Source organism: Macaca mulatta, chromosome 18, assembly GCF_049350105.2.
Source record: "Macaca mulatta isolate MMU2019108-1 chromosome 18, T2T-MMU8v2.0, whole genome shotgun sequence".
In the NCBI taxonomy this organism is placed as follows: Eukaryota; Metazoa; Chordata; class Mammalia; order Primates; family Cercopithecidae; genus Macaca; species Macaca mulatta.
The window spans coordinates 66,599,101-66,743,279 of NC_133423.1; positions in this window are offsets into that span (position 1 = coordinate 66,599,101).

Consider the following 144,179-nt stretch of genomic DNA (forward strand, 5'->3'; position numbering starts at 1 on the left):
GCTTGATGTACTCAAAGAGTTTGTTGATTGCTTTTTGATGTGTATTAGAGCTTTATGCAGGGCCACATCAAATGAGTTGCTTCATAATGAAATAAAGGGAAAAATTCTTTAATATGCATGCACACTTACTTAAAATATACATATATAATTCATATTTGGCTAATTAACCAGCATCAACACAAAATCCATGACCATGAAATAATCGTGGAGAGGCTGATTACCTTCAAATAGTACATTAATTTCCATTTCATATATATTTACATATATATCTATATTTACACAATATTGAGTCTACCTTTTACAGAAGCCACTCAGTCTTTTGAACCATCAATGCCTCAGAGTTTTTTTCCACATTCTGGGAAAGGGTTGTGAAATTAGGATGTGAATTTCAGATTTAATTTTATGACAGGAATTTCATGTAAATACTCCCCTTCCCTACCATCTGTTCCCTTGGACAATGGAGGGATTCTGGGCCAGGTCACATGAAGGAACAGGAATAAACAGCAGTCCAGTGTGATTTCTTCCTGCTGATTCTCCACAAAACAAACAAGTGTCCCTTCCCATCTTCCTAGGAACATCAGTGTATGGACTCCTCATGGTTTTCCTGTTTATACACATTCTTTTATCCCAGGGCAGGAAGAACTAACTTTTAAGCCCTTTTTCCTCCGAGCACTTTTTTTTGTTTGTGGAAGCATTGTGAAATATGCTTCACCTTGATTTTCACACTCAAAATTACACATCATCATCAGATGTGTAAAACATGCACGGGTTATTTTTAATGAAGGTGTTTGTGACTGTTTACCCATAGGATGTTTTGTGTGACTGATGAATCCTCACAGCATTGGAGGACTTTCAGGTGCTTTTGGAGACCATGGTTTGGAAAAAACAGGTGGTTGACAGGTGAGGCAGGGCCTGCAAGAAGTGTAAATCAAAGGGAAGAGATGAAACATTGTCCACGTTCAGACGTAGGTGATGATGGGTCTAAACAAAAAGTCAAGCTGAGGAGGGGTTTCAATTTTAATATGAAGAAATAGTGGCTCATTTATTCATTTAAGAAACCTCAAGGACCTATGGTTTGCCAAGTACCGAAGTACAAGTAATTTTGAAGGGTAATGGTAAGTCAAAGAAAACTGAGATATGGATATTCCTCTGGGTGGGGAAGTTACAAAGACACAATATATTGTGCAAAAAATGATGAGTAGAGATTTGTACAGAGGACTGTGGGGAGATGGAGGTAGGACTTGGTAGTTGTCTCGGGAAAGACTTTACTGAAGGTGAGGTGGATCTCTCTCCAAGAGAGATCTCTCTCCAAGATCCAAGTGTTCCAGGCAGAGGAAACAGTAGGTACAAAGGTCAGAGGTGTGAGGAGGTACACATGTGAGGGGATTTTGAGTATGTATGCATTACCGGGCTGCATTTTCAGCTGTGAGGTGGGAAGAGTTAGCAGATCAAGTTAGAAAGGCAAGAGGCCAGAATGGAAAATGCTCATGCTCTGCACCAAGAAATTTGGACTTCATCTCATAGGCAAAGATTGAATTGGAGAATGACATGATCAGATTTGCATTCTGGAAAGTGAAATCTTTGGAAGTGTGGAGGATGCACTGAAAAGTGGAGAGCAAGATTGGCAGGTGGGAGCATAGTTAGAAAGTTATTGTAATACCTCTGGAGAGCATTAGGGAGAGCCTGACACACATATAGACAGGGAGGATAAAGAGTAGGAAAAAGTTCTTGACTATCCCTGTTCCAAGCTAAATGACCAGAGTAGTTAGAGCATCTCCTATCAATGATCCACAAACTTCAGCCACACCAGATTGCCTGCAGTTCCTGCCATGACTGTGCCTTTGCAAATGCTCTGCCTTATGCCGGAAACAATGGTGACCCATTGCCTGGCCAGCTAACTTCTACTTTCACTTCAAGATTACTCTCCAGCATTAGCTCCTCTGGCAGGTCCCATTCCCCCTTGTTTGGATTCCCATAGAACCCAATCTACCACTAATGAAGCAATGACCATAGTACCCAGTCCTTGGTTCTGGCCTTCTAGACTGTTAAGGGGACTATGTTTTGCAATGTATGTCATCAAAGTGGCCACTGTGCAATGGGCACTCTCTGAATATTCTTTGAATGGACAAATGCAACAATTTGTCATTTTATCAAATAGTTCTACAAAAGGAAACAAAGAGCATGTTGTCCTAGGAAACACTGCTGGGTAAAACTTTTCTGTTGATCCTGGACCTATGGACTATAGCTACAGAGTGCAAAGTCTCATAATGATTTCCTAATTTTTTTGTGATTTAGATTAATATAGACCACCAGTAGAAATAAGAAAGGCCCTAAAATTAATTGTCATGATATATGTTAATTATATGTATATGCAGAGAACCAGGCCAAAAAAAATCTCTTTTATTACATTCTACATCTGAATTTTTATTTGACCAAGGTAATCAAGTGCCAGTAACTTTACCACTTTTCTTTATGCTGTAGAGTTACAGACACTGAACTTTAATGAGTTGTCTCAGCCCTTTGGGGAGAGCCCTAACATATGATGCTATTGTTATTATTATTTTGTCTATCCCTAATTTACTTTAGGAAATGCAATGATCAAAGGCCATTGAATTGAACTTCGATTCCACTGTACAAAACACTGTATGGATGATCTGGAAATTCAATGAAACTCTGGTTCTCTGTGCTGTCTCTTCTGGTCCTGGTGAACATCCCTCTTGGATTTACTACAGTGATGACTTGATCCCTTGGTTTTTCACTATAGAGATGCTTCTGATGTCCCCAGATGGTCTAGTTGTCTTGAGTCCTTAGGTTTTTTTGTCTTCAGTTGTTTCTGTAAAGAGTCTTTAAGGGAACCTAGACTGGTGGAAATAGCAGTAAACTGTGTAAAGTCTTGGCTGTGTTCCCAAATAGCTGGATAACTTTTGAGAAGTCACGTCAATCTTTGGGAAATAACTCCTTTCGTGAAAAGGGGTGGTCAGACTGAATGTATTCATTGTTGTTTTCATTTCAGAAACAATCTACATTTATTGCAGCCATTTATTTATCAACAGTTATTAACTGTCAGCTTGGGCAAAGTCCTGTTCCAGGCAAGGTAGGAGACACCAAAAGAATAAAACCAGCCTTCAGGAGCTCACAGTTTAGCACAGCTATTTTGCCTCTGGAATTCTGGGGCTGTGTGCTTTGATTTTATGTTAAAAGGTGATATGGCTTTGAATTTAGAGTAGAGTTAGAAGGGAGTTTAGACGCCATCTAATTGAACTTCCATTCCATTGTATGGAACGCTGTATGGATCATCCGGTTTTCATATTCTTCTTGAACACTTTTAGAATGAGAAATTTATAATTTCTTTCCGAATTATAAGACAATTCCTCCTGATATTGAGATGAAAACCACATCCTTGTGAAGCACAAATTTTGAAAATTCCTTTACTTTTTCATCCATTCATTCCACTGGCAAGTATTTATAAAGCACCTTCCATGTATGGGAGTGGTATTAGATTCTGGGGATGAAACAAACCAAAAAGATAGATTTGGCCCTTGCTCTATGGATCTTACATCCCACTGGAGAGGTTGGCAATTAAACAAGCAATCATAATACATTCTGACAAAAACACTACAATCGTGGAAATGTAAATGTGTTATAGCAACACATAGCAAGGATTTCAACTCTAAACCTGAGTGATCAGAGAGATTCCGCAAGTCATCTGGATTTAGATTTGAAGGATACAGCAATGCTCAGTAATTTTCACTCCTTGTAATACGTGGTACATGTGCAGATTTGTTACATGAAAATATTGTCTGATGCTGGGGTTTGGAGCACAAATCCTGTAACCCTGGTAGTGAGCATGGTACCTGATAGGTAGTTTTTTGAACCCAACCCTGTCCCTCCACCCTCTAGTAGTCCACAGTGTCTATTGTTCCCGTATTTATATCGGTGTGTGGCCAATGCTTAGCTCCCGCTTATAAGTGAGAACATGTAGTATTTGATTTTCTGTTCCTGAATTAGTTTGCCAAGGATGATGGCATCCAGTCTTATCCACGCTGCTGCAAAGGACATGACTTCATTCTTTATTATGGCTGTATGGTATTCTACAGTGTACATGAACCATATTTTCTTTTATTTATTTATTTTTAATTTTACTTTAAGTTCTGGGATACGTGTGCAGAACGTGCAGGTTTGTTACATAGGTATGCATGTGCCATGGTGGTTTGCTGCACGTATCAATCCATCATCTAGGTTCTAAGCCCTGCATGCATTAGGTATTTGTTCTAATGCTCTCCCTCCCCTTCCCCCCACCGCCCGACAGGCCCCAGTGTGTGATGTTCCTCTCCCTGTGTCCATAAGATGAACCATATTTTCTTTACCATGGTAGTCTTTGAAACACTTGAAGACTTTGAAACACCTCCCTCAAGTCCTATCCCTCTAGTCTAAATATAAAAAAATCATTTCAGTTCTCATTTCCAGATCTTATAAGTATGCTTCTAGCATCTTCGAATTTACCAATACAGTCACTTTTTAAAGAAATAAATAAAACTTGTTTGGCCTAACATCTTCTTAAGTGAACCCATTTTGGCTCCTAGTGATGATAAATTCTTCTCTCAAAGTGCTTACCAACCATCTGTTTGATTATCCATTAGAGAATTTAGTCACGTGTCAGTATCAAGATTTATCAAGCATTTACTATTTAAAAATTAATTTTTTTTTGCCTATTTGTAGTTTTTTGGCCTCTCTGGTTCCATAAGATTTTAAACAAATTACTGAAAGTGGTTCTCCAATTGTATTTGCAAACTATTTCTCCTGGGAGTAATTATCTGAGCCAAGTTACAATTTTCCCATTATCTCCATAATCTTACCTTTGGTTGTATCTTAATTATGTCTATTCTTCTCTTTTCTGTTTGATGATCACCCTTCTTGGTAAAGATGAGTGCAAAGTAAAAGCAGTTTTAGTTTTGTACCACCTGACAATACTGCACCATCTTCACCAACCAAAGATAGTATTCCTTTTATTTTTCACTTCTTTGTTGTAACTACAGCACAGTAGAAGTGTTTCTGTCTTTGCACTTTTCACCAGGCTATCTTTACTTCTTTTTTTTTTAGAAAGAGTTTCGCTCTGTCACCCAGATTGGAGTGCAGTGACGTGATCTCAGCTCACTGCAACCTCCGCCTTCCAGGTTCAAGCAATTCTCCTGCCTCAGCCTTCTGAGTAGCCGGGTTTAAAGGCGCCCGCCACCACGCCTGGCTAATTTTTGTATTTTTAGTAGAGATAGGGTTTCACCCTGTTGGCCAGGTTGGTCTCGAACTGCTGATCTCAAGGGATCCACCCACCTCAGCCTTCCAAAGTGCTGGGATTACAGGTGTGAGCCACCATGCTTGGTCTAAGTTTCCTTCTGGCCTGTGGTCTCTGTGGCCCTCTTCTTGTGGTCCATTGTCTCCTCCTCTTCCTTCTCCTACTCTGAACCTTGGGTTATGTAAATGTCCTTTCTTTTTCATTCACACACTTAAAAAATGGATTTACTGGCCGGGCACGGTGGCTCATGCCTGTAATTTCAGCACTTTGGGAGGCTAAGGTGGGTGGATAACAAGGTCAAGAGATCAAGACCATCCTGGCCAACACGGTGAAACCCCGTCTCTACTAAAAATACAAAAATTAGCTGGGTGTGGTGATGCACACCTGTAGTCCCAGACACTTGGGAGGCTGAGGCAGGAGAATCACTTGAACCTGGGAGGCGGAGTTTGCAGTGAGCTGAGATCGCACCACTGCACTCCAGCCTGGGCAACAGAGCGAGACTCAGTCTCAAAAAAAAAAAAAAAAAAAGAAAAAAAAAAAAAAAGAAGGATTTGTTGGAGGATACTCTAAGCACGACTGTCCTTAGGATAATTCCTCTTAGTTAATACTATTCATAATTATATAATCAGGTTTTCATTTTTAGTGCATCTAACATTTCTTGGGCCACATTTCCTTCTAGTGTTGTATTTTCCTTGATTTTGTTTTAAAATATTCTCTTCTAAAATCTAAGATGCATTAATCTTATGGGATAAAGAAAGGGGAGGAAAACTAGTATTTATTTTCCTACTGTGGTTGATGCCCAAGTTATGTATCTTACTCATTTTCTCGACACTCTTTGGGGTTGATTTGATTGTTTCAATTGTTTGAATGAGTAAACTGAAACTCAATATATTGTCCAAATTTGTAAGGAGAAAAACTGGGATTTGAGCCTCAATCTGTCTGCATCCAAAGCTCCTTCTAATGTACCATGGGCTACATTACAGACACATCTATATTCTTTTATATGCCACAGAAGGAGGACTGTTGCTACTTCTTTAGAAAGTCAGAATTCGTTCTCCTTGGAAGATAAATGGAGATCCACAGGTGTGAGTTCTATAGTTTCTTCAATGTATTACATTGTCCCATTCAGTGATATCATGACATAAAATCTGGCCCTCTATAAATTTGTTGTAATCTTCTTTGGATTTTGTGGTAGCACATGTGGGTGATCACATTGTATAAAGGAGAAGCCCCTAGGGATGAAAGAACCTAGTCAGTCTGGGTGTGCTGTAATCCTAGCACTCTGGGAGGCCGAGGTGGGAGGATCCCTTGAGCCCAGGAGTTCCAGACCAGCCTGAGCAATACAGTGAGACCCTGTCTCTACAAAAATAAAACAATTAGCCAGGCATGGTGGTGCATGCCTGCAGTTCCAGCTACTCAGGAGACTGAAGACAGGAAAATTGCTTGATCCCAGGTCGAGGCTGCAGTGAGCTATGATTGCACCACTGCATGTCAGCCTGGGCCACAGAGTGAGATCCCATATCCAAGAAAAAAAAAAAAAAAAAGAAATGAGTCAAAGTCAAAGCCTTTGGCATCAGTAGTAGTTCTGTATTAATTATTTATTGCTGTGTAATAATACTTGTGACAAACTTAGCTACTTACATACAACACAGACTTATTATGTCAGTTTCATTGGTCAGGAGTGTGGGCAAATCTTGGTTGTGTCCTGTGCTTCAGAGTCTCAGGAGGCTGCTTTCAAGGTGTCAGCAAAGTCTGTAGACTCATCTGAGGCTTAACTGGGGAAGAATCCACTTCTGGCACTCAGTTCCTTGCAGGCTCTCGGACTGAGGGCCTAAGATTCTTGCCGCCCATCAGCTGGAGGCTGCCCTCAGTTCCTTGCCACATGAGTCTTTTCAGAATGGCTGCTTTCTTTCTTGAAGCCAGCAAGGGAGACACTCTCCTCCGATGACAAGGATTACAGTCTTATGTAAAGTAAGCACATACACGGAGTCATGGACATCCCAACACTTTTGCCATATGTGATCAGTTAGAAGCAACTCACAGTCCTGCCCACACGCAGTGGGAGGGAACAACACAAGGGCATAAATATCAGGAGTTGAAATCATGGAGCCCATTTCACAACATTTCTGGCTCAGCGTTCATTCTTTTGGATATCAAGACACATTTGGCAGTCCTCAGGGGATTTTCCTTGCCAACATTCTCTGTAACTACTGTGGACATACTTGTTCACTTTTTAAAAATGTTATTTTTCTCAAATGTTAAATGTGCTATCCTTCTGTGAACTTTCAGCATAGACTAAGTTCTTTTGGTTAGAATGTTTTAATCTTGCTGTTTTAGCATGCACACACACTTGCATACACATCTGTGCGCACACACACACACACACACAGCACAGCACACCTACAGCATCACCCCACAGTCCTTACCAAGGATTAGTAACCTGTCTGGTCCCCATGGTCACATGTGACATTCTGCCCCTGACCTACTGCTACTGCTCATAAGTCACTTCCCAGATTAGAATTCTTTTCTTCCCATAAATATTAAAGGAAGGAAATTTGCTTCTTTCACCATGACCTTTCTAGTCTTCAAGGTTTGTTTATGTGTTTTAAAGAATTCATGTCAACATTATATCTCTTGCAGGAACCTTGGCCAATTTCTTCATTATACCCTACAAGAAATAGCCTGTGGTCAAGTTAATTCAAGGGAGAATGCATGAAGTCTGCAGTGCTGGCAGGCGGGAATGACAGTATTGACCCAAGTCTCTGCTGCTATCAGCCAAGTAGACCACTTATGTCGTAAAGAAAATCAGCATGGCTGGAACCTTAGTTTTAACGGGCTTGAGTTGCTTTTTGCCTTTTTGGACTCTTGTTCCTACCCGGTACATTTTATTTTGTTACAGGAAAAATAATTTAGGACTTCGGCAAAAACGATGAAATAATTCAGAGACCGGTGATTTTTTTTCATATTTGTGGCTGGATCAAATATTCGTAAGATGTAGATTCTTAGGTACGTTTCCTGGATGGGAAGTGTGTTGGATCACCAATGCCTCATCACAGTGTATTTGGCAGAGCCTAAAGTCAGGCAGCCCTGGGCTTGGTCTGCATGTAAAAGAGCTGTCTGTACCATTGACTTCAAATCCATTCTCTCCTATCTTGACCCCTGGTGCTTGACACTTGATGTGGCATCCTTGACAATGAATGGAACGTCAAACACACCTTTCGTCTTTTATAGTGTTTCCAGTATCCCCTTCAGTAAATTTTTAATGATCCTTTCAATTAAGGGCCCAACAACATTTGACAGAATGCACCCTTGTCTAATACTAGCACTTAGGCTGGAGTGGTGTTTTTAAACAGCAATTAGTATCCACAACGCTGTCATGATATTTGTGAACATACTTTAGGGTTGATCTTAATGATCCCATTATCATCTGCTCTGCTTTTTTTTTCCACAAATGTGATGGTTTTGCTTTTATGATATTGTGGAGAAGCTCTGGATTTTGGTTTTGATTAGAAAGGAACAAGCTCTTGTGCTTCTCTCTTCTGGGCCTATGACTTGCCGGAGTCAGATCTGTTGAAGGTCTTTCATGGATTCCCCATGCAGCCCCATGGTGCAGTGTGAGAGAGGGCTGCAGCCATTATATGTGAAACCATGGGGAGGTGGAGATGCTACAGGGATGTCCTTTGTGAACCATTAGGTAAGATGAAAGGTCTCGTGGAAATTTCTGGAAACGGTAGGGCGTGACACAATGTCTCAGACAATGTTTGCCTCATCCATAAAACAATTTTGAATGCCCTCAACTGTGTGTAAGCTCCTTCTAGATGTGTAACTGCTATCACCTTTGGTTTGAGTGGGTTAAATGTACATAGGCAAGTTGAGATGAGCAATTATTCGGAAAATATAGCCCGAAATACTCTTGGAAGTGAGAGAAATGGAAATGTTTTGTTGCAGTTATTTATCATTATTCTGGTTGACATTGCACAATCTTATCTTGGGGCTTGGTTTTTATGGGAGTGAAGTAGCTACAGGTGATAGCTTACACATGGCAGAGCCAGGCGCCATTAGAAGTTGGATATTGAGAACAGAGGGGAACCAGGAGTCTAAAAGACCCCAGATGAATGTGTGACCTCCTTCTGGATCTGAAGAGAAAAATAACATTGATCTTTTTTATTCCTGAATCTCAAGTGCTTTGAGGGCATTTTATAGTTAAATGCTTATGAAAATAACATACTCTTCTGTAGTATGTCTGTATTGCCATCTAGCTATGGGGTTGAAGTCTATCTTAGCGGTTGTTTTCTCACTTTCTTTATGAGGAACATGCCGTTGCACAGCTGCGGGGAGTGCAGTAACATTTAGTGAAGTTTTTCTTATATTAATATGTTCTGCCTTCAGACTATATTTATGTTTTATCTGTTTGTTTTCCCATCAACTGAGGTTTGAGTTCTAAACAAGAGGCATAAAACCTTGGATGGCATGGATACCATACTTTTACATTATGGTCAAATTTACTTAATATTTACCCAAAGAAAGTACTTTTAAACTTAGTAAGTTGACATATTTACATACATTTCTGCTTGTTCCACTAACCTGCTTTCATAGTCTGGTGTATTCTATCATCCTTTTCTGCCTCAGGTCCTTTGCATATCCAATTCCTTCTACCTGGAATGCTCTTTTTGTTTCTTTGCCTGGTTAATTCACCTTTGAAATTTACCTCAGAGTAGCTTTTCAGAGAATCTTACATGAAACTCTAGTTTGCCACTGAACTCGTTCTGTTTCTCCATTAAAAGCTCTACATCTTTTCTTTGTGGTCCCAAATATAACTAAACAATATATTGTGTAACCAGTTTAACATCTGAATCCCCTTGTAGAATATACATGTCTTGAGATGAGTGACTTGTCTTTTTCATAGTTCTACTTGAAGCTTCTCACTTGAGCTCTTACAGTAGAAGGTGCTCAGTTACTATTTATTGGATGAGTGAATAAATATTGTGTGAAGAATTTGATGGCAGGGTGCAGTGGCTCACACCTGTAATCCCAGCACTTTGGGAGGCTAAATGGATTTTGGCCGAGGTGGGTGGATTCCCTGAGGTCAGGAGTTCAAGACCATTCTGGCCAACATGGTGAAACCCCATCTCTACTAAAAATACCAAAAAATTAGCCAAGCGTGGTGGTGTGCTCCTGTAATCCCAGTTACTTGGGAGACTGAGGCAGAAGAACGTGTGAACCTGGGAGGTGGAGGTTGCAGTGAGCCGAGATTGCGCCATTGCACTCCAGACTGGTGACAGAGCGAGACTTTGTCTCAAAAGAAAAAGCAGGGGAGGGAATTCAATTTTGATAAAATCTGATATACCACTAAAGCACAGCAATTATGCTTGAAGTCTAGTTTGTGGCTTCAACTATTATCAATTCTCTGATGTCTCACAAATTTCTATACCCCAGTTGTCCTCTGAACTCTAGATCCATTTAACCACCTCCCTACAGAACATCCTCATCTGAACTTAAAAGACACCTCTCCATCTCAACTTAACGCAAATGGAATTCATGACAGCCGATTGCTCCTTCTCCTGAAAATCTGTTTCTTCTCCTAATATGTTGTCTTGATTAATAACACTTCATCCACCCAGTTGACTGTAAAAGTGATGCAACCTCTGACCCCTGTGCTTCCATATTCATGCCATGTTTTGTTTCCAAAGTTCACTGCTTAACAAGATGAACTTCTCAGATCAACAGGGATCTCTTCCCACCACGAATAGTAAGTGACAGAATTTCCCAGACAGATCCTCCAAACAAGAGCTCAAGGTCCATCAAGAGATCTGCCAGTCGTTTTAATATCTTTCCTCTCTCCCCACATTCTTACCTCAGTCACTGAGTCTTGTCCATTCTACTTGCAAAATGTCCATCTGGTGCCTTCTCTCCCTTCTGTGTTGGTTCTTACCCTGATGAGCTCAGCCAGCACTACTGCATCAACTCTGAGTTGCACTCCCAGCTGCTAGTCTTGCTTTCCTCCAGTCCAGCTTCCCAATTGTGATGGGAATGCTGTATAAAAGACAACTCTGGTCTGGGCTGTACCCTGCCCTACTTAAAACCTTCAGGGACTCTCCTGAGACAGCCACTCCTCCATGTTCTTCATGATCTTCTCCTCGGCAATATTCGTGACTTCAGATCCCAGCACTTCCTTTCCTATGGAACAACTTGCAGTTTTCCATGCCTTTTATCTTCTTTCCTGCCTCTTGGCACTTACACATGGAATCCTCTGCTAAAATGCAGTTTCTCAATGACCACACACATTGTTTTTGTTTGTTTGTTTTTGAGACAGAGTCTTGTTCTGTCACCCAAGCTGGAGTACATTGGCACAGTCAGAGTTTACTGCAACTTTGACCTCTCAGGCTCAAGCAATCTGCTCACCTCAGCCCCCCAAGTAGCTGAGACTACAGGAACGCACCACCGTGCCTGGCTATTTTTTTTTTTTTTTTTTGAAATTTTAGAGATAAAATCTCACTATGTTGCTTGGGCTGTTCTCAAACTCCTGAACTCAAGTGATCCTCCCACCTCGGCCTCCCAAAGTGCTGGGATTACATGTGTAATCAGGAGCCCGTCAGCCTCTCACATTTTAAATATAGTTTTATGTCATGTTATATCCTCGATGAAACATTTCATGATTCTCCCCACATTCTTAGGCACCTTCTCTTCTCATCTCCGTTAGCTCCTGTACATACTGCAGTCTCACTGTTCTGTAATTGTTTGTTTACACCTCTCTCTTCTACATCAAACAAGAGTCTCTTGAGGTCAATGACTGTGTGTTATTTGTTCCTAAGTGCAACGCCAGTGCTTGACTCCAGTAGACAGTTTATAAGCATCTGTTGATAGACAGAATGGATGAAAATGTAGCCAATAAAACTTATCAATTGGTTATATCTTTTATATTTGTTAAAATAATTTAATAACATTCTCTGAAGATTTCAGGAGCAGGGGAATCTACAAATTAGGGTTTTATTGTTTTTGTAAGTTATTTTCTTTAAAAAAAAATTTTTTTAAGAGATGGGGATCTTACTATATTGCTAAGGCTGGTCTTGAACTCCTGGGTTCAAGCCATTCTCCTGTCTCAGCCTTCTAAATAGCTGGGACTACAGGCAGGCACCACCATGCCCAATCTAAATTGGAATTGTATAGTCATGGGTCCATTAGAATTTGTGGTATGAAGGGGCTTATATCAAATAAAATTCAAATGCACTTTTGATTATGGATTTCTAATTCATAATAATGAAAGTATAATTCTAATTTGCATTAAAATAGAGCTGAGAATGGCTATTGGGAGAGGAGTCTTTTCTCATACATTTTTGTTCAGAATGGAAAAAATGTGTTTGGATGTTGTATCTGAAGAGAAATTATATGTTAAATAAAATTTAATGTGTGACAAGCAAGCAGTGTCTCAATAGTTCTGAAATAGATTTTGAAATAGACCAAGAAACGAAGGTTGGATAATTTTTCATAGCTACATTTGGAGGACATTGCTCTGATGGACGTTTTAGTCTTAATTATCTTAATGGAAAAACTTGTTGAATGGGATCCCATGTAGTTCTATTTTAATGGGCCGGACTCCAGAAGTGTATCCAGTCTCATGTGACTTAAGTTACATTACAATACTTCATTCTCTGAAGCCTTTCCATATACCAACCGTGAAATCACTCTCTGCAGCTCACACTTTTCTAAACATTTGTACCAAAAGTATTCTCCTGAGAGATGAGAAAAATCATGATATCTTAGGTCTTGCAGGGGATATGCTGAATTTTAGTTTTTGCTAAGAATACATGAAAAATGAAATATGTCTGGAGCAGTTATCATACTCCTAGAGCAAGCATTAGATCATGAGATATCCAATTATGTTACAATTGATGGCATCATCTTGGATTCATTAGTTACCCCCAAATTTGTCAAGTTGGACTTAAATTTTTGAATGCCAAAGTGCCTTTAATAAAAGAAGCATTTTCTGTTGGAGTTCTATGGCAGAAGTCTCCTCTGGTGAACTGTTTATCCCTCAATGCTAAGTGGACTTCTCATCTCTAAATTCTTAATCCAGGACATGGCAGCATATAAAGCCTTCAGTAAAAAAAAAAAAAAAGAGCCTGTAGAGGCTAGGAAGAAACCACAGCATCTTTAAAGTTCCATGCATTTGTGTGGTTAGGTGATGAGAGGACTTACCAGAAACATATCTTTTAGTAGCCACAATGTAAACCTTCCTTTCCTTTGTGTTCATTTGTTTTTGCTTTGCTTTGAGGGTGAGAAGATGCAAGGACTGGTAACTGCAAACTTTCAAGGGAAGTAGCATTTCTGTCCTACTTCAGAAGTAGCCAGGGATAAATGAGCTCCACCCTCATGGACTACAGATCCAAGTTCCTGGAGTTGCAACCAATTAGTGCTGGCACAAGAGGTACCTGTTTAACTTTGAAGAGCTTTAAAGTAAGAAAAATGTATTTTTTTCTTCTACTGTAAAAACACCATATGGTCATGTAGAAAATGATAAGACATGCTTTTGTGCATTATCCTCTAATAGCATTTAATTATTATATGATGACATTTTGATTTTGATTTTGTGCTGTCTCCCTTATATGGGTGAGATATTTTCAAGGCAGTCACTTTACTTTGATCATCTCTCTATCTTTTGTGTCTTTATATCACAAATGATTGTGATTTGTGATTATGGATTTAAATTAGCAGCCAAAAAAACCATAAGTATCATATCAGGTTTACAGTTACATGGACAATAACAGCATACACAGGAGGTTTCAGATTATTGTGTAAAAAGCAGCATAGTTCTTTAGAGCAGCGTTAATTGAGAGAAGGCAGGGATTTGTTAATTTTTCTTCTAGATCCAGAGCAAATGAATATGCAGCTACAAGTTTTCTGTCTTGACGTTAGTTTGAATATGCAGCTAAACATCTTCTGCTTTGATTTTAGTTTGATAATTGATTCACTGACAGAAAAAAAAAGTAAAATAAAATAGCATTAAGAAGCTCAACATTTTTCTAGAATGGCTAAGAGGATGTGGCCCTTATATGATCTCAATTTCAGAGCAAGCTGTTAAAAAATTGGAGAATGGTAGTTCATCCATAGATGTCACATCAAGCTTCTTTATCATTTTTACCAGCGTTATCTAAATGCTGTAATTGATATCAAATTGCAAGACAGGAGGCCTGGCAATAGAACCTTGCAACTCATCTCTCTTTAGATAGCATATGGGGAAGACTGATGACAGCTGGATGCTGGAAAACCATTGCACAGTGATATAAACAACTGAAAGGCTGAGTAAAGTACTTTCTATTAATATATAGTAAAGAATTTTGGACTATACACTCCAGGCTAAGGCTTCTGGGAAGTGGTGAATAACCAATTGCATGCATAGATAATCAGATTAAGGATCAACTCATTTGGAGCAAAGCCTCAAGGCAGAGATAGAGCCTCAGAATGAGACCCACCGAGAATGGCCAGGAGGTGGGCCAACTGCCTGCAGATGCAGCAAGGGGAGGACGATGGATTTGGCCGTGGTGGTGACAGTTTCACTGAGGAATAGGAAGGTCATTCTATGTATAGCAACTCTAAGTTCCCAAATGAATTCTTCTGCAGGTCTCAGTTTACAAGTGAATTCAAGAGTGTTAATTCTACTTCCTGACTCTTGGAACTCTTAAGAGCTGAACTGTAGATAAGTTACTTAATCTTTCTGTGTCTCACTTGCTCCATCCGTAAAATGGGGTAATAATTGCATCAAAGCATGCAAAGCAGGGTTGTTTAGAACACTGAATAAGATAACAAAGTATGGGGCTTAGAAGTGTGCCCGGCACAAATGAACCACTCAACAAAGGTCAGTTATTATTATTTTCAGAATGTGATGAATGGGAAGAAATCTTTCCAAACTGGAAAGTTAAAATCAGCAAAGTTCTTTAAGTAATAGGACTTAGAGAAAGAAGGTTTAGATATTTCTCCTCTAGTACGCAGATATTTTAAAATTATGATCACTACATCCCACAAACATTTACTGATGAATGTCAATGTGCAAGTTGTTACTGGGTGTTAATGGTAGTACAGTTGAATCAGCCTTCTACCCAGTAGAAAGAAAAGTCTCGTGTTTATGTATCCGGCTTTTGTGCTGTCTTTTTCTTTCACCTACCTCTCAAATATAAAATTTCTTCATTTTCCTTTTTGATGGGGCAGCAGAAAATACCAGAGTTGGGCAATTAGCATCATGTTGCTATTCACAGCTGGTTAGTCGAGGACTGAATATCACACTTGCCTGGGGTTATTTGGAACCTATTATGGAATAGTTTATCTTGCCATAGTAGACACTTTTTCTAGACCTTTACCACTCTTCTACCCCATACCTTAGTCCAAAATCACTTTAGTAGCACATAGTAGGTTCATGGGAGACACTTAGTAAATCCTTGTTGAATGAATAGGAGGCCTTGCTAATGGCTTCTGTGTGACCACATGATATTTTTTGTCATCTAAATCATAGGAAGGGCTTTTATTTCCATTCATTCCTAGAGAAAAGGCACTCTTTTGATGAAAGGGAGTCAAAGTTGGTAATAGTAACATCACCAAGTGGCTTTCTGAGGTGAGCACTTAGAAAAAAAAAATTGTTTTCCTACATGAAATATGGAGCTGGTTCTGAAGACCAGAACCTTGGAGATTGACATCACATTGTCAAAAATCCAAAATGTTGAAAGTATTCTCTCTTGGCTAACCTGAGAGGAAATAGGCACTCTCATACATTGCTTGTGGGAAGGAAAAATAGTATAAACCTAATGGAAGGAACTAGGCAATAGCCAGGTGAATTACATACACACTTATCCATGGACTAGCAAGTCGAGAAAGGGGTTGCTAAGTGTGTATATAATTATCCATTGACTAGCAATCCCCTTTCTAGGAACCCGTGTCAAAGATAAACTGGCAAAAATACGAAAGCATATATACACATGCCTGTTTATAGCGGCACTATTTGTAATTTCAAAAGACAAAAACAAAACAAAACAAAACAAACAAACAAAAAAAACCCTACTGTCTATCAACAAGGATTTAAATGAATAAACTATGGCACAATGACACATTGACACATAGCACTCCAGGAGTACTATGCAGCTGTAAAAAGAAATGTGGAATAACTATACAGACTGCTGAGGAGTGGTCTCCTGGGTAAATGGAAACAGCAAAGTGCAGAACACTATGCGATAAGCTATCTCATATCTAAGAAAGATGTGGGATAGAAACATATAAATATATTTGCTTATACTTAAGTCATAGAAGGATAAACTAAAAATTATTAAAAATGGTTACTCCTAGAAGAAGAAAAGGACAGAGAATACAGGACCAGTGCTTGGTAGGATTGACTTTTGAACTACGTATATGCTTTGCATAATTATTAAAAAAGATTAAACCAAAATGAGCAAGCGCTACAAATCAAAAGCAAAATGAAACAAATTAATATTAAAAATGCATTCCTTAGCATGCAGCTGAGCTCAGGCCAGGATGATCCTAAAACCCTTATTTTGTTCAGACCCCGAAACTGAGGCAGCAAGAGCTGAACTCTGACCGATGAGAGAGAGCATCCTGGAATGCTGGTTTGCCTGCCTGTCTTAGCTGATTGATCAAACGCTTTTCATCACCCCTCCTTTCTTTATTTGGAAGATAAGCATCTCACAGGCATGAAAAATGAGTCTCTAACAAAGCCAACGATAATGCAGTTTGAAAAAGGCATACTGTAATTGTGTCATCTGGTCAGATTTACTAATGAATGAAGAGAAAATGGAGAATAGCAGCTTAGGATTCCTGAAACTGATCCCTGTGTTCCACGGAAGATGGATTTGGATCCACAGGACTGAAGTTCTGTTGATGAAGAAATTGTTGGTGCATCTAAGCTGTCCTTCCTTGGACATTGTCCTTGGAGCTGTGTTCCTCGTATGAACTTGCCTTGCTGAAAAATGGCATCTGGCTCCACAGCAGAGCTCGCCAAAGGAGTCAGTCCCAACTTTCAGGACAGCTTTCCTCAAAGTCATTCTGGACGAAGATTCCTAAGCATTGCTTCTAGCACTTTAAAAAAGTTTCTTTAGCCATGGGTAGAGAGTGGATGCAGCTGCGAAGCTGCCAAAACAGTATTCAAGTTTCCCTCTTGGAACGGCTAGAGGAGCCAGCTTCTTAGGAGGCAGCCTGCTGCTGCGGGAGGATACAGGGGCCCCAGCAGCATTGAAAAGTCTCTGACTACCCTGAAGTTGGAGGCCGTCCCGGGGAATCTATGCAGCGTAAGCTCGGGTGGGCCAAATGGCCACTCGGAACTGCCAAAGGCTGCCTGGATCGCTAGTTCACATAAGCTTGGGCTCAGCAGGCTAAGCTGCTGGCATTTGTTCAGTGGGGGAAAAATAAAATAAACTTTGTGTGGCAAGTGATAACCCTGACATTTCAATATATTTACCACAATGTTGTTTCCTAGAGTCGCAGAGTAAAACAAATTAGAATTATAAATACCATCCAATTTTCCTAATAGCTCTTGTGAGTTATTAGAGAAAATCAAATCACCTTAGTCAATCAAAGGCATCTTAGATGCCACTATGCTGCTCTCCCTGAAGAGCTAAAAGCACCTATCATTCCTATGCAGCCGTACAACTCCTTCGGTATGGTAGAGACTAAACACTTTTGTATAAATATAAAAATACACAGATCAAGTGTACAAAATACTATACTGAAACATGGCTACGTTTCTGAGCTTGGACCTAAAATCTGATGCAATGCTTAAGTTTTCTTGGGAGTTCTAGGAATGAAGAAAAACACAAAATTATCCTTTTTTTTTGCATGGAAAGTCTTTGCACTAGTGTCAATCTGCATGTGTATAGGAATTTAAAATTGACGCGAACTCATGATTGTACATGAGACATTACATTGGGGGCCTTAAGTATTTTATGAGGAGACACTTTCTTGGTGAGAAGCCGGATGCTCAGAAGGCTGCTAGAAGGAAATACTTCATTCCAGTCAGCCTTCACCTAAGCGGGAAACAGACCACACTCCTCTCATGGTCATGGGTTGTGGTAATTGTTGATACTTGGATGAGCTGTCAACATGATAACTCTTTGTCATGTCCCACTTAATTGGAGCCCCATAGAACAATAATGAAGTACCCTCTCCATGCAGATGACTTTGTGATTGATGACCCAGCTGAGGAAATAATTTACAAATACAGGCCAAAATTCAGCCTGGTGATGGATCTCATCTGATATTCTCTTGGTCTTTAGAGTGTGGCTCTTTGATTGACACTCATGGTATTGAAATAACCCAAGAGAAAAATCTTGCCTCTAGACACAACAAAGGCCCCTAAATTGACTCACTCTTATTGAAATAGGTGAAATTTTGTTAGCTTCTTTTCAAGCTGACTGAAGGTTTAGTGCATATATATTTTTAATGCTGTGTGAGTGAAAATATTACATTGGAAGTAATATCAGTTGATTGACGTTGTAAAAAATTGAGTTCCATTTGTGCAGGGTGATTTCTCAGTTAGATGTACAGAAGCAAGAGGGTGCTGGTGGCCCTGGTAGTCCTGGCATAGTGACGGCTCCTTTGGGAGGAGGTATTGTGAAGGGCACAGAGGATATGTTGGTTTCATGATCAATTTCCACTCCCACAAGCTTCCCCAACTCCTTTCAACAATGAATTGAATAACGTAACAATATATATATATATATTTTTGCTGTTCAAGATACTCACTGTTAGAAATAATTGGGTTAATTTAAAAATTATAAATGAAAGATAGAATATTTCAAGAAAGTGTGACCTAATAACCTGTGGCAGTCATTTGTAGAGAAAAGTGCTATTAGTGCTAAGAAGGGCGATTGAGTGCTATTTTAAAAAAATAATCAAATGGGCTAGTATTCATCAGGGACTGCTCTCAACAGTGTATTCTCAATAAAGGCAGAGGAATCAACTCAAACAAGAGGGTTCAGTAGACAATGAAAAGAAGAAGAACATCAAATTATGTGATTAACATTGTCTGTTGCAATGTAAAGTGTATTGCATTTATATAATATAGACAGTTTCCTGTATTTGTATTTTCCCTTTAGAACCATATTAAATTGAATTAATGTTTATCTGTTACATTCAGAACCTAGAAGTGTGTTCCTAAGGATCTTCAGGAAAGAACACAGAGCAACCAACAATGATGTACAGTGACCTATGAGGTCTCATTCAATTACAAAGCGAGTTATAGGAAAATCCATCCCTTCGTTTACTCTGTCATCCACTAATTCTCACAATTACATATTGAGGGACTACTAGGTAACAAAAGTTTGGGCTAAAGGTAGGTTTATATCAAATCTGTTATAAAATGCACGTTGTTACAGGTATTACATATATAAATGCATGTTTACATGCATTCATTGGAGTATTGTTGAGCACCTGTTTTGTGTAAGGTGCACAGTGCTGGATATGACTGGAAGGTAGGAATGAATTGGAAACAATACTCTGCTTCTTTAACAGAGTATCGAGGTGCACATGTCAGTTCTGAGATGGGTAGAGCTTGCTTTAAAGAAGCTGCCGTGGGGTGAACAGCATTTGAACTGGTTCCTGAAGGCTAGATTGGATTTCCCTAGGTGGAGATGGGGAAAGAGAAAGTAGAGGGAACATCCTAAGGAAATGTTCAGAGGTAGAAAATGGCAGGGAATGTTTAAGGATGATCATTTGGTGGGCACAGTGTGGACGCCTAATGATCGCATGAGCTGAACAGAACAGCTGCAGGAGATGAGGGACCAGATCATAGCAGGCTTCCTTTCAGTCTTGAAGTGGAGAGTTTGAGCTCTGCATTCACACGTTGGTGCAGCATTTGTGTTTCCTGAGGAAAGAATAAGAAGATCAGAGCTGAGCTATAACAACCTTTATCAGATGGTGGAATGGGGACTGTCTTTAAGGGGGGCAGCCTTAAGCAGGGAGACCAACTGTGCAGGCAGTTGGTAGGGACCCAGGTGAGAGGACAACGTGGAGGGTAAGGAAGGAGAGGCCAAGATGGCGTCCCACTTTCCGTGCCTGAGTGGGGAGAGGGACAGACAGAGATGGGGAAAGTTTGGGACTAAAGATGGTAAATTCCACTTTATATTGCATGAACAAAATACACATCAATTTCTCCTGAAAGCAGAAATGGCTTTACTTGCTAGAATTAAATGGTCAATAGTTTCCTAAAGTTGACGTTGCTCAGGGAGCGATTTACCATGTCAGGGAAAAGCAGTCTTAGGAGTGCTAATATGTCTTTCTCATCATTAGATTTCAGAAATCACAGACAAGACTGTGCCTAAGTGGAGACAAGTAAATAAAGCTTCCTCTCCCCAACGCCCTGTGCTCTGCACTAATAGAGATCCAGCTGCTGGGAGCAATGAGAGCAGAGGTGATGTTCGTGGGATCAATGCAACCCTGGATTCTCTTGCCACCAGCCCTGCCTCCTGGGGAGCCATTGAGTTAGTGGAATCAGCAGTGGAAGAGAGGATGAAATGGTATTGGCATGCCTTCATTCCCTCACACATTAGCCAGCGGCGGCTTTCTTTTGTCCATTTTCTGCTCACCTTCTTGTCTGTTTCGCTCGTCCTTTTTGTTTTACCTTCTGGTATTTGTTTTCTTTCCCCCAGTTTCCAGATAATTCTAACCTGATTTGCTCCCCCGTCCTCTCTTCTTTTAGTCCTTCCTTTCGCTGTATTCCTGCCTCCTGCCTTGTTTTTATTTTTTGTTATGAAATACTGCAAACATACAGAAAAAAAAAATCATTGAGAATAAGTAATGTAACAAACACCCACTTACATACCGTGGACCTTTAACAGATGTTAACATTTTGCCTTATTTGCTTTGGATCTTTTCTTAAGGGAATAAAAATACTATCTATCTATCTATCTATCTATCTATCTATCTATCTATCTATCTATCTATCTATCTATCTATCATCTATCCGTTCATTCATCAACATAGTTAAAGCCTGCTGTGTATTACACCTCCTTGATAACATAACCATCTCTTCTTCTCCAGATGTTAGCACTATCTTGAGTACCAACATTGTTATTCTTATGCATGTTTTTATACTAATAGAATCACTGCATATACACCACATACAAACATTAAATTGTGTTGCTTTGTATGTTTTCAGTCTTATACTGATAATATATTGTATATATTCTATTACTGGCCTCTTTTTTTTTTTTTTTTTTTTGCTTAACCTAATGTTTCTGAGAGTTATCCATGTCGATAATTGCAGCTCTAATTCATTTATTTTGATTGTTGTATAAAGTCCTTTGTATGAATATACTACAATTTATTTAGCCAATTTGTGCTTAATGAACATTTAAGTTGTTTCTGATTTTTTTCCCCTGCTACAACAAAAATTGCCGCAACAATCATTCTTGAGCATGTCACGTGTCAGAGAATTTATATGAATTATATACCAAGAATTGGACTTTTTAGGCTATTAGCCATGCTATCCTTACTTATTATTGCCATATTGTGCTCCAAAGTTGTGGAACCAGTTTATAGGTTCACCATCCGTATATGAGAGCTTAGCCTTTCTCAATATTCTTCTCAACACGAGGTATTATGAGGCTTTTAGATTTGCCAATATGTTGGGAATTAAATTGTCATCTCATTGTTGGTTCGCTTTGCATTTCTTTGATTACTAATGAGACTGAGACTTCCTTTAAAAGCTTATTATCTATTATAGTTTTGTGAATTGCTTGGGAGTATATACTTTGTCCATTTGTTGCATTAACTTGTCCTTTTTTCTGATTTTATACATTTTTCACATATTCCTTTGCTTTATATAGACTGTATATGCAAATAACTTCTCCTAGAAGTTATTTTTCTGGGATGGATCTTTCATTTTGCTTATGCTATCTTTTGATGTAGAAAAACTTTAAATTTTAATGAACCAAATGTATCAATTTTTTCCTGTATGGTTTTACTTTGCTTTGTTTTGTTTTTCTACCTTTCCTTCTATTGTCTTTGTTCTCTTTAGGTATAGGGTATAAACTTAATTGGCTTGTCTTCCCACTTTCTCTTTTATAAAATAGTTTTTAAGATGGGGATGATGGGTTTCTTAAAGGTTTGTTAAGCCTCATCTATAAAACTGTGCCACTTGTTTTGAGGGGAAAAATTGGGAGTGGAGGAGATTTGGCTGCTACTTTTTTCAGTGTGTAGTTTATTAATTTAGTTAGGTTTTCTATTTCTTCAATGTTGATACACTTATTTTTATACAAAATTATCCATTAATTGGCACAAAGTTATGTAAAGTACTTCTAATGATTTTGTCCTCCTCTGTATGTAGTGATGTCCTTTTTATTTGTTAATATTACTCAACATCTTGTTATTCCAAAGATAAGTTTTATTTTATAGATGCTTCCTATTCTTTCTTTCTATTTCATAAGTGTCTTTTGTTGTATTTTGCTTCCTGCCTCATGCATTTATAATGTACTCTGTTGTTATTCTGATTTCTTGATTTGAATGCTTAATTTTTTTTTTGTTTTGTAGCAAATTCATTGAAGGCCATACATTTAACTGTAAGTAATACTTTAGATACACAGCACAAGTTTTGAAATGTAATACAGTAATTTCTGTTCTAATTTTCTTTCAACCCATGCATAGTTAGAGGCCCAATTTTTGGTTACCAAATATGTATTCCTTAACTTCCTGTATTTTTATTGTTGACTTTGATTTTAATTTTGTCATGTTCACAAAATATAGCCTAGATTCATGAAATATAGACCATATTCATTGGTCTATATTTGATATAGATTCATTGAAATTTGCTAGAAATGATGGATAGAATCTATGATACAGAGTCATTGAAATGTGTTAGAGCTTCCTTTCTGATTTAGTGTATCATAAGTTTTCATCAATGTGCACATATAAAGGATATATATTCTCTATTTGGGGGATATAGAGTTTCATGCATATTTTGGAGCAAACATTAATTTGTTGTTTAAATCTGCTACATTCTTATTATTTTAAAAAGTCTGCTTTATCTGTCACACTTGATATAAAGAAAGATATAACTTGAAGATTGTGAGTTTCTCTTGGATTCTCTCAGATTTTGCTTAAACATTTCAAGGCCTTGCTGATTCCAGGGGGTTTAAGAGGGAATGACTTCGTGCCTCCTTGCTATTAGGTACATACAATTTCATGATAAACTCACTGACCTAAGTATTCATTCCATCAACAAATGTTTACTGAGTACCAATGATGTGTCCTGCACTGTTCCAGGCATAGTGGACAAGACCAAGAAAGACACTACTTTCAGGGAGCTGTTATCCTAGTTGGGGAGACAGATGATTTCTAATAAGCAGATTTCACCTAATATCAGATGTCACAGCCAGTACTGTGCAGAAGGATAAAGCAGGGAGAGGGGAGACACGGTCGGCTTGGATGGGGAGCCACACTACGGGACTGGCTAGAGAAGGCACTCTCAGGAGGCCACCCATGTGGTGGACTGGACAAAGCAAGAAGATGAGTCATGTGGGTGTCTGGGGAAGATCATTCCAAGTGGAGACAATGGAAAGAAGGCACAGAGGAGGGGGGAAGTTATGTTGAAAGACCACCATGAGTGTGCTTCAAGCATGGCAAGATCAGGGTGACAGGGGATGACTCTCATTTTGAATGGATTCATTTGTCAGCTGTGTGGAGAATGAACCATAGTGAAACAAAATGGGAGATGGGGACCGGTGAGGAGGCGAATGGAGTCATCCAGGCAGGAGAGGGGGCAGTGGTTTGTACTATAGAGGTGATGATCAGAAGTGGGGTGATTCAGTATTTTGGATACTTGGCCCACTGGATTTGCTGATGAACTGGATGTCAGAGAGTGTAGCAACAAAGGGATCAAGAGTGGTTCCTAAAATTTTTGCCTGAGATATTGAGTGAATGGGATTGCCATTTAGTGAGATGGGAAAGACCTGGGTGAATCAGATATGGGGATGAAAACGAAGAGGTCCCTTTGCAGGACAGACTTGTGATGCCTGTGCATGATTTTGTGCCTGTGTGTCTGCTTGGTCCCCTGTCCACTCCCTGACCTGCCTTCACTCTGCCCTGCATCACAGGGGACAATTATTCCCACACCCCTCCACACCACCACTGCAGCTGTTCTCAGGAGACAGCCACAGCCTCTGCTCTGTCTTGAGCATTCAGGTGGAGAGAGAAGGCATCAGAAGCCTGTACCCGGCACCTCTAGCTAGTATTTAAGGCTGGGAAAGGCAGAGCAGCCAGTGCGAGGGAGAAGGTGAGAAGAGTACTGTGTCAAGGAGGAAAGTGAAGAAAGGTTTCCTAGAAGGAGAGTATCATCCACTCCGCCCAATGCTGCAAAAGGCTGTGTTAGACGAAGACTGGAAACCGACTGTTAGTTTTTGATAATGTGAAGTAGTGATGTGTTTTTGGAGGGGTAGGAACTAATTGGCTGGAGAAGGTTCAAGAGAGAATGGCTTTATGTCTTAGGGGACTGGTCCTTTTGCATGGCTGATGTCTCATAATGTTATTAATTCTTTTAGATTTTAATTCTGTTTTGACTGACATTCATATTGCCACTGGCATGTTTTTGGATGAGTGTATTAGTTTGCTAGGAATGTCGGAACAAAGTACCACAGAATGGATGACTTACACAACAGAAATTTATTTTCTCACAGTCCTGGAGGCTGGAAGTCTGAGTCACCGGGGTTGATTTCTCCCGAGGCTTCTCCTTGGCTTTCAGATGTCTGTTGTCTCCCTGTGTCTTCATATGGTCTTCCCTTTGTGTGTCTCTGTGTCCTAATTTCCTCTTTTTATAAGGACATCAGTCATATTGGATTAGGGCCCACCGAATGACCTCATTTTTCACTGAATTACCTCTTTACAGACCCCATCACCAAATAGGTCACGCTCTGAAGTACTGGGGGTGGTACTTCAACATATGAATTTTGGAGCGAGTACAGTTCAGTCGAAAACAATTTCTCTAGTGTCTTTTGTCCATATCTTGTTGTGTGATTTTGTGTTAGGTATGTTTTCGACAGTGCAGCAAATAGGTTGATTTTAAAAAATTCAACGTAATTAGATTCGGCTTGATCCAGTTTGATTGGTCTTTTAATATGTGACTTTTCTCCTTTCATTTTATTGTAATTTTTACATTTGGACCAATTTCTGCCATATTCTTTTCTGATTTCTGTTTATCATCATTTTGTCCCCTCTTCTCCCTTTGTTCTAATTTCACATGAATTGGGTGAGTTGTCAGTATTCCCCTTCCCCCACTCTATGGTTTGAAAACTAGACTGCTTTTCCATTTTGCTGTTGAGTATCTTAAATTTTAAACACATATACTTATGTATACATTTTTAATTAATTAATTAATTTTTTGAGATGGGGTATCGCTTGTCACCCAGGCTGGAGTGCAAGTGGTAAGATCTCAGCTCACTGTAACCTCTGCCTCCCAGGTTCAAGAGAGTCTCCTGCCTCAGGCTCCTGAGTAGCTGGGATTACAGGTGTGCACCACCACATCCAGCTAATTTTAATGTTTTTAGTAGAGATGAGGTTTTGCCATGTTGGCCAGGCCTGTCTCAAACTTCTGACCTCCAGTGATCCACCCGCCTTGGCCTCCCAAGGTGCTGGGATTACAGGCGTGAGCCACTGCGCCTGGCCTTTATCTATACATTTTTAAACAAAGCTTAAGATTATTCAGTATTTCTTTCAGAGTACATTTACATTCTCCTTTGAACATATTCTGTGCTATCATTGCCTAGAGATTTGGCAGTTCATTAAAAATTAGTATTTCTCTAATTGATTTTTAATTAATTTCCCAGCATATTTTATCAATTTCTGTAATCTCTCCAATTTTGCATAATTGTCCTTCTTAGTCATAATACTGCGGTAACAACTTTAAAAGCAGGGGCTGAAACAATACAGTTTTATTTCTTGTTTACATTCCAGGTTGGCTAGGATTCAGTTCCTGCATTCTGAAGGCCATCTGAAGGAGCAGCCAGCATCAGCAGAGGCAGAAAGGAGAGGGTACGCTGGCTCTTAAAGCTTCCGTGCAAGAGAATTATCCATCATGTTTGCTCACATTTCCTTGGCCAAAGCAAGTCATATGGCCAAGCATGACTTCAAGAGGGATAGGAAAATAGAATTATCCTATGGCTGGGGCATTGGATATGGTGGAGTTGTGTGTCACCATCTTCAGGCTGACTTCCCTTTCCCTTCATGCGGAACAACGTCTTTAATAAATCTTTTAATAAGCATCTATGAGTGGTAAACTCTTTTATTTTTATACATGTAAAAAAGCCTTTATTTTTCCCTCTCTGCCTTAATTAAATGTTTAGCTGTGTATAAAATCTGAGATTTACTATTTCCTTACCTGAGCAGTTGGAAAATGTTATTTTATTATCTTTTGGTCTGTATTTTTGCTCATGAAAGTGTTGTTACCAGCCTAATTGCTATTATTTTGTAGGTAATCTGTCATTTTTGGCAGCTTTTAGATTTTTTTCAAACTGGCTGTGATTTTATTCTTCTTTATCCTGCTAAGAACTTGAAGCACACTTTTAGTCTGAGGATGTATGTCTTTCTTCATCTCTGGGAAATTCTCAACCATCATTTTTTCAATGGTCTTTTGCTGGAACTCCCATTGAATACATGTCAGAACTGCTCATATTTACTAAATCTCTCCAGTCCAGTCAGTAATTTATTCTCTTAATTTTTTTTCTATTTCTCTCTATTTTTTTTAAATTCTAAAACTCCTATTTTTCATAAGTATCTTGTTTTATTATTTGTTATTACATTTTTCTAGATGATGTTGCTCATTTATATTTTTGACCATCCTAACCACATATTTTGAAGTCTTTCTTAGACTGTTTTGTGACATGCATCTCATTTGAAGTGAGTTTATTTAACTAATTTATTTGTTTTTGGCTCTCTTTGTGAACATTTTGTTTTCTTTGTGGTTTGGGATTTGGGTTTATGAACTCATCTTAAGTGGAGAGATTGTTTTTCCCTTTGCTTTCTCCCTTTGTACCCACTTCTTTCTACCTAGAGATTATACAGTTGCTTTCACTCAGGCCCTTGCACTCTAGTTAAGAACAAGGTGTTATCATCGTACAGTGTTTCTGATAGTATTAGAAATGTATAACTCATCTGTTCACAGAACCAGAAGGCAACTTGTTTCCTCCCACTTTGCTAGGCTCCTGGCTTTTTAACAACTGAAGCCTCAGTCCTCATTCAGTAGCATTAAAAAAAAAAATCTCCTTTTAGGACAGTAGAGAAACACCCTCCAGCTTCTGGCTTCAAGCAGTGAGCCTAGCTCTAGATGTCCATCTGGCATGGAACACTTTTAGTCCCCATTACCTTGTTGGAGCGAGCTTAATGACCACCAGAATCTGATAGGCTGTGGTTTTAGCATCTCCCCCACCTTCCCGTTATTGCTCTGGGTTTCTGTGTCATTGATCCACAGGGACCTTTGAGTTGCTTTGAACCTTGATACATCTTTCTGTTTTGTTGTTTTCTTTTTTCTTTTGTCATGTTTTCTTTCTCGTCTATGATTTCAAAGTATTTGAAGCAGAAGAGATAAACTTTGGATTTTGAATTTACTAAGACATTCTTATGGGAAATACCTGTCTCCATTTACTCCCCTTTATCATAAACATCAGTGAAAAATTAAAGTATAGATCACAAAGTAAGATGGAAAAAACTTAAAAATCCATCATAATGCTTTATTTTTCCCAAGATGCTGAGAATAAAAGGTGTATTGGTGTTACTGTTATATAGCAGAATGGTTGTGAGCAGGGATCTGTCTCTCTCCAGTTGTGTGAAACCAGAGAGTTATTTACTTATCTGCAGTATGGGGAAAGTCACACCTGTTGCATAGAGCCATTGAGGAGATTACCTGGAATCATGTATGCAAAGAGCCTTGCACAGTGTCTGACACGGTAAGCAGTTATAGGCATATATAGTTCAAATTGTGTCTTGAATATGATCACTAGAATATATGTGTTGATGTTTTGTTTCTAACTGTGGCAGGGAGGAGTACTTGTAAGTACATAAAGTGGTGTTACAGATGCTGGAATGTCCTTCCTGTTCCCCAGACAATTTTCATGAAATCCCATTATTAGAGAGTCTTTTCTTTGGATTAATACATCTCTCTTTAAATCAGAGGTTCGCAAATCTCGTATGTTTTCATTGGTAAGTGAGAGCTAAGTTATGAGGACAAAAAGGCATACAGTGGAATTTGGGAACCTGGGGAAAAGAGTAGGAGGGGGTGAGGGGTAAAAGACCACACATTGGGTGCAGTGTACACTGCTCAGGTGATGAGTACACCTTAATCTCAGAAATCGCCACTAAAGAACTTATCCATGTAACCAAACACCACCTATTCCCCAAAAACCTATTGAAATAAAAAAAAAATCAGAGGTTTCTATAGAAAAGTTATACATCAACCTGGGCAGAAGAGGTTTCTGCACACCTTTCTATGTGTCAGTTTTGTCCAATTGCTTTTTTCTGATTGCTGATTAAGGAAAAAAAGGAATCAGAGTTTTATTTGAGCAAGTAGAACTTACGACACTTCCCCGGGTGGGCACATGGATCTATCTGGGACATGCTAGTGGGGTTTCTAGTAACTGATGAATTCTTCAACAATACAGATGAACAGGAGGCTCAGGGGTAGGTGTAAGAATGTAGGATGTACCACCAGCTTCAGCTAAACCATGCTACGGTAACCACTCCAAAAATGTTGGTGGTTTACAACAACAAAGGCTGATTTTGCTCAAATATATGCTTAATCTGGGAAAATTTAGGGCTTCATAGCCAAAGGAGAGGAGAACATGGTGGAACCATGCAATGGCTCTCAATGCTCCTACTTGGAAGTGGCACACCTCACTTTCCTTTACCTTTTTCTTTTTTTAGACACAGTCTTGCTCTGTTGCCAGGCTGGAGTGCAGTGGTGCGATCTCAGCTCACTGCAACCTCCGCCTCCCAGGTTCAAGTGATTCCCCTGCCTCAGCCTCCCGAGTAGCTGGGACTACAGGCGTGCACCACCACGCCCAGCTAATGTTTGTATTTTTGGTAGAGACAGGGTTTCACCAGGAAACCAGGGGTGGCCAGGATGGTCTTGATCTCTTGACCTTGTGATATGCCCGCCTCGGCCCCCCAAAGTGCTGGGATTACAAGCGTGAGCCACCACATCTGGTCTCATTTACATTTTAATGACCAATGCAAGTCACATGGCTAAACTTGAACTACAACACAAACCTCTGAGGTTTATAGCGCAAGATAGTTGGTAACTGCATAAATAAAACTAGAAGGCCTATTTTAGAACCAAGAAGTGTCAAATCCTTGATTGGCTTCTTTAACATGTTCTTACTATGTCAACCAGGGAGGATCCAGTTGGTCAAAACGCTTTTGGCTAATGTGGCAAAAGCATAAGGAAAGAGGAAACTCAGTAGAGATGAAACATAAGTAACATCAACATCTACGCGTGTTATGGGCTGAATTGTATCCTCTCCCAAGTTTATATCTTTAAGTTCTAACTCAAGAGTACCTCAGAGTGTGACTGTATTTGGAGATGGGGTCTTTCAAGAGGCTGGTAAGTTAGGATGAGATCATTAGGGCTGCCCTAATCAATATGACTGATGTTCATGTAAGAAGAGGAGATAACTTGTCACACACAGAGAGAAGCTCATGGGAAGACATAGAGAAGAAGGTGGCCATCTGCAGGCCAAAGAGAAGCCTCAGAAGAAACCAACACTGCAGACACCTTGATCTGACACTTCCAGCCTCTAGAATTGTGAAAAAATAAATTTCATTGTTTTGAGCTACCCAGTCTATGGTACCTTGTGGAAGCCCTAGCAAACAAATACAAGGCTTTAACTTCTAACATAAGACGTGTCTATGGACCTCCTCCCCGTCTATAATGTGATGAAGAACACGTCACCCTGTCCTGGCCTATCCTTGATCTAGGGACTGGTGTTAAGCAACTCTCTCAGGCCTTTCAATGGGCAAGGATCATGTTCATCGCCACAAAAACAATCTGCCTCCCCTTTTTCAACGGTCCATGCCTTCTTGCTGGCTATTCCGTTCAGCTGACAATAGCTCAGGGCAAGCCCGTTGAGAATGCCTCCTTTCTCTGCTGGTAGCAGTGTACTGATTAGTCTAGTTCTTTTCTCTGCTGCTTTCCCCTCAAGTTAGATACAGGCACTTGAACTTGACATTAGTTTATGATGATTTTATTATCAAATTCTAAGCAAGTCATGCATTATAGATGTGTTGGATTCTAATCAAGTAATCAAAATATGTTATAACTTTATTGATTCCGTAGTCACATTGCACACTTGTTTCCACACTGGCACTTTTTAGGCTATTGTACATACAGTTACCAATGGATTTACTTGTGTATGTGTGTGTGTGTGTGTGAGATACCACATACTAGCTTCTCTTGTGCCATAAAGACGTGAAAGGAAATGATGAGAAATGCACTGTTCTCTCTTCATGTAGGAAAATGCCTAACATGCACAGATTATTTCAAGTTGTGCTCAAATGACATCCCCAGTCATATTAACCAGGAATGGAATTTCTTCTCAGAGACACCCTATCTGCAGAGTCGTACAGGGTCGTGGTGCTTAAAGCAAAGATGCCTCTATTTTGAACACTTGGGGTTTGAAAAATCTAATTTGCCCTGAAATCCCTTCTGCATTTTAAAAATTGTGTCTGAATTCTCGATGCAGTCAGAGTGACTGTTTGGTAGACAAAATGTATCCCCAAACCATCAAGGGATTTTCATAAGCAATTGGGATTACTCCAAAATACATTGCAGATTGGTATCAACTATCATATTTGAATTTGTATTCTAGTGCTGAGAGCAATTTGTAGCACATTATAAATCAAGGCTCCTCCCTCACAATTTCAGAATGCTCCTGTATGTGACAAGCACTAAGTACGCTGTTGCTACAGCAGCAACATCCGAAATTGCCCAGAGATATCACACCAAACTGAATGACAGGAGAAAATTTCATAATCACTTTACAAGTACAACCCTTCAGTATAGCCCAATCTCCTTCAACCCGAGAAAAATTGAGATGAGTTTGAATTGAGAATGTTAATTGGAACCTGATATGCTTCGCTTTCTGGCACAGTATTTAAATTTTGTCAGGAATGTCTTTCTATCCAAGAGAGCTACAAAAAGTTAACCTATCTTTTTTTCCCCCTAAAATGAAAGCTTAGATTCCAGCGAGTATAAGCCAGATTCGTAGAGAAAATCCTAAAATTGCAAACTCTATAGCTATGAATTGGTCCTAATAATGGCTATTATTATTTAGATGTAATAAAAATTCTAACGATCTGCAGAACAGTAAACTCTCTAGTTTAGCAGGGGATTGAAGTGGTTTTTGGACTGTGCCATATGAAAGCCATCAGAGACAAAAGAGTCTTCACAGATATCCACTGTAACATTTGCAAAAAGCATTAACAATATATCATACTTCACTGCTGCTGCAAGCCCATAATATTATTCACAAATTATGTATTTAAGATCGGGGAGCTGGAGACATTTTTGTAATGCTAATATTAAGACATCCCCTCCAGAGAGGTTCTATAGAACCTCAGCCTGCATTTTTCATATTCACCTTACTGCTTGACCATGTGATGATTCTGAAATCGTTGCCTGGCTACACTGATCCCTATTTCCTAGAGCGCTATCTGCCAATGTTCAGAAGAGTTTTATTCATAAGTATTACTTCGAAACATTGGACTAAATTTATAGAATTTATCGAAGGAAGTTTCTAAAACCATTAAAGATACTTTTAACTACAAGTCATTCAACCTGAGGAAAGAGAAAAAAAGTTACTTTGAATAATGAACTGATAATAAGATCAGAAAAATTAAGATAGAATATCGTGCAAATAACATGGGCATGGGGATTGTTGCTTAAGATAGACTTTTATTCTTATTGTTTTGATTAAAAAATGATAGAAAAACTGCAGAATAGAAAAAGGTAGATTTATAGCAGATGCTTTTATAGAGACCTAAAACTTTTAAGTATCCCAGAGGAAGTAGAATTAATTTATGATGAGATTTGAGTCTTCGATATCTCTATTAAGATTAACAAGAAAGAGGCAGACGGTGGGGAAATATCAGTAAGGTAGACATGTCTGGTTAAATGGTGTAAGTGAAAGCCTTACTTAAGACACAAGAATAACAATAATAACAACTGCAATAGCCATGATGGTAAAATAATAATTAGACACATAGGTGACGGGAAAAGGAAGCTAGGAGGGGTCAAGATCATTCTACAAAAAGTTATGATTTTATTCAAAAAGTAATCAACCACTGGCCGAGTGCAGGGGCTCACGCCTGTAATCCCAGCAGTTTGGGAGGCCAAAGCAGGCGGATCACTTGAGCTCAGGAGTTCAAGACCAGCTTGGGTAACACAGCAAAATCCCGTCTCTACAAAAAATACAACAACAGCAAAAATTTAGCTGGGAGTGGTGGCATGTGAATGTAGTCCCAGCTACTTGGGAGGCTGAAGTGGGAGGATCACTTGAGCCCAGGAGATGGAGGCTGCAGGAAGCCAAGATTGCTCCACTACACTCCAGCCTGGGTGACAGAGTGAGACCCTGTCTCAAAAAATAATTAATCACCAAATGCATCCCAATATACCTAGGATTGACAGCTGATTGGATTAACACAGTTCCTTTAATTAGAATCTAGGTTAGTGGACAGTAAAGGATCAGATTAATCCATGAAACTAAAGAAGAAGCAGGAAAGCAGGGACATAAGGGCTTTTGCAGAGAAAGGCAGGGATGTGGGAAGAATTAATAAGATCAGCTTTTTAAACTCCTATTGGACGGATGACACAAAAAATTGTAATATTCAGGTAATACCAGAAATTCATTTTAGTTGCAACCTTTCCTCCTCAGTCAACATTCATTTGAGCCTTGGACAAGTGGTAGAATTGATAAACTTGATTTGCACTTCATCAAATGCAGCTTGAAATGGAGCTAGAAATAGCTATCTATCAAATTGGAAATCGATACGTCAGCTTGCATTTAGCCTCATAAACAACATACTGTTGTGGTTAAGAGTATTAGTTTTGGAATCAAACAGACCTGGGTATGAGCTCAAGCTCAGTTTCTTCATCTGTAAAATTAGGTCCAGAACACCTGCTCATACAGCTGATGAGATTATTCAATGAGATGAGGCATAAAGTAGGAAGCACTGGCTCTTACAAAAGATTGTTAAGCACTTAACAATATTTACTCATTATCATATTAACATTAATACTTTATCATTGATTGTAAATAAAAATGAAATAATATTTATTATTATTTATGTTATTTATAAATTATTTATGTTAATAAGAAAATTTTGATACATATTTCTAAGATACATTGGATATCTTTAAACACTTAAAGGAAAGTATTATTCTCCCATTCAAAATATGATAAACAATAGGTTCAAAATAACATCCTCAGAGAGATATATGCTCATATGAATATGTATTTTACTCTGTAATTTTCTCATATCCTAATAAAATTCAGGTCAAAATTATAAAAAGTAGTTTTTATAATATATTATAAAAAAGTAAATATCTTACTTTTGTAGACAAATTGGCAAATGACGTGTGTAGTATATTTAAGAAGCCCATGGTGTTCTCAACCACTTCATTTGACATTTAGCTAGTACAACAGAGGGTTTCTACTGGACAGTGAGAAGAGAACATTACACAAGTCACCATGCTCTGCAGATTTCTTGCCAGCTTGCTTTATGTTCATTTAACTGGTTGATTTTCATAATTACCCTATGACTGGCTAAATTTTAAATTTTGAAAGAACCATTGGTTATTTCACATTGCCCTTGGCCTTTAAATAAACAAGATTTTAAGCATAAATATTGGCCCTAATGTAATTTTCCCTCATAAAACAATCAAAGAAGTAAAAGAAAAATCTGTTAGATGGATTTTTAAAAAAATTGTTTTACTCTAAGTTCTGGGAAACAAGTCCCGAATGTGTAGGTTTGTTGCGTAGGTATATGTGTGCCATGATGGTTTGCTGCACCTATCAATCCATCATCTGCGTCTTAAGCCTCACATACATTAGCTATTTGTCCTAATGCTATCTCTTCCCCTCACCCCCCATGCCCTGACTGGCCCTGGTGCGTGTAGTTCCTTTCCCTGTGTCCATGTGTTCTCATTGTTCAACTTCCAGTTGTGAGTGAGAACATGTGGTGTTTGGTTTTCTGTTCCTGTTACTTTGCTGAGGATGATGGCTTCCCGCTTCATCCATGTCCCTGCAAAGGACATGATCTCATTCCTTTCTATGGCTGTATAGTATTCCATGGTGTATATGTTCCACGTTTTCTTTATCAAGTCTGTCATTGATGGACTTTATGATAAAGATTTGGGTTGGTTCCATATCTTTGCAATTGTAAATAGTGCTACAATAAACATAAATAGTATATAAAACATAGACAAAATAGTGCATGTGTCGTTATCTTAGAATGATTTATATTCCTTTGGGTATATACCCAGTAGTGGGATTGCTGGGTCAAATTGTATTTCTGGTTCTAGATCCCTGAGGAATCATCACACTGCCTTCCACAATGGTTGAACTAATTTACACTCCCACCAACAGTGTAAAAATGTTCCTATTTCTGCACAGCCTCACCAGCATATATTGTTTCTTGACCTTTTAATAATTGCCATTCTGACTGGTGTGAGATGGTATCTCATTGTGGTTTTGATTTGCATTTCTCTAATGCGCAGTGGTGTTGAGTTTTTTTTTTTTTCTGTATGTTTCTTGGTCACATAAATATCTTCTTTTGAGAAGTGTCTGTCCATATCCTTTGCCCATTTTTTGATGTGATTGATTTTTTTTTCTTGTATATGTGTTTAAGTTCATTGTAGATTCTGGATATTAACCTTTGTCAGATGGTAGATTGTAAAAATATTCTCTCATTCTGTAGGTTGCCTATTCACCCTGATGATAGTTTCTTTCGCGTGCAAAAGCTCTTTGGTTTAATTAGATTCCATTTGTCAATTTTCGCTTTTGTTGCAATTGCTTTTGGTAATTTTGTCATGAAGTCTTTGCCCATGCCTATGTCCTGAATGGTATTGCCTAGGTTTTCTTCCAGAGTTTTTATGGCTTTGGGCTTTACATTTAAGTGTTTATTCCATTTTGAGTTAATTTTTTGTATATGGTATAAGGAAGGGGTCCAGTTTCAGTTTTCTGCATATGGCTAGCCAGTGTTACCAGCACCATTTATTAAACAGGGTATCCTTTCCCCATTGCTTTTGTCAGGTTTGCTGAAAATCAGGTGGTTGTAGATGTGTGATGTTATTTCTGAGGTCTCTGTTATGTTCCATTGATCTGTATGTCTAATTTTCTACCAGTACCATGCTGTTTCGGTTTCTGCAGCCTTGTAGTATAATTTGGTCAGGTAGTGTGATGCCTCCAGATTTGTTCTTTTTGCTTAGGATTGTCTTGGATATACGGGCTTTTTGGTTCCATGTGAAATTTAAAGTAGTTTTTTCTAATTCTGTGAAGAAGAATGTCAGTGGTCATTTGGATAGGAATAGCATTGAAAATATAAATTACTTTGGGCAGTATGGTCATTTTCATGGTACTGATTTCCTATCCATGAGGATGGAATGTTTTCCATTTGTTTGTGTCCTCTCTTATTTCCTTGAGCAGCGGTTTGTAGTTCTCCTTGAAGAAGTCCTCCCTATCCCTTGCTAGCTGTATTCCTAGGTATTTTATACTCTTTGTAGCAATTGTGAATGGAAGTTCATTTATGATTTAGCTCTCTGCTTGTCTATCGTTGGTGTATAGGAATGCTTGTAATTTTGCACATTGATTTTGTATCCTAAGACATTGCTGAAGTTGCTTATCAGCTTAAGGAGTTTTTGGTCTGAGACGATGGGATTTTCTAAATATACAATCATGTCATTTGCAAAGAGAGATAATTTGACTTCCTCTCTTCCTATTTGAATATGGTTTATTTCTTTCTCTTGCCTGATTGCCCTGGCCAGAACTTTCAATCGTATGTTGAATAGGAGTGGTGAGAGAGGGCATCCTTGTCTTGTGCTAGTTTTCAAAGGGAATGCTTCCAGCTTTTGCCCATTCAATATGATATTGACTGCGGGTTTGTCATAAAAAAGCTCTTATTTTTTTGAGATATGTTCCATAAATATCTAGTTTATTAGAGTTTTTAGCATGAAGCACTGTTGAATTTTGTTGAAGGCCTTTTCTGCATCTATTGAGATAATCATGTGGTTTTTGTCATTAGTTCTGTTTATATGCTGGATTACGTTTATTGATTTGCGTATGTTGAACCAGCCTTGCATCCCAGAGATGAAGCCGACTTACCTGTGGTGGATAAGATTTCTTAAACAGGCCTTATACATGGCCTAAGTATAAAAGAAAAATGTTTGATAAATTGGACTATATTAAAAATTAAAACTTCTATTTATCCAAACACACTATTAAGAGAGTGAAAAGGCAAGCCAAGCTACAGAGTGGAAGACAATATTTTTCAATACATATGAATGTATGCATAGTTTCAGTACAACGGACTTGCATTCAGAATATGTAAAGAACTCTTACAAATCAATAAGAAAAAGACACACAGCATATTTCATTTATACAAAGTTCAGAAATAGGCACTCCAAAGCTATGGTGTAAGAGCAGAATAGTTCCCATCCTTGGCCAGGCTAGTGACTGGCAAGGGCTGTGAGAGCGGGTCCTGGCATCCTGGAATTGTTCTATTTCTTTATGTGCGTGTTGGATATGTAGATGCATTCACCTTGAGGATTATGATTTGTGCAAGTTTTGTATATATGTTAAACTTCAATAAAAAGTTAAAACAAAACAAAATAAAAACAATACCCCTCAAATGTGAATCTGTGACTGTGTACCAGAAAGCTCTAGAAGAAAGGGCAGTTTCTTGTGGAAAAGCACCAATCTTGTCCTTTCACTTTTTTAAATACTGTGGTGAGTGGCTGCCACACCTTTTTAATCTTACGTCAACAAAAGAATAGTCTGAGTAAGAATTTACAATATGTGTATGTTTATTTACACGTGTACTCACAATCATTGTAAAATATGTTTGGTACCTTACCGTGTCTGATGTACATTTGGCGTACACGATGGACACATGACAACAATGTAAACGTATAAAAGATGAGATGTAGATACACACCTACTATGTGTCCACAGAAATAAAAACAAATAAGTTTTTTTTTCTGTCAATTATGTAAAATCCTCTGGGATTTTCTCCCCTTTAAAAAGAAAAGAGCATGAGAGGAATGAGATACAATATAACGGATATAATTACTGATCATTGCTTTTACCTCATAAATGTTAAGTATCATCATTGCTTTTACCTCATAAATAAAGAATAACTAGCACAACCATTTTCTTTTCTTTCTTTTTTTTTTTTTTTTTTTTTTTGAGACGGAGTCTTGCTCTGTAGACCAGGCTGGAGTGCAATGGCGTAATCTTGGCTCACTGCAATCTCCGCCTTCTGGATTCAAGAGATTCTCCTGCCTCAGCCTTCCAAGCAGCTGGGATTCGCCTGCTACCATGCCCGGCTAATTTTTGTAGTTTTTAGTAGAGATGGGGTTTTACCATGTTGGTCAGGCTGGTCTTGAACTCCTGACCTCAGGTGATCCCCCCGACTTGGCCTCCCAAAGTGCTGGGATTACAGGAGAGAGCCACCGTGCCCGGCCCCATTTTCTTATTTCCTTGTGCTTATATTATTTCAATCTGAAGTTTCTTTGAAAGAGTCTTTCCAAAGTATATGTCCATTTTGTGAGGGGCAACTGAGTTTATTCTAGATGACAGAAGCCATAAATTCATTTAACCAGTCACATGATATATGTTGTAATTTATGGCAACATTTCAAAGTGCCTCTTGGGAAATATCCATTCTCGACTGAGAGCCACATGACACCTGACCACCTGAGGCACCAAAGCAATTTGTTTCTTGCTTTAGGATAAAGAAGATAATATAGATATTTGAATATTTTTTTCCTATTCCCAGTCTTGAATGCACCTGGAATTGCATATACTTCTTGACAGATAAGGGACGTCACATAGTTTGCGTAACAATCTGAAGCCAGAGGTCAGTGCAATTAGTGCAATTACATCTGAGACTAAGAGAAAGTGAACGTCATTGTGCCCATCCATAGACAACATGATTAAGCAACTACTGGAATGCTTTTTACACTGTAACTTCACTGGACATAAAACAGGTTTTCACGGAATCAATTTTTTCCCCCTCTAAATTTCCAGAGAAAGCAGTGGACTGAAAGCCTGAGGGACTTTCATTCTGGTCCTAGTTCTGCCCATCTCTCATTCTATCCCTACTTTAAATCTATTCTTGGGCATGGCACTTCATTTCTTTGGGTCCAATTTCCTCAACTATAAAATAAGGAACTGGTAATCAACGCACACGAAATTTCCTTCATAAGTGTTATGGACCAAAGTGTGTGTCCTCCAAATTTACATGTTGAAGTCCTAATTCCAGTACCGCAGGACGTTAGTATGTGTGGAGGTAGGTCCTTTAAGGAGGTAATTGAGTGGACTGGGCACGGTGGCTCACGCCTGTAGTCCCAGAACTTTGGGAGACCAAGGCGGATGGATCACCTGAGGTCGGGAGCTTGAGACCAGCCTGACCAACATGGAGAAACCCCGTCTCTACTAAAAATACAAAATTAGTTGGGTGTGGTAGCGCATGCCTGTAATCCCAGCTACTTGGGAGGCTGAGGCAGGAGAATTGCTTGAATCTAGGAGGCGGAGGTTGTGGTGAGCTGAGATCACACCATTGCACTCCAGCCTGGGCAACAAGAGCGAAATTCCATCTCAAAAAAAAAGAAAAAAAAAAGGTAATGAAATGAAAATGAGATCATTAGAAAGAAACCTAAGGCAATATAACTGATGTCTTTATAAGAAAGCGAGATCAGGACAGACACGCACAGATGGAAGACCATGTGAAGATGCAAAGAGACGACAGCCATATGCAAACTAAGAGAGAGGTCTTGGAAGAAACCAACCCTGCTGACATCTCAGTCTCAGACTTCCAGCCTCCAGAACTACAAGAAAATGAATTTCTGTTGTTTCAGTCACCCAGCCTGTGGTACTTTGTTATGAGAGTCCTAGAAAACTAACATGATAAGTAAACAAAGTATCTACAATGTTTTATGCTGATGGTTGGACTTGACTTTAAAAACAATATGGTGAGCCCAAGTTATCCCCACCAAATAACTGACCACAGGAGAAGTGACTACATTTATTATCAGCATCTAGAAATAAATACTTGAACTTTTAGACTTATTTGACAAGAACCAAGCTTCTCTCTCCTACTAAGTGCAAAATTAGACTATCAGCCTACAGGTTTTCCCCTTACAAACATCATACCATTTGACAGGTTAGACATTTCATGAGAAGCCAAGAGAATCCAGGGGCATTGCAGGTCACGGCCATGGTGGTTTTATTGCTACTGTTTAATATTGATGGAGTGCCCAAAGCTATGTGGAAAGATTACCCAGTGCTTTCTCGTGTGATGCCCAAGTTTCATTTGATAAAAATACTTCTTTGCTTGCTCAGTCACCAAAGATTTTCTCAAAGAAACAATCTACCTTATTTGAATTTATAACAACCTGATTAGTTTTCATTCCATTTATATTCTAGTAACTATTTTAAAATAAAACATCTGGCGTCCAGATAGGATGGCACTAAATCTGAGAAACTGAAAGAATGTGAAATAGCTAAAAGGTGGTTTGATTAAGGAGAATGGACCAACATAGCTAATTGGATTCTCTTTCCTGGTCTTTCAGATGGCCAAAGGCAGTTTTGGGAAGTTAACAAAGACGTAGGTACAGAAGGATGTTAGTCAGTAATGCTGTAACCTTTTGCATAATCTATGTGACAAATCACCTCTTTTAAATGAAAGTATACTGTCTAATGAAGGGAATGGATTTAGGCAAATGTTGAAAGAATAGTTTAATAGCTTGCTTCATTATGAGGAACTGCAGGCAGGTAAAATAGGTAGCAGGGAAAGAGGAGGCACTTTGAAATTTAGGCTTCCCCTTTTGGGTGAATCTGCTGTTTCTGCTGCTGGAAAATGAGTAAAGGAATGAATCTTTCCTTAGCCTATGGGTTCATTTATAGACATAGCAAGGAGGTAGTACTGAGTGGTTTTCAAACTGTGCTTTCTTCCCTAAGGGCAATGTGGGGATAGTGCAGATGAAGGGATGGGGAACAGGAAGTCGTTGCATCTCTTGCCTGCCTCTTCAACCAGGGAAGTTCCACTTTTGTAGTCTTACACTTTGGACTTTAAGATTTTCTTTGACTAAAATGTTTCAAGACCAAAATCACTTTGGAAATCGGTTTTAGAATTGCTTCTGTTAATCGGAGCAGAATTTCGTGCTTGAACACAAGGCATGGCATAGTTGTAACGTCTCTCACTGAAGGAGCAAGGATTCCCCACACGCTTCACACTTTATCGTGCTGCCATTTTCCCTTCTCGGAAACGCTTTCCTCTGCTTCATGACTGCCTGCTCACCCTCACAGCGCCTTCGCAGAGCCATTGGATCTAACTGTGGAATGTTGTCCTACATCACAAGGGGAGGCAAAGCTTCCTGTCATCTGGGAATGTTAAAATGAATAAAAAGTAGTGCAATCAGTATCATCGTTTACAGGTGGAATGTCTCTTCCCAGAGTGTGGAAGAAAAGAGACTAGTCTCACTTCCTATCTTCAATTTACCCAACTCTTTTTTTCAGCGGAGGGAAAAATGAACTCGCTGGGCATTCTTGAAGTCATCCTATGGCTCTTAGCCCCGTCACTTGCTCCTGAGGACTTTAGAGCCTAAGAACTCATTTATTCACTCAACATCTCTCTCTGGAGTGCTGGTCACTTTGGGACACAATGACTAATATGACCGGCTCAGCCCTCAAGAAACTCAGCCTACAGGGAGAAACAGACCTATGAACAGATACTTGTAATAATAAAAACAATGGTAGCAATGTTCACAGGAACCAGTCTTATCTCCCTCATGAGGCCACATGTACTTGAAGTCACAGGTGCTTAGAGCTAAGTGGAATCTGTGTTTTGCTGCTTGGCAGAGAGCTGTGTGTTTTGGATAACTGTTACAAGGAAGGCTAGGAAACTTCCCTTGGGGTTGTGACCCCATGCAGAGCTTCCAAGGGTAGCTGATCATTTCTCAATCTGAGATTTTAAAATTTAACTTGGCAACTGAAGACAGTAAAGCATCAGACAATGTTTTTTTTCTGCCCCACAAGATTTCTAAAGTAAGGTGGATCTGGGATTATCTTTCTCTTAAGGTAGGATGCATTGTACCACCTAGAAATTACACTTGGTAGTCAGCATCAGCAACCCTATCACAATGGCTTAAAGAGATGGAGGATTCATTTTCTTTCACAGAAAGGAAGTATTAGTCCTGAAGAATGCCCAGGAAATGACATGGTGACTCTATTAAATTACCTGGTACCTTGGCTGGCTCCTTGTTATTTACTACTATGCCATCCTTAGCCCTGGCTTCCATCCTTAAAGTCTCAAAATGATTGTTGAAAATTCAGCCATCATGTCTATATTCCAGATGAGAGAAAGGAGAAAAGGCCAAGAGCAACAGGGGTGTTACAGCTGTTGGGCATCCTTTCAAGGTTTCTCACTGGAAAGCATATCCAACAACTCTATCATCTTTTTGGCCAGAACTTAATGTCAGGGCCACATCTAGCTGCAAGAGAGGCTAGACATATATTTTTTTTAACTCAAAAATCTTGCCTCTCAGTATAAAATTGGAATTTTGTATTTAGTGAAATAAGTGAAAGGCCGGGTGCAGTGGCTCACTCCTGTAATCTCAGCACTTTGGGAGGCTGAGGCGGGCAGATCACAAGGTCAGGAGACCAAGACCATCCTGGCCAACACGGTGAAACCCCATCTCTACTGAAAATACAAAAATTAGCTGGGTGTGGTGACATGCTTCTGTAATCCCAGCTACTCTGCAGGCTGAGGCAGAAGAATCGCTTGAACCCGGGAGGTGGAGGTTGCAGTGAGCCAAGATTGCACCACTGCACTCCAGCCTGGCAACAGAGTGAGACTCCATCTCAAAAAAAAAAAAAAAAAAAAAAAAAAACAGAAGAAAGAAAAAAAAGACAAATGAATATTGGGTAGGTTACTGATAGTCTTGGCTATAGATGTCTTAACCATTTTAGTAGTGTCTCTTTCCCTTCAACTTCATTCTTTCCCTGCAAAAACTATAGAAATAGGCAGTTGCCACTGGGAAATTCTCCAGTTACTAGAAATTAAGAAGCTACTCAATTTCATTCTGATACTGAACCAGACTTTCATTCTTATTAAAATTGCTGTTTAACAGATACATTAATTATATTTTAATGTGAATATTTTCCTCTCAAGTATCGCTAAATTTAATAACACACAAATTTTGTCTTTATTTCTTAATTTAGCAAAAGTATGGAAATGATGACCTTTCCATTGAATGGGAGTAATTTTATGGACTCTGATTCTTTCAGTATTAAAGAATACTTTTATACCAATGAAAAGTTAAAAGACATATCTCAGCATTAAATGCAATGGCCTTTCAATAAGCTTCCAAAGTTCATCTGTGGTCTGAAATTGCAACTAAATATGTAGTACTAAAAATGCAGGTTCATATGGAAAGTGTTAGTTAATAACAGATATAAGAACACTTACCAAGAAAACTAGTGCCACCATTTCATAGATACAGAACTGAGGCACCAATCTGATTAAGTGGTTTCATTAAAGGCAAAGATGTGTCAGTGATAGAGCTAAAAATGAACATTGGGATTCCTGACTCCTGGTACCATAGTGTAATAGTTCAGGAACTAAGTAAATTAATACATTGCCTTTAAAGCCCATAGATTATAAATTAATAAAGTCAATATAGATCAAAACTCAGTTGAGATACATGATTGTTGGATCAGGCATTAGAGTTCTTAGATTCTCTCAGCAAAAATGACTAAGATTTTAAAAATAAACTACTCATCGAAAAGATTAAGTGCTTCATTCATTTATTTATTCATTCAATTATAGAACATTTTGAGTATACCTAACTGAGGATCAGACATTACGCCAGTGTTGGATACATATATATGAACAACATTTCCTTGCTTTAGAAGGAACCATCTACTTGGCAATGCAGGTAGCTAAACAGATAGCGACAACACAATTCTATGAATGATATAATGTGAGTACAGAGTACTGAGAGAAGGAGTGTGAGTTGGGGGAAGTAGTAACTCACCTGATCAAGTACTTTAGCAAAAACTTCTCAGGAAGGTTGATCAACAAAGATAACTAGGAAAGAAGGAATGGAAAGTCTTTCTAGGCATGAGGCAGGAATTGATGGGGCTTTGAAGGACCATTGCATAGCATCCTTCTTTCTTGCAGAGTACTGAATCCTCCGAGAAAGACAAAGTACTCAGATAGATTGGCATAAAACTATTGGCTTTATAAAACCCGGACAGTTGTCGTGGCTTGGAGTGCAGCAACAATGGACTTTCTAATGCTTTATCCCAGAGTTGGACTTATCCTCTTGATCACAGGTAGCACTGAACTAGCCTCCTCTTATAGGGGCTGCCCCTCTACAACTTACAGTGTGGAGGACAGAACAGGTGTGTGCTTTCTGTGAGTAGGTGGCTCTCAAAAGGAAGGAGGGATTGGGATGAACTGTGCATATGCATTTTCCTATCTCAAAATCACCCATCAGCTAAGTCCTTTCACTTATTCAGGGGAAGTTGGAGCCAGGAGTCATAAAGGCAATGGACGTATTACTAGTGGAGCTCCTCCACACCCAAAGGCATAACTAAGAGAAGGGATAAAACGTTACTCCTGAACATGACTGAATATAATTGGAAGACAGCTGATAGACTAAGACCTTAAAAAGGTTAATGCTAAAAAAAATGGAAAATACCAAATATATACAAGAGTAGAGACAATGGTGTAATTAATCAATGTACCCGTTATTTACTTTCAACACTTATCTATATTTTGCCACAGATACGCTTTTTTTTTTTTTTTTTGAGACAGAGTCTCACTCTGTCTCCCAGGCTGGAGTGCAGTGGTGTGATCTTGGCCCACTGCAACCTCCACCTCCCGGGTTCAAGCAATTCTCCTGCCTCAGCCTCCCGAGTAAGTAGCTGGCACTACAGGTACCCACCACCAAAGTCAGCTAATTTTTTGTATTTTTAGTAGAGACGGGGTTTCACCGTGTTAACCAGGATGATCTTGATATCCTGACCTCGTGATCCAACTGCCTCGGCCTCCCAAAGTGCTGGGATTACAGGTATGAGCCACTGCACCTGGCCACAGATACACATTTTTATATTTTTGTATTGGAACAGTTAAAAACTGGCATTAGCCAGGCACAGTGGCTCACACCTGTAATCCCAGCACTTTGGAAGGCTGAAGCAGGTGGATCACAAGGTCAGGAGTTCAAGACCAGCCTGGCCAACATGGTGAAACCCCGTCTCTACTAAAAATACAAAAATTAGCTGGGCATAGTGGAGGGTGCCTATAATCCCAGCTACTCGGGAGGCTGAGGCAGATAATTGCTTGAACCCAGGAGGCAGAGGTTGCAGTGAGCCAAGATCACAGCATTGCCCTCCAGCCTGGGTGACAGAGCGAGACTCCAACTCAAAAAAAAAAAAAAAAAAAAAAAAAGTGGCATCAGAATAATGCACTGCCTATTGATGTAAACTGTTGAGTACAGTAGTCAGTTGGTTTATAGAGTACAGCCCTATCCCAGACCATAGAAAGAGCCTGGACTTCTTTTCTGTGTCCCCATGTCATCCAACATAGAACACATATGCTTTCTTCTCTCTCCCCTATCTCTTCTTCTCACGCATCTCTACCTCAAGAGATTCTCTAGTGTGGCAAAGTTTGAGACTGATTACCCTCTAATAGCGAAAACACTGATTTGTAGTAGAAGACCTGGTGAAAAGGATCTGGTCTGTTAGTGACATGGTTGTAAACCAGTGCTGACTAAGGATTTTCTGTCATGACCTAGAGAGACGTAAAAATGTTAATTCTGTTTCATTGGCACTGAGGAATCACAGATGTGTAGAGTTGAAAGGGAGATAGAATTCCTAAGCCATCTTAAAACACCTCTTGAAAATATTTTAAATGGTGGATCTGCTGTATGAGTGAGTCCAGTGTTTGGGACCTTGCTCCTGTAGAAAGATGCTATACCATGGATAGACTCAAACCTATTTTCTTGGAACTCTCCCCTATAACTCTTCCCTATAGCTGTAGTGTTCTATTCTGAAGAGACACAGAGCAAGTTGACAACTCCATAAAATATTTGTTAGCCACGCAAATATTTTAAGATAGTCTACATTTCCTCCTTTAGCCTTATCTTCTTTGGTTTGAATGTAAAATGCATTCAACTGCTTTCCCCCCCCACCCCGAGGTGGAATCTCACCCTGTCACCCAGGCTGGAGTGGCACAATCTCGGCTCACTGTGACCTCCTTCTCCCAGTCTCAAGCAATCCTCACCTCTCACCTCAGGTTCCCGAGTAGCTGGGACTACAGGCACAGGACAGCACTCCTGGTTAATTTTTGTATGTTTTGTAGAGACAGGGTCTCACCATGTTGTCCAGGCTGATCTCCAAATCCTGAGCTCAAGGCACCTGCCCACCTCCACCTCCCAAAGTGCTGGGATTACAGGCTCCAGCCACTATGCCTAGCCTTCAACTATTTCTGTATTGAGATGTTTTCCAGAATCATCAGAAAGCTGGATTCCCTATTCTGGATGTGTTCTAGATTGTCAGTGTACCACATAAAATACAGTGCCTGGAACTGAACACAATTTATTGAACAAAAGCATATTGAGACTTTTAAAGTCCTATGAGGAGGATATATTAGTAAATAAAACAAATTCCTTGCTCTCAGGGGCCTGAAAGCAGGATTATTGTCTTTAGCCTAAAGTTTCTTTTCTTATTCTTTCCATGTTTCCCTTTCTCTTTTGTCTCTGTCTTTTGAAAAAATCAGTGTCAGGTAAGCTTATGGCCAAATAAAATGGTAGACATTTCTCATGTAAATTGGCCAAGACAGCAGATCTTTCTATTTTGTACTTGTGTCCTTGGACTTTTGAACTTCAGTAAAAATGTTTATGTGTATTCTCATTAAATTTCAGTCTGTTCCACCTACTGAAAACTTTCTGATTCCACTCAGAGAAGTAGCTAACATTTTTAGCTTTATATTTTTGCCAAATTTCATAGACTTGTTCAATCAATGACATAGATGAAAATTTGAATAGGATGGGGACCTGTAATTTTCCTCTAGAAATATTCCTCCAAATACACACAGTAAAATCAGCAAATGCTTCTTGGTAGTCGTTTGTTAAAACATAGGAGCTCTAATAGACTGTGATCTTGTGTCACCACCATGTGTCCTGGCGTTTTGATTGTTGTTTTTCGCCACAGAAGAGTCAGAATTTATTTCTTTAGCATCGCTAGTCCTGTATTGTGCTTCTCTGGCCATGAGGGATAAGAATGGGTGAACTTACCCTCCTACAGAAAATTAGAAAATTGTCAAAAAAAATTATATAAAGTTACTTTTTTTTTTTTTTTTTGAGACAGAGTCTCACTCTGTTGCCCAGGGTGGAGTGCAGTGGTGTTATCTGGGCTCACTCCAACCTCTGCCTCCCAGGTTCAAGCAATTCTCCTGCCTCAGCCTCCTGAGTAGCGGGGATTACAGGTGCACACCACCAGGCCCGACTAATTTTTTTGTATTTTTAGTAGAGACAGGGTTTCACCATGTTGGCCAGGCTGGTCTCGAACTCCTGACCTCGTGATCTGCCTGCCTCGGCCTCCCAAAGTGCTGGGATTACAGGTGTGAGCCACCGTGCCCGAACTAAAATAACTGTTTATAGGCATTAGACCCAGCAGGCAGCACAGGACTGTGATCGCCCAGAGAAGGGAACAAATGAGGTAAATTCTTTAATCCCCATACATTTGGTCTGAAAACAATTTCTAGACAATGGGTACAGGGAGAGAAAACTCAAACTAAGGCTGATAGTCTCACTGAGGTGAGGAGACGGTGACTGCAGCTTAAGGAGGCTACGATGGCTGGAGTCTGCAGGGTGGAGTTGTAGAAAGGAAGGAACCATGCAGAACAAGAGTTCCAGAAATCCGCACGGGAGTTCATTCCTGTGGCTCTTAGTTAAATACCAAGCTGTGCATGAGTAGAGCCTATCACCACAGTGTGGAGCAAGGACAAGCGAGGGTTGTCGGGTGGACAGTATCCAGAGGTCACGCAGCAGTAGCAGAGTTTAATACCTGGATTAAAGGCTACTCGTGACCCATCCCAAAGAAGGTTTAAAACAGACCTTAAAGGGACCCAACTGATCCTCCAATAACATATGCACTAAAATAAAGCCCTATACTCATTCAAGGAACATCATAATATCTAGCACTCAGCCAATGTGAAAATTAATAATGTTCAGTATCCAATAAAAAGTTAAAAAATATGCCAAAGAGCAAGAAAATATAGGCCAAAATGATAAGAAAAAATAATAGAAACTGCCCAGAAATGACGAAGACCACAGAACTAGCAGACAAGAATGTTAAGACAGGTATCACAAAATTATGTTAAACTATGTAAAGGAAAACATGAACATGATAAAAATAAAAGAAGAAGATACAATAAAGACCCGAATGGAACTTCTAGAGACAAAAACTACATCAGAAATAACAATTTCACTGAATGGGATTACCAGTAAAATAGAACTATAGAATAAAAGTCAATGAACTTTAGAACATAGCAATAGAATCTATCGAGAATGAAGCAAAAAGAGAAAATAATTTAAAAAACAAACTTTTAAAAAATGTATGTGTAGGATCTAAGAAATTGGATTCATAGAAGTAGAAGGTAGAATAATGGTCACCAGGGGCTGAGGGTAGGGGAAAAATGGGTCAAAATATACAAAATTTCAGTTATACAGGAAGAATAAGTTAAAGAGATGTATTGTACAACATAGTGACTGTAGTTAATAAAAATGCATTGTAATTTTGCAAACTACTGAGGAGACTTTGTGTTCTTATCATAAAAAATGATAAGTATATGAGGTAATATATAAATTAATTAGCTTGATGTAGCCATTTCACATGCACATATTTTAAAATATCATGTTATACATGATAAATACATACAATAGAAAAAGAAAACAGAAATTGCAAAAGGAACTTCCTAAAAAACTTAACTGAGTCTCAGTGGTTTGTAGGACAATATCAAGCAGTGTAATATTTGTGCAACTGGGCCCCAGAAGGATGAGGATGGGTACTATTTGAAGAAATAATGGCTGGGTTTTTTTTTCCAAAATTGGGCAAAACCTATAAATTTATAGATCAAGATATTCAATGAATGAAGCAGGAAAAACACAAACACACACATACAAAATATACCAAGGCACCTCGTAATCAAATTGCTAAAAATCAATGAAAAAGAGGAATTTTAAAAGAAGCCAGAGAAAAAAAATTCATATTACATGAAAATAAACACAATAAAAATTATAACAGATATTTTTCGCCAGATATATGAAAGCCCAAAGCAATGACGTATCTTTAAAGTACTAAACTATAAAACAAAAACAAAAATCTGTCAAATTAGAATTGTATATACTAAAGACAGTATCCTTAAAAATGAAGGTAAAATAAAAAGTTTTTTTTCGGATAGACACTGAGAGATTTCATTACTAGCAGACTGGCACTTTAAAAAATGTTACAGAAAGTTCTTCAGGCAGAAGGAAAATAATTCCAGATTGGAGTGTGGGGGTTGAGGGTATGGTGGGGACAGGATGAAGGGCACAGGAATGGTAAATATGTTGGTAAATATAAAGAATGTTTTCCCTTCATTTTTATATATTTTTAAAGGATAACTGATGATTTAAAGCAAGAGTAATAATAATAGTAATAATAATAATGTATTGTGCAGTTAATAAATTATGTATAAGTAACATTTATGGTGACAATAACAGAAAGGACAGGAGGAGAGAAAAGGAAGTACAGTATTATATTAAGGTATACTATATAAAGTTCTTCAATGGCATGTCATGTAGTATAATAATTATTTGAAGGTAGACTGGGATATATTAAAGATGCATATTGTCACCCTAGAGCAGCCATTGAAAACAATCTAAAAAGATGAATAGCCAATAAGCCAATACAGGAGACAAAATTGAATGCTAAAAATCCCCTTGATGCAAAATCTCCTGTCCCTTGTATTCTAATCTACAGAACTCAGCCAGTGTCCATGTATGCATTTCATTCATTTCCTAATTGAATCATTTCTCCCTAAATAAACTATTAAGTAATTAGGGGACACTTTCCACTTGTGTCCTTCCCCTGTATCCCCCCTCCCCTGTGGTTTACCTTAGATTGGCACCCAGTACTCACAGTTGGCCATTAGCACTCTACCCAGATCCACCCTCCCCAGAAGCAGGAAACTCACACAACTCACCATTCACATTAACAAAAATGTGCCCCTTCTCTTTATGAAGCTCTCTTAAACTCCAAGAATGTTTGTTTATTATGAATGAATAGAGAGTGAATGAATGCACTAAATCCTGATTGGATATTTCGGTGTACTTGCTATTTCTAGAAATACTTGCTCAAATTTCAGGATCCAGCTTAACTTTTCTCAAACTTTCCTGGACTCCTACTTCTGGAGACCATCTTGCTTTCTCTGAACTGCTCTTTCTACTTTGTATCATAGTTATGTGTGCAGATATTTTGTCTACCTATTTCACTTTAAATTCCTTGAGTGTAGTATGTATGGCTCATAACAGTATTAACAACAGCCATAATTGCTGAATATTTCATATGTGCCAGGAACTCCCCTAAATCCCCTCCAAACACTTAGTTTAATCATGCTTCAATCAATCATGATCCATACTCCATGATAGATATGGGTGCTAACATCTGTATTTTACAGGTCAGGAAATTGAGACTGACTGACTTATCCATGGTTCTACAACTTGTAAGAGTTGGTGGTGATAAGGTTTGAATCCAGATTTTTCTGTCCCTAAAATTTCTTTTTTACTTTCTAATGTTTCTGCAGCCCTATAGCTCAAGCCTCTCTATATTACTCCTGGTACTTAGAACATAGTAGGCACTTAGTAAATATTTATTCAGCGAATGTATTCAGCCATGTGCAGGATGAATTTTACCAGGGCACTCTGGCAGATGCAACCGTGACCCACATGGATGCATCTTTTTGTAAACAGAATAACAAATACTATTCAGACCAGAGGTGGAACAGAAGACATTTTTTTTTTAATGCCCTCCAATCACACATCTGGGGTCACAGCCTCTTCTGCCTAGATCTAATTCTGAGCCTGCTGATGAGATGGTTGCAGACCATCTGTCTTGTGAGGTTAGATCACTTCAGGAATCTTGGAAGTTCTTGCTTCCTAAATCTTATAAACCTCAGGCAGCATGTTAATTATAGTGCATAGACTTGTGCCTTTTGAATTCAAATGTTTAGAAAAATGTGTAAGTTTGGAAGAAATTTAAAAAAAACAACAACCCTGAACATCAGGTCATAAAGATTGTTCCTAATGTAATATAAATGCAATGCAATATAAACACAATGTAATATATCATCATTAGCTGAATGTCAGGATTGAAAGTAATGAGTCATCCTAAAAAGTCTCGGATTCCACGGAGTGTATTTATTTATTCTGCTTAAGGACTCAACTTTGGTATTTAAATGAACACAGTTTATGGATGTATTATTAATGATACTATTAAACTCTTCAAGCTGACCAGATTCAACATTGCGTTTTGATTTGATTTCTCTTATTACATTTTATGGATATTATTGTTATATACTTTTTTAAAACCAGCCTAGATAAGCATTTAGAAAATAGCACTAAAAGAGTGTAAGGAGTTTTATTTATTATGAAAAGCCAAATTTCAATTCTTTGTTCCTGTAAAAGTGATGATGCTGTTTGGAAATATATTTGTTCAGTTTCTCATCATTTTCAAAATTTAACCTTTGAACTATAAACCAGCCAGTATCTTAAAAGATTTAAACTATGGAACATTAATACATTATTATAAAAAGTATTTTAGTGCTTAAAAAGTCACCAATAACATATGCTGGTAAATACATCACTGTAAGAATCCAAATTCCTTGTTTGAAATGGTCTTTCAGGGTTCTACAACCCAAACCAAAGTGTTATATGAATATGAATTACAGGTAATCTTAATAAGACTTCTTTCTCTAATTAGAAAATTTAATTTGATTAAAATGACAATTCTACACATGCAGTCATATTTATTTCCATTTGAACCTACAAATGGTCTAAAAATGTTTTCAGAATGTTAAATGGGTCCGTAATGAGTTTCCTATGGTTGTGTAAGGATGCACAAATTCGTGTTATAACACTTCTATTAACATCCATTTTGACTGGGTTAAAGTTTGCCAAATTTTGCCTTTTTGCTTTCACAAGGCAAAAATAATTCTGAGGTAAAATAGTACTAGAAAAAGAAAGCACCATTGGAAACTAGAGAGATTGCATTGCTCAAAGATTTTTTTTTAATTAACATACTTTCCCTGGGGAAATAAAATATACTAAAGAATCTCTTTGCATATTTTTGACCCCAAGTGGAAACAAGGTCAATATTTCCTGCTAATTTTTTTTAAACAAATCTTTCCCATTTTTCACAGCTATACATGTATGAACATGTTTCTTTACAGACCTTGTGTATGCAAAGTAATGCAGTTCTAGTTTCCTACATATTTGTGTATGTAGATATATTGAGCAATATTTTTATTCCTTTTTGATTATAATCTTGGTTATTACCAGAAATGAATCATAGACCTTCAAGTACAACAACATCCAATTTAAACCAGTCCTTCTTACACATGTTTAATAATATTTATTTGGTAGAGATAATGACCATGAAGGAAAAGGATTATAGACTTACTGGGTTTTATTAAATATGTGGTCATAATTTACCATAAGAATATGTAAAATTCTCATAAGAAATACTAAAGATTCCAGTCTCTTGTTGAAGTCTCTTGTTGTTGAGACTGGATGTCAAAATGGATGCTAGATATAAGGCATTTATTTGCCATGAACCTCTGTTTTCTCATTTGTAAAATGAGAAGTTTCAGCCTCATGAGTTCTTATTATCCCCCATCCCAGATGATGAGATTCAGCTTGTTAAAAAAGCAACTCTCAGAAATTTACAGAATATTTAGGTTTTACAAATCCTACTTATTGGTCTTTTGGAATTATGGTAATGGAGAATCAAAACGGTTTCAATGATTTCTTTTAAGCATATAGTCTTAATATAGGTCTTTAACATACTTTTATTATTGATCTAGTGCTTTTACTGTGCAATTTCGCTAACATAAGGACTATTATAAGAGCAATTTGTGATATACAGAGTGACCACAAAGTCCCTACGTTTGAGATTATGTCCTCTGATAGTAACTAAAAATGAAATCTGTCAGGGACTGATTTAATGTGTTTGAACCATCCACATGTACGAAAACTCTCACCTGATTTTGCCCACTCTAGGTGCCAGAATTCTGATATTAATTATCAAGTAGAGTTGGTTTAGTCCAGATATCTATATTCCTGAAGCCAATTCCTTGTAGTATAATAATAAAAACATAGTTAATAATGAGAACAGAATAATGATAACATTTTGACTTTGGAATTATACAACATCTCAGAAAGCACTGTTCACAAAATTTCATTTACTCCTCATGGCAATTCAATGACATTTAAGTATGTACTATCAATGTAACATCTCCTTAGGCTGGAACTACTGTAGCTCTCAATTCAAAGAAATTTGATATTTTTTTACCTGCTTATTTTGTCTTCCAAAGATTTAGTGAATTTTCATATTTTTATAAAGAAAATTTTAGTATAGCCAATTCTAAGTTACCTATGCCATGATAGAATGAATAATAATTACAATAACTCCTTACATCTATACACAGTTTGACATTTATTAAACACTTTCAGATATTTTACTACATTTTTGCAATGTACTTGCTACTGTATTACTTTTTTTTTTTTTTTTTACAATATCTATGTTATAAAATAACATGGATAAAGAAATCAAGGGATGATTAAAACATCTTTAATAGAATTTTGAACCATTTCCCTGAAGAAGTAGATATAAGAATAATTATCAGGTAGTGATGTTTTAATTAACTTAGAACACGCATGGAGTTTGGACTAATGCATGAGAGTGCCAGGTGAGACAGACATTTGTCCAAACCCTCAATTTCCTTGGTGTCTTGTCTTCCAAGGTTTTTCCATGTGGAGTTTTCTCCCACATACTGCTGAACTTCTTCCAGTCCATGAGTGGTGAGGGTTTTTAGTCATATTCATGTAGCAGATTCAAAAGCTCTGAGTCTTTCATTCACTACTGAAAATATAGAAAGGGGCTGAATTTCCTGTTAACTTGCCCATAATGGGGGAAGATACTCATGTAATCCCTTGACTATAGCTTTAAGAGTTGGGAGAGCTAGATTAGGAGTTGACTAGTGACCAACACAATCCTATGGCATTCCTAATTATTACATTTGCGAGAAGCTTGCTTTATCTCAAGGGAGCCAATTATTTTGCTGGACAGTATTACTTGTTAAACCAATCTAAATCCATTTCCCTTTCATTTCACTGTAGGTGCTCTTCCCATTGAAGTAGCAGAGAGGAAGTCAGTCTTGTAGCCATAGGATTGCATTTCAAATATTTAAACATTGCTATAATTTAGTGATCTCTTTTTCAAGATAGAAGTCTCCAACTTCTTCAGGTCTTCCTCTAGCTGATGTTTTAGGTCTTTATCCTTGTCAGCCTCCTCTGGATGCACTGGAATTTGTGAATATTCTTCTAGAATGTAACTTTCAGCTATGATTTGACCGAGGAAGAAAACAGTGGGACCATAACATCCCATAATTGGATTATGATTTTTTTATTAAGGCAGACTAAAATTAAATTAGTTCTTCCAGTTTCTGTAACACACTGTTGATTCATAATGAGCTTATTGTCTAACACAACTTCTAATATTTTTCACATGGTTTGTTGACAAATGTTGTCTATTCTCATCTTTAATTTATAAAATTGATTGTTTTAAATCAAGCTCAGTACTTTTATTATTTAATCTTGTTTTTCTTTTAAATGATTATTTTAGCCTATTATTTTTGGTGTACTTATTCACGGGAAAATTGGCTAACCATAAGTAGAAAGCTGAAACTGGATCCTTTCCTTACTTCTTATACGAAAATTAATTCAAGATGGATTAGAGACTTAAATGTTAGACCTAAAACCATAAAAACCCTAGAAGAAAACCTAGGTAATACCATTCAGGACATAGGCATGGGCAAGGACTTCATGTCTAAAACACCAAAAGCAAAGGCAACAAAAGCCAAAATTGACAAATGGGATCTAATTAAACTAAAGAGCTTCTGCACAGTAAAAGAAACTACCACAGTGAACAGGCAACCTACAGAATGGGAGAAAATTTTTGCAATCTACTCATCTGACAAAGGGCTAATATCCAGAACCTACAAAGAACTCAAACAAATTTACAAGAGAAAAACAAACAAACCCGTCAAAAAGTGGGCAAAGGGTATGAACAGACACTTTTCAAAAGAAGACATTCATTATATTTTGCCTGTAGAGAATCTCTTTGGAGGAAGCTCTCTCCCTGTACTTAGACTTTGGGCTATGAGAGGACACACCACCTCAAGCTTGGACAAATGAAGTGATTTAAAGCATTAAATCACTGTGATTGAATCAGTGATGGGCACATGTACCAAGTTAGGGCAATAAGCATTAAACTAAGACTTCGACCAGAACTCTTGGGCAAGAGGGCCATTCTTTTCATTATGATTGTTGATCTAGTAGAACATAATAAGCCTGGAGATGCTAATGCCATAATTAACCTCACTTGGGAGAAACTGCCTGAAAATGAAGCAAGCACCAAGGAAAGTAGAGCCAATACATAGAAGAAGTCTGATGCTTGGTTGCTTTATTTGAGCAACTGGACCCAACTATGTCTGAAGTAATTTATCCACTGAACAATTTGGTTTTTGAGGGTAATTTAAACCAGTCTTCTTTCATTTGTAATCAAGAGTCCTGAGAAATATATGGGCTTTGGTTAACTCTCCCAGCTTTGTGTCTTCCTTAAATTGAAGAAGCATACTTTCCATATCTTCACCTTGGTTACTAATAAAAATATTGAGCAGGACAGAATTTTTTCCATGCCACCAATTAACACATTTATTTATCTATTTTAAATGGACAGATAATATTCTAAGTTTTTGTCATGTACAGCATGTTTTCTGGAATAGTTAAATCTAGCTAATTAACAAATGCATTACCTCACGTAGTTATCATTTTTGTGGTAAGAGTACATAACATCCACTTTATATTTTTCAAGAACACAATATATCATCATTAACTATATTCATCTCGCTGTACAATAGATTTCTTGAAATGTATTCTTCCTAGCTGTAAATTACACATGCTTTGACCAACATCTCCCCTTCCCTTCTCCCCCAACAATCCTAGCCTCTGTTAATCACCATTCTCCTCTCTACTTTTATGTGATCAACTTTTTTAGATTCTACTTAGAAGTGAGATTACACAGTATTTGTCTTTCTGTGCATGGCTTATTTCACGTAATATAATGTTCTCCTTGTTCATCCTTGTTCTCACAAATGGCAGAATTTTATTCTTTGTATGGCTGAATAATATTCTATTATGTGTGTATATATATATATATCACATTTTCCTTTATTCATCTATTGATGGACACTTAGGTTGATTCCATGTCTTGGCTATTATGAATAGTCTGTGATAAACATGGATTTTCAGATACCTCTTTGACATACTGATTTCAATCTTTTGGAGAATATACCCAGTAGTAGGATTGCTGAATCATATGGTAGTCTATTTTTAATTTTTTGAGGAACTTCCATATTGTTTCCCATATGGCTTTACCAATTTACATTCCTAGTGACAGTGAATAAGGGTTCTCCTGTTTCTACATTTTTGTCAGCATTTGTGATCTTTTGTCTTTTTCACAATGACCATTCTAACTGGGATGAAGTGATATCTCATTGTGGTTTTGATCTGCATTTCCCTGATGATTAGTGATGTTAGTGATGTTGAGCATCTTTTCATATACTTGTGGGCTATTTGTATGCCTTCTTTTGAGAAATGTCTCTATAGGTCTTTTGCCCATTTTAAAATGAGGTTATTTGTATCTTGGGCTAGTTTTTTAAGTTTCTTATATATTTTGGATGTTAACCCCTTGCCAGATGTATAGTTTGAAAATGTTTTTCTCCCATTCTGTAGGTTGTCTTTTCACTCTGTTGTTTGTTTCCTTTGCTATGAAAAAACTTTTTAGTTTGATATAATCCCATTAGTCTCTTTTTGCTTTTGTTGCCTGTGCTTTTGAGGTCTTACCCAAGAAAACCGTGCCCAGACCAATAACATGAGCATTTCAGTAATGTTTTCTTCTAGTAGTTTGGTAGTTTCTGGTATTACATTTGAGTGCCTAATTTATTTTAAGTTGATTTTTGTGTATAATGAGAGATAAGGGTTTACATTCTTCTGCATGTGGATATCCAGTTTTTCCAGCATCATTTATTGAAGAGAACTGTCCTTTCCTCAATGTGTGTTCTTGACACCTTTGTAAAAAATCAGTTGGCTGTAATGTGAAGATTTATTTCTGAGCTCTCTATTCTGTTCCATTGGTCTATATGTCTGTTTTTAATGCTGTTTTGGTTGCTGTAGCTCTGTAGTATTCTTTGAGGTCAGGTAGCGTGATGCCTCCAGATTTTTTCTTTTTACTTAAGATTACTTTGGCTATTTGGGGTCTCTCGTGGTTCCATATGAATTTTAGTATTTTAAAAATACTTTTTTGAAGAATGTCATTGGTATTTTGATGGGGGTGGCATTAAATCTGTATATTGCTTTCAGTAGTATGGTATACTACTATATACCATGTATAAAATAGTATACTATTCTAACAATATGAATCCTTCCAATTCATGAATATCGGATAGCTTTCCGTTTATTTGTCTCTTCCTCAATTTCTTTCATTAATGTTTTATAATTTTAATTGTAGAGATCTTTCACCTCCTTGGTTAAATTTATTCTTATTTTATTTTATTTCTTTAGAGTTATTGTAAATGAAATTCCTTGCTTGATTTCTTTTTCTGATAATTTGCTACTAGTATATAGAAACACTACTGATTTTTATATGTTGATTTTGTAGCCTGCAACTTTACTGAATTTATTAGTTCTAACACATTTTTAGTGGAGTATTTATGGTTTTGTCTCTAAAATCATGCCATCAGCAAATAGGGCAATTTAATTTTCTTCTTTCCAATTTGGATGACTTTTATTTCTTTCTTTTGCCTAGTTGCTCTGGCTAGGACTTCTGGTACTGTGCTGAGTAAGAGTGGTGAAAGTGGGCGTCCTTGCCTTATTCCAGATCTTAGAGGAAAAGCTTTCAACATTTTCTTGTTAAATATGATGTTATCTATGGGGTTTTATTGTGTTGAAATATATTGTTTTATGCCTAATTTACTGATAGTTTTTATCATGAAGTGATGTTGAATTTTGTTAGATGCTCTTTTTTGCATCTATTAAAATCTATTAAAATAATCATGGCAATCTATTAAAATAATCATATGGCTTTTGTCTTTCATTCTCTTAATGTGATGTGTCACATTTAATGATTGTGTATATTGAACCATCCTTGGGATGAATCTCACGTGATCATGGTGAATGATATTTTTAGTGGGCCACTGAATTTGGTTTGCAAGAATTTTGTTGAGAATTTTTGTACCTATGTTCATCAGAGATATTGGCCTGTAGTTTTGTTGTTGTTGTTGCTGTGTACTTACCTGGGTTTTGCTCATTCTATGCTGCCTCATAGAATGAGTTTGAAAGAATTCCCTCCTTTTTAATTTTTTGGAATAATTTGAGGAGTATTGGTATAAGTTCTTTAAATACTTGGTAGAATTCAAATGTGAAACCATCAGGTCTTGGACTTTTCTTTGAGGGGAGAGTTTTTGTTATTGATTCAGTCTTCTTTCACATTATTAGTGTATTTGTTCATTCTTTCATTGCTATAAAGCAATACCTGAGACTGGGTAATTTATTTAAAAAAGAGGTTTAATTGGCTCATGGTTTTGCAGCCTGTACAGGAAGTAATGCTGCTTCTGTTCCTAGGAAGGGTTCAGGAAGCATCCAATTATGGTGGAAGGCAAAGAGGGAGCAAGATGTCTCACCTGGTGGAGGCAGGAACAAGAGTTACAGTGAAGGGGGTGGTGCTACACACTTTTAAACAACCAGATCTTGCAAGAACTTGCTATCATGAGAACAAAACCAAGAGGATGGTGCTAAACCATTCGTGAAGGATGCACCCGCATTATCCAATCACTTCCTACCAGGCCCCGCTCCAACACTGGGGATTACAACTGAACATGGGATTTGAGTGGGGACATAGATCCAAACCATATCAATTTGTCTGTTTAGACTTTCTATTTCTTCATAGTTCAATCTTGGTGGATTGTATGTTCCCAGGAATTTATCCAGTTTCTTCTAGGTTTTGCAATTTGTTAGTGTACATTTGTCTTAATAGTTTCTTATGATTCTTTTTATTTCTGTGATATCAGTTGTAATATTTCCTAATTCATCTTTAATTTTATTTATTTGGAACTTCTCTCTTTTTTTAAAAATTTTTTTCTTTTATTTAAATTTTTCGAGACAGAGTCTCACCCTGTCACCCAGGTTGGAGTGCAATGGTGTGATCTCGGCTCACTGCAACCTCTGCCTCCCAGGTTCAAATGATTCTCCTGCCTCAACCTCCTGAGTAGCTGGGATTACAGGTGCCTGCCACCACGCCCAGCTAATTTTTGTATTTCTAGTAGAGATGGGGTTTCATCATGTTGGCCAGGCTGGTCTTGAATTTCTGACCTCAGGTGATTCTCTTGCTTCAGCCTCCCAAAGTGCTGGGATTACAGGTGTGAGCCACTGCACCTGGCCTCTTTTTTTTCTTAGTTTAGCTAAAGGTTTGTTGATTTTGATTATCTTCTCAAAAAAACAATTCTTTGTTTCATTAATCTTTTGTATATTTTTAGTCTCTATTTTATTTATTTCTGCACTGATCTTTATTGTTTATTTTGTTCTACTATTTTTGGGTTTAGTTTGCTCTTGTTTTTCTAGTTCTTTGAGGTGTAATGCTTAGTTGTTTATTTGAGATATTTCTTTTCTGATGTAAGTATTTATTATTACAAACATCCCTCTCCTTCTAAGAATTGCTTTTGTTGTATTCCATAGGCTTTGGTGTGCTGTTCTTCCATTTTCATTTGTCTTAAAAACTTTTTACATTTCTCTTTTTAATTTCTTCATTGACTCATTTGTTGTTTTGGAGACTGTTTTTTAATTTCCACTTATGGCCAGGTGTGGTGGCTCATGCCTGTAATCCCAGCACTTTGGGAGGCTGAGGCGGGTGGACCTTGAGATCAGGAGATCAAGACTCTCCTGGCTAACACAGTGAAACCCCATCACCACTAAAAATACAAATGATTAGCCAGGTGTGGTGGTGGGTGCCTGTAGTCCCAGCTACTCAGGAGGCTGAGGCAGGAGAATGGCATGAACCCGGGAGGTGGAGGTTGCAGTGAGCCGAGATCATGTCACTGTACTCCAGCCTGGACGACAGAGCAAGACTCCATCTCAAAAAAAAAAAAAAAAAAAAAAAAAAAAAAAATTTCAACTTATTTGTAAAATTTTTGAGAGTTCTCCTGTTATTGATTTCTAGTTTAACACTGTTGTGGTCAGAACAGATACTTGATATAATTTTGATCTTCTTAAATTTGTTGAGAGTTGTTTTGTGGCCTAACATAATCTTTCCTAGAGAATGTTCCATACGCAGTTGAGAAGAATGTTCATTCTGTAGCTGTTAGATGAAATCTTTTGTAAATGCTTGTTAGGTCCATTTTGTCTAGAGTACAGTTTAAATCTGATGACTGGATGATCTGTTCATTGATGAAAGTGGGGTGTTAAAGTTTTCTACTATTATAATATTGCAGTCTATCTCTCCCTTTAGAACTATTAATATTTGCCTTATATGTTTTGGTGCTCTGAAGTTGGGTGCATATATATTTATGATTGTTTTATCATTAGCCCTTTTTATTGTTATATAATAACTTTTTTGTCATTTTTACAGTTTTTGACTTATAGAGTACTTTATCTAAAATAAATATAGCTACTCCTAGTCTATTTTAGTTACCAGTTGCATGGAATATGATTTTCCAATCAAACACTTTCAGTCTATATGTGTCCTTACAAGTGAAGTGAGTCTCTTGTAGGCAGCATGTAGTTGGGTTCTGGGTTTTGTTTTTGTTTTTTTTGTTTTTTGTTTTTTTAAAATCTGTTTAACCACTTTCTGTCTTTTAATTAGATAATGTAATTCATTTACATTCCAGGAAAATATTGATAGACAGGGACCTAGTACTGCCATTTCCAGTTGGTTTGTAGATCCTTTCTTTCTCTCTTTCTTCCTTTGTGGCTAAGTGATTTTTCTCTCGTAGTATGTTTTGATTCCTTGCAATTAACACTTTTTGATGTTATGATTATTGAAAAACTATAAAATTAACCTGCCTTTTATTGTTTTCCATCTATATCTTTTTGTCTACAAGGAAGTATTGGGGCTTTTTCAAGTGCTTTGCTAAAATTCAGAGACTTTATGCCTTAACATATTCATAATCTATTCTCCAAGCAGCTCTATTAGTAAGATTGAAATCAGATTGGCTCAACATATTCCTGGTGATTCCCTGTTGGCTCCTACTGAAATCACCATATTTTTTCCTCTAAGTTTACAAATGACTGGCTTAATAATCAGACTAGATTTCCTTAGGAGTCACTTACCACTTAGTGAATTCACTTTTCACCCTTCTTTTGGAAAATTGGCACAATAATTTCTCATCCTCAGTTTTTTAGCTCTTCTTTTATTTTTAATAATTCCTCAAAGACAACTGAGTGATAACAGCTGAGCATTCTTCAAACACTGGATAGAATTCTTAGAAACTGGATGATTTTTAGTTTTGTAAACTTTTATGCTCTTTTAAAATTATGATTATTCCACTCTTTCCAGATTGAATGTTAGTTCTTTCATGGAGAAGAAAAATCAAGCTGGAACTAACTCTGCCTTTCTACTGAAGTGTTAACCTTATGGCATTGTTCCCTAGCAGTTGCCTCTCATTTGCATGTTTTACTTACTTTAAACCAAGCTAAGAAAATCTGTTGTTGCTTATTTTCAGATTATTTTGCAACCTCACCCCACCCTAGGCTGTGGCCTCCCTCAATACCATTGACTGCTTTAATATTTCACCTGGATCAGGAGACTTTCAGCTATTTATTTTGATAGGACTTTTAAAGGTCCAATTTTATTTTGGAATTCTCTGTATAGGTGTGCTTATTTTTAAAGGTATCTACATCGCTCTTTTCTTTATCATTATTATCATTTGTAATGGTATAATAGGATTTTGTTTGCATTCCTGAGCACTGAGGCAGTCATAATAGAATTAATGAGGTTAAAAAATAAAAGGTATAAAATAATTTATTTTTAAAACTATAATACAATTTTTTATTTATTGGCCATACTTCCATAAAGCCAGAAAAAGGTGAGCAGAACTGAAAGTTTGAGAACACTCATTATTTACTTAAAAGTGTTTATTGAACTTTTTTCAAAAAAAAATTTATTTATTTTATTTTAAGTTCCAGGATACATGTGCAGGACATGCAGGTTTGTTAAATAGGTAAACATGTGCCATGGTGGTTTGCTGCACCTGTCAACCCATCACCTAGGTATTAAGCCCCACATGCATTAGCTATTTATCCTGATGCTCTCCCTCCCCACAACGCACTGACAGGCCCCAGTGTGTGTTGTTTCCCTCCCTGTGTTCATGTGTTCTCATCTTTTAGCTCCCACTTATAAGTAAGAACATGTGGTGTTTGGTTTTCTGTCCCTGTGTTAGTTTGCTGAGGATAATGGCTTCCAGCTCCAACTATGTGCCTACAAAACATGATCCCATTCCTTTTTATGGCTGCATTGTATTTCATGGTGTATATGTACCACATTTTCTTATCCAGTATATCATTGATGAGCATTTGGGCTGATTCCATGTCTTGGCTATTGTGAATAGTGCTGTAATGAATATACATGTTCATGTATCTTTATGACAAAATGATTTATATTATTTTGAGTATATACCTAGTAATGGGACTGCTGGGTCAAATGGTATTTCTGGTTCTAAATCTTTGGGGACTTGCCACACTGTCTTCCATGATGGCTGAGCTAATTTAAATTCCCACTAACCAGTGTAAAAGCATTCCTGTTTCTCTACAGCCTTGCCAGAATCTGTTGTTTCTTGACTTTTTAATTATGGCCATTCTGACTGGTATGAGATGATATCTCATTGTGGTTTTGATTTGCATTTCTCTAATATTCAGTGATGTTGAGCTTTTTTTCATATGTTTGTTGGCTGCATAAATGTCTTCTTTTGAGGAGTGTCTGTTATGTCCTTTGCCCACTTTTTAATGGGGTCGTTTGTTTTTTTCTTGTAAATTTGTTTAAGTTCCTTGTAGATTCTGAATATTAGACCTTTGTCAGATGGGTGGATTGCAAAAATTTTCTCCCATTTTGTAGGTTGTCTGTTCACTCTGATGATAGTTTCTTTTGCTGTGCAGAAACTGTTTTGTTTAATTAGATCCCATTTGTCAATTTTTGCTTTTGTTGCAATTACTTTTGATATCTTTGTCATGAAATCTTTGCTCGTGCCTATGTCCTGAATGGTATTGCCTAGATTCTCTTCTAGGGTTTTTATGGTTTTGGGTTTTACATTTAAGTCTTTAACCTATCTTAGGTTAATTTTTGTATAATGTGTAAGGAAGGGGTCCAGTTTCAGTTTTCTGTATATGACTAGCCAGTTTTCCCAGCACTATTTATTAAATAGGGAGTTCTCTCCCTGTTGCTTGTTTTTGTCAGGTTTGTCAAAGACCAGATGGTTGTAGATGTATGGTCTTATTTCTGAGATCTCTGTTCTGTTACATTGGTCTATGTGCGTGTTTTTGTACCAGTACCATGCTGTTTGGGTAACTATAGCCTTGTAGTATAGTTTAAGTCAGGTAGCATGATGCCTCCAGCTTTGTCATTTTTGCTTAGGATTGTCGTGGCTACATCTGCCATTTTTTAGTTCCATATGAATTTTAAAGTAGTTTTTTCCAATTCTGTGAAGAATGTCAACGGTAGTTTAATGGGAATAGCATTGAATCTATAAATTACTTTGGGTGGTATGGCCATTTTCATGATGTTGATTCTTCCTATCCATGAGCATGGAAAATTTTTCCATTTCTTTGTGTTCTCTCTGATTTCTTTGAGCAGTGATTTGTAGTTTTCCTTGAAGTGGTCTTTCATATCTCTTGTTAGCTGGATTCCCAGGTATTTTATTCTCTTTGTAGCTATTGCAAAAGGGAGTTTATTCATGAGTTGGCTCTCTGCTTGTCTATTGTTGGTGTATAGGAATGCTTGTGACTTTTGCCTATCAAATTTTTGTTTCCTGAGACTTTGCTGAAGTTGCTTTTCAGCTTAAGAAGCTTTGGGGCTGAGATGATGGGGTTTTCTAGAAATAGGATCATGTCATCTGCAAACAGAGAGAATCTGACTTCCTCTCTTCCTATTTGAATATCCATTATTTTTTTCTCTTGCCTGATTGCCCTGGCTAGAAATTCGAATATTATGTTAAATAGGAGTGTTGAGAGAGGGCATCCTTGTCTTGTGCTGGTTTTCAAAAGAAATGCTTCCAGCTTTTGCTCTTTCAGTATGATATTGGCTCTGGATTTCTCATGACTGGCTCTTATTGAGATATGCTCCATCAATAACTAGTTAATTGAGTTTTTAACATGAAGGGATGTTGAATTTTATTGAAGGCCTTTTCTGCATCTATTGGGATGATCATGTGGTTTTTGTCATTGGTTCTGTTTATGTGATGGATTACATTTATTGATTTGCATATGTTGAACCAGCCTTGCATCCCAGGAATGGAGCCACCTTGATCGTGGTGGATAAGCTTTTTGATGTGCTGCTGACTTCAATTTGTCAGCATTTTATTGGGGATTTTTGCATCAATGTTCAGGAATATTGGCCTGAAGTTTCTTTTTTTGTTGTATCTCTGCCAGAGTTTGCTATCAGGATGATGCTGTCCCCATAACATGAGTTAGGGAGGAGTCCTTCCTTTTCAATTGTTTGATATAGTTTCAGAAGAAATGGTACTAGCTACACTTTGCACCTCTGGTAGAATTCAGCTGTAAATCTGTTTGGTCCTGGGCTTTTGTTGTTGTTGTTGTTGTTCGTAGGCTATTTATTACTGCCTCAATTTCAGAACTTGTTATTGGTCTATTCAGGGATTCAACTTCTTCCTGGTTCAGTCTTGGGAGTGTGTGTGTGTCCAGGAATTTATACGTTTCTTCTAGATTTTCTAGTTTATTTGCATAGAGGTGTTTATAATATTGTCTGATGATTGGTTTTATTTCTGTGGGGTCAGTGGTGATATCCCCTTTATCATTTTTTATTGTGTCTATGTGATTCTTCTCTCTTTTCTTCTTATTCTAGCTAGCAGTTTGTTTTTTAAATTTTTTCAGAAAAACAGCTTCTGGATTCATTGATTTACTGGAAGGGTTTTTTGTTTTTGTTTTTGTTTTTGTTTTTTGGTCTCTATCTCCTTCAGTTCCCCTCTGATCTTGGTTATTTCTTGCCTTCTGCTAGCTTTGGGGTTTGTTTGCTCTCGGTTCTCTAGTTCATTTAGTTGTGATGTTAGGGTATCCATTTGAGATCTTTCTAGCTTTCTGATGTGGGCATTTAGTGCTATAAATTTTGCTCTTAACATTGCTTTAGCTGTGTCTCAGAGATTCTGGTATGTTGTCTCTTTATTCTCATTGGTTTTAAGGAACTTCTTGATTTCTGCCTTAATTTCATCATTTACCCAGGAGTCATTCAGAAGCAGGTTGTTCAATTTCCATGTAGTTATGTGGGTTTGAGTGAGCTTCTTAATCTTGAGTTCTAATTTGATTTTGCTGTAGTCTCAGAGACTGTTTGTTATGATTTCAGTTCTTTGGAATTTTCTGAGGAGTGTTTTGCTTCCAGCTATGTGATTGATTTTAGAGTAAGTGCCATGTGGCACTGAAAAGAATGTACATTCTGTTGTTTTGGGGGGCAGAGTTTTGTAGATATCTATCAGGTCCATTTTTTTCCTTCATTTTGACCTTGGATAATTTGATGATTATGTGTCTTGGGGTTGGTCTTCTCATGGAGTATCTTACTGGGGTTTTCTGGATTTCCTGAATTTAAATGTTGGCCTGTCTTGTTAGGTTGGGGAAGTTTTCCTGGGTGATACCCTGAAGTATGATTTCCAACATGTTCCATTCTCCCCTTATCTTTCAAGTACTCCAGTGAGTCATAGGTTTGGTCTTTTTATATAATCCCATTGTTCTAGAAGGTTTTGTTCATTCCTTTTCTTGCTTTTTTCTCTAATCTTGTTTTCCTGTCTTATTTCAGCAAGGTAGTCTTCAGGCTCTGAAATTCTTTCCTTTGTTTGGTCTATTCAGTTATTGATACTTGTGGTTGCATTGTGAAGTTCTCACGTTGCATTTTTCAGTATTCGTTTCTAAAGTGATTATTCTGGGTAACAGCTCCTGTAATGTATTATCATGGTCTTTAGCTTCTTTGCATTGGGTTAAAACATGTTCCTACAGCTCAGCGAAATTTGTCATTACCCACCTTCTGAAGACTACTTCTGTCAGTTCATCTATCTCAGCCTCGGCCCAGTTCTGTACCCTTGCTGGAGAGGTGTTGTGATCATTTGGAGGAGAAGAGGCAGTCTGGCTTTTTCAGTTTTCACTGGTTTATCATTGATTCTCTGTCCTCTTTGTCAGTTTTTCTAGCTTTGGTCTTTGAGGCTGCTGACCTTTGGATGGGATTTTTGTGAGGACTTTTTTTGTTGATGCTGTTGTTGTTGATGCTTTCTGTTTGTTTTTCTTTAAACAGTCAGGCCCCTCTTCTGTAGGATTACTGTGGTTTGCTGGGGGTCCACTCTGAAGCCTATTCCCCTGGGTCCCTTCCACACCTGGAGGTGTTACCAGTGGATGCTGCAGAACAGCAAAGATGGTTGCCTGCTTCTTCCTCTGGGATGTCTGTCCTAGAGGGGCACCAGCCTGATGACAGCTGGAATGCTCCTGTATAAGGTGTCTGGTGACCCCTGTTGAAGAGTCTCACCCTGTCAGGAGGCATAGGATCTGGAGCCTGCTTAACAAAGTACTCTGACTGCCCCTTGGCAGAGGGGGTGCACTGTGCTAGGGTCTTAGCAGAGGGGGTGCACTTGTCCTGACTGCTAGGATTCCTCTGAGCCAGCAGGGGAAGCACTAAGTCTGCTGATCCACGGAGACCACAGCTTCCCCTCCCCCAAGGGGCGCAGCCCCAGGGAGAATAGAGTTCTGCCCCTAAACCCCTGGCTGGAGTTGCTGAAATTCTTGTAGGGAGGCCCCACCTGGCGAGGGGGGATGGGTCAGATTCCGGCCTAAAGAGGCAGTCTGGCCATGATCTGCCACAGCTACTGACCTGTGCTGTGGGGAATGCCTCCTGTGTCTAAACCATTTAGTCTGCCTGGCACCTGAGTGGCAGAGGCAGGATTCACTCACTGTTATTGTTCTTCTCCATGGGCGCCTCCAACCACAGCTGCTTCTAGTTGGCCAGGTTGGCCCCTCCCTATAAAATAATTTAAATAGCATTAAGAGTCAAACTGGACTTGTCAGAGTATTTTACTGCCATTTAGGCAACTCACGTTTATTAGGCACCTACTATGTGCTTACTCATACAAGCATAGATGTGAATTAATTCTAAAATTAGGCATAATAAAATGTGAGATCTTAATTCTCTAATAAAGTAAAATGAGAATGTCCTAACCTCCATTCATTTTTTAGCAGTTTTATTCATTTTATAAATCTTCACTGTATGTATTAGATTTGCTCATACTTGAATTGATTCAAGTGTACAAATTGGAGATTTCTGCTCCATGTATAGAGTCAGGTTGTTGAAGGGGTTTCTAAACTTGAATGACAAGGCTATCTTCAAATCTAGCATCTATTCACCAAATGCATTAGGTAGCTGGTACTCAAAATCATGACCTAAAGGATTATATCTCTGGAAAAAACCATAAAACCACCTTGTTCAATTCCCTCATTCTGGGGATGAGCAAATGGAAGGTCTCAGAAGTTAGACAATTTGTCCAAGAATATACTACTGTGAGCAAACGGCTAGAGAAGTTAATATTTCCCCACTATGTAGCAAGGATGTTCAGGCCTCCCACAGACTGAGATACGAAATGTGGCCACAATTCTTTTCAATGTCTACATTACGACAATTGAGCACTCACCCTTTTGGATTTTAGTTCCTTTAATGGGCTAATCCCCTCTTTCATTTTTGGGACTCTGTGGGGACACTAACATTCTCCCTCACCTGTCATTGCTGGTGCATCCCCCGCAGCCCCCCTCCCCGGCCAGCACCTGAGCTGCAGCCTGCTGCTCACTGCCCCAGCCGGGTTGTCATAGGTAATGCCTGGGGCAGGTTGCCTCCCCTGATGCCAGACTCCCTCTTTTCCTCTGGGGCTGCTCCTCACTCCCTGCTACTGACCTGTGTTAGGAATGGGTCCAGTCTTTCTTTTTAATTTCCTCCCATGACTGCTGAGACCATCGTGCAATATTTAACAAGATTTTACTGAAGGCTTGGGGATATTCAAAGGAAATTACAATGCAGAGAAATTTAAAACTGATACTAGGTAAGACTCCTCACAGGAGACACAGGTCTAAGCCACTCCATATGCTGTCCTCACTGGGGACCTGTCTGTCCCTGGCCTTCAGCCATGTCCCATTGGGAGCGAGTTTTCTCTCTCTCCTTTCTGGAGTGCAAGTGTCTCACTTACCAAGGTCTCCAAAAGAGCAAGGGACATTCTCTCTCCTAAAGTGATCTCCCTAAGTGCCACCAACTGGGCTTTCATCTACTGTCCCAGGGTCTACCATCACATAAAACCATATACTGGTAACATCTGCTTTCCTCAGGGAAATCTCATTACTACCCACGGGAAAATGGTCTTTCCCTCTGGCCCTAGAAGATAATTGTCTAACACTAGTTTTAGATCACCCCGTAGGTAGGGCAGCAGTCACAGTGTATGCTGAGCAGCGTTAAGGTTTTTGCCATTTAAAAATAGTAGCTCTTTATAGTCTCTGTTCCTTAAGGGTTTAAAATCTTGGAGTCCTATCTTCATCAATGTTACCTTACCAAATTTACTGTTTTAACAACAAAACCACGTGCAACCACTACCAAGAAGTGCTGATTTGATATGAATACTCTTTAGATAAAATTATAAAAGAATATTTTCTCCAGATATTAAAAACATAAACATACTCTGCCCTGTTGTTATACATGTATAACCCATGATTGATACTAATGATGCTAAATGCCTGGAATTCAGTTTTCACTATGTGCTAGCTATGGTACCTAAGCAACCTACATATGCCTATTTTTCACATAACAGAATACTCTTTTGAAATGCAGGGATTAATATGCCTGCTTCAATGATGAGGAGATTAATGTTCAGAGATGCTAAGTGATTTGTGGAAGGTCACACAGCCAGTGAGTAGCGGAGCGAGGATTTGAAAATAGGCCTGCATGGACCAAAGCCTAGGCAATTTCTATCACATCATCATCATCCAACTGACACTCCAATCCTCATGGCAATTGTGCAGCTTTCATTCATTTAGGGCTGTGCTTCCCAGTGTATTGAGTATTTGCAATGTGGTTCATCCAAATACAGATACACAATTAAGTAAAAAATATACAATAGATTTCTGACTTAGCACAAGAATAAGAATGCAAAAAAAAACCGCATTAACTTAAAAATATTGATAACATGCTAAATAATACTATTTGGACATAATTACATTAAATAACATGTATTATTGAATTAATTTCAGCTGTTTCTTTTTCTTTTCTGATGTGCATAATTGGCTCGCATCATATTTCTATCAGACAGCACTGGTTTTGAAGCTTCAGCTTGAAATATATGGAGTCAACAGGCTCAAATGAAACATAGAGTTGTTTTTTTAAATTAACGGCTTCTAGGAACAAGTCTGGATGAAAACAACGATGTACCTAAAATTGCCTGACCTTACTTTTAAAGTAAGAACTCTTTGTTTTGGGACTGGAATTTTTATGTTTCCAGGCATATGTTCACACCATCCCTAGCAAAGAGCTGTTTAATGAAATAAGCTTCCTTGTAACTGTAAAACTAAAATGTACACAGTTACAGACAATATCATTGGCCACTGTTTTCAGGTGGATCCTGGGTTTTGGCAAATGCATGGGTGAAACAGCCAGTTGCTAATATCTGGATGGTGGGTACATGGCTTTGCTCATGATACTGCCTGTGTCTAAGAAAGGAGACAGTCTTTTAGATATTGGCATATGGACTACTACACGTATTAATTATTATGAAGGGTATCACTGTTTTGTCGGCAGGCATTTGAGAAACGTTTGAGGCCTCCATGTAGGAGACCAGGTGCAGGAGAGTTTACAGTTTCCTTACATCTGAGAGTGTGGAAGCTATCAGCCCAGGCTGCACAGGAGAAAGCCTTTAAAAGACAGCCCCTCCCCTCCCAACACTGATACTCCTCAGCCCTGATCACCATGACTTTCTAATCAGTGCCCGAGAGGAAACAAGTGTTTTTCATATTTGCAAGATAAACTGAAGTTTTTCCTGAGATTCCCCAGACCCTAAGAAGAGAAGAAAGAATTGGCGACCTATGCAGATTTTTGTAAATCAGCCTCACAAGAGTAATCAAGGCCATCCAAGGAACAGGGTTAGACTACTATTCAAGAATTGTGGGGCGGGGCACTGTGGCTCATGCCTGTCATCCCAGCACTTGGGGAGGCCGAGGTAAGTGGATCACCTGAGGTCAGGAGTTTGGGACCAGCCTAGCCAACATGGTGAAACCCTGTCTTTAGTAAAAGTACAAAAATTAGCTGGGCATGGTGCTGTGCACCTGTAATCCCAGCTACTTGAGAGGTTGAGGCAGGAGAATTGCTTGAACCAGGGAGGTGGAGGTTGCTGTGATCCGAGATGGCGCCACTGAACTCCAGCCTGGGCGACAGAGCAAGATTCCATCTCGGGCAGGGGGGAAAGAATTGTGAAGAAAGATAACCTTGGCCAACATTTCCTTCCCAAGTCTCTGGAAGGCTTGCCTGGGTGTGAAGCTTAGGAGTACTTTCTTGACTTCAAATTAAGTTGGTATTTATTTGACCAAGAGTTACAGACACCTGATCAGTAGTGAAATCCCTAGTCCAGACTTGCTTTGTCAGCAGTGACTTCCCAAGGAGGAGGATGATACTGACATAGCTTGTCAGACTCCACTGAGTCAAGGTTAAAAGAATATCTTTTTTTTTTTTTTTGTTCTCACACCCTGGCTTGCAAAATCTTGCACAGCTTTTTCTTGTTCCGGTAGTTGCTCAAGCGTGTAATAAGTTGAGTTCCAATGAATTGGAACCTCCTGTCTTAGGTGATGTTTCAGCAAGTTGCTTTTCAGCTAGAGCTGGGTCAGGAATATTTTTTTCTCAAACACTGACAGAATGGCTGAAGTGTTCAGATTTTCCGTGTCATCACTAAGATATCTGTAAGTGTTCCTGTTATGATGCAGAAAACCATTTTTGAGGATGTTTAAGGAGTAAGTGCAGCACAGCATACAACCATAATCTTCCACAGTGCAAACTGCTTGCTGAACACATCGAGGGGTGGAAGCAGGGGAGAAGAGAGGTAAGAACGTGACGGAAGTCACAGTGAGGGCCTCCCGTTTCCTCAGTGCACTAACCGTTGTCTGTGCGTGCTAATGAAGTCACACTTCGCAAGTAAAAATGCCTACGGTAATATCAACAGTAACTAAGGAGAAATGGATTTTGCCTCGTTTGAAAGAGATTTCATTTTCTTCACAGATGTTTCCATATGGACCTTGCATTCTTTGGTTCTGTTGATACAATTTACCTAATATACTATTCGATAAGAATAGAACTTATTCGGTAAGAATTTGCCAGACCCACAGGGAGTTATTACTTAGACAAGGGCAGAGTGTTACATCTAATCTGATCATTGACTTTAAAAAGTTCTGCTGAAAACATTTACACGATGGTTAGATGATCATTCGTAGCAAAGGTTTGAAGACAATTCAAGCTGGGCATCTTGCCTTCAGCTAGTGTAGGTAGAAAGTTCAAGTCAAAGAGGGTCAAATAGTGGCAGAGAGAAATAAACTGGCAGTAGGAAAAGGGCAAAGGAGGAAAAAGGCTGCAGAAAGCAAAATGTAATAAACAGGTAATAAACAGAGAAAAACATAAATCAAAGGGAAACCATGGGAAAAAGAAGAGAGAGCAGGAGATATGACAAGAGGAAAGAAAGAAAAAAGTGAAAGAAAAGTAGTAACTGAACTCAGTGAAAGGAAACTTAAAGCAAGCTTATGGTTTTGGAGTGATTGGGCACCAGGATCGTCAGCTGTCGACCTAACTTTCCTGCCTGGTGGAGAGGCTTTGCAGCTCTTTACTGCTGGGCTGTAGGGGTCTGAGCATGGAGGGGTGGTTCCCATACAGCCAGGCTCTGGCTGCTCTGTAGCTGGGTGGTGTGACTCTTGAGATTTTGTGTGCATTATCCTATTTGGGGGATTTTAGAGAAGCCCTCTTTCAGAAACAACTCGTACCCAAGCTGTTGTGGCCAGCAGAACCGCAGGGCCTCAGCAAGCCCGTGACCCTCGTGAGGGTGAGTGGCTCACTAGCCCCAGCTGGCTCCCCTGCTTCCTGGACACAGCTGTTGAGATGGCAGATTCTAAGTCCCCCAGAAGGCTTCCTATTTGTGACCTAACTAGGTGATGACCTCATCTGCCTAGGGACAGCTGGCACTCCTGGGACCACATATGAAGGAGTCATTGTGGCCACTGTGTTGTCTTAGTGGCAGAGAGGGATTGCTTTCAGGCCCCCACACATGAAAACACACTCTTCCTCTCCACTCTACCCCAAAACCTAGAAAGCCACATTGAGAAAACTGCCTCAGTTATCCTTGAATGTCAGCAGAATACATGCGGGCTGTCAGACTGTGTGTGTGTGCGCGCACACACGCACACACTCCTCCAACAGCAACTCTTCCTACATGTATCCCTGCTGAGTCATCACCAAGAGGGCGAGGGCTATTGGCCAGTCGATTGGATGAATCTGGAACAGTCAGCAGCTATGATCACAATGCCCCCTATTCTTTTCTCTCGAGTAAGGCGGGAAGGCTGAATCCCTAAACAACTTAGGACAAGTCTTGATGTCTTTCTTGCCCTTCTGCCAACCAGCTGCGACAGTCATGTCCCTTATATCTACTTCTCTTGGGTTCTCAGCAGGGTAGAAAGTATGCTAATAGTGGTGTTCACTGACTTCACTTCATTACCATTGCAGGTCAACCAGCAATGAGCAGATCCCATGGGTATCAACGATCTCTTTGGTAGGCAGACTTCTAAGATGATTCCCAACGGCCCACACCCTTGAGTATGAGTGGGGCTTGTAACTTGCTTCTCATAAGTAGAATACGGCAGAGCAATGATATGGTACTGCTGTGACAAGGTTGTCTTCCATAGCAAAGGTGAAGGGATTCTGCAGATGTAATTAGGTAGACTTTATGTTAAAAGGAAGATTATCTTGGCAGAGCCTGACTTAATCAGGTGAGCCCTTTCAAAGAAGGTCTAGAGATCAGAGATGGAGGAAATCAGTCTCCCTCCCCCTGGCCTTGAAGATTTGAGCCGAGATGAGTTCCTCAGCTGTGAGGGGATGACTTGGCAACAACCACGTGAGCCTGGAAGGGGCACCTGACCCACAGATGAGACTCTAGCCCTGGCTGAAACCTTAACGGTAGCCTTGAGCAGGAGTTGTTCCCAGACACCTGACTCATAGAATCTGTGTGATAACAAACACATTGTTTTAAGCCACTGAGCAAAAAGAGGAGAAAAGAGCCACACAGCAATAGAAAATGAATGCAGTGTCTCCTAAGGAAGGTGGTGAAGCTGTCCTTGGTCTAACCTATGAGGACAATAACTACCATTTGTGAATAGTAATAACTAACATATCCAGTGCTGGCTCTGTCTGACACCGTTTGGTGCTCTCTGTACGTTATCTCTAATTCTCACAACTGCCCAGCAAGGCAGATCTTTCACAGGTGAAGAAAGAGACTCAGTAGTGTTCAGCAATTTTCCCAAAGTGCTGGAGCCATGATTCATAGACTGCACTTTCCTAGACTAAGGTTGTGCTTTTTCTGCATACCACGCTAGACCGTGCAGGTCTACGTTCGGCAGCTGATGAATGTTGCTTTATTTCAGTGTCCAAATACCATTACCATTATTTAGCATGGGGATGCACAGATTCTTCCAAAATCAATGCTTTATTGAGAAGTCTTTTTAGGGAGAGCCGTTTCAAGTGGGAACGAGCCTTGATTGTACTTGTGCAAAGTAGTTAGTAATTGTCTAAACCTCAAAACAACCCTGACCACCCGTGGAGGGTCATTCATTCATTCATTCATTCATTTGTGTTTGTTTACTTGCTACCCAAAGACATACATCCCAGTGAAGAAACTTATTGAATGGTTTGCTGAGAGAGGAAAGTCAGAGGTTTTTTGTTTGTTTGTTTGTTTGTTTTGAAGTGTTAGAGGCTTTCTTGGTGGTGGTTCTCATTAAGAAAAACTATGCTATCCTGGCTAGGATGAAATAGATCCATAAGTCGGATTAAAACAGGATCCTCTCTCCACTGGTCAGGAAAAAGTCAAGGATGTGAGGTACCCTATCCCTCAAAGTGTACTTTCTTGATAGTATTATGAAACACAGCATCCAATTTTTATACTTCCCTGGTGAATGCAGGTGCAAGTAGAAAATTCCACTGAGCACCACAAATACGTATTGAATGTCTACAGTGTGCTTGCCACTGTTCCAAGTGCTGTGACATTGTGGGGGACAAAAAGAAAACAAAGACCCATAAAGTCTAGTTGGGGCTATAGATAATAAACAGAAATACTGGACGCAGTGTCAGGATCTGTCAGCCTGTTTTGTGGAGGCCCCACTGCGGAGGGTGAGGATGGGGCAGGGTGGGTGTGTTGGGAGTTTTTGCAGCAATCCTATCCAGGTGAGAGAGGGTGGAGGCTCGGGTGAGGTGCATGGCAGTGGAAGCAGAAGGAAAGGTTTTGGAATGACTGACATGGAGTAATGGATGGCGGCTGCTGAGGAAAAGTGTTACAAGCAGCTGCAAGTAGCTGGCCAGAGTACCAGCGATTTGTGGATGAGAGGATATGGTCACGGGGGAAGGGGGCGGTGCAGAACTTAGACCAGATGCAGCCCCCTCTCTCCTTAGTCACACACACAGGGGTTCTGTCTTCTTGCCGACGTGCCCACAGGCACGGCTCGGCAGCTGCTAGCCTCCAGGTGTTTGCTTGGTGGAAACTGTTTAAAGACTTAAAGATTCAGTTTGAATTGAAGCAATTTTCCTGGTAGCAGAAATCATGGTACAGATGTCTTCTCTGCCAATAAAACAAATGTTATACCCTGTTACCTTCAGTAGAGGGACATTTCATAATGAGCATTTTATAAAAACATGAAATCACAATAATCCCACCATATACCAGCATAACCAGGTTTAGCTAGGATTTCATGTTTTTGGTGAGAAGACAAAGAAAAGGGAGAGTGATCCAAGGTACAGCTTCAACCTACAGATTGTTACTTTCCTTCGGTACATTCGTTTTTCACTGAACACAGTCAAGTTGTCTTTTCAGCATAGACTCTATCCTTTAACACGTTTTTTGTAACTCTAGATTTTTGTTGCTGAAATATCATGTTATTGTAGCCAGAAAGCAAATTCCTTTCCGAATTTTTGAGCCATATAATGTATAGTGATGAACTTCAGAGGTTATACAACCTGAGCCTCATGTGGTTCCACCAAGTCTCTGCCTGAACCCCTCCCAGGTCAGGGAAGTTTCCTTCCATTGGCAGTAGCTCTGATGGTTAGGGAGTGCTTTCTTATGTTCAGTTGTAACTTGTTTTTCTGCAATTTCCACTCATTCCTCCTGGTTCTGCCTTTGGAAGACAACTTTTACTTAAAGACTAAAAGGTAGAAAAACAATACTATCATGGCCCTTACATCTGATCCTACTGTTTATTTATAAACCAAGAAGCCTTTGAACATGTGTGAAAGAGAAATGATCAGGGTTGGTATTAAATGCTTAAGTTTCTAAATTGTCTTAGAAGTCTCATCAAATTAAATCAAATCTGCAGTGTTAAATGACAGCAAAAGGAGTTTAGATCAGTCAAAGGGAGCTGGACTGGGATTTTGTTTTTCACTCCCAAGGTGGTTGTCAGCTAACAATGTTCCTGAGGTAAGCTTAGGTCACTGTTGAAAGTTTACATTCAGGCTCCCAAGCCAAAACATGCTGTTGCAAGCAACCCTTTCTCTTTTGTTAAACACAAAATAAACAGATGTCCCACGGAGATGGACCTCCTCCTTCCTCAGCCTCCCTACAATATGCAGGAGCTGCTGGAAGAAAATTTACTCCAATGGCTCAGGTAGATATTGCTGAGCAAAGTGTAGATTTCTCAGAATGGCAATTGATGAAAGCAAAGCTTTGCAGGGGAGGATGAAAAACACAAGCTTATCAGGAGAAAGAGAGAGTGGGGGTTGCAGGGGAGATGGAAGAGGAAGAGGAAGAGGAGGAGAGAGAAGACTGGAGGGATCATATTTATAAAGACTTTTTCTCTGTTAATCTTATGGTGATTTCCAAGAAATTCTATTTATTTCAATAGAAAATGGGATAGATAATGGTGGGGGTGGCAGGGTGGTGGTGCTGTATTTAGGTCTAGATTGTTTTCCTAGCCACATGGCAATGTTTTCATGAAACAGACTCAATTTTTTTGTTTGTATATTTAACTGTTTAGGGAAATTCTAGATATTAAGTCACCACATACAGTCATACATTTGAAGCCTACATCTTATAGGTTAAGACAACCAATGAGATTGTGAGGAGGCAATATCAGTTCTAAGTCCTGCTAGATGCAGAGTAGAGAGCTGTTCCCTTCCTGAGGAATTGGTGTGTCTCTCAATTGCCCTACTTACCTTGACCTTCATGTTAGGTGAGGCTTTTATTGCCATTTAAACAAAAATGCTGGGGATAAACCATTTTATCTTCAAGGATCTTAGGAGGAGCCATAAGGCAAAGTATTTTGCCCTTGGTATAAATGCATCTCTCCAACGATTTATTGGCAAATGTATGTAGGTGACAATAGATTTCTAAATTGAATGTTCTGCCTGAGGAATGGCCTCTGATGTGCATTAAGACCTGTTTTGTAATATCCACACCTCTCAATTTGTGCAGATCTACCTTCCTGATTACATTATGCATCAATCTTTAGGACAATTGTCAGGTGGTAGCTGCACAGCCAGAGTAAATGCATGTTTCTTGGCACAAATCTGACTAGTTTGTCAAGAAAAATCTTTTAAGTCATCTGAGAGAGATGCATCTGGCACTTTTAAAAATATTAGTACTCTGGTCTTTTTCTCTAAGTGCTATATTCATTGAAGACATATCTCTTTCTCCCTACTCTAGTATCTGGGTTTTGTGGTTATTATTGTCATCTGTAAGAAATGTCAGAGACACAGATTTCTGATAGGTGCTGATGCAGAGCTGGAGAGACTCCTCCTTCCCTCTCTCCCATACATATTCCCTCTCTCCCTCCTACCTTCCTGTCTTTCTTCCTTCTTTCCACAGATATTTACTGAGTACCTGATAAGTGCCAGTTATTGTGTGAGGTGTTGGTATCCAGAGGCAAACAAGGCCACTACAGACCCTCCCCTCTTGGAGTTAACCAAAATGTGTGACACCTCCTCCACCTGCCAGCCTCTCTTTCTCTCTGCCAGGGGTCTAGACTTATCTTCAAGCCTTGGATCTCTCAGCCACCAAAAACCTGATTTGTCATGGGACCCAACTGGATTGTCTGATACATCTGTATGCTAATGTGGTAATGGGTTGATGTGTTACTCTTTTGGGGATCACACTGGTAGTTTTACTAAGACCAGTCCCACTTTAAAAGGATGGTTAGCAAACACCACATGTTCTCACTCATAGGTGGGAACTGAACAATGAGATCACTTGGACTCGGGAAGGGGGACATCACACACCGGGGCCTATCATGGGGAGGGGGGAGGGGGGAGGGATTGCACTGGGAGTTATACCTGATGTAAATGACGAGTTGATGGGTGCTGACGAGTTGATGGGTGCAGCACACCAACGTGGCACAAGTATACATATGTAACAAACCTGCACGTTATGCACATGTACCCTAGAACTTAAAGTATAATAATAAAACAAAGAAAAATAAATAAATAAATAAATAAATAAATAAAAGGATGGTCAGACAGACTGTGAGATATCCAAAGTTTAGTATTACAAGCCTAGCCCTTCAATGAAGTCTACAGTGCTTGGTTCCAGGCAATACAATTACATGTAAATCCCAAGAAACCCTTGACTGCCCTTGAAATTTGTTCTGTGTTTAACTAATTGGATATTTTTCGATGATTTCATTTTATTTCCCTAGTTGGCTTAATGGTCATTCCTCTTTGCTGCATTTTTAAGTGGTTGCTATAGAATTTACAATATCCATTTTTAATTTTTCACAGTCTACTTTCTTATTATGGCACGCCTTGTAGAGTATGTGAAACTTAGAACAATATATTTTGATTTTCCACTCACATCCCCTGTGCTGTTATTGTTAAACATTTTATTTCTATGTATGTTATAAACCCCACAATATATGGTTATTATTTTTGGCTCAAAATTAATTATCTTGTAAACAGATTAAGAATCAAAAAAACTTTTTTGTGTCTTTATATTCCCCATAAATTTGTCATTTTAGATGCTCTTTATTCTTTGGTGCAGATCCAAATTTCAATCTAGTTTAATAATATTTTGCCTGAAATTTTTCCTTTAAGAATATTTTTTATGGTACAGCTCTACTAATGATGAATTCCCTCAACTTTTGTTTATCTGATACATTCTTTATTTTACTTTTATTTTTGAAGGATGTTTTCACTGGATGTTGAAGTCTAGGTTGATGGTGTTTTCTTTCAAAAAGTTTGCTTTAATTCTTATCTTTGTTCTTCTGTATTTAGTGTGTCTCTTTTCCCTCTGCTTGATTTTTAATTTTTTTTTTTTCCTGAGACAGAGTCTCTCTGTTGCCCGGGCTGGAGAGCAGTGGTGCAATCTCTCCTCGCTGCAACTTCTGCCTCCTGGGTTCAAGTGATTCTTGTGCCTCAGCTTTCCAGAGTAGCTGGGATTACAGGTGCATGCCACCAGGCTCAGCTAATTTTTGTATTTTTAGTAGAGATGGGGTTTTGCCATGTTTGCCAAGCTGGTCTGAAATTCCCGACCTCAAGGGATCCCCCTGCCTCAGTCTCCCAAGGTGCTGAGATTACAGGTGTGAGCCACTACACCCAGCCTCTGCTTCATTTTTAAGATTCTTCTCTTTGTTACTGGCTTTTGGTTGTTTATGGTGCATCTTAATGTAATATTCTGCTTGAGGCTTATAGCACGTATCTGTAAGTTTATAGTTGTTTATCACATTTGAAAAATTTTGATAATCATTTCTTCTTCTCTTCTCAAGTGTTTTTATCCTTCTCTCTTTTCCTTCTCTTATTACAATTATATGTAGTTTAGATGACAACTGAGATCTGTTTTTGTTTTTTTCCAGTATTTGTGTGTGTGTGTGTGTGTGTACTTCATTTTGGATAGTTTATATTTCTACCTTGAAGTTCATGAGTCTTTGGAAATTCCAGTTGAGTCTCTTCATGTCTTCTATTTCTCTCCTTATTATGTTCATGTTTTTCTTTATCTCTTTAAGCTGTAAAGCATTTTTAGAACAGCTGTTTATTTCAATTGAATTAGCTATGCTAATGCCATTTGTCATTTCTGGGGCTGTTTCTATTGAATGATTTTTTTTTTTGTGGTTATGGGTCACTTTTCCTTGCTTCTTGATTATCTAGTTTTTATTTTATTTTATTTTATTTTATTTTTTTTGAGGCGGAGTTTCACTCTGTTGCCCAGGCTGGAGTGCAGTGGCGTGATCTCCACTCACTGCAAGCTCTGCCGCCTTCCGGGTTCATGCCATTCTCCTGCCTCAGCCTTCCTAGAAGCTGGGACTACAGGCACCTGCCACCACGTCCGGCTAATTTTTTTTGTATTTTTAGTAGAGATGGGGTTTCACCGTGTTTGCCAGGATGGTCTTGATCTCCTGACCTCGTGATCCACCTGCCTCAGCCTCCCAAAGTGCTGGGATTACAGGCACGAGCCACAGCGCCCGGCGATTATCTAGCTATTTTTATGCAATGCTGGACTTTGTAAATTTTATGTTTCTCTGCACCGTATCTTATATTTAAAGAGTGATAGACTTTGTTTTGACATAGTCAAAAGTTGGGATAAGTTATTGTTTTCATAATTTGGTTTTATTCTTGATTAGAGCAAGTTTGAAATAGACTTTATTATAGGATTAATTTTCCTTCACTTCTAAGGTGTGGCCTTTCTGAAAACTCAGTGAATCCTAAGCCTTATGTAAACTCTTGAATTTGTTTATTTTATAGGTATTCAATAATTGTTCTTTCCTTAGAAGTTGTTCTTTGCTGGCCTAATGGGGTATTGACCTATGCATGAGCAGATAAACCAAAGTTTCCGAGGGACTTTTATGCAGATTTCTGGAACTCTTTTCTTGCATATGTTACTTTGCCCTTAAAATTCTAGCTGCCTTGGCTTTCCCAAACTCTGGTCAGTGTTTCCTCAGCTCAGTAAGAACTTTAGTCTTTAAAGAAACTGTGGTATATGTATATAATGGAATACTACTCAGCCATAAAAAGGAATGCATTAATGGCATTTGCAGTGATCTGGATGAGACTGGAGACTATTATTCTAAGTGAAGTAACTCAGGAATGGAAAACCAAATATTATATGTTCTCATTGATATGTGGGAGCTAAGCTATGAGGATGCAAAGACATAAAAATGATACAATGGACTCTGAGGATTTGGAGGGAAGGGTGGGAGGGGGCAAAAGATGAAAGACTACAAATGGAGTGCAGTGTATACTGCTCAGGTGATGGGTGCACCAAAATCTCACAACCAGTAAAGAACTTCCTCATGTCACCAAATACCACCTGTGCCCCAGCAACCTTTGGAAAAATTAAAAAAAGAACTTTAGGATTTGTTGGAGTTCCCATTCCTTGGTCTGTGGCCTGGACTCTGCCTCCCAGTAATAAGCTGGGGCAATCATAAGGCTCATCTTGTTTGTATCTTTTTTCTCCCTCAGGAATCACAATTTTTCATTGCTTCTGTTCAATGTCTGAAAGTACTTATTTCATATATTTTGTTTGAATTTCTGTTGTTTATGGCAAGATGACAATTCTTGTAGCAATTAATCCTTCATGGAGGGAAGTGAAATTATATGTTACACTTTAAAATCTGTGGCAGATGCAGTTAGTTGTGGAAAAAATAACCTTTTCACTTTCCTCTATCTGTAACAGGACATTATAATAGAATTCCTAAGAAGAGAGATATCAAATGTGAATGTGAGTTGGAAAACAGATCTCCCTGTAGAATATGGTAAAAATAAGGTAACCAAAAACTAGTTATAGGACTCTTAAAATTCTCAACCATGTGATAAGTATATAGAAATATAGAGTGGAGACTGAGAGAGGTTTTTGAGGAATATGTTTTGAGGGAGTCAGCTAATGCTATGCTGTGATCCCAATTTCACCAGGGTGAACGACAGAGGATATTCCCCCACTCATTTAGCCTGTGAGAGGGGCTTTTGTGATATATTTTAGAACTTGATATCCATTTCCTGAAACTAAGGGATCTTGTGGGCCACCCAAGAAGTCTAAAGCATGAAAGAAGGGCTTAGTAGCTGTGAATGGACGAGCTAATGGAGAGGTGGCTGTTTGTAAGACCTGTTTTCTCAAAAATTGTCAGGGTACAGATTGCATGGGTGCTTTTATTATGGGCAGGGACACTTATGAGGAAATGGAAATGAGGAAGAATTTCAACAGTACTGAAGTTTTGACTATATCATGGGACTGAGGATTCTAATTATAGGTAATCTGAGGGGTGAGAAAAGTCTTCCTTCTCAAGTTTTTAATATGTTTAGGAGCAGAACTAGCACCAGGGAACAAATTCAAGAGATCAGTGGGAGGTAATGTAACATTTCTGTAACCAATGGGCCTTATTCTATACACTTTACCACAGAACTTCAAGTTTGTGAAGACTGTCAATGTGCGTAGCCCTAAGGGGTGACTCAACCCCATTTCCCAGACATCCTCTTTTCCAGCCTCCCTTGAAGATTGAGAGAGGCAGGGAGCAAGGGTCTGAACAATGAGAAGTAAAGATAAGTCTGCTTTGAAATTACTGGAAAATGATTGCTTCCTAATGAAAGGGAAGGATGAAAGAGGACAACTTACCTCTTGCCTTCTTTCCTGCTTAGAATGTGATTGTGTTTAGAGCAGTGGCAGTCATTTTGAGACACTGAGGCAGCAAGCCTAAGGACAAAAGTTAGCATGCTGAGGCTGGCGGGCGATTGCAAGGTTGAATTCTTGGCACAGGAGTGGATTGGGACTGGTAAATTCAACTGACTTACGCAGAAGAGGGTTCAGAACAAATCTGAGGTCTCATTCTCAGTGGCAGCAGCAGTGATGCTTTTTCTCCTGTTAGACCAGTTCAAGGCTTTGGGGTATATTTCCTGGAAACTTCCCCTCAAACTCTTTTTTTGTTTTTGTAAAAGATGGAGTCTTGCTCTGTCACCCAGGCTGGAGTGCAATGGCGCAATCTCAGCTCACTGCAACGTCTGCCTCCCGGGTTCAAGCAATTCTCCTGTCTCAGCTTCTGAAGTAGCTGGGATTACAGATGCATGCTGCCACACCTGGCTAATTTTTTTGTATTTTAGTAGACACGGGGTGTCACCATGTTGCCCAGTCTGGTCTCGAACTCCTGAGCTCAGGCAATCCACCTGCCTCAGGCTCCCAAAGTGTTAGGATTATAGGCGTGAGCCACCGCACCTGGCAACTCATTTTCTACCTCTTTACCATTCCGTGAGCTACCCAGTATACTGACAATAATGTTATTTTCTAATTGATCAGTAAGAGTCAACTTCTTTCCCTTGCAATTAAGAACACTGACTGATGCAAAGCATGTAGAATTTCTCATAGTTGAGCCATTTGGGTCAGAAGTCAAGTGTTTTACCTGTGTTAAGAAGTCCTGTGACTCAGGACTGGAAACTTGGCTCACCTTCCTGGTGTTGTGGGGGTTAAGATGGCATACTAAATCAGCAGCAGTGATAGTGTCAGGGAAGCCATCTTTTTGAGAAGTCTCAAGAGACAAGAAGTGATAAATGGCTCTTCTTCTTACTGTTTGGCTAATTTTGACTTTGCACCACTTACACACAGCTGTTGCCATGGCCTCAGGTTCTAAACAGTGTTCTGTATGGCCGAAGTTATTTCCTCTTTCCCAGAGTAGCACGTTACACTGTGGAAGATAATCTTGCAGGTTTGTATGGTAATAGGATTAACGTGGCCTTTGTGATATTTGCCTACCTAGCAACTGTGACTTTGCCATACTTGTGAATTATACTTTTGCTTGTGAGTTTCTTTGTAAATCTTCCTTCTTAACAAGGTAGTAGAAATAGCTTAACTGTCCTGACATTTGTGAGTGCGAAGCCTAGAGATGCTTTCTTGGCAGTTGGCCAGCAGTCAGATCATCACTGTCCGGGATGGCTGATTACTGGCAGGGCTCAGATGGCCATGTGGTGGAGGATAAGAACGGGAAGGCCAGCACCAATGCAGGCAATAGGGGACACTTAGAGGATAACCGAGTCCCCTCCTCAGAGAAGCTTTTCTGATCAGAGCCCTGGGGGCCACCTGTAACTGGTATTCTCTACAGCTTTGGGCCTGTTTCCCACACTTGGCTCTGGGCAGGTAGGTTTGAAAATAGAGTGTGATATTATGGAGTGAGGTCCTTGATGCCCTGGATTTCACAAAGCAACCTGACCTGGGTGATATCAGTGCTACATCCTGTGCTTCAGCAGTGCTTACCCATTCCTTTGATTGTTTATTGTTGTTGCTGAAGTGGTTTGCGTTCTTTTCTTTCACATGTCTCTGAATTGTCTAAGCATGGCGTTTGGAATACAGCCCTCAATATACATCCTGTTTGCTGTTTGTGAGGGAGGTTTTTTTTTTTAATGCTATTGAAATTATAGCCCTGAACAATAGGGTAACATTCATATGCTGAGGCCCCATTAAATTATTATTTTTTAATAGTGGAAATGTTTCTGAAATTGACTGGTACAATGTATACACGCTGAGTGTTCACTATATTATTACTTTTTGCTAGTGGGAAGGGCTGAGGAAATGGAATAAAACAGTTCCAAAATCTCAGTGGTATGTGATGGGAGCTCTAAACACATACTTACACTTTTTCAAAAGATCTAGAAAATATAGCGGAGAGGGAAGTTTATCTAAGAAAGTTCACTTTGGAAGTAACATGGTGACTAAATTATTATTATTGACATAAAGGTGATTTACAAGAAAAACTCACATCCTTAATGCTTGCAATATGTTGGCTGCTTTTTATCCGAAATTTGTCTTCTTTCCATCTCTGCCCACATTTCAGCGTTTATTCGCTCTAGTTAATGACTTTAAAATATTAAAAATCTCCCTCAGTAGGTACCCGAGGGTCGGTGGCACCTGGTTAAGATGGGAAGGAAATTGACAAAGATCAAATCTGTGACACACACTCTCAAGGCTGTCTGCTGTGTTTCCCAGCCTCCCTCACCGTCCCCGACGCGTGCTCCGTTCCTGAGTGGGGGAACTCAGCCTGATAAATTACAGGCTGCTCCCTGCTCACCAGAGTGGGGAAGGGGAGCCAGATGGAAGGAAGCATGGAGGGCCCTCTGTCACTACTGGCCGGCTGCCACCACCTGGGCACTCTGTGCTCCTTGCCGAGGGAATGTCACCGTCCTGCCTGTGTAACGGGCTGGCCATCCGCAGAGCCCTCCAAAGCAAGATGCAACATTGAGCCACGTTGTCATGGTTACTTAGTCATTTCCCCAGAGTCCTGACATCAGTGTCTCCAAGGGGCAAGAGCTCCACCTCATGCATATGCATGTGCGCGGCAGGGGCCTCGCCACATCTGAGCATCTTATAGTATTTTTAGTAGAAAATGATAGTGAAGGAGGGAAAGGTGACTTGGAGAATGGAAGCAAAAATGACAGGAGGGCATGTTATTAAATGAACAAATGAAGTTGCTTGCTAGCTGAACTGGGAGAAGACAGGAAGGGTTAATGGTGAGTTGGGATTCCCAGGTTTAAATTAGCCATCTGCTTGGCCACACTGGGCTCTCAGAGCTTGTAACTTCTTAGTTTTCAGAGCTTTAAACTTCTTAGATGACTTTCCCAGACAATGTCTTACTCGACTCTCAAAACTGCCCGTGACAGACATGTGGCTGGGGAGACCCTCGATGTGTAGCAGATGAGGAGACAGACACTCAGTGGAGTGAGGCACCTCAGAGGTTCACACAGTCAGTACGAAGGCTCATCACACGATCTCAGCTCCCAGCCCAAGCTTCCTTCTGTTTCCACTATCTCCAATCTCTTAGGAACTGAGAACTTTTAGAAGGTAGAGACTTTTCAGCTCCCAGCCCGAGCTTCCTTCTGTTTCCACTATCTCCAATCTCTTAGGAACCAAGAACTTTTAGAAGGTAGAGACTTTTCAGGGGACAGTATTAAATGGTGATCTTGTCTGAATTGTGCATCTGTCTACAGCACCCCCCGCATAGTACACACTTAATCACTTAATGAATATTGAATGAATAAAGTTCACGTTTGAGGGGCCCTGGGGTTTCCTGGAAAAGCCAGACAATTTACTGTTTTGCATCACACATGTACCAATGCGAAATTAGAAGTTAACTTTTTTCAAAATGAAACAGTTGTGTTGAAAGAGTAGGTCATGGCTGAGTACAGTGTCTCATGCCTGTGATCTCAGCACTCTGAGTGGCTGAGGCAGGAGGATTGCTTGAAATCAGGAGTTCAAGAGCAGCCTAGGCAACATAGTGAGACCCTGTCTCTACAAAACACTAAAAAAAATTAGCTGGGTGCAGTAGCAGTGGCATGCGCCTGCAGTCCCAGCTATTCAGGAGGATGGCTTGAGCCAAGAAGTTTGAGGCTACAGTGAGCTATGATTGTTCCACTGCACTTCAGCCTGGGTGACTGAGACCGAGGCTCTTAAAAAATAAAAAAATAAATAACTTTAAAAAAAGTAGGTCATCTGAGGTAAACCTCCAGTTAATGCAACGCCCTGTGCCCACATTGATATCCTATTTCAGAGTCTTCCTGTGACCATGTCAGTTACCAAAACACGGAACAGCACAGAAGCCCTGTGCTCCGATGCAGGCAGCGGCAGAGGGAGCAGAAAAACTCAGTAGGTACAAGATTACTTAGTGCCGTGTAATTGTCATATCAAGGAAATCCCACAGTTTGTCACAAGTTATTTAACAGTTGAAGTGACTAAGCCAGAACCATGAAAGGTAAACTAAACCAGGGATATTTTCTAACTTAAAGGCACACGCGGTATTGTTCATAGGAGAATTCACCTCACTTAGATGAGGGCAGCTGTGACATTCGGGCTGCAAACAAACCCCGAATTGTGAGGATGAAGATTCTGAGTGTGGGTGATTCTCTGCTTAGTAGGTGGATTTATGATGGACAGGTCAAGCCAAAAATGTTAACTTCTAATTTCACATTGGTGCAATGTTGCCCCTGGGTCTCTGGGTTAGAGAGAGCATTAGCAGGTATCTGTGGCAGAGATTCTTGGGGTTAAGAGCTGTGTCTCTTCCACCTCTGGTCTCCTTGGGAGGGTCCACACCAGGGAACGTGTGGTTCAAGTTTTCTGTGTCTCTCTTTTGAAGGGTGACAGGGGAGCTAATTTCTTGTGGCTTTTATTTCTACACCCCAAATGAAGCTTGAATGAGTCAAGGATCACCATGTTATTCCATATATCAATTCTTGCAGAACAAATAGCCCCCAAACTTAGTGGCTTCAAACACCAACCAATTTATTATATATCATCATTTTGTTGTCAAGAATTCAAACAAGTCTTGGCTGCACAATTCTTCTGCTTGTGTGACATTGCTTGAGGCCTGTGGTTTTTGTGTGGATGGCTGGAAGGCTGGGCTCAGCAGGGAGTGTCAACCAGAGCTCCTATATTCACCTCCCAGGGTGGCCCTGTCAGGGTTGTGGGTGGCTTAGGCCTCCAAGAATGAGTGTTTCAAAAGACCCAGGAAGATTCCACTAGTCTTCTTATAATCTGGCCTAAGAAATCCAAGAACACCTCTTCTGCCACAGTCTACTGGTCAAGTGAGTCACTGAGTATAATCAATCACCTTTCTTCCCTCTGTTCCTCACATTTTTCCTCTCGCTGTCAACTGGAAGTAGCAACGTCTGCTTCTTTGAGTGCACTCAGAAAATCCCCATGCTCTTTTAGCTGTAGGAATCCGGGAGACAACCAGGGGGCCATCTGCTTTGGTCTGCTAACTGAGGCAAGCTCCTACTTCCCCAGTCCCCCAGAGCTTTGCCATCACCGGCTCCCCACAGCCCCTCTCTGCAGGGAGCTCTGCTCAGACAGTCTTGTATTTTCTGATTTCCCTGACTCTTACTTGTGATATTTCTTCTGATAATTCTTCTCAACTTCAACTTATTCCTGTACAACAAATTAACGATGGCTGTAGCAGCTTAAAGCAACACTTACTGGTTATCTCATATTTCTGTAGGTCAGAGGTCCAGGGAAATGTGAATGGATTCTCTGTTGGGGCCTCACAAGGCCAGAAACAAGGTATCATCAGGAATGGGCTCTGGGAAAGAATCCACTTCCAAGCACACACAGGTTGCTGGCAGGACCCATTTCCTTGTGGTTGTACAACTGAGGTCCCGTTTCTGTGACCCATGGCCCCCACCATAGTCAAACTAGCAATGGCACATGGAGTCCTCATACTTTGTATTTTTCTGACTCCCTCTTCTACCTCTTCCTTTGAAGGCTCATGTGATGATATTGGGCCCATCCATAAAATCCAGGAACATCTTCCTATTTAAAGGTCAACTGTTTAGTAACCTTAATGACATCTGCCACGTCCCTCCTGCCTATGTGTCATAACACCAGAGCAGAGATTGTACAAACCAGAATATACCACCACAAGTAGAAACCACTATCCAGAGGCCATAGCCCATGCCTGATTGTGGACCCCACACCATGTTCTTTCTCTTGAAGCTTTGAGCAGTCTTCAGGATATGGTTCTAGAAAGAACTAAGGAAATCCTGGACCCTGCTTATGGGGTCAGAGGCCCCATCAACATGGTTTGTCTAGTCCTGCAGCCATACTGGCCTTCTTGTTCCTTCAGCAGGACTTTACACTTGCTCTCTCCTCCATCTGGAGTATCCTTTATCCTTCTCCCAAATCCTCTACAAAGCTGGATTCTTTACTCCCTTTGCATATTAGCCCAAATAACTCTTATCAGAGACCCTTTTCTTATCCCAATAAAAGGCCATCTTCTTCCTTATCTTGTTCTATTTTTCTTCTTAGTTCTTGCCATCCCTACTATGGCATATTCTTATTTATGGCATGTCCGTAATCACCAGACATTGTTCTAGGTCCCTGAGATCTATCTTAGTGCCAGGCAGACCAGGTTTCCACTCACAGGGAACCTAAATACTGGTGAGAGAGAGAGTTGGGTGATGACCAAGTAGACAGTTCAAGAAACAAGCAAACCCTAGGTTGCAATAAATGCTGCAAAATAAACAAAGTTATGTGAGAGAGCTACTGTAATTACAGGTACAAAGTTCCTGAAGCAAAGGTAATCTTGGAGTGGGAGAGGAGCAACAAGAAGGCTGGAGGGCCCAGAGTGGCATAAGCCCTCTATGAGGGGACGGTCAGTGACAGGATTGCACTGTTTTTGAGTACACGATAAGGAGGTTTTTTTTTGTTTGTTTGTTTGTTTTTTTTTTTTTTTTTTTTGAGACGGAGTCTCTCTCTGTCGCCCAGGCTGGAGTGCAGTGGCCGGATCTCAGCTCACTGCAAGCTCCGCCTCCTGGGTTCATGCCATTCTCCTGCCTCAGCCTCCCGAGCAGCTGGGACTACAGGCGCCCGCCACCTCGCCCGGCTAGTTTTTTTGTATTTTTTAGTAGAGACGGGGTTTCACCGGGTTAGCCAGGATGGTCTCGATCTCCTGACCTCTTGATCCGCCCGTCTCGGCCTCCCAAAGTGCTGGGATTACAGGCTTGAGCCACCACGCCTGGCCTACGATAAGGAGTTTAAATTTTATTTTAAAGGCAATGCGAAGTCACTGAAATGTTTTAAGCAGAAGAATAAACTGACCTAAGTTAGATTTTTAAAAGATAATTCTTGTCTTCTGCATAGAAAACAGAGTGGGATTGAGGTAATGTAAGATGGAATCAGGGACACCAATTCTGGGGCTATTGCAGTGGCCTGGTGTGGTAGAGCATGGAGGCCTGGCTGTCCAGGTGGAGTGAGAGTGCACAGAAGTGGGCAAATAAGGGATGTATTTTGAAGTTAAACTAATGAAACTTGCTGCTGAGTGAGATAGATGTTAAAATAAATCGGCAGTGACTCCTGGGCTTTTGACTTCAGCAACTTGGTGAATGGGAGGCCATCTACCTAAAAGGGAATTAATGAACATGGAACAGACTCAGGGTGGGTCTCAAGAATTCTGTTTGGCAAAGTTAGCTTTAATAGTGACTATTACACATCCAGGTAATATCTGCAAGTCATTAGGAAGGCCAAAACTACAGATCAGCTTGGAAATTGGTGGTGTGGTATTTAAAACCACAGGGCTGCCTGAGCTCACCCAGGGAGAGACTGGAGGCCTTTGGCTAAGCCCTTGGGCATGCTACCACATCCATTGAGTTTGGGCAAAGAGGAAAAGCCAACCAAAAAGAGGCCAAGTGAAGGAGGAGGACAACCAAGAGATGGCGTTATCACAGAAGCAAGAGAAGAAGACTGCTTCAAGAAAGGCAGGGTCAACACATCCCATGTCCCATGTCCCATGCTGCTGTGTGACAGAAGCAGAAGGCAGACAGTGCCTCTGCTGTCTCTTGGCAGGAGAAGAAGTGAAAACGTCAGCTCCATTAGGGATGGAGCAACAAATGGGAGATGAGGAAGTGGAGACTGGGGCTCATTCAAGATGTTTTGCAATAAAGGGAGAAAAAAATGGGGGAGTGAGTCAAGGGACAGCTTTTAAAAGGTGTAGATTCTTGCAAAGATTGTTTGCTGATACAAGTGATTTAATAGGAAGGAAGGCATGATGGCTCAGGAAAGGGAGAGTAGAGACATTTGCAGTGAAATCCTTGAAAATGTGAGAGGAGAGTACACAGTGAGAGGCTCGGCTCTGATCTAACTGCATTGTGCCAGAAGCCCCCTCAGAACTATTGCCAGGTCTGACTCCCAGAAAATGGAAGGCCTTACTAATACTCACATGCCCCCTGCCCTTCTGTAATGCAAAGTTCCTGATCTTCCCCTGCTGCACTAGGTAAAGACAACTATTGACAGAAAAGAAAATCTCCTCACATAAGACCAGGTTGATGAAAGCTTTCCAGAAATAGATGTGAGCTATGTCATGGGCCGGTTGGAGAATTTTCTTTTTTTTTTTTTTGAGATGGAGTCTCGCTCTTGTTGCCTAAGCTGGAGTGCAGTGGTGTGATCTCAGCTCACTGCAACCTCCGCCTCCCAGATTCAAGCAATTCTCTGCCTCAGCCTCCTGAGTAGCTGGGATTACAGGTGCCCGCCACCACATCTGGTAATTTTTGTACTTCAATAAAGAGGGTTTCACCGTGTTGGCCAGACTGGTCTCGAACTCCTGACCTCAGGTGATCCACATGCTTTGGCTTCCCACAGTGCTGGGATTACAGGCGTGAGTCACTGTGCCCAGCCAGTTGGAGATGTTTTAATCAGCAAAAGGCTTTGGTAGTTTTATTTTCCTTCTAAACATTTGTTGAGCCCCTACCGTATCCCCAGCATCTTGCTAAGGGCTTTCACTTGCCTGATGTAGTTTAATCATGTAACAACTACAGGTTGGTGCTATTGTTCTGTTCACAGCTGCAGAAACTGAAGCTCAGAGTGGGAAAGGGACTTGCCCAAGGTTACACTGAGGCCACTAGCAGAGCCGGCAGGAATCAACCACAGAGCTCCTTCTATGACAACCTAATGTTGCAGCAACTTGGAGACTTCCCGTTTATATTCATTTTCTATTGCTTCTGTAACAAATTACCACCAATTTAGCAGTTTCACATAACACACATTTATTACCTGACAGTTCTGTAGTTCAGAAGTCTGGTACAAGTCTTCAGTGTAGCTAAAATGAAGGCATCTGCAAGGCTGCATTTCTTGCTGGAGCAAAGAAATCTGTTCTCTTGCTCCTTCAGATTGTTGGCGGTATTTGGTTCCTTGTGGTTGTAGGACTGCAGTCCCTCTTTTCTTGCTGGCTGTCAGTGGAGGGCCATTCGTGCTGTCTAGAAATTGGCTAGATTCCTCTGTTCATGGCCTCTTTCCTCTGTCTTCAATGCCAGACATGATGGGTTGAAATGAGTCTCTCACTTTGAACCCCTCCTGCCCTTCCTTTCACTATATTGCTCAGGATCTCCTACCTTCCTCTTCTACTTTTAAAGGCTTGTGTGATTAAATTGGATCCACCCAGATAATTCAGGACTGTTTCCCTATCTTAAAGTATTAGCCTTAATCCCATCTGCAAAGTTCGTTTCATGCCATGCAACATCAGCCTGTTCACAGGTTTGAGGTATTAGGCTGTGGATATCTTTGAGAGGTCATTATTCTGTTTTACCATACACCTTTCATTTATGTGTATATTGATAAAATGGTGGAATATTGATCTGTTTGAAATTATGCTTTCTCACATATGATGAAGTATAAAATAATTTTGTCATATGTGCTCACTGATCAGGAGTTGGGGATTTAAAATGGCTGGAATATTCCCAAATGATTATGGTATAATTCTGAGCTAGATTTGGAGAAGAGCCAGATAATTTTTCTTTTTCTCTAGAAGAGTAAGAAGGAAGCATTTTTGAGAATGGAAAACCATTCACCACATAAACAACGGTAAGCAGAAACTGCTGAATCATTGCTTGGTGAACCCTCCACCCACCCAAGTTACATGTCATCTTCTGGGAAAACTTCCTGGACTTCTCTAGATGGATTTAAGAGTTGTTCCCATAGTGCTTTGTTCATAGGTGCTACGATGATACAGACACCCTATGGCTCTAACAACTTATGCCTATAGCTGATTCCTCCAATGAACATCCCTGTGTTCCTGGCTCCCAGTGAGTGTCTGGTGCAGGCTTGTCAGTGTCAGGACAAAGCTCTGTGAAAGGATGGGCGAAGTCTGGAGCTCTATCATGTCTTTCTTTCCTTGGAAGGGAGACCAGGGTTAGGTGAACGAGCTACTGGTAACCTGTTGAGTGGATGCTTGGGTTATAAAGAGAGATGGAGAAGGAGGCATGCTAATTCTCACTGTTACTGAGCTGGGCCGAGGCCAGGTTCATTTACTCAGTAAGAACATGTTGCCCCTTACTAGGTACCAGACCCTGAGGTAGACAACAGTGATATACATGTGAATAAATCCAGTCCCTGAACAATAGACATTGGAGACTGCCAGAGGCGGGAGCAAGGGAGACGGAAAGAGTTAGAAAACTATGTATTGGAATTATGCTCACTACTTGGGTGACATGATCAATCGTACCCCAAATCTCGGCATCATGCAATATTCTAATGTAACAAACCTGCACACGTGGCCCCTGAATCTAAGTTATAAAAGTTGGAAAAAAAAGAAACCCCAGTGCTTGCCCTGGTGTGTCTCAATCCAGGAAACACTGAATAAAGACTTCTAGTGAATTGCTTCTTCTCTGTGGTCTTTTTAACTCTTTACTAAATAAAACATATGTACAGAAAATTACACACATTCTTCATGGAGCTCGATGAATTTTCACAATTCAAACAAGCCGTATAAGCAACAACTAGATCAGGACACAACACTACCAGCACAGTAGTATATTTATTTTTCCAATTCCCACTGTCATTCTTTTTGTGCTGCCTGGAAGTTCTGGACTTCAGTGTGACAGATGGATCCAGAACCCACGCTGTAAGTAAACAGACGAGGTGTCGTGTGCCCCTCCTGCTTGGGAAACTATCTTAGTGTCATCCTCAGGCACTGATATTTAGCAGGTAGGTTCTGTTGGGAGAAGAATGTCCAGTTCTGCTTACTCAGGAGTCATGACTATCCCAAAACATGGCAGAGAATAAATGAAAAAATACTAATGTCAAATATTTATGTGCAAAAATGCATTGTGGAATATAAGCATTAGGTGTGGTCCTTTAAGAATAATCTACTTATAAGAACAGAGTATATAAAAGATAACAAATATTATGGAACACCTTGTAGAGGACACTGATGAAAGACATAAACCAGTGTCTTGGGGGAATCTTGGGGGTTCCACCCAGATGCTTCTGAGGGGGTGTGTGTAGTGGTTAAGGAAGTTGTAGTGAGGGCAGGATTCTGGCCTCCCAGATATAAGCAGAGTGGCTCTCCTTTGATCTGTTCAGTATACTGGGATTCCAAGTGAAATATTACTTGGAAAACACGGCGTGTTGGTGAGTCGATTTCTAACAGCATTGGTATAGGCTGGAGGTTTTCTGGGTACTCGGAGGAGGGAGAGCTCGTGGTGCTTTGGGCAGGGCCAAGCAGAGGGTAAGTGCATTTGGGAAGGGGAGCAGAGGTGAGGTGCATCCTAAAAGAAGTCTGTGGAGAAGGACTTTGTGAGATCTTTGAAGGCCACTCACTCTGTGCAGACTTCATGACTTTCAAAGTCCATCGGGCCAGACAGGGAACATTTATAAGAGACATGTGGAGGTGAGGGCCGCGGCAGCTAAGTGTGCTCATCCTGTTTACTAAGGGAGCTGTCACTTAGTATAACTGATTGTGATTCTATGGGAATTTTGGCTCAGTGGGGCTGGATCTTTAAGTTTTCCACGAGATGCTGAAAATCCAGATGATTGTGGGCAAATATCCTGATTTTTAAAACATCGGTTTATTTTGTTAAGAACACAGTGCTCAGGACAAGCAGAGCCTTGTGTCAGAATGAATAGGTCCAGGAAGGCACTTTGGGGCTCTGGAGAAGTTCCAGAAAGGCACTTTCGGGCTCTGGAGAAACACTTAGCCACCCACACTTCTGATCAGAGGACAGGCTGCACCCGGCCAGGGCTTGGTGAGCATTTCCCCTGAAACTCTGAAATGTAGACACATTCTGATTGGAGCAGGATTGGCATGATTCACCATGGAAAAACATGCAGTAACTGCCTTTCTTAACAAACAATCTGATTCTGCCAAGGAAAAAACACCCCCCTTCCCTTTCCTGAGTCTTATGTTCTTGTATTTGTCACTACAGCTAAGGGTAAGTGGCATTTTCCTCTGTGACCGGGGGTTTAGTTCTTTGCCGCAGCTCCCCATATTGGCATAACTTCCCAAGGTATTGTTTTTTTGTTGTTTTTTTTGTCCCACAAGTATCGACTACCTCTGGCAATTTACAGAAACATTACTGAGAATTTCTGATCACCCACATACCACTGCACCTGTCTAGCCAAGAAATGAGCACATCATCAGAAGGTCTGTGGTTGAAAAGCCTGGATATTCCTTTTGAAAAGTGAGAAGTGGTCAACTCTGCTCCTCCTCGTACAATCCAAATGAAATTCAAACAGCTACCGCAATTGTGTTGGAGATCAAAGTGCTAATTACTTGTTTCTGGAATCCACTTTTCTGACGATGGCTCTTTTAAAACTTGTAATCACATAGACACCTCTGTGGAATGATATCATTCGCTCTTTTATAGGAAGCTGACTTAGGTTTCATGTAAAGCAATTCTGCCCATCTTACCTGCGAGTGCACTCCAAGATGGCCCCATGTTAAAAACAAAGCAACAACCTCCAACCACTCTCTCCCAACACACCACACAAAACATCATCACCATCAAGATGATCGTGCCCCCTTCCCCACCAGATGCAAGAAACTTTTAAAACTTAAGTGTATCATTTGAAGTTGAGATAGTCTTCAGACCCGCAACGCATAACTTATTTATGGTCCCTTCCTTTGATTATCTCTGGTCATTACCTCTGATCGGAAAGTAGCTCTCTATCAGAGGCGTGGTTTTCATTTGTGCCTGGCCTATCTGCCTCCCCACCTCTTCCTGGCCATTGCAGTGCCCAGATCCTCACTGAGGGCTGCAGGGCTTGGTGTGCCTCAGCTCTGACTCAACTCGGGCAGTGGTTGTACACAACTGCACGACCAGCAGACAGTCACCATTGATGATGGCTGTCCCGTTTCTCTTGACACCCATCTGTGTTGGCCCCTTCATTTCCTCACCTGAGAAACCCCAGAGAGGTGGGACATATCATTAGGTGATAGCTCTTGATAAGCAGGAACACATGAAGGCTGGGAATGTCAAATATGTGAAATCATATTCAGTTTTAATAAACTGAGGTGATTAGTTGAAACGCAATAGAAAGTGACAGCCTCTGACATGTAAAAGATGACTGGCTGACAGAGATGGAGCTGTTCTTCATTGCATTAATATCCGTTTCTTCATCAACATGGAATTCCTCAATTTTTTGGCATTTCAATTACATTGTAAAATGAATTTATAAAATTTGCACATCTATGCCTTTCTCTCTCTTGTTCTTCTGAAAACTTGAAAAGAAACTTTTCAGGCATATTCCTTATTTCCCCACCCTGCACACAAGATATGATTGAACAAGTTTTCTAGGAGTTGTGTGTGTTTTGAGTATCAATGGTATGTCATAGATTCTAAGGAAATGTGTATAACAAATGGATGGACAAAATAAATGGGTGTGTGTGTGTGTGTGAATGATACATTCTATAAAGGTGTGGACTTTGTCTTACTCATGAATTCAAATCCACCTAAAATAATGCCTGAAATATTCTAAGGCTCAATAACATTTGTTGAATAAATAAATTAGTAGATGAGAGAACATATACAGGACTACAGTGGATTTAATGATGGCACTGTAATAAATAGGCCCACCTCCAAATCCCCAGAACCTGTAAATGTGATCATATTTGGAAAAGCATCTTTGCAGATGTAACTAAGGATCTCCAGATGAGATCACCCTGGATTGTCTGGGTGGACCCTAAATCTAATGGCAAGGGTCTTAACTAAGAGACACACAGGGGAGATTTGACAGAAGAGGAGAGGTAGTGTGACCACAGAAGCAGAGATTGGAGTGATGCGACCACAAGCCAAGGAACACTTGGAGCCACTCAAAGTTGGGAGTGGAAAAGACCAGAATCTGTCTGATAGCCAATGGAGGGAATGCAGCCTGACCAACACCTCGATTTGATAATTTCGGCTTCCAGAACTGCAAGAAGATAAATGTTTGTTGTTTTAAGCCGGCATGCTTGTGGAAATTTGTTATGGCAGCCCCAGGAAACTAACAGAGGGGCTAAAATGAGAGACATGGACTGCAGTAGAGCATAGTCCTGGGCAGAACTGAATACTATGGTAGATTTTAGGTAAGATCGTGCTATCAGGCATCACTTCTCGGTGTCACCATGAGGCAATGTGAGCATGACTGTCGTGTCTTGAAGGAGAAGCTATTAGCCCTTGTGAGATACACAGTGACCTGTTTGTGGCTGTGAGAAAGGACATTCTCCAGATGGGAGACCTCTGAAATGTGGAACGATCTTGGGTCTTTAGTGAATATTACACAGCTTTAGTTCCTGAAAATTTGAAAAGTGGAGGATCAGGGGGATGACACCCTTTCCCAGCTGGAGGGGATCTTAAAGATCATTTTCACAGGTCGATAAGGAGAATGGAAAGCAGTGAAATAATCACGTGTTCATTGCAAATTTCAGGGAGGGAAGTGTGGGGAGGTGAGTAGATGGTGCTCCAGGCCCGTCAGACACAGAGGGTTACTGAAGCCCACGGAAATGAGAAGAATGCATTTCAGATGACAGCCTCTTCATCATAGTTTGACTATCACCCCAGATACCTTAAAGCTGCTCTTCAAGCCAGTCCTCACTCTTTGATAATGACTGTTTTGGGGAAAAAGAGAAAGGAAAACACACATTTACTTTTTCACCTTAAGCAGCCACGTGGTGAAGACATTGGCTTGTGATGGGTTTGGCCACACCCACGGTGTGCGGCAGGGTCCGGTGGGATCCAGCTTGTATCTTGAGAGAGGCTGTGAGGGGTTTGTTTTTCACAGGGGCTTTAGCCTACAGTTAAGTGCAAACACCTGCCGAAGTACTGGTAATTAGTAGGTAATTAGTAGTTAATGTTCTTAGAATTTAAAAAGAAAGCTTACATAAGTAATTACTTACTATTCCCTATAATGTGCTGCTTTTCTTGAGATTTCATATCCCCAGAACATTTGCCAAGTTCCTAGGTTCCTCAACATACTAAATTGTTTATTAATTACAACGTATATTGCTTTCAGGAAAAAAAAAAGAAAATACATTAAATGCTGGAATAGGAGTCAGTTATCTTTTAAATTACAGTAGAGGACTCGTTAAAATTATAAAATCTGTGACTGGGAGCAGCTCTGGAAGGTGGCCTTGACTTTTAAAAAATTGGATGTGACTGGGAAAGAAGAGACGGACAGAGAAAGAATGTTCAGGACCATTTAATAAAACACTAAGCATTCAACGCATTTCACAGAAGGGTCCTTTTCATGTCAGCAGACACACATCTATGACTTGGCTTGTCAGAAAGACCACCAGGGTTCCCATTCGTAGCGGTGAGGATTGCCAAGCAAAGCTAAGTGGCACTAACAATCTCTGGCTCTCGGGGTGGCTGAAATGGAGGGACACTGGAAGACATTAATTAGTGTGCTGTAACTATATTTTCAAAGGATTTTTGCTTTCGATTTTTTAAAGCAGATTTCTAACCCTGGAGACTCTCCATGCCAACTGGAAATGGGTATTTGTTCACTGACTTTGTTTAGAGGCTGGAGCTCTGAGAATTACATCTGAAATCTGTTCCTCCCTTTGAACAGCCTCAGAATATTCAGCTGAGCCATCTTCTAACTTCAGTGTTCTCATCTTTAAAATGGGACTAGCACATGTGGCCCTTTTCTCCTTCCATGTCTCTGCCACTGCACACAAATGTGCCTCCTAGAGATATCTCCATGTATTATCTCTGAATACCGTGATGAGGTATGGGAGTCCCCAAATTCTGTATCAACACAGTCAGATCTAATAATATACATACGTAAGATAAGAATTAGGTGATAAATAAATATATATGCTTCACCTATTGTTTATTCCACAGCGTGGCTTTATTACTTTTTGGTTAATCATTGGCTGTCTTTTCCAAGTTATAAGAATTTTTGAGAAATTAGTAAAGCAGGATATTGGATTAGAATACAAGCAGGGAAAATTGGAATCAAGATACTGAGGCTGGAAGAGGTCAGAATAAAACCCCCCTCACCACATGATGCTGGAACAAGTTTATTCCTGTTAAGGGAAAAGGAGCTTCTCAAAGGAACAGAGGAAAAGAAGGAAAAGCTGGGAAGAACTCAGAGAAAGCTGACCCTGGGCTGGCAGACATTTTTAAATCGTCATTCTCTTAACATTTGGGGAAGTAATCTCACATAAAAGAGAATCTCCCCTCTAAAATACTATCAGAGGAGAGCTATTTTAACCTTCCTCGTTTTCGAAGGTACTGTTTTCTTACGAAATACATAACTGATATATTTCCTACACTACTGTTTTTCTCTCATTTTATCTGCGATGTCTTCAATGGAAAAATGTAACTCTGAATTCTGCAGGAGAACTTTTAGTTCTTTTCTCACATACTTCTCCTCTAGGTAAAAAAATATTCCTTCCTTAGCCATTCCGCGTGCATCCTATTTTTCAACTCTTTTGCTGTTATGTGTACACGTGAGGGTGTGTATGTGTGTGGTTATTTTTATCACTACTCTGCTATCGCTTATCACCATTTGTATTATGCATTGATTATTGTTTATTACAGGTCTCACTGGCATAGATGGTAAATTCCACTAGGACAGAGACTTTGCCTATCTTCTGAATCAATACATATCCAGCATCTAGCCCAGGGTGTGAACCACAGCAGGGTAAAATAAATAATAGAATGAATGAAATAGGATTTAAGAATGTGACTCAGCACTGCCTATGATAAGGATATCGAAGGGCTCCTGTCTTCAACATTTACTTTTATACTAAATGAAAATCCAGGATGAAGCTGTCAGTCACTGTAGTTCTCAGACTCTTTTGCCATGTTTGAACATTGAGAATCACTCCCATGTCCAAGTTGCTGGTGGCTTTTATTGATACTGCATTTGCCCTAACTGTATTTTGTTGTCCCACAATTTTTCAGTGTACTGAGGATATTTATTAATCCCCACATGCTGATTTCTGCTCCAACTTGCTGCCTGGTACATATTTTCTATGTATTTCTACCGCCTTATGTGGTTGACCTCTCTGAAATCCTAGCTTCCAGAACATTTATTCCTAATTTATGATGATTATGCAAAATAGATCAGAACCAAGTTACTATATGTAGATTTATAAATAACATAATATGCATATATAATTATATATGTATTTGGCTTATAACTGTGCCATTAGTGGGGATTTCCCAGGTACAGTACATACAACAATCTTTACTGTATATAGAGCTCAGAGAAATTGATAAGAAAAGAAATAGATAGGTGAGCATTAATCATTAATAATTGACAATTAACAGTTAATTAACAACTAACAATTTGCAATAGACAAAATAGATGGGTTAGAAAATATGTGGGAAAATGTTTGATTTCACTGGTAAATAAATACAAATTAAAATAATGCAAGACATTTTTGCTTATCAAATTTGCAAAGATAAAAAGATTTTCTGAATTTTATCCTTGGTAGATTTCCTGGTTTGTTCCCTTACTTCATTTTCATTTTGTTTTTCAGTTTTCTTTTGTTTTCATTTTAGTGATAATTTTCCCCCCTTTTCTTCTTATTTCCTTTGGAATGAATTTTTAGGAGACTTACAAATCTTGTTTTTGGAATTTATCTTTTTAAAATGTATCTGTTCTTAAAATATTGCTTCCTTTAGAACATTTGTTGCTACTGCTGCTGCTGCTGCTGCTGCTTTGATACTCTCTACATTTGATTTTTTAAGTGATAGCTTTTTAGTTATCTTGGAATCTGGATATTCCTTGACCAGGACATTTTCTCGAGGAGAAGGGCAAGTGACTTGATCATAGGGTGAGCTTGAGGTTCTAACGTATCATGCATTCTATTTTTAAGGGTAAGGCATACATTTTCCCTAGCCCATAGTCAGTTTTTAGAATGGACTACTCAAGATCTGTATATTAGACACATACATGTTCTAGAAAGAGAGACAGGCAGCTGAATTTCAATTTTTAATGTGTCATATGAAGAGGGATTTTGCACATTCTGTGGAGCCAGAAGATTCAGTGTCGCACAAGTGGCAGATGCCTAGTGCTTGATCCCTCTGTGGGTAGAACGTAGCCATGAACAAATGCACTGAGGAGCAGTATTTCACCGACAGGAGAGGGACAAATGTGTTCTCTCGGTCTCCAACTCTTGCTAAACTGTAGTGGCACAAATCCAAGAATCAAAGAAGTATCCTAAGCCCGTGGTTCTTTGGGATTGTAACTGTCTGTGGTTTTTACAGTACCAAGACTGCCTGAGCTTATGGCACTCGGGAGTGTAACAAGGACCTGAGGAGTTTCACGCTGTGGCTAGCGCTGTTTACTCAAAGCCATCTTGGAAGGTCATTGAAACAGGGGCCAGATCTTTTCTATACTGGGTGCCTTGGGGGGTGATCACAAACACTGATTGGGATCAGAATTGCACCAACGTGGACAATATAGATACAATCATGTCTAGATTTACAGCAAAATGCTGCATCATGTTCAGGATCAAATTAATACACTAGGCTTCGTTTATTTCTTTTAGTGGAGAACAATAGTCGCTCTTTTTGCTGTCTTGTTCCCAGTGAAATAGTACATGTATAGAGTTTCCCTTTTCAGCAGCAGTTGTGTCTACAAATGCTATTCTCAAAACGACAGCTATTCTCAAAGCCACCAGGCGTGCTATTGCCCGAACAAAGAGGTGCATTAAAAGAGTCTTGACAATTTCAGCCCCTAGAAACACAGGGGTCACAAATCTGCCAACTTGAAAGAAAACAAATCACTAGGGCAAGACATTTTATTTAGTTCTAAATAGCACCTAGCACATGGATAGCATTCAAAAGCATTAATACAGCCATAATGCAAATCAACATGGGTCTGCAGACCAGGAGCTGAAAGAAATTAGGCTAGACCCTAAAGAAGTCAGAGCATGGGTAAAAGGCATTTCAATAAAATTATCAAACATTATTCATTAATATGGCAGGCAGTCAGTCACGTATAGCTTGTGTACTGGGGTGAGTTACAAAAGAAGTCAATGCTTATAGGTAGAGGCTTAAAGTGTAGAGAAGGAGACAGGACAAACACAAATAAATATAAACAAAAGAGGCAGAAACCATTACACCACAGGCAAAAACAATGTTAGCTTGACAAAGCCAGAAAGGAGAATCCTGGCTATTTGCAGGGGTAGAAAGGTTGCTGGAGGGTTGGAGGAAAGAGCCTAGCATTGAAGGAAGTGTGCTTTTTTTCATTAAAGTACCTAAAACTATAAGTGGCATGCCAGACACAGCTTAGATTGGAGTAAACTGAAAAGAACCTATAGCTTCTGAAACTGATTCAAGGATTCACCTAGGCTAATGGTGTCCTGGGTCTAACAGAAATCAAATAACAGAGATAACTCAGTGGACTACATATGGGTGACTGACAGCAGTATTGGTGAATAATGTTTAATAATTTTATTGAAATTCTGTTTTATCTATGGTCTGATTTCTCTAAAGTTCGGTCTGATTTCTCTAAATTCAGTCTAATTTCTTTCAGCTACTGGTCCTAGGGTCAATCTTGATTTTCATCATGGTTGTATTTAAAGCTTTTGGATGCCATTCATGTGCTGGGTGTGGTTCAGAACTAAATCCGATGTCTTTCCTTTGTGATTTGTTTTTGCTGATTTGTATTTCTAGAAGATGCTTCTCTGAAATGTCACTTGCAACTGGAAGCCATGAGAAGAAAAGGGTCAGGAACTCTCCCTTCCCTCTCTTTGCACATTCTAGGAGCTAAGGCTGCTCTGGGAGTCTCCTGTGTTGGGTCCCCTCCAATCTTCCTTTTTCATGGCCTCAGTGGGGAGAAGATGCTGCATTTGTAAAAAACAAACAAAAACCAAAAACTAGCTGCATGCTCTTGTTCTGTGTTCTGTAGAAAAATGTAGGAGCTTTGATGCCTATAAAGGACACGTAATAGTTATTCCTATAGTCCCCAGATGATAAAAATTGTAAAATACTAAAAACAAACACTCATGTAATGCTTATACACGTCAACTTCTGTTCTAAGTCCTTTACATATATTTGTTCATTTAATCCCTCACTATAACACTATGAGGTTGGTATTAGGTTGGTGTAAAAGTAATTGCGGTATTTGTCTTTCAGTGTCAAATACACTTGTATTTGGTAGAGTAGAATTGAAGCCCAGACAATTTAGGATCACAAGACTGTGCTCTTAACTACTTTAAAAATATTTTTTATTTTTATTTTTTTGAGACAGGGTCTCACTCTGTCACCCAGGCTGGAGTGCAGTGGCACAATCACAGCTCACCGCAGCCTTGACCTTCTGGGCTCAGGTGACCCTCCCACCTCAGCCTCCTGAGTAGCTAGGACTACAGGTGCCCACCATCATGTCCAGCTAATTTTTGTATTTTTTTTGTAGAGACAGGGTTTCACCGTGTTGCCCAGGCTGGTCTTGAACTCCTGAGCTCAAGTGTTCCGCCCGCCTCAACCTCCCAAAGTGGTGGGATTACAGGTGTGAGCCACTGTGCCTGGCTGCTCTTAACTACTTAGTTATATTTTACAGTCACCTAATTCTACTGTGTGTTGGAAATAGGTATTGCCACTACAATATCCTTTGCAAACTTGATTACACCTATATCACAAACTTCCCAAAACAGTATACGCCATTTTTAGACAGGTTAAGTAGTAGTGAAGTTTTCCTCTTGAATGGAGAAGTAATTTGTTTCCCTGAAATATCAGTGCATTGTGTTGACATTAGGTCAACTGGAGTCATTCAAATATCTGAAAGATGCTATCATGTTGCAAGTTCACAGAACTATTTATCCCGCACCAAATTGGAGCCTCTTCTCTGAATGGCCACCTGTTTTCCAAACCCCTCTTAAAATGTCCTTCCTGAATGGGACATAATTTCCCAAGTGTAGTCTGACCAGAAGAGAGTATGGTTAAGGCCATTATCCCTCTTGTTCAGGGCATTTTTCTTCTTTTAATGGACTTTGAGATTCCGCAGGAATGCCTGGGGTTTGTTCAGCTGGCCGTGGTAGGTTTTCTGGGCTGGGGGGATGAATACCACAAGACGAGAGAGAAATGAATGAAGTGAGAGATGAGGGCGATTAGATACAAGAGATGGGTGGAATTTAGAGCTCACGATGAGAAATTTAAATCTGATTGGAAAGCAACTGGGGCCCACCGAAGTGTCCTGAGAAAGGGAGGGACACAATCAAGGTAAGCCTGGGGTTCCTGGGAAGGTGGGGCTCCCTCCCTTCACCTCAGCAGTATTTTGACACTGGTTAAGGTGGGGAAGGCTTGTGAGCATTTGTGGGATGGTAAAAGGTTTTTGGCTGATAGATTCGTTGGATCCCATCTGTAAGAGGATGTTAAATAAATGATAATGAGACTGGTCCGGAAAGGTGTGTTGGTACTCGAGTTCAGGCATTGGGTTGGGAGTCACGCATTGCATAATCTGTTCCTGGATTTGCTGTGTGGTTTGGGGTAGGTCAATTTACCCTCTCCATCTCCCCCATCCGCTCACTTGTTTGTACAGTACTTTGTACTTCTTAAATAAAAGATGCTATAAATCATTTAAAGATTTATTTGCTGAATATTTTTAAACTAAAAGGAGGAGAAGGTAGAACTCAGAATTCATGAACTAAAGGTAAACTAAGCCACCATTTTCAAACATAATTACACCAAAAACGTTTTCTTAAAGGGCCAGAGAGTAAATATTTGAGAGTTTGTGAGCCATGCGGCATCAGTCATAACCGTTCTGCTCCTATAGTCCAAAAGCAGTCATAGGCAAGATGTAAATGGATGAGTGTGGCTATGTTCCAATAAGATTTATTTACAAAAACATTCAGCCGGTCAGGCTTGGCCTATGGACTATAGTATAGTTTGCTACCCCCCGCTGTATATCTCAGTTTTCTTTTGAGGAAGCATTTGGTATGTGCCTTCAGACCATCTGAGTACCTTCCAGGGTTGTATCCAGAACTAATTTAGAGATAATCCAAATTTAGGGGCACAATTTTAACCCATTTTCTTTTATTCATACTTTAGAGTTTGCCCTTTCAAGGCTCTAACAATGAACTCTGGTCTATGGGACTTCACTCTCTGGTTAACCAGGATCTCATACGATCATTCCCTCTGCAGCTCACAAAGATTTATCTTTTCAAATTTATACCTGCCATGGGGCCTTATACGTAATTACTGCTTAGTAAGTATAAGCACTAAGTATGTATGACGCATCATGGCTTTTCAGGTGGAGGTTCACCAACCAAGAGTTGAAAATGCATATTTGGTATTAAGAAAGGAGTTGAGAAATGCTGATTTGAGATCACCGTGGGATAGCACAGAGAGTTCGAAGAGAAGAGGGTAGTGGAGAGAACTTAGTGGGGAAGCAGACCAAGAGCAAACAGGGCAAAGGTCTGAGCTGGAGAAGCCAGGAGGGAAACAGACTCGCTGGATGACGGAAACTAAGTGAGGAGAGAGTTTTAAGAACAGGTTATTCCACAATGTCAGCTATAAAGAAATCTTGGAGGATGAGCACTGGCCATTAGGAAGAAGGATCTTCATTCATCTGTGAGAGGTTACTCTAGAAAAATATGAACATAAGCCAAGTTGCTATGAAGAGAGCCACTAAAGGGAGGAAAGAAGTGAAGGAATTGAAAGCAAGTTAGAGTTGCAGATCTTGAAGGTGATAGAATTCTTGGTCATGATGAAGTTCAGGGTATGGCAGTATGTGTGGTGACTGAAGTAGAGAGGAGATATGCTTGGTTGGAATTAAGGAGGGGTGGACAAAGGAAGTGATAAGGAGAAAAATTGTGATCCAATGCTGTGGCACTTTTAGAAAATAAAAAAGTATCCTGGTGACCGGAAGGAGAGAATGGGAAAAACATAATACCAGAAGACATTTTAGACTTCAGAAGAGAAGGTTCTGTTAAATATTATGTTAGACAAGGTCCAAAAATGATAGGCTCATATAAAATTTTATTACTTGGACCTGGGCTCCCACTGAAAGTTTCTGGATTTGGAAAGCTCGTGGTCCATTTCTTTTATTTGCCTTATTTTCTACTACCTGAGTATCTAACTAGATCACCTCTCCCCCTCCAATGCCTTGCTTTTTTTTTTGAAAGCTAAAACCAAATGAAAGAAGTTACTTCATCAGTAAGTTGTTTTCTCCAAAGACCTTTTTTTTTTTTTTTGCCTGGGGATATATTATCTATTCTTTTAATAAATATCTTACCACTGGAAAGCAAACTCAAGAAACTGGGAAGATGCTGACATAAGCAGCCTTGTATAGCTGAATATTGGGTCAAGTGCCTTGCTCAGGAAGGTCAAGGGTGGGAGTCATCTGTAGATGAACCAAAACACCTTGAAAGAACCCAGGGGAGCCAGTGGAATGCCAAATTGTAACAGCTGCTAGGGACAGGAGGTCTTCAGAGAAACTTGATACTGTTGAGGAACTCAACTGTGGGTGTTCTGTTTATTCATCTATCTACCTACCTACCTACCTACCTACCTACCTACCTACCTATGTATCTATTATCTACCTATCTATGCAATCTATGTATGTATGTACCTACCTACCTACCTACCTGTCTACCTATCCATGTACCTGTGATCAACCTATCTATGTCTGTCTATCTATTCTATCTGACCTACATATGTATGTATCTGTCTACCTATGTATGTATCTCTCTACATATGTATGTATGTATGTATCTACTTGTCTACCTGCCTTCATATGTGTGTATCTCTCTGTCTGCCTATCCATCCATCCATCCATCCATCCATCCATCCATCCATCCATCCGTCCATCATTCTAACTATTGCTTCTATGTGTGGAGGGGACTGTATCCAACAATCGGCCTGAGAAGGCATCCAGAGTGGTAGGTGAAAAAGGATGATCAACCAGGAACAGGCGATCAGATAGAGAGAATGACATTCAAAGAGGAAGACTCAGGCATGACAGTGCACAGACCAGCTTGCAGGTGCACATATCAGTGCTACATGTATTCATTTCTGGCTAGAGGTCCGGATATGCTGCTTCTGTTTTAAGCAGGCATCGTGGTGAGGGCTAAAATGGCCTGGCATGTGTGAGCATCTTGCCGGAGGTTGTGAAGGCTCTTTAGGACCTGGATACCAGCAACCACAGCCTAGCAAAGGATACCTTTACAACTCTAACACTTAGTTTTTGGGGATTACTATTTAAAATTTTAGCTGTCTGAGCAATAATTTTTGCTGAAATCAGAGTAGTAGAGGCTTAATTCTAAGGGTGCTTTTCTTTTTTTTTTTTCCAGCTTGGGATCCTCATCTCCTTTCTTCACTCCCAGTGTAGGTTAACAAAAAATATGTCGTTCCCATTTATTTGCACATAATCAGGTTTCACATGCTGAAGTGCAGTTACTCGTCCCCACCTCTATAATTAATTCTCTTAGTAAGCTTATTTTCTAGCCTTAAATTAATCTCTCTTTTAGCCAACTAATAACATTTAGTACTGTGGGAGAGATGTAAAAAAACAAAGGGAAACATGTTTCTACTCTCGAAGATCTAACAACCCAATGCTTGATGTACAGATACTTGATACACATAAAAGAGACATAAGCATACAAAAAGAAAATTAAACAAGTGAAAAATCAATGCAGCTGCATGAAAGTAAGTAACTCAATCAATATGTGTTTGTTTGCTTGTGTTCAGAGGGAATGAAGGAATGCAAGACATTGGGCCTGCGTGAGTCTGTAGGTGGGAGTGCCTGTAAACAGAGGAGTCTTGTAGAGGGTTGTGGGTCAGGCAGAGACATGAGTTCTGAGGCCAGGTGACTGGGCTGGCAGGGTCAGGGGTGGCTCACCAGCGTATGTTTAAAGATACATATCAGAGGTATTAGGTGTAATAGCTCTTACAGTTTTTCTAACAAAGGGTTGTAATGTATTTGAGTACACCACAATCAAATAAATACGTGCAGGTAACTCTCAATTAAACAACCTAACTTGCTCTCATGAGCTTTAAAACTCTGTCATTTTATTCCTTACAAATTGCAGTCATTTTTTCCATCCCCTTCGTATCCTCGCCTTGTACTTGTAGGTGGACATTTCATGTTTCTCCTTCCTACACAGTTGAGAAGAGTTTTTTGAGAAAGTTACCATGTAGTGCCCACGTTGCAGTTCTGGATTTTCTGCCCTGGTGAACTGGGCCCATTATCTTCTCTCCTGAGCTCTCACAGGGTGTGAATGAAATGAGTGCCTTTTCTCTAGGGGGCGACTTGAGGGTAAGAGTCTTGGCTTATCAGCTCTATGTCCAGCATAACGCCTTGCACATAGCACTCCCGGCGCACAGATGGCCAATTCTACTTGCCTTTTCTGATGTTACAGGGCAGGAAAAATGAGGACTGTATGCTTTTAGCTTGCACAGATCTTAGGTTCATCCTATTTATGGAAACAGAAGGGGATGGGTCTTCATTGAGAGTTTGAAGATGAATCTGTACAGTGTACATGGAAGTCCAAAGTTTGACCGACTCTATCTCAACACTGGCGGCCTCATAAGTTGTTATTATCAGTCCTGCAATTTTTAAAGCATTACATAGAGCTTTAGCTGTTTGATTCCCATTGACTTCCAGCTATTGTACATTCACATAATGGAAGCAGTTTGTCCACATGAATAAAACATCAATAAGGTGTATGTATAAGTACCATTTAGGAAAAAAAATAGAGGAAGTAAAGCATACTTATATATATATAAAAACAGGGAGGCAAAGGGACCAATTTTCTGGTTAACAAAAGGTTCTCAGCTGAGTGAAATGTCTCAAATCATCCCCCTATATCAGATTCAGGTGGGGGCATTGTCTCCCACATGCCCAGTGAAAAGCAAAGCTGCCCATGCAAAAAGTGAGATCTAGATGGTATTTTTCTTACAATAAGGTTTTTACATTTTTGCTCTTTTTCATTGATTTTAAAGAAGGACATGGCTGCAGGAACCTTGGGACTACCTCTTTAAGTCCTCTGAGCAGGAGTTAAAAGCTGGCAGCCCCAGCTGGCTTGCCTCCGTCCCTAGCAACTCTTGCTGAAATTAATGTGGCTCAAGCAGGGGTCAGGGCTGCCAGTTGTCCAAAGACAAATCACTGGTTTTAAGAAAAATCCCCCTTTTAATGATTCACAGTTGAATTTGGATTTAAACTCAGCTCAACAAGCAAACAAAACAAAGAGCTGTTGGAGAGGTTGAGTTTGAAGCTGCCAATGTGCTGCAAGTTGTGGAAGCTTCTGACGTCCACAGATCTGACGGTTTTCAGCACCATAGCCCTAGGGTGCAAACAACTACAGAGGAGACAGTGACCACAGGTGACATTGTGAATAGCATGCGAGTGTAGTGATGCTCAATGTCTTCTGCTCCTGCCCTGGAATATCCAGGTTCCATGCAAGGTACTTTTGCGGCCTCTGTGCTAAACACATTGCATGCTGCCAGGTGCTGAGTGGGTTACAAATCATGTGAAAAACAAGGTCTGGCCCTAGGAGCTTAAGATCTACTTAAGAAAATAAGGCATACACATATAAGAAGAAACAGAATTGAAATCCAAGATTCTCCATCCTGGCTGTGTCAGCTCACCTGGTAAAGCTTAATCACACACATCCACACATGCATGCACACACACAGACAAACACACACCAGCAAATGCAAAAGATATGACAAAACAATTCCCTGGCTCTACTTCTGACCTCTTACTGAATCAAAATCCCTGAAGATAAGATCTGAAAATTGTTTAAAAAATTCTTCTGATGATTCCTATTCACAGCCTAATATGTATGAAAACCACTAACCCAGTTGGCAAATGGTTTCAGCTAAGAGATATGGGTAACTCATGCCCAGGGAGAAGTCACTGGGCTTTCACTGATGAGGGGATGCTTTTCAGAGGAGATAGGAGAAGACTCATGTGTACACTTGCTCAGCCTGGGCAACGTGAAAGTGTACTGATAAGCCATGGAACCAGGCAAGGTGGGGCTCCTGGAGCTAGGTAGAATGCGTACCCTCACATCCTCACATCTTACAGTATGCCTGAGCCTGAACCTACCTCAGTATATCAGACTTAAGTGAGACATGGGCCAGGAAGTCGTGCAGCTAAGGCTGTAATGAAAAAACAGAGCTCTAAACCTTGCACAGAGTTGCATGTTGGGAATGCTGAAGTTTACCATGGGATGAAATGGTGTAGGCGTAAGCTACCATCCCCTCATCACTGCCGTCCTCAACCCCTCATCAGTAACCCATGTCTTGGGGGTAGGTAGCTTCTCTTTTTGCATGGAAGAGCACAACAGCTTTCCCCAAAGGTAGGCACACACTTGCACAAACACACACACAATATTTGTGCCCCTAATATTTGTGAAGCCTGGGCAAGAGAACAAATGGAGACTCATAGGCCTTATATCCAAATATTAAACATACTGTTAAATAAAATGTGCTCTATCCACTTACTCTGACAAGTATTCCTTCCTAATGATTCTGTAGATGAGTTTCAAGTTTAGGATTCTTGAACTTCAGGAAGTTCTTTGCTGGAAGGCAGTGGAGCAGGGAGAGTCACCCCAAGCCTGTTGCACACCCCTTCTTTCCACTCTCCTAGTCTGGTCTTGCACCAGGAGGGACTATAAACAAACACCTCAGATCACACACCCAGGCTTCATTCACAAGTCTGGCAAACAATGGCTCCTTGGCTATCCCATAGCCTTGGGGTGCCTATACTGGAAGTACAGGGCTACTATCATTCAGAGCTTTGAGAAGTACAAAGTTTCATATGAATTCATTGCATCATTATTATTGGAATGCACCTTCTTAGAGCCTCTTATCTACCAGAATAAGAATGTCTGCCTCCATGCTTTGTTACTCATCACCATCTTTACCCTCAGAGTTAGCAACTTCTACTGAATTATCCTATATTCCAGGTTCTTTGTCACTAATCTTCAATCTTCATCACTCTGATAGGCATATCCTATAATTTTTGTTTGCAGAAATGGAGAAACTGAGGCCCAGATTAAGGTACTTGCATAAAGCATGCAGCTACTGAGTGATAATATTGAAATGGGTGTTTAGGACTATATGACTTCAAAGCCCAAACTATTTCCACTGCACTGTGCTGGCTCCTATAGTTAAAAAATGTTCCATATAGTCTAAATATGATGCGACATGTTTTTCCCTCACAAAAGAGATGATTGCCTTCTGTTCAAATCTTTACAAAATCTTTTCTGATGTCCTCCCTCAATTGTTACATCTTGAAAAGAAATGCTACTTAAGGAATCCATATAAACCTAAAATAAATTCTATCAATACCAATTTGGGCTTCTCATAGAGGTCTCCTAATCTAATCTTGGCAGTATGGTGGACTGGGTACCCTGAAGGTTCTTTGTAGAACAATTCAATCCCAATAGGACAGAGCCGTTGGCAAGTGGTTGGGCTGATAAAAGATTGCAGAGATGCCTGAGGAAACCCCCATCTTCTCCGATATGACTTAACATGAGCTAAGGTGGGAGCCTGGAGTAACGAGGAGTGGTGGGCTTGTTCTGGGTCCATGTCCATAATAAGGTCAATGAGCTTGGGGCTTTGAGCCAGTATTCTTATGGATGGCAGCAGTGGTCCTTTGTCACTAGTGTCCTGGAGATGACAGAGAAGTAGAGCTAAATCCTCTTTGGAGGAAACCATCTCCAATTTAGGCTCATAGAATTCTCACACATTGAAATTGAGCATTGAGTTCACAAGAAAAAAATCACTAAACACACCAGGGGACAACCATCACGAGTGACTGTCATCAGACACACGTTTGAGAGGTTCAGACCCACAAGCACAGTAAATATTGAAGTTGTTAAAGACCCATAGAAAAGCTATGATGGAATGTTTAATGAAAGGAAATACTCAATAGGTGGGTTAAATAGCAGAGTAGACCAACTAAAAAGAGAACTGAAAGACATATCTGGGCCAATGTTGTCCAATAGAACTTCCTAAATGATAAAGAAATTTCTGGAGCTGTGCTGTGTGATACATGTGGCTAATGAGCACTTCAAGTGTGCCTAGTGAAGTCAAAGAACTTAATTTTTAATTTGATTTAGCTTATTTAAATGTAAATAATCACATGTGTCCTGGCTATAGTATTAGGTAGTACAGATCTAGGTCATAAAGCAGCTATCAATAAGTTTCAAAGAATCAGTATCATGTAGAATATATTTTTTGATTAAAGTGCCATTTCAGCTTGACTGCAAATGGACATGAGGGGTATCTTCTGGGGTGATGGAAATGTTCTAAAAGTGAATTATAGTGCTGGTTGACAATTCTATACATTTACTAAAAATCATTGAATTCTACATTTATCTTGGGTAAATTTAATAGTGTTGTAAACAGTATGTAAATTTCATAGTATTGTATTTATCTTGGGTACATTTAATATTTTTAACTATTGTATTACATTCCAATAAAGTTTAAAATGCAATTAGAAGTCAACACCATTAATAAAAATTCTCATATCTTAAAAATTAAAAATCACTCTATTAAATAATCTATGGATCCGAGTATACATCATCATGGAAATAAAAGAAACACTTAGATTTGGAAAATAATGGAAACATAGTGTATCACAATTTGTGGGGTAAAATGAAAGTGATAATTTAAGGGAAACTTATAATCTTAAAAGCTTGTATTAGAAAGGAAGGAAGACTGAGAAAGAGCAACATTCGGCTTACAAAATCGGAGATGAAAGAGAACAAACATAAAGTAGAAGACAAAGATGAGAGCAAAAATCAATAAATGGAAAACAGAAATACAATATAGGATTAACATGACAGTTCCTGAAAGAATTAGAAAATTTAAAAATCTCTGACAAGACTAAGAAAAACGACAAAGGGCACTGATGAAAATAACAGAGATAATAAAAATAGTTCTATAACTTTAGATAAAGCATAGATTACAAGGTATACTAAGAGTAATTATGCCAGTAAGAATGGAAAATTTAGATAAAATGGACACATTCTGGGAAAATAATAGTTAAGAATAAACAGAAAACCAGAATACTTATACAACTGGTAAATAAATGGACCTTTAGTTAAAATTTTCACAAAAGATAAGTGCCAGTTCCAGATGGTTTTACAGGTGAAATTCTACCATATAGTAAACGGAAAAGATTATTTAAGTATTATATGAAGTCTTGTGGACCACAGAAAAAGAGTGAATATTCTCCAATCCAATCTATGAGATGAATACAACCTTGACAACAAAACATATCAAGGATGATCCTAGAAAGGAAAATTATAGGCCATTCTCATGCATAAGCATTAATAGGAAGATTCTAATAGCAAATTAAATCTAATAGCAAACGAAATGAAGTAAGGGACAGAAACATAATGAACCATGACTAAATTGCATTTATTCTTGGACTGAAAGGTGGTTAAGTATAAGAAAACTTATAAATACAGTTTATTACCTGACTGATTAAAAAGAAATCATATCATCTTAAAAGATGACAAAATTCAACAGCCTTAGGATTAAGACAAAGTGAAAAGATACTTTCAAAATTTAGGACAGTAAGGGGACTTCTTAACCTGATAAATGGTGTCTACCAAAATATCATTCTCAGTAGAAGGAATGTTGGAGATATTTCCTTAAAATTGGGAATAATCCAAGGAAATCAACTATCATTACTTCTCCTCAACTTTGAGGGTCCTAGCCATGCAGTAAAATAAATAGATGCATAAGTATTAGACAAACTACCACCACAATAAAACAACAACAACAACGTTAGGAATAATGTGAAACTTGAAGCAAATCAAAATTTAGCAAGATTTGCTTCAAAATTTAGCAAGATTGGCTGGGCGGAGTGGCTCATGCCTATAATCCCGGCACTTTGAGAGGCTGAGGCAAGTGGATCACGAAGTCAGGAATTCGAGACCAGCCTGGCCAAGATGGTGAAACATCTCTACTAAAAATACAAAAATTAGCCTGGTGTGGTGGCTGGCACCTGTAATCTCAGCTACTTGGGGGGCTGAGGCAGAGAATTGCTTGAACCCGGGAGGCAGAGGTTGCAGTGAGCTGAGATTGTGCCACTGCACTCCAGCCTGAGTGACAGAGCGAGACTACCGTCTCAAAAAAAAAAAAAGGATACTAAATATATTAGTTTTCTATTGCTGCTATAACGAAGTGACATGAACTTGATGGCTTAAAACAAAAAACATTTAAATTATTACAGTACTGTAGGTTAGAAGTTCAACACATACCTCTCTGGGCTAACATCAAGGTGTTTGCCAGAGTCACGTTGCTTTCCAGGGGCTCCAGTGGAGGATCTGTTGTCCAACTTCTAGAGGCCACTCACATTCCCTGACTGGTGCCCTGCTTCGTCCACCTTCAAAACATTCTGAAGTTACACATCCCTCTGACAACAGTTGGAAATGCTCTTTGCTTTTAAGGAAGCATGTGATTGGATTGGGCTCTTGCATCTAATCCAGGATCACCTCCCCATTTCAAGGCCTTTAACCTGAATCCCATGTGCAAAGTCCCTTTTGCCATGCATGTAAGAAAACATATTCACAGGTCCTGGAGACTTGTGGATATCTTTGAGTGGGCTACTATTTGCCTACCACACTGGTAAAAAAGAAAAATACTTTAAAAAATCAATTATATTTCTACATAAAAGTCACAATTGAAGACAAAATTTTAAAATTATACAATAGCGAAAGTAGTTAAAAGGTAACTTTCCATTACTTAATAGTATACATCTACCAAAAAATGTGCAAGACTCAAATGGAGAAAACTCACAATGATGTCAGCTTTTTTACAAACTGAAAATGCCAACATGTATTTTAATATTTATATGAAGGCATATGAAAGGACCAAATAGGCAAGACACTTCTGGAAGACAGTAAGTTAGATGGATTTATCCTGCTAGATGCTGATTGTCTCTTATTACAAACTATATTAAGATAGTATGGAAATGGTGTAGAGGTAAATGAATTGACCAATGAAACAAAAGAAAGAGCCCAGGGACAATTTTGTCCAATGGAATAAAATAGGGAGTCCAGAAACAAACAGGCTCATGGAAACTTGATATAGGATAGAGGTGGCATTGCAGATCATCGGTACTTGAGGCTTAGGATAAAATTCTATCCGCACATTTAAACAGTATTACATTTCTCAATTTATACCTGAAGGCAACATTGAAAGGTAGATAATATCAAGAACATGCGGAGACCCCTTGGCACTGCTCGTGATCATGTAAACTAGTGCGAGCATCTGGAAAGTAAACTGGTTATATTTCAGCTGCCTAAGAAACCTGTATGGGGACGTGCATTGCAACACTGTTTGCTAGAATCAGGAGACAGGGACAGGCTGTGGTTCCATCACTGAGAGAATGAATAAGCAATGTGGAATAGGGCCGCGGGTTGCCAAAGGTAGCAGATACCATACAGGAGGCCCAGTTAAGTTTCAATTTTAGAAAGATAATTTTTAATGCAAGTGTGTCCCAAGTATTTAAATTTTTTAAAAATTTCACTTTTATTTTAGATTCAGAGGGTACATGTGCAGATTTGTTGCACAGATATATCGCATTATACTGAGGTTTAGGGTATGAACGATCCCATCACCCAGGTAGTGAGTACAGTGCACAATAGGTAGTGATATGGTTTGGCTGTGTCCCCACCCAAATCTCATCTTGAATTATAGTTCCCATAATCCCTACGTGTCCTGGGAGGGACTAGGTGGAGATAATTGAATCATAGGGGCCGTTTCCCCCATACTGTTCTAGTGATAATGAGTAAGTTTTCATGAGATCTGATGGTTTTATAAGGGGCTTCCCCCTTCACTTGGCTCTTAATTCTTCTCCTTGCTGCTGCCATGTGAAGAAGGGCATGTTTGCTTCCCCTTCTGCCATAATTGTAAGTTTCCTGAGGCCTTCTCAGCCATGCCAAACTGTGAGTCACTTAAACCTTTTTCATTTATACATTACCCAGTCTTGACTATGTCTTTATTAGCAGTAAGAATGGACTAATATAGGTAGTTTTTCAGTTTTTCCCTGCTTTCCTCTCTTCCCCCTTTAGTAGTGTCTATTGTTCCTATCGTTATGTCTATGTGTACTCAATGTTTATCTCCCACTAATAAGTGAGAACATTTGGTATTTGGTTTTCTGTTCCTGTGTTAATTCACTTATGTCCCAAATATTGCACATCTAAATCATTTGTTGTTATCTGAAATTCAAATTCAATTAGGCATCCTATATTTTATCTGACAACCTTAGTAAGGGCATATTGAGGATTCTGAACAACTAGATGTTTGAGGAGTTAGGAGGAAACACTTTTGTATTGCTTATACAAAATACTTACAACTCCACAAGTATTCTTTATGAAAAATTCATTTTAATAGTGTCTTCATAATGACATGAGAGAAGGAAACACAGGCATCATGCGTGTCCATGTTTGAAGAAATATTTTTAAACATTTAGGGTGTAATTATTTAAAAAGCATAAAAAGTTGGATTCCTAACTCATATCATAGCTGAAAACAAATTCAAGATGGAATAAACATTTAAATAAAACAACAAGAACAATAAACAACTATTAACCCAGAAGTTATAAAGACAAATCTGATTAAATAAAAAACTGAATAATGTCTATACAGGAACAAAATACCATAAGCAAGAATAAAAGTAAAACCTGATGACAATTTTTGCAAAACACATGATAGGGGGTGAATTTTCTTAATTCACAGAGTACTCTTAAAAACCAACCAGCATGTGCTGAACAGGTAATTCACAGAATAGCAATACATATATAAAATATGCTTAAATAAACAGAAATTAGAGATAGAGACATTTCTTTGGAAAAATATGAAAAACAATGCCTGGTATTCAAGAGGGTGTGGAGAAACAAGCACATTCACGTTTTTGGTAGCTATGTAAATTGGCACATGTTTGGGAGAACAATTTGCCTTTGATACATATATATATAAAAGCTTAAAATTCGCAAGTGTAACATCAGTTACTTCTACTTCTAGGTATTTCTTTGACTGGTATAATCAGAACCAGGCAGAGAAGTCTTATAAAAATATTCATTGCAGAATAATTTATAATAGCAAAAAATTGAAAAAAGCCAAATGTTCACCTTTGGAGGATTAAATAAATTAGGCAGCCTATAATCTTAAGCTAGTAAACAAATACTATCTAGCCATTACAAATAATAAAATATGTATTGACTTGAAAAGCTAGCCATAATATGTTAAAAATGAAAAAACTAGATTTGTATTTTATAGTGTGATTTAACCTACCTAAAGAAAAAAAGTAGATATGAATGTTTGAATATGCAAAGAAAATATCTGAAGGCCATAAACCAAACCAAAATCTACCTCTGAAGTATGGTACTGATGGAAGAAACAGGGACTTTTGCTTTCAATGTATATAACTTTGTATTTTAAAAAAATCATGATTTATCCCTTCCTGCCAAAAAATCACTGTATTTAAACAAAAAGTTAACAACAAAACACATTTAGGTTATAAGCTATTACAGAGCATGAATACTGTACAACCCATTCAACAATTTAATTCAGCATTTTTTGAATGATCACTAATTCTCAAGAACCATGCTGGGAAGTTTGCATAACAACAACAAAAAGTGAACTATTGCCCCACTGTCACTGAGCTAACAGCTTAGTAGCTGCATGTTAATCTCATCAATACTAATATTATTTAGTGTAAAAATTGGGGCGCCCACCAAGCACTGTGCTGGCACAAAGGATGAAATGATGAACTCCACTTGAACAATTAAGGTTTCACATAGAAAATGTTTTCCTTGCATCATAAGAGTATTTGTTCCAGGACCTGATTTTTCCCTACTTATACTTTAACGAATTGGTCTAAAACTTGTTCATGGTTGCTGGCAGAAGACATAAGACTCCTGGGTCAGAAACAAAGGACTTCTTTACCCACTGCAGAGCAAGCAACATGAGTATCAGCACATACATCAGTTTCCCTGTCTCCTAAGTTCACTGGAGCAATATCATGGGCCTTGCATTCTGGGAATACTCAGCAAAAGGTGTAGGGGGATGAGAAATTGATCAACAAGTATCTCCCAAGAAAGAGTGAGCAGGAGAAAGCCCTCTTGAAGGTGTAGGCACGTGAGACTGGCCCTATAGGAGGAAGAGCAAAAATGAGAAGGCAGGCAACGTAGCAAGAAATGGACCTGAATAGGGAAGCAAGGACCACATTCTGGCTTTCTCAGAAGACTCAGCTTTGCCCTGTATAGGTTGGAAAGCCACCAAAGGTTTTTTGTTTGTTTTATTTCATTTGATTGAGCTATACAAGATTGCTGGTTTTGTAGGTCAGAAACAATTGAATAATGATAATTTCATATCTCTCAACCTAATTTCACTAATGCAGGTTGGAAGATGAGTAAGGAAGCAGGGACAGGGAAAGATGATTCATTTCTTTATCTCTATTTTTAGCATAGTGATGCCTGATGAATATTATAGTGACTCAGTGATGTCTACTGAATGAATGAATGAATATGGAGGATTGTTTTCTAGAAAAACATGAATATTGTGGTTAGTTTTCAGCTCTCTTGAGGATCATTGAAGCCATGAAGATGAAAACCTGCACATACACAGTTTATATTGTTTCATTGTTTCAAATTCAGTGAATCAACCCATGAAATATGTGCCACACTTTTGGAAACTGAGACTCTGGAGAGTTTGTTGAATATAGTAGCTAATCCTGTGTACTCTGGTACCAAAGGTCTTGAATTTACATTTCAGCTATTTCTAGTAATATAATCTTTCAGTAACACAGTTTCTTCATCTGTAAAATGAGGCTGATGGTTTACTCTCCTCTTGGGGTTATGAGGATTACATGAAACATCCTATGTAATGCAGTTAGAACAGTCTTTGGGATTATTAATGTACTGTTATTATCAATGAAGACTGGTTGAAACTGGTGAGAAATAAAAGTTGCCCCAAATACCCAGTGGAAGGCCTGTGGAAGTGAGGTCACAACGTGGAATCACTCAGTGTGAGAGTAGGACAATTAAGGCTTGGTTTTTGTGTACTTGTGTGTGAGTATTGAAGTAGCTTGCCTCTCTAAGAGGGGCCAGTGTGTCTCAGGCAGCTGAAATGGATGAGACCAGGATTAACAAGAAGGGAGAAAAGAAAAGGTTAGAGTATCAGCACGATTGCCAAACTCTGTGTGTACAGTTGACTCTGGAACTCTGCTGGGGTTTGGAATGCTGCTTCCCCAGCACCCACACTTTCAAAAATCCACACATAACATTTGACTCCCCAGAAACTTAACTACTAATAGCCTACCATTGACTGGAAGACTTATAATATCATAAAGAGTAAATTAACACATATTTTATATGTTATATGTATTATATACTGTATTCGTACATTAAGCTTGAGAGGAGAAAATGTTATGTAGAAAATCATAAGGAAGAGAAAATATATTTACTATTTATTAAGTGGAAGTGGATCATCACAAAGGTCTTCATCTTCATGGTCTTCCTGTAGAGGAGGAGGAGGGAAAAGAGGAGGGATTGGTCTTGCTGTCTTAGGGGTGGCAGAGCTAGAAGAAAATCCACCTGTAAGTGGACCTGTGCAGTTCAACTCAAGGATTAACCGTACAGATTTCATCTGTTCCTGAGCTTTCTTTTGGATCTTTCCATCTCGAAGGGGCTGGATAACTGCAGCTTAGCTCGATTTCCTTTAGGCCTTCAGGGGTGAGTACTCCAAACTGAGGAGCACACAGTTTTCACATTTCAGAGTTATGACCTAATTATGTTATTTCTCATGTTCAGAGCAAAATGACATTGATCTTTTAAAGTCAACTCTACTCAATCAAATCTAAGTAGAAGTTTAGGTGAGTGCTGGGCCAACAATTTAGATAATTCAGGCTGCAGCATTTTCTATGGCCTGAATTATGTAGCAGAGCTGTTTACATAGCCCTAAATTCATCAGATGCCACCTAATCCTTCACTTGGCTTTGTCTTGCTGATTGACTATATTCTCTTATTTTATGGTTTATTTTATAAGATTATTTCTTAATATTTGCATTTGCCAGTCAGCTTCAGCACTTCAGACCATCCCTTGTCAACCCAACATATTTATTCAATTTGCCCCTTTCTGGGATGAATATTTGGTTATGCTTTCCTGCCCACACAGCTAACCCTTTTACTTATTCCTTGATCCTCCCTGGTGATGGTTATTGTACTTCCCAATTCACTTCACATACTTCCCAGGGTTTGTATGAAGGTTCAGTTTAAAAATATTTCTTTCTATGTGCACCACAGTTTGTAAATACTTACGTTCTTAACTTGAGTTTGTATGAAGCAGGCTAAGGGATAAAGCCCAGCCCCAACAAAGTAAACGCACCAACAAATTTGATGGCCACAGTATGCTTTTTGTGCACACTACATTTTGGTGCATCCATAGGAAGTCAGCAAATTGTTGCCCCTTTACTGTAGACTCCTTTGCAACCAGATGAAAATGGAGGTCTTTGGGCTGAGTAAAAACGAAGAACATAACCTAAGGCAAGTCACGAAGAAGCAATTTCAGAGCCATAGAAATTCTAACTGAGGCCAAAAGGGATGATTTCTAAGGCTTAGCATGGTTATTGGCCTCTTGCAATGTTAATAGCATGCTTAAAAGCCAGTAGCAAAAAAAGAGGGTAATGTCACTTTAACCAAAGGAGTAAGGCTGACAGGCTTAGCGCTGGCCAAGTGTAAAGTAGAAAGCCTAGCAAAAAATAATTGAAGCCCCTGCGAAATATTTCAATTTTTTTATTGATTGAAGGCAATTATCCCTTAATTGCATATTTAAATGAGGTATTAGGAGGTTTAACTAAGCAATGCCTCTTAATTGCTGCTGCACACTAGGTGTCACAGATTGTGTTTATTTCATATGTTAATTAAAGAGAAAGGGGTATTTTATTTTATTGACTACAAGGTTCTCTAAGGCTGTGTTGTTTAGGACAAAGTACATCTCAGGTGTTTATCGCACGCTGGGTATTAATATCATCATTAGTGAGAGGTTAAAGTTTTTTAATGAAGAGGTGCATCTCCATTTTATGTGTTTGCAGCCACACAGGCATCTGTAAAATGGGGGAGGTAGGAAAGCCCCAAAATCCCACAGAAACAATTATCTTTATGAAAGAAATATTGAGCCCCTTCCTCAACAATAATAAAGCAGAGTGCAAGTTCTGGTATAAACAGGAAAAACAACTCCAAATTATTAAAGAATTAGGATTGTTACATGAAGCCCTGGTGGCCTGTGGGTGCTATGTTTGTATTATGAGCAGCAGTGGTCCATGTATTAATTTGCAAGTTGCTGCATGATTCTGTGATAGCAAAGGGCATTACTGCATGTTAACAGAGTAGGTAGAGATCTTTTATAAAAACCCACATTTCCCCTTGAAACAATATAAGATTCTTAATGAGAAAGCTGTTCGTAGGCCCCTGTATTTGGAGGAGGTTTAATACCCTATGATACTGAATGGGGCAGTAAGAAAGGATTAAGCATCACTTTCTAGACTGCTTTATTTTTACATGGTATAATGCAATGATCATAATTTTAAAAAATAAAGTTAGTATTCACAGCTGTCTCAGACTGACCCATCTGGCTCCTCAGACAGAAAGGAGACTGCAGAGCACATCAAATAGAAGTGGGCGCATAGAAGGGCTGTTAGGAGCCTCTTTAAACTCTACACTCTATTATGGTAAGAGTAAACATTTATAGCAAATAATAGCAAAAATATCATTCAATTGATTTTCTTTCCCTATCTCAGAAAAACAGATCAACGAAAGGAGTATTTAATATTTCGATGGCTTATTCATCTATTCATTCACCTAACAAATATTTATTGACTTTCTTCCTAGACAGCGGTCAGAAGTGGGAGTTTAGTGATGGGTAAAATACACAAGGCCCCTTCTTTTGTGGTGCTTATGGTTTATCAGACACAGGAACGTGAAACAACCACACAGATCACTTGATTGTTCCCAACAGTGAAGGGTCAGTGCAGAGAGCTGTAAAGCATCTAATGGGAAGGTTGACCTCATCTGGAGTGGTGGGTGGGTAAGAAGTGATACCCCTATGTTTAGACTGAGGCTTAAAGAACTTGGATTGTGGGTGGCTTATTAAGATGTTCTAATGCCATTTTGAAACCAAGTTATTTCCTTCAAAAACCCTCAGTGACAATTATATTATTTATTGGGTTTTATATAGATTTTAATGATTTTCCTCAATCAGTAGGAATAATATTGTGTGCTTTATTGAAATGCTTTCATAGCTATCTGAATCTAGAACTGACAAAAAAAAATTTAACCAAAAGTTATTTGCTAAGTTTTCTATAGACAATAGATGTTGTTTGTATCTTTCTCTCATAAATAGTCTGTGAACAAATAAAATTTAAAGCAGTTGAAATGTTTCAAGCAATTGGAGAAGGAAAATTCTGTAGGAGAAAACTCCTGTCTTGCCTTTAAGAAAAAATTTTGGACTGGCAAAAAGCTTTGTGTTATGAAGGATAGTTCCAATTTACAGGCTCATGAGCTTATGAGTGGCATTTGCTTCAATCCTTATCTTTATGTTACAGCTATGGCACCCACATATGATAAGTCTTCACTGGCAGAATTTTGAAAAAGTAATTCCAATGCAGTGAATATAAAAAGTGCTATCAAGGAAAAATATTTTTTCTTCCCCGGAACAGAAACCATTATTTAAGCTGTTAGATGCCTCAGGGTTCTATTCATACAAAATCCATCCCTGCAGTCAAAACATATTCTTTTTCTAAAGATTTCATATATATGTGTATGTTTGTGGATATGTACTTTATGCACGTGTGTGTGTGTGCATGTGTGTGTATGTGTGTGTGTAGGTAGATATATTTCTGTGATTGAGACCATGGCTTTCCCAAATGTTCATAATGAAGAGATAATTATTTTACTACAGTACAGGTTTGGTAGGGTTGTATATGCTCAAATGAAATTAAGTATAATAATTTTTCAGTTATTCTGAAGCAGACCGATTTGCACTCGGAGACTAATTTGGAGTTAGGCAGCTGGAAGGGACTCTATGCAGATTTTCACCCCCAATAGAATGCTACACATTCATGAAGACTAAACTGAAGCTCAGAAGAAAACCATAGAGCACAATTGGTGATCTGTCTTTTTTCATAAAGAACAGGCTAGGATGGTTTATTTTTAAAAAGAAAAAAAAGAAGGTCAAAGTGACAGGAAAAATAATTCAGGTAGGTCTTCCTAACTGAAAGGAATCATCTATTAGGAGATGAGAAACAGATCAATATCAGTTTTCTAACTTCAGCTCTGGTGGTAGATATAGGTTTTGTTATGCTTATTCAATTTGGGGGCCTTTTTATAAAAATAATACATAAGCATTTTACTTCTGCAAAATGTATAAAAATCTATATGATTTCATGAGCACACTGCTGGGGTCCCTGTCAGGGCCTTGGAGGAAGCACTAAGGGCCTTGAGGCTGAGCCTCACTGCTTTCATGACACGGTCACCTCCATTCTGCTTATCTCTGTACACAAAGAATGCTCAAGTGTTTAGTATAGGCTTAAATTTACGTTTACATTTTTAGCATCTGGATTTTAGGAAAAGTTTCTTAGGAGAATAAAATGAAGATGCTAAAGTGTGTGCTATAGGAGATTAAAATGATACAATATCAAGCAGGACCCAAGTCTTGGAGAATGACATTTTAGTGTTTACTAAAGAATTTACATTACAACTCAGAATATCCTAACATTAATGATGTAACAGTTACCGATTCAAATCCAAATGATGAACAGATCCTACACCTTAAGGATGTTCTTTAATAATAAGTTGAAGGAAAAGGCATATTTTGAATATGTGGCATTTCATACACTCCATTCTAAAAGGATCTTGGATATTGTCGACTGTCTTTTTTGGCAATTTTGGAAACTGAATAAACCCAAACTGAGCTTAGGTATAATTGGCTGCACAACATACAATCTCAACGATCTTCTTTTAGGGAGAGCTGGAACCTGACTTCTGGCTTGGCGGGGCAATCAGAAGCCGGCAGCATATTCAGGGGACAGAGCGGATTACTAACCCACACATAGGCAACCTGGAAAGGAAAGTCTATTGTGTGTGGTCCCTGAAGTGGGTAAGCCTACAAGAATCCCCAGTTGTCAACTAATAGCCATGAAGTAATGAATAGGTAATCAACTTGTTTTAGGATATCAGAACTTCCATTCTTAAGGGCAAGGACATGCCATAAACTAAAAGAGGTCAGTTTTCCATGTTAAGACTTGCATGGCCCAAAGAATGAATGAAATCATGCATTCATTCATTCCCTGGGAATACAGGGGTGAGCAAAACAGGTAAGGTTCCTTTCTTTATGAATCAAATATAAATACTGACAAGTATTGAATAGTAAGCTGTGATAAATGCCACAAAAGAAAAGTGCCAGGTGCTATGAGAGTATTTAACAGGAGACCTAGTTGAATCTGTTGTCGTTGTTTTTGTTTTTAGAATTTGTGTGTTTGTGGTGGGCCCTTTAAGTTCACTTTTTTAGTATTTTTCTCCCCTGGGCCATCAAAAAAGGCATCACATTAGAGATCCTCAGGGTCTTGCTCAATTTATGCCCTGAGAGCACAGGTACACTTAGAGACTTGAGCTAGAAATGTCCTGGGAATTGAGGCTTTTATAGAGATGCTGAGCAGTTTGAGGTTTAGCTACATCAGAGCTACTGTAGGCTAGCTGTCGGGGGGCTTTGCAAGAGAAAGGAGATCAGCAGTTAGAGGAATTGACCCCAAGGGACAAGGCATTGTTCTGGAAGTCCGGTATTTCCAGTCTGAAAACAGGTGTAAGTGGAAAACGGCAGTTAGAGAAATACATCTTCTGGATGTTTTCACTCCTCAGAAGAGTTTCAACGAGCAATTGGGGCCATGATCTGGACAGTCTGAATGAGGTTTTTGTTTGTTTGTTTGTTTTTTGTTTTGCTTTTTTCCTCTGTGGACATTAGCTCCCTGAAAGTAAGCTCTGAGAATTAGAAGTAGAAAACCCTGACCACTGAAAGTGAATTGCTTTGGGGCCTTGAGCCGTTCACACTCATTTAAAGGAGTTTCTTTCTGTTTTGAAGCTTTGTCATCCACAGTGTGTTGGCTTTTGTCCCCAGAGAAGCAAAATGGCTGCTGCAGAGGCAGGCAGCACTCCTTACACAACGGCAGCAGGAGGCTGGTGAAAGGCATTTCATTAGAATGTGTGCTGTTTGAGGGCAGGGCTTTGAGGGTCTGGTTCATTGCTGTGTGCCCAGCGCACAGTTCCGGGCACGTGGTAGGTCCTTGCTATTTATCTGTGAAATGAATGACTGAATAGGTTACTCTTTCGTTTAGTACTATTTCCCCTTGAAACAAAACTTTTAGAACCCAGAGGTTGGCAGCCCTTCCTGCCAAGAGCAGTATAAAGATTCTAATGTCCTCAATGTCCAACTCTGGAATCGATGCTTCCATCAGCATATTACTCACTAAGTCCTCCACTTCCTGATGCTTTTTAATAATGGTTGTTTATTTAAGAAACTGTTGCTATGTAAGCAAAGGAAGGATTGATATTTATCAATAACTAACAGTAATATGCTGAATTTCAATTAAAGGTGAGTGGCAGAAACAGGGAAAAAACAGAGTGCTCTAAAATATAGTCCAATGCAGGAGAAGTTTTGGTGAATGAGCTGGAAATGTTCATCAGATGTCTGGCTTACTTAATTAAATTAGCATTGTGGTTAAGAATACAGACTCAGTTTTAAGAGATCATGTGATCCATAGAATCTTTAAAATGTTGCAAATACCATGGTCCAGGGGTGGGGGTTATATTGCGTATCCAATTATATGCAATATTATATATAACATCTAGTTGCATTGTATTTTAAATATGCAGTTTCTAAATTTAAAATTACATTTTTAAATGGAATGGTTACTTAGCTGTCACATTGTGATTTTTAAACATTTTGTCAGAGCACTGGAATGCCCTTCTGTGTGCAGATGAAATTGGCCATCTTTCAGGTTTCATTCACTGAAAATAAATATTAATATTTAATTTATATTAAGAATTACTTTATTAGTGTTAATTAAATAACTATTTAGTTTTTAAAAAGATGTCACATAATTAGGGATATCCAAATCAAAATCACAATGAGATCCCACTTTACACCCCCTAAAATGGCTAAATAAAAAAGAACAACATTGGCAAGAATGTGAAGAAATTGGAGCCCTCAGACATTCCTGCTAGTGGGAATGTAAAATAGTGCAGCCACTTTGTAAAGTAGTTTGGCACTTCATTAAAATGTTAAATGTACATTTACCATGTGACCCAGCAATTCTGCTACTAGCCATATACACAAGAGAAATGCAAACATAAAAGCTTGTAAATAAAAGTTCATAGCAGCACTTTTCACAATAGCCAAAAAGTGAAGGCAACTCAAATATCCATCAGCTGATGAATAGATAAATTAAATGTGGTATATCCATACAATGTAATATTATTCGACCATAGCAAGGAATGAAGTTTCAATGCATGCTATGCCATGGATGAACCTTGAAAACATTATGCTGAGTGAAAAAAGCAATCACAAAAGGCCACATATGGTATGATTTCATTTGTGTGAAATGATCAGAATAGTCAAATTCATAGGGAAAGAAAGTAGATTAGTGGTCGCCAGAGTCTGGGGGTGATCAGGGAGTGGCAGATAATGGATTTGGGTTTCTTTTTCAGGGGATGAAAATGTTCTATCATTAGTTACTGCTGATGGTTGCATAACTCTGTGAATATACTGAAAAACATTAAATAATGCACTTTCAAGAATGAATTTTACAATATGTGAATTATATCTCAGTAAAACTATTATTAAAAAGATGCTTACAATTCTTGACTGTTTCTAGAGTGTGAGCTGGTCTTAAATTGGGAATAAAAAAGATTTGGGAGACTTTTCACTCCACTTTTCCCTCATTCCTTATCTCTGCTGTTCACATCCTATACTTGAAGGAAGGAGAGAGAGAGAATGAGAAAACTAAAGGAGAAGAAAATATGGTACATTCTGGAGAATGTCTCACTGTTTTAGAAGAAAGTGACTGAAATTATATAACGGCAATAAAGAATTCAAGGTATATTTCAACTACACCCAAAATCTCAGTATGATGGCTTCCTTTGGCATGGAGAAAAATATCATAATTCTTTTTTAAAATATAAAATGAAAGCAATTAAGCTTTACTAGTGTTTAGAATGTCTACTTACATTAAATTTATAAATAAATATATATGTGTCAAGGGTCCATGCTTACAAACTTTTTCTTCATAAATGTGCACAATAAAAAAAGTTGATGAAAAGTTTGGAGACCATTATCTTAGTCCATGACATTGTAGGAAACAGTAGCCTTTCAAGATTAAGGGCAGAGACTGGGCAGAGACTTGGCGATCTGACAGCCTGAATTCAAACTCAGCCCATGCTCTGTAACTTTAAGTTATGTGCTTCCTGAAGCCTATCATCAGTCAGTGTCCAATCAGGAAAACACCAACTAGTTCAACAGAGGGAATGCAATGTGGGGAACTATGTGAAAATGTGTTAGAGGGGCTAAAAGTTCAGTAAGAAATTGTGAGGCAGCACCAAGATTTGCACTGCTAGTACTAGAGGGAGAAAAGGATGAGAGATAGTGTTAACAGGGACCAGGATGGAGAGAGAGAGTGAGGACCCTGGAAGGGAGGAGCCGTCCAGCAAGAGCTGGAACCACTGAGAAACAGCCCCTTTGAGAGACAGTGCACCACCCAGGGGAGGGAGGTGAAATACCCTGATTCCTCCGTTGCGACTGTCTGCCGCTGCCAGTGCCTATCATTGACTGACCCCACCCAGAAACCCCTGGCAGAGGAGGCTGGGAAGTTAAATTTACTGGGCTCAGTCTCCCTGCAAAATGAAGCAAGCAGTGTGCATGAATGAGCACATGAAGTTTCCTCCTCTTTAAGAGAAGAATAATAAAGTGTGAACTTCATAGGATACTAAATGAGATCATGAGAAATCCTGAGTAGAGTCAGGCACACTGTAAAGTGCTCAAGAAGTATTAGCTAATATTTCACAGTGTGACTTTAAATAGGGACACTGAGCATACTGGAAATCAACATTTTTGCTATTCTAAAATATCATTGCTTCATTAAAGAAATATTAGTGACATAATTAAATGAGTTTAGTAAAGTTATTTTACAATATTGATGTTGAAAGACAATTTAACACTGATATTTTAGGTTAATTGTGTAACAATAGCAAAACAGGATGACCAATAATTAAGTAAGTGGAGTAGTGCAGAGTGTGGACTGGAGAGCCAGGAGACCAAAGGTTTGTCCTAGCTCATTGGTAACAAGCTGTTTGACCTTGGACTCCGGCCCTCAGAGGCTTTATCAGTGAAATCAGCAGCCTAGACTAGATGATTGCTGATTTTCTCCTGACATTGCTATTTTCTGACTGATATTCACCTTAAAGGCATATAGTGCATAGAGAGTGTTTTCAATGCACTTTCTCCTTTAAGGCCTCATGTTATCCTTACAGTAAATCCAAGAGGTAGGAGGACGGGCAGGGGAGCACCACTCTTCATATTTCACAGGTGGGAGATAAGATGCAATTTGTCCAAACTACACAAAACTCAATGACCGAAGTAGAACTGGACTCCAAGCCTCTTCCTATTCTAGCACCCAAGGTATTTGAATAGGTGTCAGGGACTGAAGAAGAATGAACAGTGCACCCATGGAGTCAGACCGTTTTTTGCCCATGTGACTAAACGAATGGTCCATTTACATATTATGTGATGATTCAGAATGTGGCACTCCTGGAATATGACATTCATGTGAACATTAATGATGACACTAGATATTTAGCCCACATTTAGGTGATACCTGTTGTTGCTGTTGTTAAATGTGCTTTCCAGAAGAAATTGCATAGAACGCAGAAGGCCATTATCAAGTTCTTTAATGATAAGGACACTGACTACTCTCCTGTTTTTTTCCTCTATTACTGTTTATCATTCACATAAGGGCAGATGTCACTGTAAAAATGTTCAAGATGGCTTTCTTTTTCATGAAGAAAGATCAGAAGACTGACTTCTTTATACCCACATACAAGTCAAATACAGCACATGCAAGCAACCTAACATTAAAAGGCAATACAGTAACATGTCAATTATATCAAACTTAAAGTAGTTAGAATTAATTTAATTCATGTTCAATCCAGTAAAAACAAATTGCTTATCCAATAGCAAATAATTTAGATTCTAAAGTAAAAAGGTCACCCCATCTGTCTATTAACTGCCTCCAGAGTTGATGTTAATTATTATGATCATCAGTGAGGCATGATCAATGCACAGTGTTTAATCCTGTGCTGGGCCCAGAACAAAGCTTAGCTTCTGCTCCATTAAATGAGGCTTTTTTTTTTTTTCCCTCTCAACAGGAACTTACTGAAGTCAGAACAGTTGAGTTATAACTTATACCCTTGGAGTTTCCTTCTTTTTAGGATAGTTCTTGTTTAAAGATAAAGTAAGGTACATGAAAATTTTAAAGGCTTTATTTGAGCAGACAGCAATTCATGAATCTGGCAACTTCAGACTGCAAGCATTTGGGCGCTCTACTGAAGGGGCACAGGAAGGATTTTATAGGGTGAATGTGGAAGCAATGTAAATAATCCCTGAGTTAGAGGCTAGTTGGTGGTTTCTGATTGGCCTAGAGAATGGCTGTTTCACTGAGTTGGTTTCCAGTTTGCTTGTGTAGGAACTCAGGGCTCTGAAGCTACCCCAGTCTAATGGCCTCCCAAATAATTATTTAATGATTTTCCTTAAGAGAAATAGGCTATGTTTGTTTTGCAGCAGTAGATTCAAGAAAAATATTCTTTCATATTTACTGCTACTGAATGCAATTGATATTACTTTACATATTATGCATCCCATACAATAAGATAAAAATTACTTGATTTGGGTACTTGACCAAATTCAAGTTCTGATTACATATGGATTATCATTAACATTCTTTTTATGCAAATGTAAAAGTAACACCATCTTGGTATTTTTTTTTTCCATAGTATTCTTTGCAAAGCCTCAACGTGTCATTTTCTTCTTGCTCCACTCTTCTTCCTTTCCTTGCTTTTTTGTTTTCTTCCCTTTCCCTCTTCTTTAGGCCAATTATTTCAATTTCCCTTTTCTTCTGTCTCTTGCCTTTTCTCCTTTCCCTGCTAAACCTGGAGTTATCTGCACTGTGTACCAGCTGTTTCTTTTTAGGGTCTAGTTTTCTTATTTTCTTATTCTGATTTCTTATTGTTCTCACTGTTGAACTGCAAGTTGGGAAAGTGGTTGCTCAGGAACTCTCCATCCAGTTGGAGTTGTTTTGGAGAACTAGAGCTTCTCAGTCTGTGATACAGCCAACAGCAAGTCTCTGCTTATTAAATCCTGGTTAAACAGGAGATGCTGGGCATAAGATGGGAGCAGAGTAGGTAAAACAAAGTGGAAAAACAGACAGGAGGTGCTGTGAGGCAGGCAAAGAAGGATAATAAATTGACGTTGCCTTCTAGAAACTCATCTCTGGGAAAATGCCCCAAGAATAGCAACCTGATATCACACAAAAATGGAAAAGGGGCATGTTTCTTAAAACAAGAGGGAAAACTGACCTATTAAGCCCAACCCAGCCAGCTTCTATTCTTTTTACTGTCCGTCGCTCCAGCTTGGCTGAAGCTTTTTTTTTTTTTTTTAATTGCTTTGTAGGTGTTCCCTGGAGTAGAAAATATTATCTGACCCAAGATTACAGAAGCCTTGACTTGTGCTTTGGAAAAGAAATGCAGCCTTTCTAAATTCAAGAATTATGTTAGAAAAGTAGAGAAATATTCAAAAGAAACCATATGGGTAGAAACTGTTGTGAGGGTGAGGTGCTCTCATGGTGATTGAGGCTTTCAGGTCTATGAAATCACAACTGATGGGAGTCAATATGGTCACTGGGGACTCCCCACCTGGGCTTGGGGATTCCTACTCTCTCCCAATACCACTCAGAAAGGTGTGTTGAGGTTGAGATGTGGCTTGGGAGCAGATAAGACGCTGAATCTCAGAATGAGGTCTCTGACCTGCTCCAGGATCTACATTTTTAGGACAGTTCCCTAGTCATTATTTTTAGAGACCACCTTTAGAATAAAGTCTCACATATTTGTGCATCATTATCAGTACAATCTAGGCAGTCGTTCCCTGAGGCTATTTTTATTTGTGATGGTGGTAGATGAGTAGCTATGGGGACCGCAGCAACATGGAGAGAGGTGGGAGCAGCATTTGCCATGCACTGCTCTTCCATCCATTTGTTTGTATTTGAATGAACCCTGTCCTCTCCTCTCTTAGCTGTGCAGAGCCTGGAGCCTGTACTTCTGCAATACAGTTGAATCATCCTTCCCTGTCACTCCTCCAAGGAACCCTGCCCTTCTCTCACTAACTGGTCATACTTGTAACCTTGGTTTTCCCTTTGTTCATTTTAAACTTTATGCTATTGTTTGTTAATTTATTAATTGCTTCCCCCACTTCGGCTTCATTGTTATTAACTATTGTGCATTTTAATGGTATTTACTTCCCTCATTGCTGGTATTTATCACTTTGCTATCAATTCCCTATTCCCAGCTGTTGTTTCGAAATAGCATTATATATTATTATGTTTCTTCATTGCCTCTTCTCTCTGTCACAGCTGACTGCTTGTTTACCTTTCCCTCTGTGGACTTCCCTATCATTCTCTCTCTTCCCCCAATTGCTTCGAATACTTTGTTGAACCTCCCTCTATTCACTGCCCTTCCAATAAAATGTGCCCTATTCTTCGATTCCCCTTTCCTTTTTCTCTCATAGCTTTCTCTGCTGCCTTGGGGGCATTTTACAGTGCATTTATTCCCTAAACCACAGCTGGGATCTCACTCCCCCTAGCTCTCCGACCTTTCTGGTTCAATTTCAGCTTTCCTCCTCAACCTGCTGATCCACATCTCCCAACACTCCCAATCCCAAGGCTGCCATTCTTGCACTCTTCTTTCTGCTCTGGACTCAGGTTTCTGCTCCAGTTTTCACCTCGCTGATTTCTGTCACTTCCATGTTTTTTGAATGTATTAATCTTTTACAAGTTGAATCATCTAGCTTAGGCTTTTATTCTAAATACATGATATTCCCTCCCCACAAAAAAATCTACTCTACATGTATCTCTTCCTCTAGAACTGATGCATATTAATATTTATTGAGCATTTCCTGTGTATTAGGCCTATGCTTAAGGAACAATTGTAAGAGACTATATATTGTATCTCTTTGAATCCCAGCAAGAAAAGTAGCTGGTAGGACAGAGTGCTATTCCTCCTACTTTACAGATGGGGACCTGAGCCTGGTGGGTGATGTGTTTGTCCTCTCTTAGCTGTTAGTGAGTGGTGGGCTGGGCTGTAAGTCAGGTCTCCCCCAAGGACACAAGCCCTCAATGGCTGTGTTCTGCAGTCCCACTGACAACAACCATTGGGATGGAAGGAGGGCAGCCTCCCCCTTTCCATGGCCTCCATTTTTAGCAACTCTCTTTTCTCATAAAGGAGTTTAACTCTCATTTTCTATCACAGTGTAGCTGGCATTTTCTCTCTTTACACCACTTTGTCAAGACTATTCCATCTGTTTTTCCCATTCTGTGGGAAGGAGAGCTGTCTGGCAGTTGACAATACGTGCAGATGCAGGCAGGCAGGTGATTGGGCAGGTAGCAGGTGGCCCAAGGACGCTGTCACTAGGCAGCGGGAAGCCACAGGACTGGTGAGTGGGCAAATCTCCAAATGGACTCAGGGGCACAAGGACCTGTTCCTAAGGGACCTGGGGCATCTGACTGGGAACAAAAGCAGGAAATCAAGCATTAGAGAAAGTATTGGTCTCATTACTGCACCTGGGGTAGAAGATGTCCTATACAGAAAGAACAAGACAAAGCCCAGGACCAGTGTCCAGGCTCAGGCTGACTTGAGATGGAGCTAGTCCTTGGGATTTCTCCCAGAGTTAGCAGTACGTGAAACTATCTGATCTAGGTATGAAGAGATAAAGCCTTGGAAAGGGGTCCTGGGAAGGGAGAATTTGGCTTAGATCTAAGAGGTGTTATGTAAAGGAAGTTGGGCAGTAGGCAGTGATTAAGAGTGCCTTGAATCATTCCCCCAAATCCTTCTCAGATTGGTTTGAAAACATGTTAAATGTGGTGATTTGAATCAACTCATGTTCTTGTTTGGGATCCATGCAACGTGTTAATTACCTAGGTTGCTTCTGAAGAGTGGTACTGCATTAACAGACAGGTAGCTTAGATGCCTATTTGCAGAAAACATTTTTTCTTGATGTGGTAGGAATCACTTTTCCAGTAGTAATGAAAATTTCCGTGTTTCTTATGATGCCTCTGTGGCCAAGTGATGGCTGGAGTGAGTTTAGTCTGTGGCAGTGAGACAAAAACCTTTCCTGATCCAATCACCTAAATAACTTTTTTCTACTCTGATTTGGTCCAGTACTTTGTTTCTCTAACACGGCGAAAGTAAGCAGCAAATATACTCAGAAAATGGTGGCTGATGGGCGTGGCATCTTTAACAGGCTGTTGCAGTCATCTCTTAAATTGCTACAAAGTTGGCTGTTAGGGACATTGAGCTCACTGCCCATGAAGCCGGTGGCCTGCAGCCATAAGCTGCTTGGAACCGGAGTACAAAGGGGACTGATTGTGTAGGACAAGTCCTGCTCCTGCTCCTGTTCTAGAGTTCCCTGTGGGATCAGACTACCTCACACCCTTTCACCAAAGACCTCTCCCACCATTGATGAACCACAAACACTCCAAGTCCTGTATAAATGCCGCTGTAACAGAAGACATACAGGTGTGGAAGATAAATGTGGTATATATGGGAGAGTTGTTTGTTAACCTCTCTGGTGACCAAGCCATTCCAAGTTGGTGCCAAAGTCACACAAACCTGACTTTAAGCCACTGTGATTTGATCTGAGGCATCAATGGGTCCCTTAAAAAGGGTGGGTTGAAATGTGTTCACTTTCTGAACTCTCTTCCCTTGTGGACATTACAGTGTTAGAACACTGATAGGGATAATCATAATTATTACATTTGATTTGATTTGCTAAAACTGCTCAAAGCTGAATATAGACATTTAGTTATAATTCAGGAATGTTACAAATTCAAGACTGTTGCTGTTCATGAGACATTTTTAAACCAAATTTTCAATGCAATGTGGTACAATAAATAAAGTTCAATATCAAAAAAGAGAAATTTGTTCACTTTCCATTCCATGAGTGAAGTTTTGAACAGACTTGATAAATAGCAAGAGGAGGAATTACCAGGCGGGCCAATAATAAGATGATAAGAATAATAGTTATCATTATTGAATACCTAATGTGATGGGTGCCAGGCAGTGTGCTTACACAATCTATCTTCATAACCCTGTTCGCCTCTAAAATCACCCTGCTAGGGGAGTGGGGAAGGGACTGCAGCTGCCCACTCAGATGCCCAGCTGCTTCCAGTCACAGTCCTGGAGTGGGGCAACACTTCCTAGCTGGGTGGGACCCCACTGTGAAGTCCCTTCCCTCTTTCTGCCTGCTGCAACAAGGCTTGAACCAGGCAGACCAAGACCATGCTCTAGTGAATCATGAAGAAATGTGCTGGGGAAAGCCTCACTGTCCAAAAGAGTGGGGTAGCCAAGCTCACTTCCAGTGTGGGTTACCTAGAAAACGGAAGACATTTCTATCTGGTTTGGACCACTGTGTTTTGGGGGTCTCTTCATGACAGCAGTTTGTTCTTACTCTCTAACTAATATAGTAAATATCATTGTCTTCACAAGATCACACAGAGCAAGATCGATTTGGATGAAGATGTTTCTGCTTGAAGGGCCATTTGAGGAGTAGTCAAAAGATTTTAGTCCCCTAGAAAGTATAACCCAGAGGCCAGGCACGGTGGCTCAGGCCTGTAATCCCAAAACTTTGGGAGGCCAAGGTGGGTGGATCACGAGGTCAGGAGAATGAGACTATCCTGGCCAACTTGGTAAAACCCCGTCTCTACTAAAAATACGAAAATTATCTGGGTGTGGTGGCGTGCCCCTGTAGTCCCAGCTACTCGGGAGGCTGAAGGAGGAGAATTGCTTGAACCCAGGAGGCAGAGATTGCAGTGAGCTGAGATTGCGCCACTGCACTCCAGCCTGGTGATAGAGCGAGAATCCATCTCAAAAAAAAAAAAAAAAAAAAAATGTAACCCAGAAAGGCTGGTAGTGATAAGCAAAGGGCCAGGAAAAGGTAAGGTGAAGGCCGGGCGCGGTGGCTCAAGCCTGTAATCCCAGCACTTTGGGAGGCCGAGGCGGGCGGATCACAAGGTCAGGAGATCGAGACCACAGTGAAACCCCGTCTCTACTAAAAATACAAAAAAAAAATTAGCCGGGCGCGGTGGCGGGCGCCTGTAGTCCCAGCTACTCAGGAGGCTGAGGCAGGAGAATGGCGGGAACCCGGGAGGCGGAGCTTGCAGTGAGCCGAGATTGCGCCACTGCACTCCAGCCTGGGCAACAGCGTGAGACTCCGTCTCAAAAAAAAAAAAAAGAAAAGGTAAGGTGAAGACAACATCACAGGGAGAGTCTGGGAAGATTCTGGGAAGCCAGGAGAAGGGGGCTTTGGGATCCCAGGGCCCAGCCCTTGACAGGGCACCCACAGTAAGTGCTGGGGGTCACTCAGGAAGAGGGGCCCTGCTTTTGAATTTCTATATGATGTGTAGTCTACAGGAAACTCTAAGGCAGGTCTTCCCAAACTCTGTAGTGTAGACCAGACAGCTGGAACACTTGTCAAAATGCAGATTCTAATTCAGAAGGTTTGGGCTGGCCAAGGCCTGAGATTTTGCACTTTTCCCATATTGCCAGGTGATGCTGATGCTATTGGTCAGAGGACCACACTTGGAATAACAAGCACCTGTGAGGCTTTCCATTTGGAGGGTGAGCATCTCAGAGTTCAAAGTCCAGTTTTCCAGGAAGTCCTGATATTTAAGTGAACAAACTCTGTACACTTGTGCTTTAAATTACAAAACTATTCCCAGAGTGCCTTTCAGAGAAGTACCTGCCCATAAAGACACCTGGATTGTGCCTTCTGTCCAATTTGACTCAGAGGCTGCGTGCATTTTGCAGGTACTGGTCTTTAGGTGACAGGATTTTATAGTCATGAGATGCAGTGGTATGCTATAGATCAAAATATTTTTTACTCGTGTGACTGTAATCTATGGGGAAGGGGTGAAATGGCCAATTTATTATAATGCAGAATATAAAAAGATCAAAGTCCTATAGCATGCAGCCACGACGCTGTCCACAGAAAAGGAGCAGGAGCTCACGGGAAAATGTTCGTGTAATATATGAGGCATTAAAAATTCTGTTACATTATTCTTGCCACCAAGATTGTAATGAAAATGGGAAATGGCACCAACTTAACCCATTCTCATTACAATAGTTAGATTGTAATCTCGTGTTCTGCCCTCAAGAGAATGCTAAATGAGATTTTAAACAAAAGAGAGGACAGAGAAGTATGGAGAATAAAGGAGCAAATAGAAATTGGAAAGTTGAAAAAGTGATGCATGATAGACTTCTCAGTGCTCGTTTGAGGCTTTCTCTTTACTTTAGCAACCAGAACAAAGCATAGGGCATTACGAAGACCAATTGATGCCATGTAGAAAATCCATAGCACAACCCAAACATGGTAAGTAGGTAACACAGAAAGGAAATTGTCAAGCACAAATTTGGTCTTGCACTTTGATAAATTAGCCCACTTTAGATTAGAAGAAAAAATATGAAATTACAAAAAAGAAAAAACCAAAAACCCAAACCATGCAAAAGCAAAAGCAAACAAAAACAACACAACTCTGTGGGAAGTATGTTGTGGTAAAGGTTATTGTCTGCACGTAGTTTCTAGTTTGTTATTGAAGTATGTATTTTTTTTTTGGTACTGGATATTCTAAACTCTCTGTGTATTTTATGTTTCCAGCATGTCCCAGCTTCTGGTGGCTGGTTGTCAAGCAGGGCACTCTGGTTTTCCTCCCTATGGTATTTCCTCCTCCAGCCGACCAAAGTTGGCAGTTCACATAAAGAGAGCAGGGTTCCGAAAGAAAAAGCAGAAAAGCATTCAGACCTTTTGAGCCTAAACCCCAAACTGGCACACTGTCATATCCACAACTTTCTTTTGGCCTGAGCAAATAAGGCCAGCCAGATCCAAGATATTTCTTGCACAGAACTTTGTTTTATTTTTTGTGAAGATGGGGTTTTGCTATGTTGCCCAGGCTGGTGTTGAACTCCTGGCCTCAAGTGATCCTCCTGTCTTGGCCTCCCAAAGTGCCAGGATTGCAGGCCTGAGCCACTGCGAAGAATTGGAAAACCAGGCGGGGCGTGGTGGCTCACGCCTGTAATCGCAGCACTTTGGGAGGCTGAGGCGGGTGGATCACGAGGTCAGAAGATTGAGACCATCCTGGCTAACATGGTGAAATCGTGTCTCTACTAAAAATACAAAAAATTAGCCGGGCGAGGTGGCGGGCACCTGTAGTCCCAGCTACTCGGGAGGCTGAGGCAGGAGAAGGGCATGAACCCGGGAGGTGGAGCTTGCAGTGAGCCGAGATCGCACCACTGCACTCCAGTCTGGGAGACACAGCGAGACTCTGTCTCAAAAAAAAAAAAAGAAAAAGAAAAAAGAAAACCAAGATGCTTGAAGTAAGGGAGGGAGCCAAGCTTCTGTCTGGGGGAAAGTTTTCCAGGAAGAGAGAAGCAGATTCAGTGACCCTGAGGCAGAGGCTGCTCTGATGTTTGAGGAACTGCAGGACTGAAGAATGGCTGGAGCAGAGCAGCCATGGCGAAAGAGGACGGGATCAGAAAAATATGGAGAGTGGGGCTCGGCAGATGGCTTGGGGACTTTTTAGCTAGGGTAAGAATTTTGGCCTTTGATGAAGTGAGATGGGAAGTAACTGGAAGCGACTGAGCAGAGGAATGGCTCGAGTTGATTCAAATATTTAGAGGATCAATTTGGTGTCTGTGTGGGAGCTAAAGGGGAAGCAGGAAGAACAACCAGGAGCAGTGGTGTGCTGGCAAATGTTAACAACCGGCTCTCCAAAGAAAAAACAAGTACATAAATGTGCAATTACAAGTCATTATAAGAGGTGGGAAGGAAAATAACAGGGTAATAAGAGAAAGTTAAAGAGAGCAATGTAATTAGAATAGGTAGGATGGGAAGGATTCTGTAAAGAAGTGACATTTAAAGAGAGCCCTGAGCATTCCAGGTGTACATCAAAGGTCATCGAGTCTCTTTCCCTGGGTTCAAGCAGAACCGTCTGCAGCAAGTCCAGACACTGGTGAAAACGGACTTAAGAAAGATGAACAAACACCCACTAGGGAAAACATATTCTTCTGCCTCCTTTGGTAACACGCTCCAGTGTTTACCAACCCATGTTCTCAGGGGACTTATCTTTCAATCTAACTTGAATCCATCCTACTACACTTGAAGCCTTTTCTTTTATTCTGAGCGGAGAATGGAGAGTCGTTCACCGAGCCCCAAATTTGGTCTCATTAAGATATCCACACGCCAGCACTGGGGACTGAACTCTGGTGTTGCTGAACTCGCTACGTGCTGTGTTAGTTCTTGATGACTGACACCTGATTCCGGCAAAGTTAGGGAGAATATCGACAAATGTGAATGATGTTGCGAGTCACCTGAGCCAGCTGTGACATGGGCCTGTTCGGAATTACTTATAGCCTCTGGACACCAGCACTAAATAAGATGCAGAATGAGCCACAAAGGGACTTGCCCTGAGGGTTTTGCAATTCCCACTGTCAAAGCCCAAGGATTCCTGAAGCGAGTGGAAGGAAATGAGAAGAAAAAGCAGCTGAAACAGTTCGTTGAACCTGTTCTGAGTTTATATGTTGTGTTGTTTTGACAGCTTTTATAAGTACATTGCATAGATATGGAAATAGAGAAACAAGATGGAAATTGAGCAGGCATGTAAACACAGAAAAATTACAAGCACAACATAGATACAATTATATAATTATGTTAAAGTAATATTGCATTTCAGGAACACCTCTGCTCTATTTACTGTTTTTCAGGTAAGAAATTTGGTTTTCAATGAGAGAGGGCTAATGAATAAATGTAGGAGGAAAATGTTAATGCTAAGAGCACGTGGTGGTAATTCATAGGAGAGAAAAGAGATTACCAAAAGGTTTAGGCTAGAAATATAAATGTGTAACCCTGGTAATGCAAGTGTGGCACCAGGCCAGAAGGGAAAATAAAGGGAATATGAAAAGAGAGAACAGGCTTAGGAAATGATCAAGGAGAAGCAATAATACTTTATTTTATTTATTAAAAAATTTTTTTTGAGATGGTGTCTTGCTCTGTCGCCCAGGCTGGAGTGCAGTGGCACAGTCTTGGCTCACTGCAACCTCTGCTTCCTGGTTCAAGCGATTCCCCTGCCTCAGCTTATCAAGTAGCTGGGATTATAGGCACCCGCCACTGTGCCCGGCTAATATTTTGTGGAGATGGGATTTTTCCATGTTGGCCAGGGTGGTCTCGAACTCCTGACCTCAGGTCATCTGCCTGTCTCAGCCTCCATAATGCTGGGATTACAGACGTGAGCCACCACTCCTGGCCAGCAATAATACTTAATACTGCTAGATGGCATTGCTGTAGGGATATTTTGTAGATGACAATTTTTGTCCATTTCACCCATTAAACTGTGAACTCATTATCTATTAACAATCTGACTATCTTTATTTTTTGGTCCAGCATTATTTATATGTGTGAGTGAAAAAAATATATATATATATGTGTGTGTATGTGTGTATATATTTTAATGCCAATTTCCTAGTAATAAAGTCTAGAAAAGTGTAGAATAACATTCTACACTCATAATGAGCTATAATATATGTTCTAGAGAAGATAGAAAAAAATTTTGCTGATAGTCTTCAACATTATAAATAGACTTTTATGCAGACACATGATGATTACATTTTCTTATGTATATGTTTTTATACACACCCACAGATAGTCTTATTGAAGATGCACAAAACAACGCGTACTATGAAAAACATCACAGGTTGGGCACGGTGGCTCATGCCTGTAATCCCAACACTTTGGGAGGCCAAGGCAGGTGGATCACTTGAGGTCAGGAGTTCAAGACCAGCCTGGCCAACATGGTGAAACCCCGTCTCTGCTAAAAATACAAAAATTAGCTGGGCGTGACAGCACGTACCTGTAATCCCAGCTACTTGGGAGGCTGAGGCAGCAGAATTGCTTGAACCTGGGAGGCAGAGATTGCAGTGAGCTGAGATTATGCCACTACACTCCAGCCTGGGTGACAAAGTGAGACTCCATGTCAAAAAAAGAAAAATCACTGGCACTGAGGGTAGTTCAGTATTAGAGTAGACTACTAAAGAAAGCTATAGAAAGAGTCTTTGGAGTCCAGGCAGAGTGGTTCACGCCTGTAATCCCAGTGCTTTGGAAGGCCAAGGTAGGTGGATCATTTGAGGTCAGGAGTTTGAGACCAGCCTGGCCAACATGGAGAAACCCTATTTCTACTAAAAATACAAAAAGTAGCTGGGCATGGTGGCACATGCCTGTAATCCCAGCTACTCAAGGAGGCTGAGACAGGGGAATCACTTGAGCCTGGGAGGTGGAGGTTGCAGTGAGCTGAGATTGTGTCACTGCACTCCAGCCTGGGCGACAGAGTGAGACTCCATCTCAATAAACAAATAAATTAAATAAATAAATAAATAATAAAGATTTGAGATTTTGGAAATCTTTAGATACAATTTTAAAATTCAGCATGAGAATAAGACAAATATATGTGTATGTGTGTGTGTATATATATATTTCACTATTGAGAGATGAATTTTTTTTACTTTGACAACAAACCAGACTTTGAGTTTGATCAGAGTTATTCCTACTTCATCAGTATGTTTCTGCCTGAAGATCACCAAGCATTCGTTTTATTTTTGTAAACAAAGCAACGTTTTTGGAAATGTCGGCCTTCATTCGCATGCGCAGGAGCTTCTCTCCGTATGCTAAGCAGATTCCATTGCCAGCATGGTTGATGTTGGCACATGCCCTAATTATGCATCTCCTACGAAGTCCTTCTTATCCTTTAGTTTTCATATCAACTGTCACTTCCTCAGGGAAGTCATTCCTTAATTCGATGCTCCCTACCCCCGTCCCCAAGAGTCTCTCAGAAAACTCCGGGCCTTTTTGGTTTTGTTTTTGCTTTGTTTAAAAATTGCAATTATATACTTACTTTTTATGTGTATTTGTTTATTGTCTTCCTCTTCCATAGACTGTGGGCTTTGTTAGGTCAGGGACCATGTCTATTTTGTTCCTGCTGCATATTCTACAAATAGGGAATTAACAATAGGGCTTGGTGGGAGGCCGAGGTGGGTGGATCACGAGGTCAGGAGATCGAGACCATCCTAGCTAACATGGAGAAACCCCGTCTCTACTAGAAATACAAAAAAATTAGCTGGGCGAGGTGGCGGGCGCCAGTAGTCCCAGCTACTTGGGAGGCTGAGGTAGGAAAATGGCGGGAACCCGGGAGGCGGAGCTTGCAGTGAGCCGAGATCAAGCCACTGCACTCCAGCCTGGGCAACAGAGTGAGACTTCCGTCTCCAAAAAAAAAAAAAAAAAAAAAAAAAAAAGAATAGGGCTTGACTCATACCAGGCGTTCAATAAATATTTGTTGAATAGTTGAATCGAATCATTTTTAGTATTTTCAATTTTTTGTTATTACTAATGAGACTATTTTGTGTTACAAGAAAGACCCAAGATTGAAGTACTGATTCAGGCCCTAAATTCCTTTTTACTTAAGAGCATTGAGTCACATAATTTTCCAGCAAAAGAAAAAAAAAACTATAAAATCTCTTATTAATGTAAAATTATTTATCTAACGGTTGGGCTCGGGAGCAGTGTGAAGGCTGGACACATATTCTTAAGACAGTAAATTTTTCTCAGACGAGTTTTTCCTCTTTCCATTTCTTTTAGTTTGATTGGCTAAGGCTGTGATATAATGAACTGTAGAACTCAATCTGGTAGATCCAGTAATTTACAAGGTCTTTCTCCTATTCCATGTTTCCCATTCGTTTTACTGCCCAAGTTGAATTGTTACTTGTTCTTTTATTTGGACAGCTCATGATAATAATACTGCTTATATAACTCTTTTTATTATCAGTATTATTATCGTAATCTCCTGAAGATTTCTTAATGTAGCCATTTAATGCAATCTGATTGCCCTATGGAGTCTTTGGTTCACTTTTCATTCTTCAAGGTTAGTGAGCAGCACGTGGGTGTGGAATGTCCGTAGCCTGGGTCAGTGGTTTAACTCCCCTTCTAGTTGTTGAGTGACAGGACCCCTCTGCTCTCCGATGCTCTTTGTTTAGCTGAGTGAATACAGAAAGTTACTTTTGGGTCTAGTGCTAGATGAGAAACCCAGGGGGATTTTGTGACTCTGAGAGCCAAGGCAAATAAGGCTCCCTATGAGGATTGAGGAAAAAGGGAGGAGCATAACAGAACTACCATATATGACCCAGAAATTTCAATTCTGGGTATATATCCAAAGCAAGTGAAATTAGGATCTCAAAGAGATATCCATACTCCCATGTTCATATAGCATTAGTCACGATAGTCAAGGTATGGAAACAACCTAAATATCTGTCAATGGATGAATGGATAAAATGTGGTATATAAAAAAATAAAATACTATTTGTCCTTTAAAAAAAAAAGGAAATCTTGCCATTTGTGATAATGTGGATATAATCTGAAGGACATTATGCTATGAGACATAAGCCAGACACAAAGACAAATACCACGTGATCTCACATCTAGGTAGAATTTTTAAAAGTCCAACACCTATAAGCAGAGAGTTGAATAGTGGTTGCCAGGGGCTGGAGGTAGGGAGGAGTGGTGGTCAAAGAACACAAAGTTTCATTTATGTAAGATGAATGAGTTTTGGAGATCTAATATATAGCGTAGTGACTGTATTATACTTGAGATAGATCTTAAGCATTCTTATTACAAAAAAAGAAAAAATGCCAAGTGAGGTAACAGACATGTTAATTAGCTTGCTGGTGGTGATCATTTTATCATATATATGTATACCTCCAAACATGAAGTTGTGTGCCTTAAATATATACAATTTGTATTTGTCAATTGTACCTCAATAAAACTGAAAAAAAGGAGGAGCATACTTTATACCTTATGCTTCAAGTCTCCGTGGGTCTGAAAACAACCTATAAATCCCTTCATATTTTTTTTAATCCCGATTAAAACAAATGACAAACAAAATAAAATGAAACAAGGTGACTGTGTCTGATTGTGTACATGGTGGAAGGGTGGAAGATTGGAGGTAAAGCAGGGCTTTGTGGGCAACACTTAATATTGTCTTTAGACAACCTTATGGATGCACTTCTCCTTGGTCCTTAGTATATGGTAGGTGCAGCTCGATAAATTATTATTGAAAGAATAAGCGACAATAAATCTAGGATCGTGAATTTCATAGAACCAAAAACACCAGGGCTGGGAAAGATGTTGCAGATATTCTAAGCTGGATCTCATTCTGCTGAACAAAAAGAGATTTGTTCTCAGAGAGATTAAATTACTTGGCCTCCGTCCAAAGAAAGTTACATACAGAATTGGAATTAAATAGTAAAGTTGGAATATTTAAGGAGTGATATGATAAATCATTCAGCAAATTTGACCAATATAGGCTGGAGGATTCTGACCAAATGAACTGTCTTCTTCCCAGCCTCTCTCTGCCCACACTTGTAAGCTATTTGTTCTGAATTATTTAGAAATTGTCTCAACATCCATCTCACATATTTGTGTAGACATATCCATAAAGAGTTATATAAGCAGTATTATTATCGTAATTATTATTATCATTAGCAGCTTCATTTCTTGTTATTTTCCTTGCGGTTCATCTTAGGGTCTTCTGAGGGCTGTTAAAAAGCTTGAAAAAAATAAGAATCGTGCTTGTAGATATTTATTTTCATTGTATTATTTAGAACTCCATCCTAGGGAATCCTGTTAATTCCTAGTTGACTAATCCACAAAAACCTTACATTCTCACCCTGCTTCTCTGTAAGCTTTAACAGCAGCAAGATGGAGTGAAGGCTCTTATTACTAAAACTTCATCACTCATACAAAATATTTGCAAGTGCTCCTATGCTGTGGTGTATGAGCATAAATAATTAAAGCAGAGCTACACTTGTCAAAAGAACTGAAGCAAAGACACACTCCTCTGTTTGCAGGCTCTGTATAGGCAATGACTTCCTCATTAATGCAGCAATTCACTAAGGATTGCTGTAGTTAATGGGAATTAGCAAAGTGCTAGCGTGCCCATATTCATCTTTTGAGAGGCTATCCAATATGCAAAGTGATAGGCCTGTTGAATGATTCTCATTGAAAATACCCCATTCTTAAGGTGTTTTTTCAAAGTAGAACCCCAGGAATCACATTTTCAAAGGTGTCACTGTAAGACTTTCTACAGAGGCTAAACAATTTTAGGCTTTATTAGAGTTTTTGATTTGAGTTTTCCCTGGATTCTTTGCCTTCTTTCATGCTCATAAAGAGTGGTGACTTTTATCAAATTACTCCAGGTTTGTGCTCTGTAGGTCAAGATACTGCTTACTGGTTCACATAAGCATACTCTGCTAAAATCTCAGTATATATATTTGTGAGTATTTAATCAAACTAAAGGACTAGGCAAGTACTGGTACAACAAAAACAATATATCAGCATTAAGGAGAAAATTTTCATAGCTTTAATTGGGTCATTTAAAATGACATTTCAAGAAAATGTATTTGTTCTTGAACATTATTTGTTCATTCATTTATTCAACAAATATTCATTGACTGTTTACCATGTGCCAGGAACTGTGTAAGGCAGTGTACAAGATAGACCAGGTTCCTACCCTTAGGGAATTTATAGTCTAGCAGATTCAAGTATTGGCTTGAACTATATAAATTTCCTTTTGTTTGACTGTTACTGATTTACAACAAGGCAATTTCATGTGTTTCAACCTAATTCAAAGAGTGTTATAGGAGCACATACGAAGGAACCTAATGTAGTTTTGGGAACAGCCAGTGGCTCCCTGAGGAAATGGTATTTGAGCTAGTAGGAGTAGATT